Source organism: Cryptomeria japonica, chromosome 10 (assembly GCF_030272615.1).
Source record: "Cryptomeria japonica chromosome 10, Sugi_1.0, whole genome shotgun sequence".
Classification (NCBI taxonomy): domain Eukaryota; kingdom Viridiplantae; phylum Streptophyta; class Pinopsida; order Cupressales; family Cupressaceae; genus Cryptomeria; species Cryptomeria japonica.
The window spans coordinates 616,392,036-616,536,214 of NC_081414.1; the positions used below are offsets into that span (position 1 = coordinate 616,392,036).

At 36.5% G+C, this 144,179-nt stretch overlaps 1 protein-coding gene across 1 annotated transcript; it reads left to right on the plus strand.

Annotated features, from left to right (window-relative positions):
* Positions 1–28,619: 28,619 nt before the first annotated feature.
* LOC131029957 (granule-bound starch synthase 2, chloroplastic/amyloplastic) lies at positions 28,620–95,189 on the plus strand. Its single transcript, XM_057960643.2, has 8 exons — positions 28,620–29,853; positions 45,667–46,276; positions 46,584–46,648; positions 67,913–67,990; positions 68,114–68,224; positions 68,414–68,458; positions 92,517–92,690; positions 94,058–95,189. Exons 1-8 carry the CDS (start codon positions 29,530–29,532, stop codon positions 95,012–95,014), a joined length of 2,364 nt encoding a protein of 787 aa, XP_057816626.2. The 5' UTR covers positions 28,620–29,529; the 3' UTR covers positions 95,015–95,189.
* Positions 95,190–144,179: the final 48,990 nt, after the last annotated feature.

Below are 144,179 nucleotides of genomic sequence, written 5' to 3' on the forward strand. Positions count from 1 at the left end.
AAAACCGATGTTGGATTTTGAATTTTTCACATAGTTCCTACACATCTTGGTTTTTGAAAGGTCGCCCATTATCTGTGACGATTGAACTTGGAATACCATATCTGCAGATCAGATAATTTAGGATAAAAGAGGCAATTTGTTTCCCAGTCACTGTGGTCATGGGAACTGCTTCGATCCATTTGGTAAAGTATTCTGTTGTAGTTATAATGAACTTGTGTCCATTTAAAGATGAAGGATGTATTTTGCCTACCAGGTCCAATCCCCACTGACAAAAGGGCCAGGATGTTGTAAATGGTTACAGTTCTTGTGCTGGTGCATGTATCAGATTGCCATGGATCTGGCATTTAGGACATTTCTTGGCGAAATGATATGAGTCTTTCTCCATTGTAGGCCAGTAGTATCCCATTCGTAGAAGCTTTTTAGCAAGAGTAGTGCCACTTAAATGTGTGCCACAAATACCTTCATGAAGCTCGTGTAAAGCTGAATCAGAATCAGTACGATCAAGACAACGAAGAAGAGTACCATCTAGACCTCGACGATATAAGGTATCAGCGGTAAGGATGTAACGGGCAACTTGTCGGATAAAGTTACGTTTTTGGTTACGGGATTGGTCAATGGGTAAGATATTATGCTTGAGGTAGTCGTATATCGGTCCATATAGCGGAGAATCGGAACCAGTCAAGGCATAGATAACATGGGATTCAGAGTGGTCATAGGCGGGGGAGAACAATTGCTCTACCAGGAACTCATAACGACTCTGTTGCTCAGGAATTTGTAGTAGCGAAGTGATTGTAGCCATTGCATCGGCTGCTTTGTTGTTCAACCTTGGCATTTCCTCAAAGGTGATGTGCACAAAATACTGTTTGAAGTCATCCACCATTCGTTTGTAAGGTAGTAGCTTGTCGTCCTTTGTCTGATAGTTGTTATTAATTTGATTAATGACCAGTTGTGAGTCTCCATAGACTTTTAACTCTGTGATTGTCCATTCTACGGCCATTTTGATGCCGATGACATATTCAGCCACATTATTTGTACATGGAAACATAAGTCTGTATGATTTTGGCATAGTGTGTCCTTCAGGAGTGATGAACAGAATGCCGGCACCTGAACCATGTTGAGTATAGGATCCGTCAAAGTATAGGGTCCATTGTTTAGTAGAAAGAGCGAGTACATCCCTGTCTGGAAATTCAACATCCATGGTTTGTTTGCCTGGTAGCGGTGCTTCGGCCAATTGATCTGCAATTGCTTGTCCTTTGATGGCTCGTCTTTCTATGTATTGGATGTCGAATTCACTGAGAATCATGACCCATTTAGCCAATCGGCCTGTAAGAGCGGCTTTGCTGAGTAGATATTTGAGAGGATCAATTTTTGCAACTAGCTTTATGGTGTGTGCTAGCATGTAATGTCAGAATTTCTGAGATGCAAAGACTATTGTTAGGCAAGCCTTTTCAATAAATGTATAGTTGAGCTCATAGCCATTCAATGTTCTACTGATGTAGTATATGGCACGTTCCTTTCCTTGTTGATCTTCTTGTGCCAATAGTGCCCCCAGTGAAATATCTGTTGTTGAGATATATAGAATAAGTGGCTTTCCGGCAACTGGTGGTACTAGAACTGGTGGATTCATCAGGTACTGTTTAATTTGGTAAAAAGATTCTTCACACTTAGCCTCCCATTTGAAGGGTACATTTTTCTGTAGCAAATGGTTAAATGGTAGACTTTTATCTGCTAGCTGAGCGATGAATCGTCGGATTGATTGAAGTCGTCCCTGTAGAGATCTGATTTGACTGATATTTCGTGGTGGTGGCATTTCCATGATGGCTTGTACCTTTGCTAGATCAACTTCAATACCTTTAGCTGATACTATGTAGCCTAGTAACTTGCCTGATGTAACCCCGAAGACACACTTCTTAGGGTTGAGTCGGACTTGGAATTTTTGCAATCGATCAAAGATCTTTGTTAGGATGCTGAGATGTTCAGCTCTGGTGAAGGATTTTGCTAGTAAATCATCCACATAGTCTTCCAAAAATGTGTGCATCATATCATGGAAGATGGTTGTCAATGCTCTTTGATAAGTGGCCCTTGCATTCTTTAAGCCAAAAGGCATGACATTCTAACAGTACGTCCCCCAAGGACAGGTGAATGCTATTTTATCTTGATCTTCAGGAGCTATCTTAATTTGGTTATAACCTGAGAAACCATCCATTAGTGAGAGCATTGCATGGCCTGCTATGAGATCTACAATTATGTCGATACTTGGCAGAGGAAAGTCATCTTTTGGACAAGCTTTGTTAACGTCTCTGAAGTCAGTGCATATTTTGATACTACCATCTGGTTTTGATACTGGAACGATATTGGATATCCACTCTGCATAGTCAATGGATCGGATGAATCCGACGTCTAATAATTTTTTTAGTTCGGTTTCGACCATGAGTGCCACCTGTGGATTCATCTTTCGTAGCTTTTGTTTGACTGGCTTAACTCTGGTAGAGATGGACAAGTGATGCATGATTAAGTGTGGATCTACTCCGGGCATATCAACATATGACCAAGCAAAGTTGATTTGTTGTTCTTTAAAGAAGATGATGAATGTCAATCTTTCTTCCTCTGTTAGAGATTCTGCAAGATGTATATTTCTGGCTGCTTCTGTGGTACCAATGTTGATTGATTGAGTGGGCTCAATCAATATGGGCGATCGCTCATGAAAGTGCTCAGGAAGAGTGTCAATTCTCCCATCGGTAGGTGCCTTAAAAAGGTTTTCACCCTCCGATGCATCCTTTATTTTTACTTTTTTATGATCTAGAGCTGCCATTGACTGGTTTTCAGCATTAGATTCATCATTTGATGCATTTTTGCGACTGAGAGACTTGGCACTCCCTGATTGACAGATATCATTATTTTATTCACAGGTAGAGCCTGTTTCCGGATTTATGGTACATAGGTAATGGACAATAGATGCATCATCTGGGAAAATAGGTATATCACTTGTTTCAGGTTCGTCCCAGTCGATTAGGTCAGGAAAGACAAGTGGTAAAGAATCATTGGGTGGATCAAGTTCGGCTACCGTAAGTGTTAGGATAGAGTTTTCATCGTGTTGGGTTTTTGGTTTAAAGAAATTTAGGATTGCATCGAGGTCCTCGATGGTATCATCTTCCACATAGATTTGTTCATAATGTTTCTGTTCACTTTTTGGAGTGTCATAGATATGTTGTGGTCCAAATTCAAGAGGTCTATCCTCTGCGTTATGTTCTTCCTGAGAAAGGGATATAGAATCAGTATCATCCAGGATATCAGTAGTAGCATTGGAGCAGGTACCCCATTCATATTCATTGGAATCTGTTTCATAGGCATCATTCCAGATTCTATCTGTGCTGTAAACAGGGGTGTTGTACGGTGAAAACAAATCTTTGATGATGGATACTATTTTGATATTTGTGTTGATTCTGTATCAGATCCATCTTCTACTTGCTGGATTTGTTCATAGACTGTGCTTCTTCGGGGAGTAATAATGGTATTTGAAGATGTCCTGATTTGTTCTTGAGATATTGGTGTTTGAATATGAGCTACTGTTGCAGATAGGGCCTTCTTATGACTTAGAAGTTTTTCCTGATGTAACTTCTGATCTTGACGTTCCCGTGCCTTGCGGATTGTTTTTGCTGATTCAAAAAGTGCTTCCTGCTAGGAGTCTTCTTTGTACTTCTTTTGTTCCTTCCATTGAGGTTTGATAGGTAGGTGAGGCGGCCGCTTTAATAGGAACGTGAGTTTAGAGCCCAATCCTGCTTTGTTTCTGCTAGGTTGTGAAGGAAGATTGATAGGTTCAATAACTCCCTCTTTGCGTTTGCCAATAGGTCCTTTACCGTCATATCCCATTTGCTTCATGATTAAGTAGCCTTTTCCATACATGTGTGTTGGTAGCACAATGTCCAGAGCAGCTGCTCTATGATTTTCTTCTTCATCTTTGTATAACCAGCTAAGAATATCTTTGTCTTCTGATTCATGTGCTAGAGTACCCAATTGGATGAAAGTACCATCAAATTTAGTGATGGGCTGAGTAGCCAGTTGTGTTGATGTAGTAGGCAAACCATGCGATCTAGGTGAGGTGGGCAATTTTGCCAAACATAAAGGTTCCAAAGAGTATTCTCCCATGCCTTGGTCTTTGATTTGCGTTTTCTGCTTGAAGTCTCCCCATAAGGAGTTGGATTTTGCTGTATATGGATCTGATGTTGAAGATTGCTGCTTTTCTCTATTATGAGGAACCAAATTGTCCTGGGCTGTCCCATTGCATTGCAATGTTGAAATGGATTATGATCAGCAGATATGGAGATTTCTTGTCCATCATAAGGAAACTTGACACACTGGTGATATGTAGAAGGGACTGCTTGCATTTCATGTATCCAGGGTCATCCTAACAAAATATTGTAGGTTAGATCGATATCTAAGACTTGACAAATAGTATCCTTTTGTACTGGGCCCACTTGAATAGGTAATATGACTGTGCCTTTAGAGGACCGTTCCTCATCATCATATGCTTTTATGTTAATCTTTTTGCAAGGATCAATAGATTCTTCTGAGAAACCTAATGCACGGATAAGCTTTAAAGTACAGATATTAAGGCTGACTCCTCCATCTATTAGGACTCTCTTGACTCGGTGTTTGCAAACAATGACTTCAATATGGAGAGGGGTATTATGCGGATGACTCAATGAGGTATTGTTGTGCTCTGAGAAGGTGAGGTTGTGAGATCCTGTCATATGGGCGACCATGGCTTGAAATCTGTCTGTATCTAGATTTTGAGGTACATTTGTTTCCAATAATGCTTGCTCCAATATGTCTTTGTGCTTGGGTGATAGTTTTAATAATTCCAGGATAGATATCTGAGCTGGAGTCTTGCGTAGTTGGTTAACCAAGTCATATTGGATTTTAGGTGTGGTAGTTGTAGGTGCAGTATGTCCCTTCAAGACATATTTCTGAGTGCGGGTTGTTACATTGACAGATTCATGATCACGCTGATCTCGGATGGTGATGACATTTACTTGATGATCTTCAGCTGATATATGATTGATAGTGTTATCATAAATGTGATTAATACGAGCTCCGCGTGTATCATTTGAAGTTGATGCTCCATCTTTGTTGTAATTTGGGAGAGGATTTTTGAAGGCGTCGTGATCATTATTTGTTTTGAGACCATCTACCGTTAAGTCACCTCGATCGATCATGTCCTGGATTATGTGTTTCAATCTCATGCACTCATTTGTTCTATGACCCTTGTTGCGATGGAAATCACAATAGTGTGAATCATTCCACCAAGGTGGTTTAACTGGGGGTTCATAATTGTTGAGTGGTGGTAAAGAAAGAACCTTGTTTGCCAAAAGTTCTCTGAATGCGGATTCGAGTGATTGTCCCAGTGGTGTGAAGATACGCTTTTGGAAATTGTTTGTATTGTTGCGTGGATTGTTGTTAGGTCTTGGATTCATGTTTTTGCCTCGATTATTGTTGGTGTTGTTGGTGTTGATTTGTCCTTGATCAGTGTTTTGCGCATACGTATTAGCACTGGGAGTAGCATTTTTAGCATTTTTCGTGTTCTGAGGATTTCCAGATAATGCAAGGACTGGTTGTTTCGATTTAGGATCATATGGTTCATTGTTGCTTTCGTTTTTGTTTCGCGTCCAAAATCTAGATTTGTCAAAGTTGGTGTTGTTTTGGTTATTGTAGTTTGATGAATTTGTTCCTTCCTTGTAGAATTTGAGTGTTCCCTTTTTGACACAAGCTTCCTCTACTTGAATGCCATTTTCAATCAATTTGGCAAAGGATGGTATGCATTGAAGTTTGAGTCTGTAACTCATTTCGCCATTTAAGTTATCAATGAAGATTTCCATTTTCTCCTTTTCAGGAATATCGCGAGGATATCTGGATACCATACGTCGCCAACGCTGAAGGAACAACATGAATGTTTCATTGTTCTTTTGTTTGGTGTTGCACACATCTAGCATGGTTATGGCATGTTGGATGTTGTAAGAATAGTGGGTGATGAATTTGTTAACCAATTCGTCAAATGATCTGACAGGTGGTGTAATCTTGGATAACCATTCCATTGTTTGTCCTCCCAGGCTTCTTGGGAACAACCTCATTAGATAGGTGTCATCATGAGCAAATTCAAGACTCATGGTGCAAAATTCTCGAACATGATCCCGAGGATCACCTTTCCCATCATATTTATCAAATTTGGGAACGTCTGAGTTTGGAGGAAAAGGTACCATGTTTAAGCTTCTGTCAAATGGATAAGGACAAATTTCGTTTAAAGAGTACCGCACTGTTGTCCCTTGTTGCATGTCCTGTATTTGCCTTTGTAACATTTGCATTTGTTGAGTAAGAGCAACCAAGGGTGCATTGTCTTGCCGAGGAAAAAGTTCTTGCCTTGTATTGGCTCTCAGCTGAAAGGGAGTGGTAAATGGTATATGTTGCTCTGGTGTTTCTAGTTCAAGTATATGCATTTCTGGTATGCGTTGTTCTGGAATGTGTTGTTCAAAGTTATGTTGTTCAGGTATGTGAGTTTCTTCTTCTCGGTTTTGTTCTTGAGATGCATATTGTCGGGATTTGGTTTGAAAAAGATTTGGGTCGAAATCTTCCAGAAGTTTAACGCCCTTGCTTGTGAGCATCAACAAATATTTTTCCTTGTCATTTTCTATGAGCTTTTCGACAAGTTTTTGGAAGGCGGGATTTACTTGACATTCTCTAAGAAGGGTGTCGGTAATTTCAAGTTCTTCTACGGGTGGAACTTCAAAAGGATTTGATAATCTTCGATTCATACTTGATTTTGCGTGTGTCTTGCTTTGTTTGTCTCATTGAGAGCGAGTAACAGGCATTTTTAGTAGAAGCTTTCAGTGATGAAAGGAACAAAAGCCTCTTCGATGTGTTGTTCGGGCGTTGGTGGTTCTGGTCGAGATGTGTTATATGTGATGCACTCGTCGGGTAAGAATGCTGGATTGATTTTCTCACCTCGGTTTATCTTTTGATTAAAAGCAGACTTTTGATAGTATGCTCTTGTTTTCAGGGGTTCTCTATCAAATTCGCTAGATTTGTTTTGGATATAACGTTTGACGTGATGAAGAAATACCCGATGAGATTTGAAGAGTTGACGATTGATGTATAAAAACTTGTTTCGCTTGATGAATTTGGAAAAGCTAGGTTGTTGTTTCTTCAACGTGATGTTACGATAGAGGTTCTTTCTTCTCAGAATAAGGGGATTAGTCATGCATGAGTGATCAATGATTTCCTTTGATTTGTTTGGATTTAGTTGATTCTTGTTTTGAAAATTTCAAAGTTTACTTTATCAGAATGGAGGTTTAGATATCCCTTCACGATAAAGTGTGTCAAATGATATGGATAAGAAGTTTCCTGATCTGGAAACTGGATTTTGACAATTTGAAAATTTTTAGACAAGTGTTTGTGAGATAAAATTCGTAAGATGTTAAAGGATTTGATTGATACTAATGATGAAAATGTTCCGGATTATGATAGGAAAGACGTCCTCTATTGCTCGATTCGTTTTCGGATTCTGACAACTTTGTTTGACACAAATTTGACTTGAGAAATAGTTTTAATGAGTTGTTTTTGTCACTCTGGTTTGATAAAAGATGTGTTTTGATGAAAAACTGTTTTTAAAATATTTTGAAATTTTCAAAATTTTTGGTTTTTTCAACTTTCTGTTTTTCTACCGGGGCTCACGCGTTAAAACAGAGGTTTAATGCGCTACTGAATTTCTCAGATGCGCTAAAAGGTTTACCACACGCGCTAATCTGCCCCCGGTTACGCGCTACAATATTATTTCTGCAAAAATTTTGCTCTGACAGGTGAAAGATGCACGCGCTAGACTGGGCTTTAGAAGCGCTGACTATTTAGGCTAATGCGCTAAACTAGGCTTTCCACGCGCTAAGCTGTTTGTTTCACGCGCTAAGACAGGCTGTTTGAATTTTGCTGTGAATTTTGTTTGGAAAACAACGCGCTACACTGTGTTTCCTACGCGCTATCGATTTTTGTTAATGCGCTAACTTTGGATTCCTACGCGCTAATATTTTCCTGATACGCGCTAGAATGTGTTTTGCACGCGCTAGAATGTGTTTTGCACGCGCTAAAGGATTGTTCACTGTTTTGCTTTAGAATGGAAACGCTACTGTTTTTGTTGTACGCGCTATTTTGTGTTTTGGATGCGCTAAAAGAACTGTTACACGCGCTAAGATGTTGCTCTTACGCGCTAAACTGCCCTGATTTTTCCTTTTGGTTGTTTCTGTGAGGATTTTGATTTTTGTTGGGAGAATTTTTAAGTATGATGGATGATTTTCTGAAATACAAAATGCAAGCACGGCACACAAAGTACAATCATTTCGCTTAATCTAACAGAAAGTGTATGTTCTGTCGAGGATGTGTTCAAATCCCCAATGTTTTAACAGGTTGGATACAAAATAAAACACTTCAGAAAGACTCTTTATTCAAGGGTCATAAGTAACATCATAGCCCACTAGTCTCGATACTCCGTCAGCTCAAACAACCGTGTCACCCCCTAGAGGGCGCCCGTTTTTTTGCCTTTTGCCAGAAGTTAACCCAAAGTGAATTGCTTCACAGTTGAGTAGTTATCTTGGGAGATATATGGTGAGTAATCTTGGGGTCGGATTCTTCCCCACCCTTGCACTATGATGTTACAAATGTTTGGATACTGACTCGGCTCAAAGTTTCTAATGCTAAGGTTCTTAATCAGGCTTCCCGTTCGACCGTCAGTGATTTTCTAAAACCTATGCAGAGATGTTGCTCCACAAAAACATGATGTTCTTTTTATTTGTTCAAAGCAATGATTGTCTAATCTATGGAAAAGAAATAGTCAACAAAGCAAATTCGATTTTTTTTTTTTTTTTGGAGGTCAACAAAAGAAAAACGTTTTGCTGTAAAAGCAAACTTTCTCGCTTTACCTGTAAGAAACTGTTAAAACCCTGCAAATAAACCAAACAATAAGATTGTTAGTTTGTTTCGGGGGACTTCCACAAGTCTAAAATTTTAATTTGGTTACAAATTTTTTTTTGTTTGTTTTGTCTGTGATGCACTACAGAACAAACTGTACGCGCTACAATATTCAGCGGATGCGCTACAGTTTCTTCTCCCTGCGCTATTCTGTTACTCGGATGCGCTACTCTGTCTGTCGTACGCGCTAATCTGTGTTTCGCTGTTTTCCGCGATCCGTTATGCAGGAAAAATTTGAATCTGATGCGCTAACTGTTAGTTTCAACGTGCTGGAATATCTATTACAAGCGCTAAAAGGTTAAGTGGATGCGCTAATCTGTTAGGTATATGCGCTAATGTGTGTTTCGCCGGCGTCGACACCTACAGGAAAATTTGTTAAATAGTATTATGCGCTAAGGAACAGTGTTCACGCGCTAAGACAGAAAGCACACGCACTAAACAGTAGGCTAGAAGCGCTAAACTGTTAGGCGGATGCGCTAAAATATCTTTTCGACGCGCTAATTCTAGTTTCCCGCGTACCTGCAAAAGTCATCAATTTCAAAAAATGATGTGTTATTGGGGGTCGTGCCCCACGGTGGGTGCCAGAAATGTATGCGGAAAAAGTGGGCTGATAAAACTAAATATATGAAAATATTGTTAATATACTAGTCCACACACACACACAGGACTTCTTGATGCAAGCTATGGAGTAACGCAGTGTTACTCAGCTTCCCAAGGAGGGTCCCATGGTTCTCTATCTCACAATGTCCCTCAAACCAACGTTTTTGCTCTCAGATTACTGAGCAAAATGGTTTGGGGATGGCAAATATGAGAACGAGAGATGCTTTTGGTTGATTTTAGTATGAGATGTGTTGTAAGCTATGTATGATGCTAAAATGCAATAAACTAAATGATAAGATGACAAGATTAGTATGAATACTATCCTAGCATACTATATTTAGTCTATGATTGAGCTAAAATGATAAATAAAGTACTCTAGCATGCATATTTAGTCTAATTTCTATTCTAAAAGAGGCTAAATGGGGAGCATATATGAAATGAGAGCTTTGAAAGAATCTGAGCATAAGTGTGATGCTTCAAATTTGAAAGATGATTGTTTAGAATGGAGGAATGAGAGCTTTATTTATAGCAAAAACAGGGCAATGGATGGTCAGGATTGAAAGGTTTAATCAAGGGCCAGGTTTGAAAGTTGAGGATCCATGTGCACAATTGGCACCAATGACATGGTAACAAATGTCCACACAGGATTGGGTTGAAAGAAGAGGTTGGAGGCATTAAAGGCCTGAGAAGACCTCATGGTTATCTAAAGGCTAAGGGTCAAGTCTAAGTTAGGATTACCCACTGGATTAAGAGTTAATCCAAGGATAAACCTTTGTGCAAATGATTAAGAGATAATCATGGTCAAAGCATTAAAGACCTGATGAGACCCTTGGGTTGGATAGAGGTTGAGTCAAAACAAATGTTTTAACCATGTGGGAAGGTTTGAATTAACCATTAATGGTTATTGGAGACTTTGGGGATTAAGTGGTTGAAGATTGGAAGCCTTTAATGGTTTTCAAAGACTTTAAGGGTTTTAGTGGTTGGTTGAAGATTGGAAGCCTTTAATGGTTATCAAAGACTTTAAGGGTCTTGAGAAGTGACTTCCCTTTGCTTAGGGATGTGACAAAGTTTAGGGGAGGGTTAGGTTAATTAGAAGTGTTTAGAAGATTCTAGAAGGGATTAGAAAGGGGTTTGAGATTTTGCAAGTGGATGGAGGGATAATAGGATTTAATTGAATTAAATAATTTAATTCAATTTGGTTGCAATTTGGGAAATTAAATAAAATAGATTTATTCAATTTGGGATAACTATTTAACTAAATTTGAATTTAATTAAAAGTGGATAAGGGGAATTTAATTGAATAAAATGATTTATTCATTAAATGGGTATAGTGAATTTATTTAATTAAATAGAGGAATGTGGATAATTTAATTAAATTGGATTTAATCAAATAGAGAAATGAACATAAAATATTCATTTAGGAATATGGTCATTTTTATACGTCTACAATAAGTACCATGACACATGATAAAATGCACACAAAATATGCAAGTGTCATGGATGGTTGCACACCATTACTCTAGGTAGGTGAAATGTCATATAGCAGGAGAGGGTATGTGAAACAAAATAGTATAGTGCTAGGGTTGCGATGACCCTTTTGAGAATATTTTAACATTTTGAATAACTCATGAACCTTGTCACACTTTTTCCTTGACTCATCAAACTTTTGTGGAGTTTATGAATTTTGGAACTCCTTAACATGTTGAACTTCTTCCTTCTTTATTCAATGTTTTAGGGAGTTCAAGAACTTTGGAACTCCCTAAAAACTCAAATATGGTTGCCTTTCATGCCTATAATTTAACTTTCAACCCCTATTAGACTTTTAGTGAGCTCACAAACATGTGAGCATAACAACATTTTGACCTTGGTCAATGAATTTGCTTCTTGTTGTACTTTCAAAGAGTTCACAAACTCACAAACTTCTTGATAAAGTTATTTTGTATTGGGGGTTTAAAGGATCAAAGGAAATAAGAAATGCACCCCTTTTCCAAGGAGTTAGGAATCAAGAAGTAGGGATACCTCTTATGAGGTACCTAAATAGGGACATGTCCAAACTTGTGATCTGATAAGATTGTAAGAAATTTGAGTTATTGTGTTGTGTTGTGTTGTCATTGGTGTCAATCTATCTTGTGTTTTCATTGATGTCACTTCATGTTTTAGATGGTATGAAAGTGAGTGTCCTAGTATTGTTGTGTGGTCTGGTGAAGATGTTGAAGTGTTTTCAAAAAGTTGGTGTAGTGGAAGTTTTAATATGCAAGAAACAATATTATGCAAAAGAGTTTTTATTGCCCAAGTGGAAGAATGTTTTGCATTCTTTTGGTGTGTGAATATTATGGAGTGTGATTCTAGATATAGTTATTATGATCTATGTATGTTGTACTATCAAGTTTATAGGTCCTCTATTGCTCAGATGGTAGAGGTGGTTGTTGTTATTTTTGACAGTGGTCTATCAAAACCGGTTTGAAAAATGTTTGGTGGCTTCCAAATATGTGGATTAAAGTGTTGTATTTTGGAGGGAATTTTCATTTGGTTTGTGCAATGTTCTAGTTTAGTTTTTGGGTGTTAAGTTTGTTGGCAAGTGAAGCTATGTTGTTCTATGTCCAATTTTGTTGTGTTCAGGTTGGTCCACTTGGCTTATCTTACTTGGATCATATTCCTTGGCTTGAGTTTGGTTTGGAAAATGAGTTTGGATAGTGTTTTGGGTCTCACTGTGGTGTGTGGAGATCCACATTGTGTAAATTGCATTGGAGGATAGTTTCAGGCCGACTGGTTAACATGCTTTAATGTTTATATGCATGTTCCCTTTGATATTGACTTTAGAGGATGTGTTAGCATGTGTGGTTCATTGGAATTGTTTGGAAAAGATGTGTTCTGATGTATTTTGGTGCCCTGTATCTCCTAAAGTGGACCAAAATGGATAATTTAGGTTCTGGTTGTCGAGTTTATGTAATATTCTTTATTTTGTGTTTGGTTGACCTAGTTGAGAGTTTTAATGAATAATCTTGAATATAAAGGAATGCAGATGTGTGAGTGAAAGTATGGGATGTGTGTGAATTGATAAGAAGCATATGCAAGTGATTTGCAAGCATATATGGTGTTGGAGATGTTAAAAAGTCGATTGTGAAGAGCTTTGATGATGATATCTTCAGTGTGATAGCGTTTGAGATAGTGTTTAAAGTTAGATGTGTTGGTCATGATATTGGTCATTTGACACAGTGGTTCAAGGATAATTTCATGATCGGGAGATCTTATTCATTTCAATTCAACCATTCCTTTCTCTACCGAAAAACAATGGATCTCTTGGCAACCTCTCGTATCTGGCCCTAAGACAATGTGTCTCGATCTTGCAAGTCATTTGTATCTTTCCCTAAGGTTGTGTACCTTAATTTTTCAAGTCCTCTCAAGGGTAGTGAGTTCCAAAGGAAACATTGTAATAGATTATATTCATATTGTGAGTATGATTCTCACCATGGTTTTTCCCTGCTTAGGGTTTTCAACGTAAATTAGGTGTTGATGTGTTTGTTGTGCTTTGTGCTTTCATGATTTATTATTGCAACAATTATATAGTTGTGATTTGAAGTTTAAAAGATTGGAAATTAAGTAGTTTGAGGTCCGGACTTATTCACCCCTACTCTTAGTCATGTGGTGTGTTCAATAAAGATAATGTAGTGAAAAGTGTCAAGGATCAAAGTTGAAGAGGATTAAGGAAATGGTACTCTAGTAACAACATGAGTGAAACTCTAGCATCAAAGGGAATTCAATGCAAGGATAGAGGGGTTGGGGATTAGATGAGAAGCATGATGGTAAGAAAAGTCTTGACAACCCTACAAAAGAAAGGGAAAGTTGAGGTTGATGTAAAGGGATGCCAAGACGGGGGGACTATGATGTCTTAACAAGAAAAGGGAGCCAAGAAAGGGAATGAATGAAAAGTACGGTAGGATGGTAAAGTCTAAAACCCATATAGAAACAAAGGAAAAGACACATTTAGGAGGGGAAAAAATACCAATATGGTGAGCTCTAAAATTTTGACACAAGAAAAACCCTTGAGAATTCAAATGAAAAAACAACCACACTTAGACCTTTTGGGATTCTTATAACTTTTAACACATTTGTAGGTGCATGGGGCTGATGAACAACAATACATGCAAACTTTACACATAAAGACCCAACAAGACATGTCTTCGATTGGTTATTAGTATTGAGTAAACAAGGTCAAATGCATAACATGGGAGAAGAACAAAGGGATATGAGACACCTCAAAATGGGTTGCTAACACACAAGACCTCTCATGACTATTAACCTATAAATTTAAAACTTGAGAGCCCCAAGTAAGTCAGAGTATCAAAGTTAATACAATGCCTATGTCTAAAGGGGATCCAAATATAATGACATTAAAATTCTAGAACTAAGGCACTAAGTGAGCTAGGATACATGAAATCTTCTTGTTCATGGGAAATATAAGAACACCCAACAATTTTGAGAAAGTTGAGAAAAAGATGATGGCCCAATTGTAGTTGGTCATTTGTTCTCTTTGCAATGCTCAAATAACTTAAACGGCTAACAGGTTGGAGACCATCCTTTTGAACTAACTAGAATATGGTCCATCTCTAAATAAATCAAAGAATGGTATTTGTCATCAATAGATGCCCATGTCTCATTCAAGAACGTGTCTGCTAGTCACGTGGATTTTGGATAATTAAGTTAGTATGCCCAGGAGAAGCCTCTTTAGCTATGAAACTAAAGCATTACTTGGACTATGCATGTACACACCTTCTAGGTTCATGAGGGTTTTCAAAAATATTCACTATACCATCCATAAACGAATGGCCAAGCAAGATGACTTAAAGAGAAACTCTGGGTCCAATAATTGATGTATTATGATTAATGTCATCATGTTTAAATTGAGATTAACCTATCAATTGTATTAGTAACAGTAAAAAAGAAATAAATATAATTTTTGGTTGTCGTGTTAGGGTGTTAAAACTTCATCCGCCTTCGTGCGGTTACCTATATCTTTCCAACATTCTCTTAGAATAGTATTCACAACATAATATTAAAGCCTTTACTCTCCAAACATCATCTCAAACTTATTTTTATTCAATATCTTAAAGTGAATTTTGGCATTGCCATTATATCTACAACATGTAAGAACTCTAATATACGTACTTAATTTACCATTTTTAATTTTATTTAAAAGAAATGAATTGTTGGGGGAAGCATACCAATAGCCATTAAAGCTAACTTCACACACCCACAAATCCTAAATGATACATTGGATTTTGATAGTTATTTTTTGTTGTATATGCACGTGACTTAACTGCTTATAACTATTGCTCTTGCTTCTAGGTAGTCACAACGCACGTTGTGAGATTCGCTACATGCGCAAGGATAAAAAAGTGGTCATTTTAAGTGTCACTTGATACCTACTAACATACGCCCCAATAATTGTGCACTAAAACCACCTCAAAATGACCAATACATATGCACAAATGTTCGAGTAGTCGTGCTCTATGAGGTATCAATAAAGTTGCACAACTCTTCCAATTGAAATCCAAAAATCCTAACTACTTGGAGTAAAGTGGGTGGCTATTAGTACATTTGAAATTTATTAATGAACTTTTAGTTATCATTTTTTAATTTTCTTTAAAACTAGTAAATAAAGAAATGAATGAGCAAGAAATGAATTGTAATTGAAACATGGGTCATAATAGATACTCTTCCCTAATTAAAAACTAGCAGTTGCAACCTTGGTGTGCAATGGGTACGTCGAATACATTTGGAAGGCCAATTAGGCCATTTAGAAAATGTTGTTGTTTGTGCACCATAGGGCTCAATGGAGAAGTGATAGATTAGAATAGACTATGAATCCATTTACAAGTATCTAAACATGATTGAAATAAAACCTTTGAATCAAGAAGATAATTAGGTTTCAATACCAACAGGCTCATGTTATGTTTGCAATAGGAAGAGAGGGAAAGAGGGGGAGAGATAGGGATAGCAAGATAGAGAGATAAAGGGGGAAGAGTGAGAAAGAGGGGTAAGGAGGTAGAGATATAGATAGAGATGCATATGGATACAAAGATGGATAAGGAAAGGGATATGGAGATGAGAGAGATAATGAGAGAGAGAGAGGAGAGGGGTAGATAGATATGGAAGAGTTAAATATACTATGAGAGAGATGTAAAGAATGGTAGAGGTTTATTTATAGAAAGATAAAGATAGAGATGCAAAATGATATATAGAGGTAGAGAGAGGGAGAGATACATAGGGGTAGAGAAATGGAGAGATAATGAAATAGAGATAAATGGATAAATGGAAGAAGAAATATGGATAGATAGAGATAGAGATAGGGAGGCAAAGAGATAAAGATACAAAGGTATAGGGAGAGGGAGAGAGAGATTGATTGATCGATATAGAGAGGGAGACATGTTTAGAGATAGAGGGGAAAAGATGAAGATAGGGTTGAAATGAAGATAGAGGGAGATAGGAAGTGGGAGAGAAATAGATGTAGATATAAAGAGATGTAGCATGATAGATAAATATAGGGTGATAGTAAGGGGGAGATAAAGAGGAAGAGAGAGATATAGGGAGAGAGAGATGGGAGATAGAGATAGATAAGATATAAGGAAAATAAGAAGATATTGAGAGTGGTAGTGAGGGAGGGAGAGAGACAAAGATAGAGACAAAGAGTAGATGTAGACAAATATATAAAGAGAGAGGGAGAGATAGGGAAAGGGAGAGATCAATTGAGGGAGATAAAGAGAGGAAGAGATATACAAGGAAAGATAGAGATATATGGGAAGAGAAAGAGAAGAAGAGATAGAGAAAAAAATAGGGAGATAGGAAGGGAGCAAGGGAAGGAGAGATGAGGAGAGATAAAGGGGGAGATAGAGAGAGGAGGGAAAGAAAGGGAGAGAGATAGGTACAAAAGGGAAAGAGAAGAAGAGGGAGATGGAGAGAGAGATGGGTAGAGAGGAAGAGAGAGCAAGATGATGAATACAGAGCCCAATATGTAGAGAGAGAGGGGGAGAGGGAGAGGTAGGCCAATATATAGAGAGAGTGAGGGAGAGGGAGATAGGGTGAGATATAGATAGAGGGATATATTTATTAATATATATTATATTATATAATAATTATAGAATATAATATCTATTAATAAATATAACTATAATGTTATTAATACAAGAGCTATTATGTCTAAAGGTGACTAGTGATTAAACTTGAGTCGAAAATCATTGTGTGGAACCCAATAGTTTCAAGAGGAGTTATTTGAATCAATGGAGATATCAAAATTATAATATTACTTTAGAAATAATTTTAATAATTTACATTATATAATATAATATATAATAACACAATTTAATTTGTACTATATTAAAAAATATATTGTGTATTAATTATATATTAAGTTGATAAATGATTAAATTATTATTATTTTTTTTTAATTTATTAAATTCAAATATTAATAATATTATATGAATCAAAAGTAAAAATTAATTTTAATAAATTTTAATTATTATTTGTAATTTTGTAAAAAGATATAATTCAAAATTACTTAAAAAATAAAATAAAAACTAAATGCAAAATTTAAATATATAGAATATAAATATTAAATAAAAATTAATTTAAAATAAATTAATAATGAATAATAGATTTATAAAATAATTTTTAAAAAATTAAAAATAATAATAATATTATTAATATTTTCATATAATAGACATTAATCAATTATTAATATATTATAATATAATAAAAAATAAAAAATAAACATATAATTTATTGCTTATATATTATAATTGTTAAAATTTTAAAAATTGAAAATAAATTTTTTTTTTAAACATATAATTAATAACTGTTTATAATTAATAAAATAAATAAATAACTAAGTTTTAAAAGATGAAAATATAAACAATATTAGATTTTTAGTTAAAGAAATACCTAACGTGTATGCAATGAAAATAAATATACGTGAATCTTTCTACGTTGTGCAAATTTTGTGGAGTAGACCTGGATAATTCTCTTTGGATGAAAGCCAATTAAAACAAAGAAATAAAACCAGTTAAAATATGAAGTAAGCTCGAATCGTGAGAATGGTAGGAAAAACCGTGAAGAATAAATGCAAGAAAAACGGTGATGACGGAAATGATTCGACGATTGTAGACAATGCAGTCATCTTGCACGTCTCTCCGTCAACTTTGACCGTTGATTTGTAAACTTTAACTCGTCCATCTCATAAAAAGAGACGCCTTCAACATAATAATTTAAAAAATGAGTGGAAAACATCCACCCACACCTACACCTTATCATCATCGAAACATGGGTCATAATAGATACTTTTTCTTTTGCAAATCATCATTTTATTGGAAGGATGAATTCACATCCAAATGCTTTTCTTTAAAAAGTAGTTTATTTTGGCCCCATCCTTCCACGGCATTGGGTGCCTATCTAATATTAACCTTGGACGGCCATTCATTGGAGGTTCGAATCCCATCCGGGCCACGCGTACGGCGCTTTCAATACAAATGTCCTCCTTTTTCCATATTGATATAAGTGAGGCATTTTGTCCTCCATGATTGGCTTGAACCAGGAAAATCTGTGACAGAGTGGGCCAATCAAATTTTAACGCTATTCTTGCATAACCGTGCCTCCTCTTCCTTTTGTAAATATCATAAGAATTGAAATGGCACCTTCTACCTAGTCTCAAAATCCCACCCCCTTTTTTATAATTCTTGTTTGGTAATCTTGCTGTTGACAATGGTGGTCTTCCTAATAAAAGCTTCTTTTGACAATGGTGGTCTTCCTAATAAAAGCTTCTTTTGACAATGGTGGTCTTCTAAATTTGGTGGTTTTATTATATATAGAGATTTTGTAGATTTAAAAAAGGTTTCTTTATGAGGTAGTTCTATATTATCATAAAGTCATATGTAGATTCAAAAATAGATCACGGGTATCATGGATTATAAAAGGATCTATTTCCATTTCAATTATAGATAATAGTAGATATTTGTTTACAAATACATTTTGGCTAGTTAACTAATATTTATGAGACTATCGGTATCATGTCATTTACATCTTCAATAGGGTAAAAAAAATTGGTTGTTTGTGTAGTGTTGTTTAGTACCTCTTTGATCCTGATTGATTCGAAGGTTCTTCAGTTATATAGTAGTGGAATTGCTCTTTAGCAAATGTTTCTACAACTTCTTGGGGTAGCATAACATATTTCATAAGGTATCTCAGTATCTTGCTCTTTTGTTTCTTTTAAAGAGGAGTTTTTTCTTACATGTTTAATCATTTTCTTTGCTTATAAGGGAACAATAACGTATGTAGAGACCTAACATGGCTTAGTTTTTGGAATCCATCATCATCACTAACTACCTAAACTATGTTTATGGGGGATGTTGAAATGCATTATATTTTTCTTCATTTGCTTTATATACTAGGTTTGTTATGTAAATAGGATTAACTTGATAGCATCTTGAATCTTTAACAAGTTATAGGTTACTTGGTTTTATTGCTTGATGACTTGAAAGTAGTAGTCATGTGTTAGGACTCCTCTTAGGCATCTTCCATTTCTACCTCACAATCTTATAATATGGAATGTTGGAGATGTAGTCTTTAGGAAAATAAAGGATCACTCCTTGATTCTCGAAGTTATTGTGCAACTCTTCACTTGCACATTCCTCCATTGTACACTTCTCATTATTTCTATGCTTTCCTCATTGGTGAAATTTCTTTGTTGAGCACATGATTGAAGATAGTTCTTTAGGTTTAAATGTTTTTTAGGTCTACTCCATATGAATACATGTTTACTTCATCTTCATGTGGTTGTATGCATCTTTAGAACATGGTATCAAAGCAATGTTTCCAACTTCTTAACTTTAAACAAAAATTTAGGAAGAAAATGTAGCTCATGATGGCACGCCAAAAATAACAAAAATGGTAAATTTATGGAGCAAACAAGAGTTAATTGAAGATGGTATAAGTATTGAAAGAATACAAAGGTTTGATTTCTCAAAAAATTATTGAGTTTAAATGAATTAGGGAGAAAGCACTATTGGGGAAGATTCAAACCCGTGTTGGTACAAAACCATTGAAAAAGAGACCATATCATCTAGACCCGAGTGTCAAGATCAAGGTTACCCCTATAAAAGTGCTAAGTGAATTAGTCTTATGGTCACACATAGAAGAAAAGAAGATACGAGAAATAAGAAAATATTTTGGGACCTTAGAGAGCCTAATAAGGCTTGTGTATATGACCCCTTTCCCACAACATTCACTTAAGATGTTTTAGATAATGTAGTAGGAAGAGAAGATTCTCTAGCTAAGTATTTTTGCGATCTTGAACAAGATTGGTGAAATGATGAACATTATGTTGAGTGATCTACTTTTTGTAGCAAATGTATATTGCAAGACTTAACTATTATTTACTATGTACTCGACGCACTATCATTGTACCAATTCTCCCTTACACCATTAAATTAAATAGAATATTACTCGATCTAATATTTGTGTCTTCTCATTTTATTTTTGAGAAAAAAAATACTTGACATGATTAAAAGGCATCCTCCATTAAATTAGTTATGTTGTCTTACAAATATGGTGTTTTGAAATTCTCATAGGCTCAATTCTCTATCATTCGAAGAAGTAAATAAAATATAACTTCAACAATGTTAACCACATTGTACTTTGCATCCAATATAATTTTGTAGGAACAGTTAGACTCCCTAAACCATGGCTACATTGTTAACTACAAATGCAATCAAGCTTATGCACAAAGGAAATTTGGGCTTAGATCACCGCATCCAAATTTTAGCTATCTCAAACTTTGGGCATGGGCCTAAGTAGAACAATTGGTATAGAGTAGATATGTTCGATGAAGTGCATAAACAAAAAGCATCATTACCCAAGAAGCACAATCATTGTATAGCTTTTAAGGAGATTATAGTTGGATTGATAATACACTTGATAGAATACAACAATCCTCAATCAAGTAGATCACAATGAGTAAAATAATTCAACATTGTTTAACAAAAAAAATTGCTAGCTTTTCAACTCTTATAATTTGTTACTAATAGTTTCTCTGACTACAATTGTATAGATGGATATTAATGTGCAAAATTTACTTCTTTCAAAATTACATATTTCACTCATTTTGTATATAATCAAAGAAATGTGGAATGACAATAATGACTAGCCCTAGGCTCATTGCAATGCATTCAAGTGTATAATATACTCCATGTTTTTGTCTACAAAACAATATGTACACATTTTTTTAAATATACATATATGTAAATGGCCAAGTTTGAACTTTCCAAAGACAAGTTATATGTATCTATGCAATAATGTGAAAAATTTACTTATTTCAATATCGCTTATTTTATATACATTTTAAGTACACTTGATTATTATAAAGAATCATAATTGTATAGAAAGAACTTATGTTTAGTAGTTGTGCTTGTATTTTCCTTATAACTATATTCACAATAGTATTAAAAATATTTCAATAGAGAGTGGACTCATTAGCAACCTTTGAAACATGCATTATATGTGAGGAATGATACCCTATCATGCCTCTAAACTCATCAAATGGTACTATTATTTGCATAAGATATTTCAACAAGAAAGGCATACATCGATTCTCGTCGCTCAATAATTTGGACTCAAGAGAACAACATACAATGTTGAAAAACCTCAATCAAGTGGAAAAGATGCTCATTGCAAGAGTAAACTCAACATTACAAGTAACCCACACTCTTGAAATTCAATACAAATACAATCGTCACACGATTAACTTCCCACAAGACATCAAGAACATTGTAAAAGTACTTCCACATAGAATAAAAGAGTTAGATGTCCTGATAGTTCGAATATTGCATACACAAGGACACTATTGCGACTGTTAGATTAGAAAAAGTCACTTTAGAGATGCATTGCACTACAAGGTTAAATATGACCCATGCTATAGTGATGTTACCATAAGTGTCCACTGCTTAGCACGAATCCCTAAAACAAGCACAAAATTTTTACAGGCTTTAAACTATTGAAACTAACAAATAAATAGTGGTCACACAAAATGAAACAAATGTTGATGAAGATGAACCTGGAAATGGAACAACACATGCACCATCATTTTAGCTAGGCTACCAAACAAATGACATGGGCTACAAATTATTAAACAAACACTAGAACTTGAAAATCATGCTAATAACATTATTGACTGGCCTAAAATAAATTCATATCCGATAAATTAAAACAATACCAAGGGCTTACTCGATATGACATTTCCCACACTCTTTCCAAATGAGAATGCGCTATAAATGCAACCACAAATTAAAGACGTGCAAATGCATGAATATGCATTGCACTTGACGAGATTTCACAACCAAAGATTTGGAAGGAATTTGAGGCTTTGATATTTCATCTTTAACCTAATGACGCACCATCATAGCCAAGGACTTGCAATGTTTTCAATAAAAAGAATGTAGAAGAAAACATACCAATCACTATTGAAAACCTTTGTGCACACCTTAAAAATCTTTCTAACACATAATTAGCTAATCAACTTATGCACTTTGGCTCCTCCACGAGAGGCACAAGACCATATTGAAACAAGTGTCGTGTTGAACAAAAAAAAACATGATCAACCAAATAGGACCACACACTCTATTCTTCACATTAAACACAATAGACACAAAGTAGCCTAATCCACAACAACTACTCTCAAAAGACATGGCATTTACACTACAAACAAATAAAAACGAGTCAAATAACATAATAAGTAAGCCCCATAGCACATCCTTATACCTACATCAATGATTCACAATCTTATGTGAGGAAGTCATTCAAAAACTTCTCTATGTGAAATATTATTGGTACATATATGAATTGCAACATCGAGGATATGCACATGTACATGGATTCCTTTGGCTTCAAATGCACTCAACATGGACACTTGATTGAAAAACAATGTAGAAGTTGTAAAAGAAAGAAAATTCTTTGACACATGTCACTGCTTAGAATCCCCATGATGCATCTCACAAAAATAGCACAATACATTAATATCCACTTGATGATCCATACTTACTAAACACAATTGAGATCTTTGTTGCGAATACGTATGATTATTATGAAGAGATAATTAATCATGTCCAAGGGCATACAAAATGCAAAGAGGGAACATACTTATGCAAGAAGGGGAAAAGCCTAGATTTATGATACAAACCTCCATGGAAAGAACATGATATCTCTACCTTATCATGCAACAATGATTTCAATATGGAGAGCTAACATAGATTGCCAACCTACTATCTCACGTACACTTGTTCTCAATACATTGCCAAGTATGCATCAAAAGCAAAGAGAACATTTGAGAGTTGCATTGATATACTTACTAGAATATCTACACACCAGAAAGAAAAGGACCAAGCTCTGACGACATATAATAAATTCATGATCAAAATTATTGCAAAATGCGATATAGGAGCATGAGAAACATGTCATGTGCTCCAAAAATTGCCACTTGTCATTTTTAATCGACCTTTTATGTATTTGAATGTTTGTCAAAAATTATTCCATTGACTAACAAGAACAACAGATGAGAGAAAACTCTAATGTAGCTATTTACATTCCTACATTAGTCGACCTCCAAAACTAGAAACAATTACATTGTTTAAATTTGCAAGATTTGTCTCTTATGCTGCATCTTGTAAACGATGCAAATGGAAAGAGAGGAAAGCAAAATCTATTGTCAATGTCATCCCAAAGCTCTACAACATTCCAAATGAGGACTTGAAACATTTTGAAACATTTTGTTGGAGTGAGCTACTCTTATACAAGCATTTTCTTGACATACAAATTGATGTATGGATAACTAAAGATATAATAATCATAAATTGGAAGCAAATGAATGTAAACATATCAACTGCACCATTAAAACAAAAATTGACTCTGAAATGCCACCAAGACAACATATACAATAGAAATGAACAAATGAGAATTATCTTCATAAATGAGACTTACAAATAATGTCAATTTGGATGAACTCAAAATACTTGGTAGGTGTGTGAGTCTGACAACAACAATGCATGACATCAACATACTCTATGGAAAAATTTACATAGCACTACCACACAATTCATAAACATGAATAAAATGTGCAACCAAAATGAACACATGCCAATAAGCTTCGATCTCCCAAAGTAAACACTATCATCAAAACAAAAACTAGCACTTAAAATAATTACAAATCACAACAAAAACCATTCCTCAAATAAACTATTGCACATGATCATTCAAGGAAGGATAGGAATTGGAAAATCCTATCTTATTGCTTGCATAAGAAATGCATTGCAGAGTGAGACCCACAATATAAGAGCCAAATACTTGCACTAGCTCCTACACGAATTGTTGCATTTAACATACACGCATCAACTATATTCAACACCCATGATTCCAATTAAAGAAATGCAACCATTACAAGGACAAACACTAACAACATTTCAAGAAGACGTGAAACATATAAGGTACATCCTCATTGACGAGATGAGCTTCGTAGGGCCAAAGATACTACTAAAAATAGATGATAGACTTTGCGAAGCATTTCCTCACCAACAACATGTGTACTTTGGTGGAGTATCTATTATTCTAATAAGCAATCTCACACAACTACCACTAGTCACAGACAAATCGATCTACGCATCACAATCAAATGCTAAAACATTATGTGACCAATTTATGATAGTTGTTACACTACAAATAATGTTTCATCAACAAAGTGAAACTCCAACTCAATCACAAATTTTTCAAGCATTACAAAATATATGGAATGTAGAACCAACACAAGAATATTGGGAAATGTTAATGACTTGCACAAATGAATAAGTTAGAACAATAGAAAAATAATAATTTGACAACTCAATGCACTTATTTGCTACAAGCGATTTAGTAAGACTACACAATAGAAGAATGTTAATGCTACTAAATCATCCAATTGCAATAAGTACTGCAACAAAAACTAGAAGCAAACCTAATTTTGAAGTTAATGATGAACAACTTGAAAAACAAATGCAACTAGATGCAAGGGCCAACGAATCATGCTAACAACCAACATATGGATGCAAGTAGGACTTGTAAATGGATCTCTTGGCGAGGTCATCAAAATTGTTTATAGTCCTGACTCCAAAGCACTAGATGTTCCATTGTATGTTATAGCAAGGATCGATAATAACAACAGGCCATCATGGAACCAAAATGACCCAAAAGTTGTACCTATAATACCAGTGTCACTAGGTAATTGTATGCAAACATCACTTTCAATGGCATAAGCAATCACTATACACAAATCCAAAGGTCTAACACTACAAAAAACCAACAATCAATATCGATAAAATAGAAAAACAAGAACCAAGATTTATAACTATATCTAGGGTAACAACATTAAACAACCTTCATATTCAACAAACATTCTCCTTTGAGTGGTACTCTAAAATGCAAAACAATCCATAGACAATTATATGAAAAAGAGAGGAAGCTTAACTACAAACAACTACTACCACTATATAAATGAAAGGTATGTGATTCCCAATCCAATCCTTTTACATTATCTTAAACTCTTCACAATACATGAATCTCACTTTCCCAAATTTTTATTTTATAGGAATCCACTCATATACATGACAAACTCATCTACAAGAAGTCAACGTCAATAACGAATAATAACTTTATTTACTTCAGTCGATTTGCATTACATAATGTCGATTATATATATATTTACTTTAATCGACTTACTCTCTCAAAATTTTGTTTTGCAAAAATCAATGTCAAATCATGACAAGGTCATCCTCAAAATGTGAACATCAACAACAAACAAGAAATATCAATTATCAAGATCAAATCTATTCACTTTAATCTATTTCATAAGTTAATTGTTTCCTTAGATCGTAAAACAACTTTATTATTAGTGAAGAATGCTAAGGGATTTATGAGGAGAATCTCCACTGTTGATTTATGTTTATTGTAGCATACTATAAATTATTATCATTATTAGTTCCTGCCCTAGGCAGGATACTTATGCATTCATCTTGGTCATTTTTTTTTTTTAGCTGACCAATCAGATTTAAGAATTTTAAACAAGTCTATAGTTCATATTTATTTTTTATTTTATGTAATTACAAAAACATCATTTTTCTTTACTCTCATTGGACCATATTGAAAACAGTAGGTAGAAAATTCAATTTTCGAAACAAAAAAATACTCATTTTTGTACATTTAATAAATGAGAGCTTGCTGTTTGTACAACCAAAGCAGTCAAATAATTTAAAAAATTCTAACGGGCATGCATGATAATTAATGCTCTTTCTGCGGTTAGTACACAACTCTCAAGCACTGTACTTTGATCTCGAATTCACGCCCGGTGACATATTCGAGGGTAGTGAATATAAGAAAAAGGTAATTTTTAGGGCTTGTTGTTTTATAGTTTGTCTTACCATATAACTGACGGTTTCTTTTTCAAACTTTTCATGCCCCTTTCACGGAGTTTTTAGAGTTCTTTTTACTTGCTCGGGATTTTTTTTTATTTATATCAATTTTATTAAATTAATAATCTTTATTAGAATTTAAATTATTATAAAATAATTATATTTTGACTTTATATTTAAAAATAAAAATTTAAAATTTTGATATAAATAATTAGAAATACTTTTAAATTAAAATTAAAAATTAAAATAGAAAACGAAATCAAAATATAAATATAAATGTTATTAAAAATAATTATTAAAATTATTAATATATAATAGTAACTTTCGTATATAATACATTTATTAAGTTAATAAAAAATAAAAATAATATTATTTTTAAGTTTAATATAATTTAAATATAAATAAAAACATTTATAAAAAATATAATTAATATCAAACAATTTTAACATTGATAAAAATATATATTTATTATGACTATTAAGAGAAAAAAATATTTAAAATAAATAATAACCCTAACCTTGTTCATTATTTTCAATTTGGATTTACATTGTAACTATAGTCAAGATAAATAAAAGAATTTATTTCCTTTTTAATTTAATTATTTATCAACTAAACAAGTGTATTATTTATTATTGAACTTTTTAAATATTTAGATTTTAATATATTTTGAATTTACATTTAGTTTATTTTATTTCAATTTTCAATTTTTATTTAATTTTTAAAATTTATTTTAGTTATTTCTTCTCTTTACTTTCATCTACTCCAAATTACATGAAATGGAATTGATGAGCTGTCAGAACTCATCCCAGTTTCCATCGTCACATTTTTCCGATGTACGTAAACAAATGTCAGACGGCCTAACCTTTCCCCACCGCTTCACTTTTTTGAAACCAATGGCTTTGCTTTTTCACGGATGTGCATGTACGTTGCCCAATACAGGAATTATTTTTGGGTCTTGATTTGTTAACCGCACAAATCCATATGCAAACATTTTAACCCCACCACACACCGTGTATTTGAAAGTTTAAAAGAAACTTTTTAAAGGAAATTTATAATGATTTTAAACATTCATTATTTTAAAGTCATATGAATATGTTTTAAGTGTTTTTATTTGATTTAAAAAAAAAAATTATCTTATGATAAATAAATATTTTAAAAATATTATTTAATATTGAATTGTGTATGGATAAATTTTTATATTTGTCTATATTAACTTGTTCTTTTGTTTGGCATGGGCAAGGATATTTATTTTTTACTTAGAATATGTTTTGAATTTTGTATTTTAATATTTTTCTATAATTAATCATTTTAATAGACAGTTATTAATATATTTTTTTTAAAATTTGAGCTTCAAAAAGTTTTGACTTCATTTACATTAGTGAAAGTAAACTAGTTTAATGTTTAGATTTTCAATATTTCTTTTATACAAACTTAAGTTTGTATCATAGTTTTTGGTAATTGTTCCTTTCACTTTGTTATCAAATTAAGTTTATTTTGTCTTTTTTACATGTGCATTGATAGGATAGAAGAGAGTTCTTAATTTCTTTAAGTAAAGATTTTCTTGTTTTTTTTCTTTAGTAACATCATACTATTATGATATTACACTCCCTATTCTATCATTATTTAACTACCTCTAATAATTTACAAACATGCTCATTCTATTTAACATAATGTTTGATCTTAAGTTAATAACATTAATCTTTGTTTTATTCACGTTTGATAGTTTTAGTTACTAATGGATATTAGTCCTTTGTGACCTTTTAATTTAATATATCTTGATTATAAAATTATCCACTCTTTAATATAGTTTTAAAAAATAGATAATACTAGTTTTACCTATCTCTCTCTAACTCTCCCCCTCTCTCTATGTCCTTCTATATCACTTTCTCTCTATCCTTTTATCATATTGTCACATATACCTCTATTTCCCCCCCTCTCTCTCCCTCCATATCTATCAATCTCTTCCACTCCCTATATACTCATCTATCTATTTCTCTACCTTTATCTCTCCCTCTACCTCTTCCTCTCTATCTATCTATCTATCTCCTTATCTCTCTCTCTTTCTATTTTTATCTTTTCCTCTACCTTTCTCTATCTCTCTATGTATTTCTCTCCATCTTCCTCTCCCTCTATCTTTATCTCTATTTTTATTTATTCTAAACTAATCATACTCATGGCAGGAACTTGACGCTTTGCGTCCTTGTTAAATATAATTCTCACATTATCTGATTTGTACCTCCAATATATTTTAACAACTTAACCATTACACCTCCTTTTAATACAATACAAATACTAGTTATATCTAAGAAAGTACAGTGCAGAGACATCAAATTTAGGCCTGACAGCATTTTGTTTTATATATTTATTTATTCATTTGTGTGGCGATCGATTAATTAATGGAGAATAGATACCGAGTAATCTCGACAATATCAAGGTATCCTTCTCACTAATACCTATATAACCTTGCGCTTATAAACGGGGAACGCGTTTACATGAAAAATAAAGTTTATCACTATCGATGCAAAATTAAAATGCATCCTCTGGATTCACGTACCTTTCTGAGGTGGGGCAATATGGTGAATCAGTTCCAATAAAAAAATACGGTGAATCGGTAAGATTCATTGTTCCTCTTATACAGACATGCAAAACACCACCCTGCACGTTTACAAGAACAGAATGGACAAATAAAATTTGCCCCCACTGATGTTTACATATTTAAGCACTGAGCCACTCATTATTCTGTGGTGTATTTTCGACGGTTCATCCCTCGGCCATCACATTTTTTCTCACGTGGGAATCTTCTAGTTCTTGCGGATTTGATTAAATTTGGGTTGGGGAGTTTCTGTTATATGCCCCATTTCAGTGACATCATCCATTCTGGCAAAATTCCCTCTATTCTTGGTTTGATTCAGCTTTATATTCATGCTCTCTTGCATTCAAATTTGCGTAGATCATACAAGGTAATAGCGCCATTTCTGGATGGTTTCTCTCTTCTTTCTTTGGTTTTCTCAGGGGAATATATTTTCAGCCATATGAGGTATTTTCCCTATTTTGCCCTAGGCCTATAATGTCACTGGAGGCTCTACATTGCTGGAGCTTGATACTTCTCTTTTATGCCTTTGATCCTTACAGCAGTCAACCAAACGGGTGCCCTAAAGATTTGATGTGGGTTTAATTTCGATTTTTTTTTGCTGAAATCAGTCCCGAGTTTCTTATATTTGCCCCAAGTCATTGTATTCTGGTTTTGTGATTTGGCCTTTCACGAGGGTATAAAATATATCGTTCCTATTCGGTTCAGTTCATTGTAATTTTCTGATTTCACTGGAGGATATTTTATTTGATTGCTCACAAGAAAGCTAAACGTTAATCGTCCCTATATTTGCTCTGGCACTCCCTTTTCTCAATTTTCTGTTATTCATTGTCTTTTCCTTCCCCATTTTCTAAAATGATTGTGCATTTTGAGAACACCTACTCTCCTATTTCTGGTCTGGCTTCACCTTTTCCAGTCGCAGAGAAGTTTTCTACTCGGGGAAAGATTCCGAACTTTGCATCAGCTAAAGGTTTTTCTTACAGGCATTTGGCATCTTCGAAGAGGAATCTGTTACTCTCATATGCTAAAACAAAATCTTTCAAAAACAGAGGGAGGATCGTTGTAAATGCACAGAATGAAGATCCCAATAGTGAAGATCAAATGTCAGATGGAGCTATGCAAGCTACTGTACAACAGAGTAAGAAGGTGCTGGCTATGCAGAAGGAGCTCCTCAAGCAGGTACTTCCGACATGATTTCAATGATTTATATGTTGCTATTGCTAGATTTTAAAATTTGAAGTGAAAGGGGTTACCACGTCTCTTCCTCCATTGTCTATGGAATCTTAAGTATATACGACGGTTGCAAATATTAAAGGTCATTCCGATTTAGAACTTTCAACTTAAGAGGCCATGGTTATTATAAGCGAGCCTCTGTTGCCAAATGTCACGAGCATACTCCATCTTGCTGTGGCATATCAGCAAGCTGGGACACCGTCTGTGGCAAAGACGGGGTATCATATGCCTCCTCTTACTATTTTAAAAGTAATGTTTGTTCTATACTGCCTTTTGTTGTTCTGTATCGCTAACTTTGTGTCTTAATATTGTATCACCAGCATTAGTTGCGGAAGGCTTATTTTGTAAAAAATAGCATGGTTAGACAGACATCAGTAGTGTTGTATGCGTACGCATCCATGCTCGACTCTACTTAATGCCAATATCTTCATTTGCACTTGATAAGAAGAAAATTGCTAAAACGTTTTGGAGTTTAAGGCCAAGAACAAACGCCAAAAGCCTTGTATATAGAAACCTCCTAAAGAGGATTTCCTATGAATTTAAGAAGTTTTGTAATGAATGGCCAACCAGACTCATTGGCAACAACTTGGAATGACAGAGTCAAAGTGGGCTTGGCACTTTGCAAAAATCAGCATCAAATCTTTGCAGGAAACTTGGTGAATAAAAAATGTATAACATATTGAAATGTTTACTAATATAAAATCTCGAGAGCCTTGCCAAAGTCATGAAAACTGAACCAGCTGGGCTCATCTGGGGCCAAGATAAACCGGGCTTACAAGTGTTTCCGAGTCTAAGCTAAGTCCTGTGACATAAGGAAATTTTCAGGTTTTAGATTGCACACCGGGTACACAATAAAATGTTCAGGATATAAATTGGCTGCATTTTTTGTTGAGTTGCTTGATCACCAATGAAGTTCTGTTTTATACAGTCAGAGGAACTAGCCGATGTTCTATATATTTTTAAATCAAATAAATCAAGAAGACACATGCAATGCTGAAGATCTAGAAATTTGCATTGCCTTCTTGCAAAGAAAGTTTCCTCTTAAATACTAAATGATTTTCCTAGGTATTAATGACTAGCATAAAAGGCCCACAGATGCTTTAGCTCCTCAGTAGCTGATCGTAATGCCTTAATTGATGATTAACAAAGGTGCTGCGTTGATTGACTACACATTCTTTCTCATCTCTCTGGATCTTTTCCTGATAGGGTATGTTCTTGATGACTGATTGATAATGGCTTTGTTCAGTGGTGATATTCCAAGTTTCGATACGCTAGGCTCATGTCTATCAATGAATAATCTTATGAAGTACCCGTATGGTATCTGTAGTTATTTGCAGGTATATTTTGTTGGAGCATTGGCTTCACATTAGCATAGATTTATGCCTTCACATTTAATAAATAAATTATGTTTTGTCATTAATAGTTATACTTATAAATTTATAATCATATAAAGAGGTGGTGTAACAATACCCCAAATAAGGATCACTCTTAATTCGTATATAGAGGTGGTATAACAATAACCTGGATAACATTCTCTCCTAATTTATATTCATGTTATCAAACTATGGAGATGAATAAAGAATATCATTTTTTGGATTTGAGTGAAATGAATATACCTACATCTGAGGTTCGTCAACGTGCTGTATGTAGAAGATTGAGAAACCGTGAAGTGAAGATTTTGGTATGCAGGCACAGTGACCCCTATGCTTGTATCCTTATTGTAGCAGAAGAGCCCAAATGGGTGCATAGTGGCACATAGACACCCCTACCCATCTATTATTCTCTTTAACAGAAGAGAATGAATGCCCTGAACTAAGAGTTTGCTGGCAAAATACAGATTGAAAGGAGTTAAAACAAGTTCTAAGTGTTTTGGTATGGAAAGTTCATAAAAACTTTCACCAGAGTTTGCTGCAATCTCTGAAGTTCAGATTGGACATCTAGCCTGAAGATTTCCAGATTGTTCTTGTTCAAATAGACAATTTCCTCAAGAAAACTTCTACATTGAATCCGTGGCAACCCACCCACCCATATTACTAGCACTAGACATGCACAGCCAATGGTGTTGACTATAGTTTTTTAGTTACCATCCCAGCTAACTACTAATATTAGAGAGCTGCACTGCTCCGTTGAATTCATCTAAACCATTCGATGGTTTGGCGCAGGAAGTCCTTGTTTTTGGGCACAGATCAGGCGGATTTGGAAATGAATCGGGGTGAAGAGTCCAGCTTGGAAGTTTTTAATTTAATTTTTGCACACAATTCATGCTTGTTTGCCCCAGATGTCTATGGTAAAACCAACACTTAAGATTTAGAAAGGTTTTATAGGACTACAGCTATTACCAGAAGTAGATCAACGCTACTGGAACTGAGGGGGTGGATGTGGGCAATAGTTGCCAGAGGGGATAACAGACCTTGAAATAATATTAGACCTTTGAAGAGAACGATGTGGCCATTTGGGAATACAAGGTTTTTAAAGGACATTTGGATTTTTTAGCAAAATAGAAGGTCCAATAATAACTGAAATCACTTCTTATAATAGGCAAGCAAAAGAGGCTGGAGTTATCAAGTTCATCTTTTGTGGCTGCAATAACTTTTTTCATTGCATCACCTAACATTATAGAGAAATTTACAACTAGTAACTTCTATGCATTGCGATTGAAAACATAGTTGCATTTTATGAAAATAGAACTCTAGGGGATAGACAGTAGCGATATTAAAAATGCTGCAGATCAGAATACTGCATTATGGGAAGCTAAAGATAAAAGGGATGCAACAATGATTGGATCTGGTTAGTGAGACGCTTTTTTACATCACTTCAACTTAATGAAGAATTTTAAAGAAATGGAAATTGCTCAAAAGCGGCAGATGAAAAGATAAATTTAAAAAGGATTTTTTTGTTTAAAAAAATGATAAGGAATTGGTGTTGCAGCACATACTTGCACATTCAAAATGGGCGTGAGACAACTTGCAGGTATGAATGCCACTCTTGATGATGTGTATTGGGAAACAATTTATTAAAAGTGTGCATCCCAACTTAAATATTGTTTCTATCTTGAGCAAAACACCAAATCAGACACTTGATATGTTTATAGTATTTATTCTTGAGGAAAAGTGGAGGATTTAAATCACAAGTTTTTTCTGATGAACATCTAACAATTTGGACATGAGTCTGGGTCTAATGAAAAGATAAAAGAGATAAGTAAACAATTTTTTTATTGTTGCAAACAACAAGGTAATAATGCAGTGTGTTGTAAAAAAAAAGAGCTAAAAAATATTTAAAATGGAAGTTAAGGAAAGCTGAGGCTAAGAAGAAAGTTATGCACTTTAGAAACAAGCAGAAATCTCTACCAATCAGTATTATCTTTAGCTATCATGATTAACAGGGCGTGTCATGACGAGGGCATGTCTTGTTTGCTCATGAGAGTGTGTCTCCTAGTTTATAAGGAGTTTTTTCTAATGATCATTGTCGATTGTTTCCTTGATGCTAATAGAGTAACATCTATTTCTACTGTGTGGGAGTTTAAAATTGGTTAGCATTCCATCTTATTATTAAAAGCAAAGGCAATTTGTGTCATGCACCGAGCAAGTTTCTTTGTAATGTTTACAGGAGTAAAGATGGAGTCAGCTTAGAATCAGACTGAAATTCATGACTTAACATAAAAGTGTTAATAGCTATAGACTTAAAGACAACTAGGTGCAGCTGTAACCACACTTCAAATCAGACTCAGATAAATAAAGACATTTCATATCAACAACTTTGTAAAATGCCGTCTTCAATTTTGATTAGCAATTATAATTTCTATTATTGTTCATATCCTTTTGTGCCCTATGCATTTGGGCTTTTTTCGCAAAGGTTACAATGTCCTTCACAAATATTTGCAAAATGGGCTACATGAAGTGATCCTAAACAACTAACATATTTTGACTAGATAGCTGCAAAAGCTATTGCTAGTTGGGAGTCTTTTGACAGACATCCTATCCCACAAAGAACTTGATTCTTCATGTTTCCATTCCGTGGTTCAAGCAATGAAAATTTAGTAGATAAACATTTATTGGAACTCCCAACATCTTATTGAGAAATATCAAGCCTTTGTTTTTAGTTACTTCTTAAATTATGATGTGCTAGAACTCCTTTTTATCTGTCTTCATTTGAATTGAATGATGTATTGAGAATCTTTTAGAAATCGTAGAAGTTTATATGTTTTTTCCTTCCTAAAGATGCAAGAACTTGCCATAACCTTTGATGAATTGTTATGTCTTTTAAATTTTATTTCAACTCTTAAATTTCACATTAGAGATATTTGTAATAGCTTATATATTATTAATTAATATTTTTCCAGAAAATATTAGATAGACAATATTATACAGAGATAGATGAAAATAAATAAACATTGAGTTGGAATTTGGAAGATGGATGGTGCAGTTTTTATTGTATTTATAGGTTTTGGCATCTATAAATAAAGATTTGTGAGATGTAAATGATCGTCCTATGTGTGAGTCAAAATTCTTTGTTCTCTTTGTTTTTTGGATTTTTGGGCAATCGTCTGGTACTCTTTGGTTCCCTTTGAAGATATTTGTCAAACAAAGTCTGAATTCTCATCATTGGTATTGGAGCAAATTATCACACACCTGTTTTTGATATATTTCCATCTCCTCGAGTGGAATTTGCTCAAGTAATGAAGCAGTTTTTTTCTTATTGTTTGTGAATTGTATGGTATGTTAGATCCTTTGTGGGATGGCAACATAATTCGATCCATTGTATATAATCTTTGCTTTATCAGTTCAACTCTGCTAGCCATGGTTTCTGATCAAGCAAGAAGTCCTTTCAGCTCTTCCACCGATTGCTATAGCTCTATTTGCTGGCCTTTCTTTGGCCATACTGCTGTTTGCTGCATCATCAACCAACCTCTTATTGATCATTTGAACTGGTGGATCTTGCATAGGATGCCATTTTCAACTAACAAAGGATGTAAGAAATACTTTCCACATCAAGTGAAGCTAGGACAGTCTAAAGAAGAATGTTGGCTGTATGATAAATCACAACTCTTAACTTAATTTGGTTCTATGGTCTGCAACCATTAAATTTTTTAGCAAGGCTTATTCCCACCAATAATTTCATGCTAAATTCCAGATTGTTGTACATCTTTTTTTTTGATCGATAATAGATAGTATTTTATTAATATTAAAGAAGTTCATACATTAACTTGTCAGATAATAGCAAAAATCAGGGATCAACCCCTAATGCTGTCTGAAGAAAATAGACCCTGCCACATATACCATCCGGTACACCAAGCTACCCGCATACAGAGACTATCCTGCCTACAATCCGCTACCCCACCAACCAAAATTTGGCTTTCTGCCATTTGCAAACTACAAATCTAAATGTTCCATTTCTACCTAAATTCTTTAAACAAAATATAACAAAAACTACAGACAATCTAGATTTTCATCTTCTTTTTGCTAGGGCCATTGACCCAGTAGTCTTTCGGAGCAAATTTGGTCTTCTTTGCCTCATCCTTCTGCTTCGCCGCCCATGCCATACACACCTCCACCTCCTCACGAATGAAATCTTTCAGGGCCTACCAACCCACCCGTGCCTGCTCTGTTCTGGCCTCTCAGTCTGCGCCATCATTCCAGAGAACAAAGTGTCTGTACTTTGCATGATTCCTTCTCCAAACAGACACCTCAAGTCTCTTCCCAACACAACTCGTGCCATCAAAGAGGTCAAGCCACACAGAGTGTGGTCTGGGATGCACCTTTTTGCCACCCAACTCACCTCCTCCTTTGTACCAAACATCAACCCCCATGCAATCGTCATGGAAATTATGTCGGCATTCATTTTGTACCGAAATTCTGACTTCAAATACTCTTCTCCCAATAGCACCTCCATGATCTGCAAAAATTGGGGTCATCAAATTTGAAGATGCCCCCCAGCCTTTTTTCGGAAACCTTTCCAAAAAATGCAAGCTGCTGTTTAATAGAATGAAGCGAAAAATTCGCTTCCATGACTGCTAGCTGTGCACTATTCAAACGCCCTTTTGTCATTATCTGGAGCTTCCTTCGCACATCTCAACCTTGGAAAAGTCAAAACGCTGCCTTCCGTTGTATTTAAATGGCTCCACCTGACCCCATATCATATCAGCAGTAATTATCTTTAATTTGTCCTCTTGTCAATGGTGTACGATACGGCCAAATCATCATTTTGTGTTCAAACCACTCATGCCACCTCTAACTCAAATATTGTCACTCTGCCACACAGTTAAATAGAGTGAAAAATGGCGGTGAACAAGTTTCAAGTGCATTTATAGTGCTGCATGGATCGATACACATAATACACCCAAAAGATAAAGAAGATCATGGGCAATATGCCACCTGCCAACTCCTCAATAATGCTCTGTTAGACCGTTAGAAACTCGTGCCCACTATGGCCATCCCACCACCTCACACTTTGGTCATTTAAATTGCACCCTTCATTTGATAAATGATCAGCTTCGGCATTTCCTTCCCTTCGAACATACAAGATTTTAAAATCTTGAAACTTTTTTAGTTTTTGCCCAATAATAAAAATGATTTTATTTATTCTCCAACAGTGAGAGACTCCTTTAGCAATAACCTCCGTTACTATTTTTGAATCTCCTTCCAAATGTAACTTAGTGACTGAAAGTCTATTTGCTAGAGAGATGGCAAGCAAAGCAGCTTGTGCCTCCGCTTCATTATTGGTACCATTCTTCAGTCGCTGTGCTCCCCTTGCCAAAACAACTCCTCCATCAATTCTGGCAATGCAACCTGCACCCGAGACTCCTGGATTTCCCTTTGAAGCCCCATCAAAATTAATCTTTGTCCAACCTAACTTCAGTTTTTCCCATACTACTCTATCCTTTGAAGTTTGAACCACGAGCAGGATTAATCCTACCAGGCCCATTAATGGGCCTTGTTATACATCTTACCATGTCACATGGTACGCATATAAAGCTGTTCAGAGCATATCTAACTCATGTTTTCTTGGTTGACATCTTTGATAATGGATTAGAAAAGAATTCAATCATTAATTTTGTTGTGGAGGAGTTAGGACTCAAAACTCTGCTTCATCATATCCAATTAACTTTCAATCAAAAGATGGACAAGAACAATGCCATGTCATAGAGGATCCATAGAGATATGGACAATTCACTTGGCATCTCTTCTCAAATTCATTAACATTATTGCTTGTGGTGTTACTTAAATGAATTGTTTTTTAAAAACAAGCAAGAAAATCAAAATATTTTAAAAAATGCAAGCAAAAGCAGAGTTACATTTTTCCCACTGTAGTTGATTTTTAGAAGCAATAACCTTGAATGACATGGAAAATCCGGATAGCCCATAAGGGAAATCTATTTGGCCTTGTAAAAACACCTATTCCAAAAACTTATATAAATGTTATGCTATCACTTAAAAACCTATAAATGTTATGCTATCACTTAAAAACCAGTAGAGAATTCAAAGGTAAAGATTAAAATAAAGGTCACCAAGGGCATACCCTATCACATTCGTAACCTACTTAAATTAAGATAAATACATCATGAAATTATGGCTAGTCCCGACTGCCATGCCCCTTCATAGGACTTTTGTCATGCTTTGCATATCCAGAGTCGTCAGAGGCCTTTCTCCTGCTCCTGTTAGGAGCCATGGGCCAGCTTCTTGAATTTTGCTTTCTATGCATGGATTGATGTCTGGTCTGAGATGCATAATATGAATGCTTTTTTTAGTGTCTGTCCTCTTGCTCCAGATGTCATAGAGGTATTGAAACACCTGCTCCATTGCAGTCACCACGTTGTCCTTAAAGTCAGTAAAGTCCTCTCTTTGTTTTGAGAGGGACTAGGGTGGTAGGATGGGTGGGCAGACTGGTCTTTGTGGCAGGCTTGGCAGCTTGAAGTTGATATTTTAGTTCTATAATTATTAGTTTCGACAACCCAATTTCCTATTTTCTCTCTTTAATCTCCTGCGAATGGGACCAGGCCTTGGCATTTTCTGGGGTAAGCAGTAGACACAGATAGTTTTGAAGAGATGGTGATGTGGTCATTAATTGTGGCTAAATCATCAGCCACGGGACAGGTTTCTGCCTTAATGGAGGTCGTGACATTTATCTAATTAGCTTTGAGGGCACTTGTAATTCATGTTTGATTAAATCTAGTGATGGCCACAACATTATTATAAATGGATTGTCTAGTTCATGTATTAGCTAGGTACCGGGGAAGGAGGATCGGAATTGGAAATTTAGGTGCTTCACAAATGGAGAAGTGGAACTTTCCAACTAGTGGTATAAGTGAATGTAGCATTTGAGTGGCCCTAGAATATTGACAATTGTCTTGCCCTCAACCTCATATTGGAAGACAACAATGCCCGAGCAATCAAAACCTTGGATGATCTTTGAATTCTTTTTTTCATAATATATGTTTTAAACTTCTACTGCAATTACTTCTGCTCTATGATGAGCACACACACATATACTAAGAGTATGTAGGGGGGTGGTTTGAATCAGAATAAGACAGTCTTTAACTTATTAAAAATTCAACAACCATGAAAGTAGCAATCAAACAAGATCTACCAACTAAGAGACACAAGATTAACGTGGAAACCCTTTTGGGAGAAAATCATGAAGAAAGACTGTTTGGATCCATTGTCCAAATCTAGTCAACAATTAATATCTCTTTACAAATCTTTGTAGGCACCAACCCATTGGAGACACCAATCCGTACCACTGAGCACCAACTTAGCAAGAGACACCAATCTCTTCTATTAGGAGGCACCAACCTTCAATTTAATAAAACTTTCATCTTCTTGATTATTGCTTCTTCAAAGTGTGGTAATCATGTGAATCTCCTTTATAGAATCTGCTTATGAGTTTGCTATTAATCTTCTTGAAAGTCTGCTACAAATCTGCCATAGATCTCCTTGAAAGTCTGCTATAAATCCGAAAGATATTTCTTTAATTGCTTGCTTTGTTTTCTCTCCACACAACTTCATTTATACCCTCTTTGTGCTTCTTCACACAAGAGGGGTGACTCCTCCAAGAGTGACGATCCTTCCAAGAAGGGTCAGCCAAGATAAAATGATTATTTTAATTATTAATTTTATCATATGGGGGCAACAAACTTTGAGAATATTTTGTTTAAATTTTGTCAAGGGGGTTGGCCAGCTTTTACACTTGGATTGAATAAATAAATGCCTCATGGGTCAGCCCAATAAAGGTAATAATTCCAGCACTTGGTGATTGCATTGGGCACTAAGAGCAGGGTTGGCCAAAACTAGATGGTGATCATGAATGATGTGATCTTATTTTCTTCTTTAATAACAACAATATGTTTGAATCTCCTTTGACATCATTGAAAACAATATTTCCAACACTCTATACTATGTAGCTATGCTATTGTCTCCTTGAAGATTACACTCTTCCTCTCTACACTAATAGCTTGCTTGGTAAGGGGTTTTTGTAAACTTGTAACATGTTAACTATAGATACACATGATCTTTGAAAAAAGTCTGTGGGTGTTGATAATATATGGTTCTTCAAGGCATAGATCAAGCTGAGTTTTTTTCTCGGCCTTTGTCCTGAGAGCATATTCAAGTGCATTTTCCAGCAATAGTAGACTCAAGTAATGGATGATCTTGCCTTATGGCAGAAGAAATCTATTTGTATAGATTTATATTTTTCAAGACGGGGCAGCTTTCATGACTCCTCATAGATGACAACAATGTTGGTATTCAGAGACTAGTCTTGATTTGAAAACGGATTAGTAATGTTCATGTAGTTAGCTAACTTAATTGCAAAATGATCTCAAAACTAATCCTTGTACTTCTAACTTGTAAGATGTCTTGTTTAAGAAAAGAAACTAAATAAAAGATTTGCAAAGATAAAATTTTCAGGGTAGAACAAAGACAAATATGCATTGAGTGATCCAAACACTTAGGCTATTAAGGTTAGACAAGAATAAATGATTGGTGATAGGTTTGACCTTAGTTGAAATAGATGATTGGTGATAGGTTTGACCTTAGTTGAACTTGTCTAACATGTTCAACCAAAGCCAAAGTATGTCTTGTGTAGAGATCCTTGATTGAGATGTATTTTACTATTGTTGTACTTGTCCCAAATAGGACAAGAATAGCAAAGTACAATGTGTTTTTTGAAAGTTGAAGCATTCTAGATTCCTTGGTTCCAATTTCAAGCATCCTTTGGGTTGCTTTCTAATGTCCTATTGCTTCTCTTTTCTTTATGACCCCTAAAAAATAGTTGGAAAACTCACCGAGTTGCGAAGTATGCAGAGGTTTTTTTTCTAAAACAAGTACTAAAGAGTAAAGTTGTATGTTAGAATAGCTGAGTTTTTGGCGAGTTGTGGCAGCAAAACTCAATGATTACTCAGCGAAACTCGCAAGTGCATGCATTACAACTCATTGGATGCAGAATATGTAAGCCGATGCAGCAAAAAATGTGGGATAAACATTGTAAAATATAGTTTTCTAGCATTTGAGATTTCTTGTGTGAATTGGAGTAAAAATACATATTTTTTTGTAACATGCACTTTGCCGTGCAAATAAAATTTACATCTTTTACAACTTTTGAAGCAGAAAGGAAATAGAAAACTTGCTATTTTTTTTTTTGAAGCTACAATATTAATTGATACAGAAAATTGAAATAGAATGGTTATCTATTCAATGATTAAATAAATGTATTTTGGTACAAATGAAAACTCTATCATTTCAATTTAAAAGAGTAGAGAGCATCAGAGATTACATATTTCCAGATGCACAATCTGATCTTTTACATAATTTTATCAATAACAACGAGGAGGGAAAGTATCATCAGGGCGCTTTTCCGCCCAACCATGGACTTACTAGTCCCCGATGCCGTATCCAACTGGATTGGTCGGACCCTTTGCAGGGATGTAACGAGAAGTTGAACTCAAGCCATCTGAGACTGGTGTATAATCCTACACAGTTTCCTAGTCAATCATACACTATAGGCTACCCCTAACTAGTATGACCTCTAACTGGCTTGTATAACTGGATTAATGAACTGACGCTCATGTAATGAGCGTCACCTTGGCCAAAGGTTTTTAATATTTGCAATCACGCTAATTGCTTGAAGTCAATGTTCAACACCCTACTCGGCTGCAACTTGGGTTTCCAAATCATAGGTTCTCTTCTGAGAATCTTAAGTTTTCGGATTGACCATAATGATAAAACACTTAGTAGCCCCATTTTTTTATACATGACAATGGTTCTCTAATGAAGTTTTCTAATTTGTTCCTCTTGTAATTCTTGTAACATGGATTTGAATTTAAACTAATACCTTAGTTTGGAAAGATAAAACGGGCTATAGAGCGGCAACTCTCATGTGCACTTATGTTTTTGTGTTCAGCATGCTTAACATGACTTTGCTGTCACTGTAATGTCGAAGTGTACCTATTGTATTTGTTTTGCCAAACTGCATTAATGAGCACTGAAAAACTACTCTTGCCTGTCTTATCTATCCCAAGCTAAGGATACGTTAACCATTTCAACCGACAAGGTTAATCTCGAGTTCATTGTGCAGCTATCACAGCTGAAAGATAATTTCCATTCCATGTATTTCTTAAAGGCTGAGCTAATTTATCAGTCTTAACAGCTCATCTATTTTCTCTTCTAATATACTTAAACTATGAATGCATCTCCCAAAATTATGAGGGTTTTTGTTGCAGTTCCATGCTCAGTTCTTAATACAATTCTACGTTGATTAAATTAAGCCTTATTTGCATATGCCTTATCATTCTCAATGAAAAATAAATCTCAACCCTACTGAAAAATAACAGGGTTTATATATTTCCCTACTATCCTTATGAAACATTCACTGCCGTACTGTAAAATACGAAGTATAACATATATTCTTCTACTATCAACAAGAATTATCACAGCCCACAATATAATGCAGTGTGTATTATTTTCCTTATCGAATTATAATTAGCCACAGCCATATTGTGTATTGCATTGTGTCCTTATATTTTCTTATTATCATTAGGAAAGAAATCACAGCCATTCTATTTATATAGCATTGTGTGTATTTAAACTCTTTTCCTTTATGAATGGAACTTAGAAGAATTACAAAAACGTACAGAGCCTTACTAGGCTAGGATATGATTACATGACCTGGTCTCTGCAGCAAAAGATTGGAGTTGAAATGTCTGTCTCTTTTTCAGAAATTTCCACACCATGCAACCCTTCATTGCAGCACTGTTTTCCCAAGTAATTTCAGTTCACCTTCCAACAGCTGCAAACTAAATGCAATTATAAACTTTCCAGAATGAAAGCTCCACCGTAATTCTTTTCTTTGGTTCCCAATGATAATATTTCTAGAATGCGTATGTTGTGTAATGTCACTCTGCTGTAACAAAAACTTCTTATATCTTCCGCCAAGAAGTGGTTAAGCTCAATTCCCATAATTTCCCTAATTTCGACTTCATTCCAAGCCCATTTCGGCTATTGTCGTTTCCACCTAAATGATACTCATTCAAATTGAAATACATGCCATAATTTCCGCCCTCTCAATGGCATTGCCTAATCTTTCATGGGTTTGAAGACTAAGGTTAATCGTGCTTGATTAACTTATACCTTTCAGCCACCAAAAGAATTTCAAACGATGCTTTATTTAAATAATAAAAATCTCATACATGAATCAAAAACCCCCCCTCTCGAGAGTGGCTTTCATATTATAGCCATAGTATGAATTGGGTTTAAGCCCTTTATTTTTAAAGAAGTGTACATGTCTATACAAGTACGTATACGCATGTATTTATCTATATCCCGAATACATGCATATACATACTTTTATATATGTGCAATATTGCAATTTTAATTTTAAAATAATAAGAACAATGATATTAATAATAATACTAATAATTAGGCTTGGAGTACCAAATCCAAGACTAGAGTTGTGAAACCCTAAACACCTACTCAAACCAAAATAGGGTTACCTGACACAACATGTTGATGAAAACAAGGTCAACGTGAGACAACCTAACTCAACTTATGGTTAGGGTTTTTAGATGGCATTGAGTTCCTCTTTCACTATCTTCCGACCTGATGATACTTCCCCTCCCTTCTCGGAGGACAACGGTCTCCTGCACACTTGGTCAGTTCAAGTAGTTAGCCTGAAATCTTGTCATTGCATTATTTAGCAACAAAAGTAAACAACTTAATACCATCATCTATAATATCAAATCATCAACATAAAAGTTGCGAATCATCATTTAATCGTATTGGGCACAAATAACATTACTCAAATATAACATTAAACATCTAGGGCACAAGTAACATTGCATAAATATAGCATAGAAACATCTAGGGCACAAATAACATTGCGCAAATATAGCATAGAAACGTCTAGGGCACAAGTAGCATTGCGTAAATATAGCATAAAAACATCTAGGGCACAAGTGGGATGTAACATTTTTGGTCTTCTTGTGCCATGAAGGTTTGTGTGGTTTCAAAGGTTTGCATTTAGGATTGTGGTGGGGGTTTGCCCTTCATCCTTGCCCTATATAGCGATAGGGGCTCTGCCCCCAAACCTTGGGATGGTTGCAGCTCCTCAACCTCACTGCTGGGCTGTCCCTAGACCGCTACGAGGGTTGCTGCCCCTCAACTTAGTTGGGGGCGTTGCTTCCAAACCCCTGCTAAACTCATTAGATACATTTTGTAGCCGTAATTTTCCATACATTTATATATTTTTTTAGAAATTTAGGTACTTTCAAATCGGGGGGCATTGCCCCCAAACCCCTGCTAAACTCATTAGATACATTTTGTAGCTGCAATTTTCCATAAATTATATATATTTTTTAGAAATTTAGGTACTTCTAAATTGCCAATTTTTGCCAAGTCAGTTGAGTTCGATTTTGTAAACTATGCCTCTAAAAGGGTCATTTTGAAATAGTTGAAGTAGTTTCCTTAAATTTCTTGAAAAATCGGTTGAGTTAAGATGCTGTTGGTTCTGCCTATAAGTCTTAGTGAAGTGTTTGTGTGATTGGGTGAGTGTGCGAGCAGATTGAAGAGTTTTAGGGTGGTTGGACATTGCTGTTCTTGGGGGTGTTCATGAAGGCCCTGAAAAGGTTGCAAACCAATTTGTAAGAGCTCCTGATATTTCATCCAAAGTGGGTTTCTCCAGTTCATATTTTTGTTGCTACTTATTTCTTTGTTCTCTTACTTGTTCTTACACGCTTCCTTAGATTCCTAGGCACACTTGCATTGTTAGACATGGTATCATAGGGACTTTGTTTTCTATATTTCTGCGATTAAACAAAATTTTATGTAATCAAATTTACATTAAGGTTGAAAATAATTTATAGTGGTGAAAGTTGAAACCACCAATGGTATATTCATGGTGCTTACATATGAAGTCTTTTTTTTTTTGGCCTACCGACATTTTCATAGATTGGCTCACTCCCTTTAGAGACTTTATGCTTCTTGTCTCCTTTAGTAAAGAGGGTAGTAAAGCATTTACAAATGACATATATCAATAGTATGTTTAGGCTGCTTGGATCTGTCTCACTCGGGCTCTTATCCCTACAATGGTTCTTATGGAAAACATTTTTTGTATATTGTTGATGGCACTACCTTTTGCACTATTTATATTCGTCATTGGGGCCTTAAGATTCATCTTGGCTAGATGAGAGTCTTTTCCCACTAGTTTAGGTTGAGACTGACCATACTTTTACCTAAGGTGATAGGATTTATCATCTTTGTTTTCTCTAGTAGTTGATGAAGGGGCATATTATTTTCATGTGTCCTATCTACCAAGAGATTTAGAGGGAAGTGTTCATGCTTTTGAAGAGATTATGAAGGGTGACGCTACCTGTTTTTGCTATTGAACGTGCTTGGTGCTTCAGCTCCAAGAAGTGGTCACTTTTGGATACCAAGTTTGTAGTGGACTTTGAGGATTACCATGTTACTTGTCTCTTCTGAATCTTTTCTATTTGTTGGAGGTGTTAAGAATCCTTGTATTGCTACAAGTACTCATGCAAATGATGATAGATTGGTGAGATTGTGTACCCTTCCTTGAGTAATTTTTTGGGCCACCTCCATTCTCCTTTTATTGCACTACAATTTGTGAGATTGCCATTCTTAGTGTAGAGGTAAACTGCTCATCCTTGCCCATATTTTTGGAGATCTTGACAGATGTGCATCACCAACTTCTTTACTTCTGGAGTATCCTTGACCATAGATGTGGGGAGAGTTTTCAAGGGATGTTCTTTGCAACCCTAGATTTGTTTATGAAGATCTACATAGTCTAGGTCCTTCTTTACATATTATGAAATTATAGATTGGTTCTTTCATGGTAATCGCTGAGGGCATCAGTCCTCTGTCTTCTATGCATTCCATTGACTTTATCTTCTTTGGAAGTATCTCCTCTCACTTGATTACTTGTTGGGTTTACTCTTCCTAATTAACTAGAATAATTTATTATTGTGCTTTTAGCATTTAGCTTGTAGCTTATTGTTTTTTAGATGTTACAACTCAAGTTTGATTCTTGTTTCTATTCTAATTATTTTACATTCAGTTCCCATTGACCTATTTTGGTCATTCGCGGACATTATTATTGTTTGTTTTTTCTCTCTGTTTATTATCCATATTCCTTCCAAGTATTTTGTGGTGCTATCATTACATGAAACATAACAACATGGTGCTTGTATTTCTATTATTTATATTCCTTAAGTGTATTTTTTTATTAGTTATATGTTGTTGTGATTGTTGCCAGATTGAAGATCGGAGGAAACTTGTTTCATCATTAAAGGAAGCCAAACAAGGGTGGTCCCTTAAGAAGGATGTAGGTTATGAGGGAGACCAAGCATCAGAAAAGATTGAAGAGGAGTTTAAGGAACAAGTTGGTGATTCAAAGCGTGCAAAGGATTCTTCAGAAAGTTTGTCAACAAAAGCTTCTGCAGAAATTCTTTTTGAAAACCAACCTAACATCAAGACATCAGAGGCAATGGAATTTTCTAGACATGCTTCTGCAACAAAAGCTTCAGCGGAAACTGTTTCTGAAAACCAAGCCTTGTCAGAAGTCATACATAACATCAAGGCATCAGAGGCAGTGGAATTTGCAGGACAGGCTTCTACACCCTCTCCCTTGAGTGCATCTAAAATGGATTTGTCAACATCCTCAGCTCTACCTCACACATTTGTACTAGAAAGTAATGATCTGCAGTATTCTGAGGTTCAACAAGAACCAAAAGCAAAGACTGATGAGAAAGCAGAAATCGCAGCAGCACCTAATGTGGGAGATGCAAAGCCCCCTCCATTGGCTGGAACAAATGTGATGAATATTATACTTGTAGCTGCAGAGTGTGCTCCTTGGTCTAAAACAGGTATTTACTGTTTATTTCCTTTGAATCTTGATAATACCATTCATATCTTGCTGTTTTAATCTTTAACTGTCTCTTATTAATTTCCTTCTTTGAGGAGGTAGTTCAATGTTAATAATTTGTCTAGTCATACTCTATATGTCCTGAGCAGATGAAATATAAATCTTTCATTCATTTCTGATTTGTTAAATCTTGGTTTTTTTTTAATATTGAAAACAATTTTGTTTTAGATGGTAATTGCAATTTTTTCTCAGTAATCAGTTTTCATTTGTCAGACATTAGGTTGTCTAATTGCTGGCTTTTTGTAAAGGTGGATTGGGAGATGTGGCGGGTGCTCTACCAAAGGCTTTAGCTCGACGTGGACATAGAGTGATGGTATAATCTCATGCATCTGGAAGTAAAACAATGAGAAATTGTGTAAAAGAATAAGAAAAGAACAGTGTTATATGGACAACATATGTTGTGCTGATAAAATTTGTTTCCTTAGTTGAATTGCCGGCTATTCCAAGTTTTGGACAGCTTGAGAAAAATTATTTCGTGTCCTTTTAAGTTTTCAGTTGCTTTAAAAAATCTCATATAAATGAAGTGGAGTTTGTGAAAAGTTAAATATTTCTGCAAGGTTGGCTGGACTTCCCTTCTGGCAAAACCTCTTTTATTATTGGAAAATATGAAATGTTGAACCAACTTGGATGCAATATATGTTGCAAATTCTGGAGATTCAATATCTTCAGATAGTTGCAGTTCACACCTTTGACAATAACATTTATGGTCTCTCTGCCTTCTCCACAATCCCAAACTCGTCAGATTGTCTCTCTTAATCTCAGTCGCTTCATATACCAAACATAAAGGTGATTAAATCTGTGGTGTTTAAAGTCTCATAATTCAATATCATTAATTAGTGATTCTAATGTTATTTAAGAGCCTAATTGTGTTTTTATCAATGGAACTAGTGATTACTTTCATTGAACCAAACATGCTTGAAACACATCCTGATAAACGTGAAACAGTCATGAAACAGGGAATGGTAATTACGTTATGAATGAAATTGTCTTGAAAGATTTGAAATTCTTCACGTAATTGTTAATTACAGGCAGGCTACTTGCAACTAAAAGAGAATTTTTAGCATCTTATCATCAAGAACATATTGACATTTAACATTTGATATAATAATGTGAATGTTCTCTATAGGAAGCCACAGAGGAAGTCCTTGACTATCAGAATAAATGAAATAGATAGATAAACTTTAGAGTGGCCAAAGTCAATGGATGCAGGTTGCAAATGCAATACAAATTGTCAGCAGCAGGTGATTTGGCAAATAAACAAAGTTCCACGGGGGGATGGGGGGACACATTTCGGGGACAGGGGTACTTGGGGCCTAAGTTTGGGAATGCCGGGGGGCGGTGGAGGAGCAGTGCTGACATAATACATATAGTACTTGAAAATTTAGTTTTAAAAAGATAAAGATATATAACATAATAATTAGAGTCTAGTATTCAATTGACAAATGTCAAAATATCAAATATAGACATTGGAACGAGAATTTTCAAAAATTTTCATTTCATAATCATCTTAATCATAATCCAATGTTCATCAAAATTACAATTAACTGATCAAGCTATCAAGATTCAACAATGTTCAAATTTCAAACTTACTAGAAGTAGAGTCTAATGACTCTAATCATCACCAAGCTCCTTGCCAAACTCCTCAATGCCCTCATCAGTCGAACTGCTGGACCCCACATTCTCAAGCTCATCTATACCAATACCAACCAGCCTTATCTTTGTAGCATCATCATCAATTTGTATTGGCTCTTTTGGCTCTACATCCCATCTGGTTGCTAGACTCTCCTTGTATGTAGATGTGTTACGGTCAATGAGACGCAATGCACTATGTACTACCACAAGCTTCTTTGCCCTCCTAGAAGTGTCTATTCCTCTTAATGGAGTGGATGAAGCTGCAATTAGACCAGTTTCTCTCAGCAGCAGAAGAACTAGAAACCTAGGACAGCCAACGAATGGCTAGAGTAGTTGTCAAAGATTTAGGCCCATGCATAGTCCACCACAACTTGGGGTCCTCTCGTGACATAATCTCTAGATCTATCTTCCCTGCCTTTGAATATCCCCATAGAGTGGCAAATTTTGCCCACTCAGTACGAATTTGGCTAGCCTTTGTAGGAACATACATTTTGTCAATTGCATCAATGAACCCATCTTTCACCTCATGATCCTCTATAGGTGTAACTCTACCTAGCCTTTGCATGCGCCACTTTGGGTTCAATGCATAGGCAGCCATGTGTAAGGGAGTGTTGAGCTTCTCCCATCTACGATGAATGATCGGCTGAATATGATCGGTGTAGAATTGCAATGTGGAGTCCTTCTCTTGCACAACAACCTTCGTTTGACCAAGCATAGAATCAATGCACTCATACACCTCTCCAAGGGAATGTGTATTAGAATCCCCAATTATAATAATTGTGAAGATTGGAGCAATGATGGAGACAATATATTTGGCATCAGCCCAAAAGAGATCATTCTTCACCACCTCCTTCACCCTCAACCCCTGTTGTGTCTTCGATTCAGGCCACCTCTTCCATTCTGCTGTAATAACCATTAGTTGCAATGCCTCTTGCAACTCAAGCATCCTCTCCAAGAGAATAAAGTATGATGCATACCGAGTCTACAGGTTTTAGGAATTCTTTCCTGGAGAAGGTCCTAAAGAGTCCACGTGAAGTGTGGTGGTTGCAGATAAACATCTACACATCTCTAGCATCACTAACAATTGTTTCGATTTAGTTGATTTTATCCATATCCTTGAGTGCATTATTCATGGCATGCACACAACAAGGAGTCCAAATATGTCTATAGGCTGCCTCAATCATCTTCCCTATTGCTCTACACACATGGGTCGCATCTGTCACTACTTGCACCACATTTTGTGGCCCAACCTCCTCTATAGCATCCTTGAGGATCTGGAACTAAAAATGAGCATCCTTGCTATGCCCTGAACAATCAATAGCTCTAAGGAAATAAGGGTTCATTGTAGATGTAACCATGATATTTATGAATGGATGATGCCTAATGTCTGTCCACACATCCATGACTATGCTGAAACCTTTTGTGACCCGTTCTCTTCATCTTCTCCATCAAAATATTAATCTTGGAATTAGTTTTGATCCAAGATTGTTGTCCTCAATTTATTCTCACCAGGCGGCACATATGATGGTCCCGCCCTTATTATCTTTGCCATAACTTCCTTATAATGAGAGTGGGACACGTGGAATGGAATGCCATTGGCAAAAAAGAATTTGCCAATGGCATCTTCTACCTCATCCTTTGCTTGCACATTAAAGAAGTCTGCCAATGGTTGTGAAGATAGACTAGTCATCTTACATTTCCCCTTAACCTCTGCTGCTCATGAATTGGATGGAATTGGTGGCCTTTGAGTTTGCAAAGTAGAAGAAGCAATTGCAAAAATCTGATCAGCCCTATTCCTATGTGGCAAAGTACATGATACAAGTACATCTTCATTGCAACCCCATAATTTTAATATTTTAGCCTTGTACTTCAAGTTCTTATGCACCTTTTTGCGTACTACATCTTTGCCTCGAACAAGAAGGAAGTGAGCATTAGTTCTAGTAATGTTGCCAAACCATTCAACATTACACATGTGGCACTTCCACTTTCTAGTGCCCCCATCTGTCCCAGGCCTTGCTGGTACCTTAGATGCAATTTGTTTTAAGGGTGATTTTGGATCAAAGGGGCTCTTGGCCCATTTTTTGAGGATTTCAGAAAGGCAGCCGAAATTTTCACTCCCTATAGAACTTGCTTCAGTTTGACCATTAGCCTGACCCCCACTCCTTCTGTGCTAGGTTCATCAGATGATTCATTTTCACTATGAACTTCTACTTCAACCTCTTGATCCTCATCTTCACTCATCCTGTGAGAGCTCATTGTGATAATGATGCTGCACAAATTCAAAGAAAATGAAGTTGAACATTAATAAAATTAAAATTAAATTAAATTTCAATGAACGTTGAAAATAAAAAAATCAATAAATGAACATGCTCATTGCTGCTGCAAAAATCAATAAATTTTAAAATCAGAAGTTCGAAACAATGCAAACAATAGGGAATTTGGAAATGAAAATAAAAAAATCCAAGATTCCAAATCAATTTGGAATTTGGAAAGAACAACAGTGTTACAGCCTACAGGAATGAAAATCAGAAAATCAAATGAAAAAGAATGAAGAACAGAGATAGAGAATGAATTTGATATTTGGCCTACCTTTAATCTTGCTCTGCTGCAGATTTAGACTCCTCTTGGCTTGCTCAGGCTTGGCTGTTTGCTTCTAACTTCCACCTTCAGGCTTGGTTTTAGACTCCACTAACCAGCGCTCAGCTTTTTTTTTTGTGTTTGAAAAAAGTTGTCAAATGTGTCTTTTATAACTTGTCATTGAGTGTTTGGTGGCTGGGTCGAATTAGGGTTAGGGTTGGGCATGTCAAATTATACTTAAAGTTCTTATTTAAAAAAAAAAAAACGCTTTTTCTGTTTGCCCTTGTGGGAGATGTTGTCGCATCCCCTGGCTCGTCAAGGGATGGTTGGGAGTCCCGGGGACTTCCTAGCGTCCCTTGTAGGCATTTCCCTAGTAGAAACATTTCAAATGTCCCAGGTTTTGTAAGAAATGTCTCCGAGATGTGGTAGTGAACGTGGTGGTGGTGGAGGGGTGGCAGAGGGATGCTCCCCAGGCATCCCCCCATCTTGGGGACATCCCCATCTCCGAAATGGCACAATTTTTGGCAAGAAATGCATCCCCGTGGAACGTTGCAAATAAATCATCTGTGATGAGAACAATTGGATTGCCAATATGTTTCTTAATCCCAAAACTAAATATATTAACATAAAATAAGGCTCGTAGAAGAAGGATATTATCATATAATTTGTCTTAGAACATGGAAAATAATTTACAAAGTTATTTCTGAGCAAATGTCCTTTTAACGAGAACCAAGGATCATTACAATGAACCCACAACACAAGTCATATGCATGACCACACAACACATGTGCATGTACCTTTGGTTGAGAGCATCAAATTTGTTTTACTATTATTAAGTTGATGATTCATTGTCTTGATTATTATTTTTTGTACTTTTTAATAAGAAAAGACAGTTTAACATTTGTGTACATAACTTGCTTCTTTTCTCATACTTTTTAGATGCCTATAGGAGTAACTGTGGTACATATCTTGAGCTATCTTAACCAATCAAAGAATAATTATGAAAACAAATTAACACATATGAACTCTTGTTTTTGCAACGCATATGAAGCAATATCGGTTTATGGTTGCATGCATTTTGCATGATATGAAAATTTGAATTTTGAATTTGGAAACGTGTTTCTCCTTAATTGCTATGTTCCATGGAGTTTGTGGGACAGGGACAAGGATGGTAGGGGATGGCGGGACATGTTTCTCGTACGGGGGTACTTTTGGGCCATTTCTTAGGGGACGACAGGGGATGGCTGTAAAAAAAATACGGAATTTTTTTAAAAATATAGAGAGATTTCAAATATGCGTATCATAACATCGATAAAGAATTCATCATAGACAATGTAGAAGCTTAATTCATAGCAATAGACTTCTCTTGAGATTTCACATGAGAATTGACAAACGCATTAACAAAATTCAAATGCTTTCATTGTCAATGTGCATACATATTATATTAGAATTATAACAAAAATGCCCAAAGGTTCCAAGTTTTAACTATGAAATTGTTGGCAATAGTGATTATGTGTTGTCATTGATGTCAACACTGTGCTTCGGTTAGATATGGTTCTGTCCCGGTTGGTTGTTGCTATCCCGGTTGGTTCCTGTTTCTGTTGGACTTGGTTTTGGCCTGTTTTTGATCCGGTATGATCAGATCGTTGGTTTCGGTTTGGGATGGTTATTCAGGATGGTTATATGCTTGTCACATTCAGTTGGTTCATGATTTGGTGCTTCGGAAGCTATCGCTTATGTTTTGGATTACCGGTTGATATTTCTTGGTACCGGTTGGCTTTACCGGTTGGTGATATTCGATGATTTGGTTAAGTGATTTTGGTCCGGCTTATAGAAATGGTTCCTAACGTGCTGAAGGCGTTCTTGATCATGTCCTAATTGTTTGGTGGCTTCGCATTGGCTGGTGTGATGATTTGGTGATCCTATTTGGATCTGGTTGGTTATTCTGTGTTATTTGCACTGAAGGTTTCTACCGGTTGGTGAAACGTGTTGGAATTGGTCTTAGCGGAATTTCCGGCTGATATAATTGTTTGGGAATTTGAATTAGGTCCATGATATGGAATGTAAATCATAATATTGGTCCGGTGGCATCGTGTGATGAAATTTTTGTAATTATGGTTTATGGGTTTAAGGTTTAGCCGACCTTGTTATCAAGGTTGATGATCTGTATTTATAGGCGACATATTCATGTAATTTGCGCATGGTATCAGATGGTATGGTATGGTTATGTTTGCATTATCTGAGAGTGGTTTATGTGTGAACAAGGTTATATCATTCGGTGAAGGGTTGTGAAGGTTTTGGTATTGCAGGGCAGACATCTGTGCTTAACTGGAACTGTATCAAGCATTATGAGATGCTATTCTCACAGTTCATTTTCTCCGGATTGTAGTCCGATGTTTATGTAAGTCAATGAGACTTCCCTTTTGTGATGAGCAGTGAGCTCAAGGTGGTTGGCTTGATTGCAAGTGCAATCCCCATTGTAATTATTTCACATACTGCTACAGAAGTATTATTTGACTGTGGGTAGGGTTTCCCACTGTGGTTTTTCCCTTTACCAGGTTTTCCACGTCAAAATATTGGTGTTGTGTGTTGTGTGCTTCCATGCTTTATCTTTCACTGTGTTGTTTATATTGTGCTCTGGTAAATGGTTTATAAGCTGCATTAATTGTTTAATTCGTGGAAAACTGATTCACGACCACCCCCCCCCCCCCCCCACTCAATTTTCCTCCGGTTCATTATTGGTATCAGAGATTCTAACAGAAATGACATTAACTGTAAACAATAAACATGGAACTAAGAAAATATATGGCTATCAATAATCAACAGATGGTTGGTCTAAGAGTCGAAATCAAAATCAAAGCTTAAATTCAGAGTCACTGGCAGTATAAAGGCCTGCCTCAACCAATGGAACCCCAACCAATCCCATTAGGTGTCTTCTCCTCATCGACCTGCATAGCATCTTCGAGATTGACATCCCAACATAAGGTTGGAGTTTGACAATACGCATGAGTTTGGCAATCTTGAAGCCATAAAGCATTGTTTACAACCACCCACTTCTTCGATCATCTAGAGGTAAGGTGGTTCCTCTTGACTAATTGGATGAAGCTATATGTGGGCCAATGTTTCTATGCAATAGAGGCATAGAGGAATTGGCAACTTGTGAAAGAAGACAAACGAAAAGTATTGTTAGCTCTGGTGCATCCCTGCCATGCCACGTCCTCCATCCATTAGAGTCGAATTGACCTAATTTAGCTCTAATGTAGACTAGTAAATGTAAGCCATTGTATGCGAAGTAGAGTACCTCTTCAGTATACATTTTTGCAAGGGCCCTAAAGAAGCCTTCTTTCACCTCTTCATCACTAGATGGAGGCACTCTCCCAGGTCTCAATGCATATCATTTGGGATTGAGAGTGTAGGCTGCCATATGAAGCGGGGTGTTCATAATGTTCCACCGTCACATCACAATGGGCCTAAGATGCTCCTCATAAAATCCCAAAGTAGGGTCCCTGCTATGAATTGCTTGCTTGATTTGCCCAAGCATGCTATTAAAGATCTCATATCTCTCTCCAAGGTTAGGAGAGTTACTATCAACATAGCTAATCACTTGCACAATGGGCTCAATGAAGGAGAAAACATATCTGCAAGTGCAAACAAGTTAAGAAAATTAAAATCATAATAAATAGTGGACATGTTTCACAAGTTAGAAACATATATGAAATTACTAAATAAAATTAGCACTTTAAATATTGAATAATAAAATCATCAATGCCAATTTTCTTACTTCATCGTGGACCATGAGTTATCATCAAGGATTTTTTGTTTCACACTTCTTCCCTCAAGTGTGCTTGCTTCATGCCATCCGTGATTATGGAGCATCCATCCCTTATCCATGTTTGTCTCATATCTTCCATCAAAACGCTGACCTTGGAGTACTCTCTATCAAGAAGGGTGGTGTGTAGCTTAGTTTCTCTAGGTGGAACAAATGAGGGACTAGTAGCTTAAACATCTTTGAACATTTGTTTAAAATATGGTGAACGTGAGACATGAAAGGGTATGGAATAAGGATAAAAAATCTTAGCAATAAAGGTTTCAGCCACATCTTTTGCTTGTACGTTAAGCAAATCTGTAACATTAGCACTCCTCTTCTTTCCCCTAGTAGAAGTAGTAGAACTCTCCCCCCCGTGAGAAGCAACATCCACAGATCCTGTAGGCATTGACACACTTGGCTGCACACTCTCCAATGGAACCCCTTTACCTAATGCCCCCAACTGCCCTTTCCCCCCTATATGCAATCTAGTTGCCTCAATTTTCTCAGCTTGAGTTATTTGTTTGCAACCTTTTATCCCTTGACCACCTACCTAGAAAAGATGGCAATAAACCCTAGTATAGCTGCCCCTATATTGTTTGTGGCACAAATAGCACTCCCATACTCTACTACCCCTTGATTTTTTTTCTATCTTTATTAACTCTTGATGCAAATTTTAATAGAGTTTTTTGGGGTTGAATGGGCCTTTTGTATAGGTTTTGAGTTGGGAAGTACAATCAAATGGGTTTGAACTTATTGGGTTTGAACTTGAAGACCACCCAATGGCTGCCATACTTCTAGGTCTACTTCTTTCTTGCATTTGGACTTAAACGTCCTCACTATCACTACTCCCACTGCTGCTCATAATTTTTTTTGATGATAATTTCAAAGACAGCTGCAAGTTCAAATAAAATAAATAAATTCACAATGCCCTCCCTATGTGTTGATAAAATTGAAAAAATGTAAAACAAACGAAAGATGAATAACTTACCTCTAGTATAGAAGATTTAATGCCCTAGACTCCTCTTTCAACTGCTGTTTAATACTTCCCCACCTGCTGCTCCTCTCTTGCTGCACTTTTCTTTGTTTGCCAATGTTAGAATCACTGAGTTTTTTTTCTTTCTGGTTGTTTTGAATGAAATGTTAGGTTTAGGTTTACTTTAGAGGGGTGGGCCTGCCCATCCCTTTTTTGTTTTTTTTTCTTAAATTGGTGTCCAAATTTTGCCTAGGCCATAGGGGATGGTCCCTATGTCCCCTACCTATTTCCCAGATGTATTGGGGGCATGTCCGAAATTTGCAGGCAAAAGGGGACTGGGAGGGGACGTTTCCTAGCTAGCCATCCCCAAGTTCCCAAAACGTTTAGGGTACGGGGATAGGGGTAAAAGGCTAGGGGACACGTCCCCATGGAACACAGCTTAATTGTAGAGTAGAAGCATTGATACATACAATAAGTATACTCTGAATCTACTTTACCATATTGTATTATATAAGTTTAGATCTTAAATTTAAGTCATAAGTAGGTTTGCTTTAGAAATCCAAAAATGAATGCCATTATTTGTAAGAATATTCCATGAGAGAATATCTTGATGGTGAGTTGGCAAATATTGACATTTATAGTGCAAGTTAATTTTTTGTATGGAATTCTATTGTGAAACCAATTAGTTTGAAATAAATTGTTGAACTGCTATCTAATGATAGTAAAACATACTATTTTAAGGCGGTCTTTACTGAAGAATCTTGATCTTGTTTAGATTCTTAGAACAATGGAAGTTATTGTGAACCTAGACACAACATATTGACATTTGGACCTTGGTTTATCATTTGTGTCCTCCCTAAGTCCACGGTCTTCATGTTAGTTTAGTTAATTACTTAGAGCATTGTGGGGACATCCAATCCTCTTTTCCTATTGGTTTTTGGGTATGGTGTATTTGTTCACATGTTAGTATCTCATGAAGTAAGCTACCTTTTTTTTTGAATAAGGGCATCCCCTATTTTCGTAATATCCATCTATTCTTGACTTGAGGAAATCACAATTTTTGAAAGGTGTTTTTCCTCCATTCTTTTTTCCGGTTTGCATGTGTAATCCATCTTTTGGGCGTGTAGGTGCTCCCAATAGTTACATTTGGACCATAATTTTCCTATTAAAGATATTGGAAGTGAATTTTATTGGAATAATGGTTCGATTTTAGATAAGTCTTATCAGAGTCATTGAAGGGAAGTTTCATCCATTTTCGTCATCATGTACATTGAAATACTTGGAATAACATTGTTCACTCGATTATTATCTATATGGTTTGTCATCAATGAAGCAATGAATTTTTTTATGTTTTAATAAAAAAAGAAATCAATTATATCATCCATAAATTTCAAAGTCATTGGGACCAGAAAGTAAGGGAATTGAAGGGATCCGACATCTAAATGAAACAAGAGGATACAAGCTAAATGCTAAAAGTTGAAAAGCAAAAGATTCTAATTAGGTGGATGAATCATTAGTCAACTACTCGATAATGTTGGGGCCTGGGGCCCCTACTATCTATAGGGCCACCTTTTCATTTTTGGTTAAACCATTTCGTTCCCCACTTTCAGGCAGTATAGCTTTTAGGATAGACCCAAATGGTGGTAACATAGGCTTTGCACCTATGAATGGACTAATTGTAGAGTAGAGGGGAACTCACCTACAAACTATGAATCTCTTTACAAGGATCAACATCTTCTAGGATCTCATTTTTGACAAAACATTTGTATATAAAGTATGCCCTTGCCTTCACCTCCTAGAAAGAAAAGACAACAAATCATGTCACATTAGGGAACTATGTGAACAGCTAATTAAGAATAATAGGAACAATGTAAGCAATGAGATCTCCCTTTACCAACTCCAAGAGTGCATTATAAATACCATATCAGTTTGAGGGAGGTGTTTGTCAGACAAATTGATCAACCAGCCAAAGGCTCTGATTATGACTAAAAAACTGTAAAGAATTCACATGAACATTAAAATAACCTAAACATATTCCTTTCACATTTAACATCACATTGAGGAGTAAAATGATCAATTTAATTCATTGGAGAAGTGGAACATAGCTTACAACTTACAAGACACGTGAAGTAGTTTTTAGGTATCATATGTTGGAAATTTGGAGAGAAATGGAGTATGTCAAACTTATGTGTGAAATTGCTGGTTTTAGGTAGATGGCAGTTTCATGGCTGCTGTAAGTGGTGGTTTCATAATTGCAAGGGTAGTTTCATGCAAAATTGGTAGTTTCATTGCTGTTGAAAAGTAACAGTTTTCTCACGCAATAGAAATTGTAGAAAACACCCAAGAATGCTTTGAATTCCACTTCTAGTCAGTTTTTGGAGGCTTTTAGCTTCTAGACACAATTGACCTGGTCTACATTACTTGTGTAAATGCCCAAAAACTTTAAAAGAGGCAATAGAGAAGGATTTACTGCATGTTTATATTTGAGTTAGATTTGAGAATTTGTGTGCATAAAAGGCCCAAGGAAGATATTTTTCCTCTTTGAAGATATTTGAAAGTGAGTGTTTTCCTGAATAATTCTTGGACTTTTTCCTGGAATATGGGGTTTTGAGGTTAAATCTGCATGGCTTCTAATTTGTTGTGGTTGTTGCTCTCAATTTCCTTGAGTTCGTTGTTATTAGTTTTGCTTGTAATTTGTAATTTATTCTTCATTAAGTTGTATGTGATGACTAGTTGTAGGGCATAGCTTTCACTAGTTTACAAATTACTATATATACTCCTTGTTGTTATGCTCCTGACTTTGTTGCTCAATCACCAAATATATATCAATAATGAATGTTTCAAAACTAGTCTTACTGTTATGAGGTCTCTTTGTTCAATGGTGTGATTTTGGTATGGTGCCTTATTTCTTGGACAAAAACTCATTAAAATTAATTTCAAATTCAAAATTGCCCAGAAAGTTTAATTCAAACTCTAAAATCACTATAAGCTTGACAAAATTGAGAGTTGTCTATACTGCAGTCCAGAAAGTTTATATGGCAGTCTTGTTAAATTTCCTTTTTCAATCAAATTTCTCTTGGTACCAACTTCTCTGTTGTATGGACCCCTTCATAATTTTTTTTTGTTGACTGATTCTTCCAGCATTTCATCTTTAGCATTTTGATCTTTGGTATTGGGATCAGGGATAATATCCCAAAGTAGTAATACATTGGCTTATGCTTTTGACACATGTTTTTCACAGTACTTTTTGGCTATAGCTTGCTTTCAATAGATGTTGCTAAGGATTCTTTTCTGATGCTTTGCTGTTGGTGGATCTTCTCCATTGGTAAATGTTCCCCAACAAGACAACAAGGACTCTTTGGAGATGCTTTGATTCTGGCAATGCTTTACTTCTACCAAATGTTCATGATGAAGGGCTCGTTTGGCTGATGTTTGCTACTAACTGGATGCTCACCTTCTTGAGTATATTCCCCACTAAGGACTCTTTGGCAATGCTCTACTTTTGATGAATGTTCTCCCACTAAGTACTATCTGGTATTGGTTTACATTTGGCAGATGTTTCTTAACAAGGATGCTTTGCTTCTAGTATATGTTCCCCACCAGGGACTCTTTGCCAATGTTTTGCTTTTGGTGGATGTTTCCTACCATGGAGTCTTTTGGTCACGTTCTTTTGGGGGTTGTTCCCATCAAAGGTCGTTTGGGGATGCTTTTATTTTGGTGAATGTTCCCAGCCAAAAATTCTCTGTAGATACTTTTCTTTTGGAAGATGTTCCTCAACACTTGCTCTTTTTATATTTTTGAGGCTAGAATGTCATGCATAATTTTGGGAAACATTGGACTAGATATCAACCATGACAATGATTTTTGCTTTTCCTAAGCTTGTGTTTGCCCAATCATTTCTCTTTGCTTGCTAGAGGCTATGCAGAAGTCAACTATCTAGAATATTACATTTGCCCAACTCGCAAATCAGTGTACTTCAATTCCTCTTTCTTCCTGGGCTGCTTCATCTCAAGTTGATCATTAGGCTGGCATCAATAATTTGGTTGTCTTCTAATACGACTTGTTCCTCACTAACTCGTGCCTATGTTTTTTTTTTGTCTCCATGGATAAAACAACATAGCCATGTCTTTTTCTCTCTCTGTATTGGTGTCTACTTCTCGTTCCGCACTTTTAACTCATTCTTTTAAAATTCTATTTGTTCTTTGTCAAAACTCATTTGGATGTGATGTTGACATTTGGTCTTGGTGGTGACATCTCACTCACAAGCACACCTTCAACTTTTTTTCTAGGATCATGGATATGATTCATTTTTCTTATATACTTCTCCAAGGATAAACAAAGTCCAGCATAACATGCCTATTGTTCTGTTTGACAATATTTGTTGTTTGCCAATGTATTAATTAATCTAGAGTGTTTTCAGATTAGATTGTGTACGAGTTTTTTGCATCAATGTTTCGGATCACACTCTGTGATCCATCATCAGGATGACAAATAGAGAGCATGCAAAAATGAGAAGATGACCAAGAAGCAGACCAAGGAAGCTAAAAAGGAGGGAGGAGGCACAAGGATCGAGGAAGGCAAACAAGACCACGAAAAGGAAAAAATAAAAACAATCCAAAAATACAAATAAAATAAAATAAAAGGCCCCCAACAACTAACAAAAAGCAAGGAAATCAAACAAATGAGAGAACAACAATCAATATATATATATATACAAAAAGGAAAAAATAAAAAACAATCCAAAAATACAAATAAAATAAAATAATATAATAAAAAGGCCCCCAACAACTAACAAAAAGCAAGGTAATAAAATAAATGAGAGAACAACAATCAAACTATATATATGTCTGTATTTGTATGTATACACTTAAATATATATGTAAGTATTTACCTATCTATATATATATATATATTGATTCCTTTCTCATTTCTGCATGCTCTCTATTTGTCATCTTGAGGATGGATCACGGAGTGCGATTCGAAACGTTGATGCAAAAAACTCATACACAATCTAATTTGGAAACACTCTAGATTAATATCTCATGGATTGTGGAAACTTGATGTCTGTTAATGTATTAATTTTTTGTATTAAGTGGGTTGTCACTCTCAGGTAGTTAATGTGTCAGTTTGTTAACGGTTGTGTTCCTCTTGGCAATCGTTGGGTCTTTTAAATATGTTGTGTACCCTCAAGGAAGGTATTATGGTATAGTTGGATCCAGTGTAATCCTTGGTCGAGCATCTCTCGTCTTCTTCTTTGTAATAAGTTCATGTGCAAATAAAGATATGTTTTACTGCTGTGTGGTATGCATTATCATTTGTATGATTATTTCCAGTACTTAATTTATTAGATATAGCTAATAAACATTTTGGCGCCGTTGCCTTAAAAGAAATCAGGGCAGCCCTGAGTGATTCATGCCCTTAGACCCCAATAAAGGTGAGAAGAGGCCACAGGGTGGTCAAGACCAAGCGATTAGGTGATCCGCTGACCCTCGGCTGGAGGGAGCACAAGGACAAGTTAGAGCGTGGAAGCACCTAGAGTGTTGGGACGCTGCAGGTGGACGTGTAGAGGACACGTGCGTGGCCAAGAGTGCAAGGAAAGCATCGAAACGTAGCGGTCATAACAGTCCACCTAGGTCTAGCACACCTGGAAGTACTCGAAGTGTTGGGGATGTTGGAGGTGGATGTGTAGAGGACGCGTACATGGCTGAGTGTAGGGAAAGCACCGAAACGTAGCAATCGGAACAGTCCACCTAGGTCCAATACACAAGGGATTAAGTAGGCGAGAAACCAATCTGCACTGTATCAGGAACTTGTCCCCCATTGAGGAACAAAGAATAAGGGGGCCTGAGCCGAAGACTCCGGGGAGGAGAGAGTATAGAAACGAAGAAGGTGACCAAGGTGTAGAAGACGGAGAAGGTGGACGCATAGGGAGCTCGTGCGTGGCCGACAGTGCAAGAGAGGAACATGAACACGAGCAAGAGTGGGACGGTCCAATCTGGTCGAATAAAAACAGTACCTTTCGAGTGAAAACAATGATGAACACCTAGGAGAAGCAAAAGCTCCCTAAATTTATAGGGGATGGGTCGGAGGATCCCGTATGCATTGCAAAACTTGTATAACAATATGGGAGCGTATGGCCAAGATGACCAGGATTACTGGCTAAAGGCATTTCGTGCCACCCTACGGGGAATTGCCATCGACTGGTATATAGACCCAAAGGCTAAGCACAAGGTGGGATGGACTGAACTAAAGAAGGTATTTCAAGAAGAATTTAAATTGCTGAGAGATGACAATGGGATTGTTGCAGAAATTCACAACATTAGATAAGGGAAGAATGAGAACATATGGGCATACAATCGTAGGCTCAAGGAATTACTGAACAAGATGGAGAACCAACCGACTGACGGGTTGAAGAGGTGGTTCGCTAAGGGATTGATCCCCTTGCTGCGCAAGAAGAGGAAAGTAGTTCCTCCGTCCTCGTATGCCGATGCTTACAATCGAGCGATGGACATTGAGAGTGAAAACAAAACATTCTCCCGAGGGAAGGGGAAGACAGACGATGATGAGAGCACCAAAGGTAGCAGTGATGAAGAATCCAAAACTGTACAAGCCCTTTGATGGGATATGTTGAAAATGATGAAAAAATTGAAGGTTGAGAAAGGAACCAATAAGGAATGTAATGAACTCTGGTGTATTGAGTGCAAAATTGAGGGGCACACTAAAAGTAATTGTCCTAAAAAGATGTTTTGTGAGATTTTCTAGGAGATGGGTCATTCAATAAAGAAGTGTCCATATAATTTGAAGACTATAGGTATGCAAGTACTCTTCACACAAGGAGAGTCTAGCCCATTAAAATCACAGAATGTATCGCAAGGCGGTTATGGAAATCAATGAGGGCAAAATCAAATATAGTACGACTCCAGAGGACGTCCTATCGTACATGATCGACAATGTAGCGAATGGGGACACTTTGCGAGAGACTACTAGAACAAGAAAGACAATACACAATTATTGTGTGAATGGTGTGGACTAGGTGACCATGAAGACATCAACTGACCGAAGCAAAAAAGGTATTAATATGTTGGATGTGGAGGAACAAGATGAGGCAGTTTTGGCAATCATGAGAGCACAAATGAAGAAGGCGATGGACTTGGACCCATGTACGGAGAAGGAACGACTCCAAGAAGCCAGGGTAGATGTAGAACAAGTGATGGCGAAGGAATGAATAACCTCCAACATAATTGGAAGTATGTCATTGTGATCAACATAGATGGAATACTCATAGAGTACTTGGAGTTTTTTTGCTTGGTGAGTATTTATGCCCATTGACTTGTAGAAGAAAATCGTCGAGTTTTTGGGAAAAACTCGCCAAGTTTTTGACGAGTTTTTCAGAAAAGCTCGGCAAGTTTTTGGTAAAAACTCGGCTGCATTAAAAAAAGAGGCCCAAACATGTCAAAAAATTATCTAATTTTTTTTTTCATGTTAGTCTCATTCTCTTCATTAGAATATATACATGAAATATAACATTTAAGTATAAAGGAAAAAGACATATTGAAATGTGTTTTCCTTTCTTATACTTTAAGTTATATTTCATGTATATATTGGCAGGATATTTGAAAGTGGTTTAAGATCTCTAGGAGTTATAATGCAAATTCTAGGTTTTAGAAGATCTTCTATATTTTCAGACAATAATCAGTAGGCTCCTATTAGCATTATCTAGCTCTCTCTATCTCACTCACTTTATGTGCCCCGAATATCTAGACCTATCTATCTCCCTATCACTCTTTCTCTATACCTTCTCTCTACCACTCTCTCCTCTCTCCCCCAAGATCTAGACCTATCTCTCTACCCCTCTCTCTTTCTCACCCTTAGACCCCTGCGAGGGGTGCTACTCTCAAGCTCATTTTGGCGAGGTGGTGGAGCCACATTAGACTCCTAGGACTAGACCCTCTAGTTCTATCTCTCACCTAGTTTTCACTAGAGTTGGGAAGAGGAAGATGCAAAATGTTTTGATGTAGTATTTACTTTTAGTTTTACAAAAACAATATGCTATTTCATTTTGTTTCAGTCTATCAACCATTAGCATTCCACAAGAGGATGCTATTTTGTACCCAATTTGCATTTAAATCAATCAAATACATCTAGACTCAGCTTGTTTCTTTTGTGTACTCATTGGATGCATCTCCTCATTGAATTTTGCAAAATCTAATTAAATATAAGCAAATTTTTAAGTTGCTAAGTTTTGTTGAGTTTTTTTTTCCGGGTCTTGGGAAGTTTTTGTTTTTGGCGAGTAGTTCAACTATGGTGATCGGAGTCAAAGAAGAACATAGTTTGGCAGGTGTTACATACAACCATACCCATCAAGGTGATAGACCTTCAAACTATGTAGCAATTGAGAGTGACAATTTCCAACACGGTCGTAGACGACAACTCCAGCCATTAGAAATAGGACAAGCCACAAGAGAAACCAATGAAGAAACCGCCATGTGAAGGGCACAGGGCGAGTGACCAAATGTTGCTGACAGTGAGCATTGGCAGGACGCTAACTCTTGTGGAGATGGAAGTTATGGGAATGAAATTAGCAAATACCATCGTCAACAGAGGCTTGGGAGTCAATGTACTATTGGAGGAAACTTGGAAGAGCCTTGGAAAACCTACACTCTGGCCAACAACCTTCCATCTATTGGTAGGTGCTGACTAGCACAACATCAAACCACTTGGGGCGCTCATGGCACAAAAGGTCACCATTGGCACTCAACATTTCTTTATGGACTTTGTTGTCATCCCGGTGGTAAAAATGGTGTACAACGCCCTCCTCGGAAGGGGATGGCTAATCACTGCGAAGGCAGATCACAAATGGAAGCGAAACACACTCTCCATTGAGAGTAAGGGAAGGAAGTACGCCATTGACCCGAGGAACCAGGCGGTGAGTGAAGAACTGACATCCTCTGACTTAGAGTATGAGGGTGGAGAGTTAGGTATGGACAGAGGGAGGAAAGGCATGGAACCCAACAATGAAGGGGTGCTCAAGTTGGAAGACTACTCTGACGATGAGATGAGTTCCCTGAATGGACTATTCCACTGGCAGATGGAGGATCACAAGATATTTTCACCAACATGTAATTTTCTTGAAGCTACAAATCTGGGTGAAGAGAAACTTAAAGCAAGTAAAGTTATGGACGATACATCTCTGATAGTACGAAGATGGAAAATGGAAGGAAAAAGAAAAGGGAATTAAAGAAAATTAAAAAATTAAGAAGGCAAAATATGGAGTTGGTTAATAAGTAAAAAATTTGAAAGTGAAGCTATTGAATTGGTATGACACTCAACATTTGTACGACGACAAAAACTTGGGAGTGTATGACGTCAACCTTCTTGGCACACCATACGATGGGGCTCCATCAAGACTGTACGACATAATTTTGTACGACGCCCTTGGCATCACATACAACAACTTGCTATCGCTCTCGTATGACAACTTGCCACCACATTTGTACGACACCCTTGTTTTCTACCCGTTCGACATCCTTGTTTTTATCTCGTACGACAATTTTCACTTAATCCCGTACAATGGAATTTCATTACCTCTATATGACGATTTCTTGGTACTTACATACTGTGAGATCTTGGCACACCCGTACCACTTCTTCAGCAACACACGACATCAACCTCTAGTCGTGGCATGACATTTCACATTCATACCGCTTGGCACATTTTTCTTGTACGACATCATTTTATACAACCTGTACTGCAACTTTGGCATCTCTCCCTTGTATGACAAAGGACCCACGACGTGCGGCAATTTCCCGTACGACATCCATTTCCTCACCTTGTACGACAATGCATTTCTATTTAGCACGTATGGCGTCGTTGTCCTTTGCAGGATGTATGGTGGTGTTGGCAATTTGAGTTCACCGTATGACACTGCTTGGCCGTACATCAACCTTATTCTATCGTATGGGTACGAGTCATAGAAGAGCTCTTCCACACCATACAAGAACATCTTCTTAGCTCGTGGTTTGGCAACGTATGGGTACGTCTTCCTTGTTTGTGGCATATCGTATAGCATCTTCAAGAGCAATCCGTACATTGTCTCATTTGCACCGTACGACGACTTAGTTATTCAGTACGACAACAACAGGTTGTGAGATTGATATGGCAATCTTATGCAAATTTTGTATGGCAACTTTTAGTATGGCCATCAATTCTAAAGTGGAGAGTACGACTTGATTAGAAAATTGACATCATATGTTTGTTAAACACTACAAAATCTTCATATTTTGGCTTCATCAGCGTTGCTTCTGATGTCTTAAAAAATCAGAAAATTGATGCACGCCGTGGAGTTCCATGTGGGTACTAATGTCTAAATTTGGTGTTAGCAGCAGGGGCGCTGCCCCTTGACCCCACTGGGGGCGCTGCACCTTGACCCCATTGGGGGCGTTGCCCCTAGACCCCCACAAGGGGTGTTGCCACTTGACTCTGTTGGGGGCGTTGCCCTCAAACCCCCATTTGATTTGGCAGGTACACTACAAGTTGGGGTTGTCTAGTACAAGTCATTGCCTTCACTCTTGTCATTAGTCTTTCCAAATATCACTTGATCTATACTTGTCGTCTGGAAGGCGACTTTTTCTTTTGGGGGGGATGATGTAGTCGGCATAAAATGCCTTTTGCTATGTTTGATAATATTTGTTGTTTGCCAGTGTATTAATTGTTTGTATTAAGTGGGTTGTCACTCTCGAGTAGTTGATGTGTCTGTAGGTTGATGGTTGTGTTCCTCTCGGCAACCGTTGGGTCTTTTAAATATGTTGTGTACCACCAAGGTAGTATGATATAGTCAGCTCTAGTGTAATCCTTGGCCAACCAATGTGTCGGTTGGTTGACGGTTGTGTTCCTCTCAGCAATCGTCAAGACTTTTAAATATGTTGTGTACCACCAAGGAAGGTAGTATGGTATAGTCGGATCTAGTGTAATCCTTGGCCAACCATCTCTGGTCTTCTTCTCTATAATAAGTTCATGTGTGAATAAAGATATATTTTATTGCTGTGTAGTATGCATTATCATTTGTATGGTTATTTCCTGTACTTAATCTATTAGATATTCATATAGCAGTAAACATTCATCTTTGTGTTCTTTTTTTAGGGTAAGCCTTTTCTTATCTAATGTTCTATTTGCTCCTAGATCTACCTTCTTTTCTTATGCAACTAAACTAAAATGGTAAATTTACTAAAAAATAAGATAATATATTATATCCCCTCATTATTATATAAATGCTACAATTCTCTATGCAGAATTGCTTGCTTCCTAGGATTGTCTCTTTCGATCCCCTTAGCCCTATAATTTTTCTGAATAGCATTCTCAAACTTTGCATTTGTACTTCTGTGATTAATAATATTGTTGGCTCCTCCAATAGATCCCAAAATACATACACTTGATGATTTGTGTTAGTTGCCTAGGTGGTCTTCATCTGCTTCCATTGCCATGCAGGGCTCTCCCCTTGCACATCTATTTATACTTGCACCTGTTTGGGGTTACCTTTTTTAGGTTAACATTTGGGGTCTATTTCTTTTTTGTTGTATTTGCTCCATGTGTTGGGCCTCCTTTCTTTGCCCCAGTCCTTTGCTATCATAACCGATGTATGTTCCAGCCTTTTTGATCCATTCTTGGTCATTCATCGACGTTAATATAATTTATTTCTGTCTTTCTTTGCTCTTTTCTAGTAGAGTGGTTTGGCACATGTCTCGCTGGCAACTTTTTGACAGCACTGTCAGCTCCATCACCCTTCTCTCTACCAAACTCGAACTTAGCAATCTCAATAAATTTTCTTCCCACCTGGTATAATGTGGATTCCGGCACTCCTGCCTTCCGGATACTGGTCTTCACCCACCTGAGCAAATGGAACCATAAAGATGTGGTGTCAACCATCTCATATATTGTCCCCAACAGTCAACCTGCCATAGAATGGACTTGTATGCAGGTGAATGAACCTAGTCACTGGATAAAGCAGCAGCTCTGAGGAGCCTAGGCCAATTCTATAATTTGCATATAACGACAAAGCCTATGACATCAATCTATCACTCATTTCGTCAAGATTGAAGGATGTGTGAAAAATCAAGCAGCTGACATGCATTGCCATATTCTCAGTAAAGTATTACTTTAAAGTTTAATTCTTCTCTTTGTACACTTTTTGATGAAGCATTCTTTTTTGTAGCTGAACTGAAAATTCTAATAAACACTATCTCAGGATTCTTAGATTCTTCTCCCTCAACAAGTTCAATGCCTGGGGGTTGATCTGAATTTGTAAATTTTGGTTTATAACTATATATTCCCCTCTATACTGAAACAAGTGTTCCTCCTTCTTGGCTGAAGTCCCTCCTGTACACTGACAGATTTGTCATTATCTATTCCCACCCAAACCTTGAGGAGTTGTTGCAGCTTAGCTCTCTGCCTCCTCAATAGGCCTTGGATGGGATGTGTTTCCAGAATTTGCAAGAATATTTTTGTTGTACAAAATATCATATTCTTGGACCCTAAACTTATCTTGTAGGAGGAAGTTCATTTGAAAATATGACTCAATGTTTTTCATTCAGGTTGTGGCTCCTCGTTATGGTGATTATCAAGAAGCTACTGATGCAGGAGTTTGCAAAAGATATAAGATACATGGGCAGGTATATAATTCTTAGTTACACAGCTTTTTTTTGTAAGTTGAATTGATTTAATAGGCTGTATAGATTTACAAAGATCACTTTTGATTTTTAAGGCGTGCCAGCTGTTTTATTTTTTGGTTGCAGGATATGGAAGTTCGATATAGCCAGGCTTATATCGATGGTGTGGATTTTGTATTTATCAATAGTCCCACATTTCAGGGGTTTCAAAACAACATCTATGGGGGAAATCGAGAGGTGAAGTGAAATCATGATATTACCTGTCCTTTTTCCCTCCCTTGTAACCTTATTTCAATTTCTAGATATTGAAGGGGTGGGGATACTGGCATTACCTTTTTTTTCTACTTTACATGCAATGTTCTTTGTTAGATTCTTGGTTTGTTCTTTTGATTTAGCTAATGTTGATTTTTGCCAATTTGAATGCAGGATATTTTGAAGCGTATGGTCCTTTTTTGCAAAGCTGCAGTTGAGGTGTAGCTCTTATCTTGGGTTTGAGAATATCATTTGTTTTTCTTAGATTTTATTTTTTAGTTCCTGAAGCAACAATCATTTTGTTGTGCTTCAAAGATGATGGAATATATTGAGCAGATAAACTCTCTTTCTGAGAAGTCAAATGGGGTATAGAGTTAGACTAAATGTGGATTACTTTTGAAAGTGGCATCATCTAACAATGTAACCAAAGTAATGAATTATGATCACTTATTGCATATTAGAAGCCTGCAAATTAGACAGATAGATAAAACTAAAGGGTATTGAAGAAGATAAAAATCTGTCAAAAACTGGGTTAGTCTTCACGTACCGAGATTCATCAGCTGAGGCAGAATTGCTTGCATGTTATTTCTCATTGTTAGCGTTTTAATTTGCATCTTTCAATGCAACACAAAATGGAATAGTGCATGATAAAAAATCTTTCTTCAATTTAGAAGCAGAAGCTCCTTGTAACGAAATAAAACAAAAACCCTTGAACCTAATAATATGATCTCTAGCTTTTGACAATATACGGATTAGAAGGAGAAGCTCCTTGTAACAAAAGAAAACAAAAATCGCAGAACCTAATAATATAACCTTTAGCTTTTTGTCAATATACACAATTAAACTCTTGGGGTTTTGAATATACATTACAAGCAAATTAAAAAAATTACTTATTGTTTTTGAGTTGGGCACATGGTGATTCAGCACTTTTGCTAATAATGAGAGATTTTTATGTCCTTGTAGTCAGCGTACAATGTCTATTGTTATGTTTGATAATATTGGTTATTCAACAATGTATTAATTGTCCAAATTAAGTAGTTGTCACTCTTGGGTAGTTATATGTGTTGGTTGGTTGATGGTTGTGTTCCTCTTGACGACTATTAGGTCCTTTAAATATGTTGTGTACCATCAAGGAAGGTAGTATGGTATAGTCGGATGAACTAGAATCCTTGACTGACCATCTCTGGTCTTCTTCTCTATTATAATTTCATGTGCGAAGAAAGATATATTTTACTCTTGTATCTGGTATGCATTGACATCTTTATTTTTACTTCTTGTATTTAATTTATCAAATATAGTAGTAAACATTTGGTGTCGTAGCCTTAAAAGAAATCGGATCAGCTTTGAGTGATTTATGCCCTTAGATCTGTTGATGTGTTTTTCATGCACATGCGAACACAAAATAAAATACCTAAAGGTACCTTAGCCTCTCTTGAACGAAGTTTCCCGATTGTTGAAGATCTCGCCGAAGGATCAGTCAGAGTAACTCCAAGGTTCTGTTATGTAGGTTCTCTACTTGTGGATAAGCTCTTTGTGGTACGATGTGATTTTGCTAGAATCACAAGGGGACTTCCTTTTGACGACCTGAACGTCTGATTTACTGGAACTCAAGTCCTATCTACTGGTTGGAAGATAAAGAAATGGCAAAAGGTACAGAGTTTAGAGAGTCTACTCTAAGACCTAGAATGCAAGAAGATGGATGAATGACTAGGTGGAGTCCTACTGGGCTGGGTCTCACCATCAAGCTTGAACAATTTGACACCAACTCAGTGCGATCTTCTGAGGGATGCTTCAAATATATTTAAATTAGATACCATCAGATACTGATCATCATTCAAGTTAATGCATGAACAATAGACGTGTAACGACTTGAGATTAAGCTCATTCTATGCCAGTTGACCACGCAAGGCGCACTTACAATTAGCAAGAGGCTAGTGGTTTGGACTAGGTGGATTCCATGCGAGTGCATTCAATAACTTCTTTCATTCAATTTAATTATCTATCATTTAAAATGAAGATTCAACAAGAGACCATGCATATTGCAAAGAAACAACACACTTCACCATAACTTCAATGAAAATGGAGTTTATTTACAATCAATGGCAACAATTTCTTGCCTTGTCCTCCTAATCTACTCTAATTGCTATTCTATCAGTTGACTATTCACTATTTCTAACTATTCACTGACTACTGTCTATTAGCTAGCTATTGACCTTTTCAAATGGGGAGCCAGGGCTTTATATAGAGAACCCTTTACAAATAGATGGCTCTGATTGAGTTAGAACCAATGGCTAGGATTACAAGATAGAAACCCTAATTAGGGTTTGTTACAACAAACTTCCTCTAGCCAATGAGAAAATTACATTCTCGAAGTGAGGACCAATAGGAAGCAAGGGTAGGTACACCGAAGTTTGTGCCGTCCCTGATGAGTCAGGTACATTGAATCTGGACATGCTGAGGTGGACCAATCCGACTGGAGTAGTAGTGATTGGGATGCCACCTTGTCTGATGTCTGTGTCTTGGTTGATCTCCTTTCTGTCTCAATTTGATGAATGATGTACCTCTTTTACTCCCAAGTGCTTGATGAGGCCTCCTTATCGTCAAGTCTTCCTTCTCCGGTAGCATACCTTGCCTTGAAGTGCTGGCGAAGCCTTTCTTTGTCATCTTGTGGTAGAATGAGGTCTTGAGGTTAACTTGAATTCCTTGAACACCCCTAGTCTTCCAACGCTTCAAAGCACCTCGAATCCTCCCCTTTTGTATGTGGAACGTCCTTGATGATGATGGACTGGAAGAGGTCGTCCTTGTCCTGGCTTGGTCTTCTTTCATCTGCAAAACAAACCATAAGATGATTAAGGACACATAATAAATTCATTCTAACATAGCATTTTCTACCTTAAATCGTCAACAAGAAGACATCAAAATGAAGTTTGCTCAAGATTCTCCCCAAGGACAGGCCCTATAAGAATTTCGCTCTAGACCCTTTGGAAGGGTCAGGAGCGAAATTTGCATTCCTGGCTGATTTAGACCCTATTTCATTATTTCATAATCTTAGGCCTAGCCTTCAAACCTCTTCTAATCATAATCTCACAACTAGCCCTTTGCCTAGCTTAAACAAGGTGAAAAATAGGGGTTTCAAAGGATTTCACCTTGGACCCTCTGGAAGGGTCAGGAGCAAAATTTGCATTTTAGGACAAAATCTTCACAACTTGCTCAAATGCATGTCTAAGGATCCCTTGAACCTCAACCAACATCAAGCTTGATGCAAAATTGGAGAAAAATGGAGTTTTTGAGGATTTCGCTCTGGACCCTTTGGAAGGGTCAGGAGCGAAATTCTAGTTTAGGCTCAAGTTTTATCACTCCTCCACTCCGAAATATCTTCCAAGGCAAGCATACACTAGTCTTCTCTCCACCAAGGCTTAGGAATTCATACCTTGACCTTCATCATGGGCAAACTAGGTGATTTTTGGGAATTTCGCTCTGGACCCTTTGGAAGCGTCAGGAGCGAAATTCAAGTTTTAGATTTGATCCTTCATTTTCTTCATTCCAATTCACCTTACAAGGCAAGAATACCTCACTCCACCTTCAACCATGCCATAGGAATCAAAGTTTTGGCTTCACACAAGGAGAAAATAGGTGTTTTGAGGAATTTTGCTCTGGACCCTTTGGAAGGGTCAAGAGCGAAATTCTTGTTTTGCTTGTTTTCCCTCACTCAACTCCATTCCTCTCACTTTGGCTCTCACCTTTGGATCTATCTCTCAACTTGCTTGACAACATTTACTTGACCTCAAAATGACTTGCTAGGAGAAATTCGCTAAAAATCATGGCCAGGGACAGGACCTATTTAGGATTTCACCCTGGACCCTCTGGAAGGGTTAGGAGCGAATTTCCTGTCTAAGCTTAGAATCTTCATCTTTGGTGGCAACAATCCATTCAAGGGCAATCCTAGGGGCATCCCCCAACTTCTCCCACCTTGGTCTAGGCTTAGCTTGGCATAAAAATGAAAGGAAAAGGTGGATTTTAGGAATTTCGCTCTAGACGAAAGGGTCAAGAGTGGAATTCACCTTCTTGAGTCTTATTTCATCATTTTTCCACGTCAATTCACCTCAAAGGTCAAGGAAACATTACTTCACACCCATCCAAGCCATAAAAACCAAAGACTTGACTTGCTTTGAAGGGAAAATAGGTGATTTTGAAAATTTCGCTCTGGACCCTTTGGAAGGGTCAGGAGCGAAATTCTCCTTCTAGGCCAAAATCCTTCACATTTGGTGATCACTAGCAACTCAAAGCCATGCTTAAGGACATCTCCAATCCTAATTCACCCTTACCCACACCTGGCTTGGCACAAAACTAAGAAAAAAGGGAGGTTTTGGGGAATTTCGCTCTGGACCCTTTGGAAGGGTTGGGAGCGAAATTTCAACTCTAGGCTTGACTCTTCATCTTTTCAACTCCAATCTTCTTTGCAAGGTAAAAATACACCACTCTTCGCCCAAGGAACAAGGTTTGGGGCCTAAACATGGAAGCAAAAAGAGGTTTATCAAGAATTTCGCTTTTGGACCCTTTGGAAAGGTCAGGAGTGAAATTCTTGTTCTAGGCAAGAACACATCAAAGTCTTTCCAACCATGCCACAAAACTCAAGAATTTGACCATCTCCAAGAAGAAAATATGAGTTTCCAAGAATTTCACTCTGGACCCTTTGGAAGGGTCAGGAGCGAAATTCTAGTTTTAGGACAAAATCTTTCACATTTTTACATCCCATCACTTCAAAAGGCAAAGACATGCTAATCCACTTCCAGATACGCCCAAGGAACAAGGTTTGTGTGCAAACAAAGAGGAAAAAAGGTCTCTTCTAAGAATTTCGCTCTGGACCCTTTGGAAGGGTCAGGAATGAAATTCTAGTTGTCTTGTTGATGTGCATGAAAAACACATCAACAGAATTGGCGCTAGAAGGAGGGCATGATCGCGATAAACGCTTGAACAACTCAACAAAATCAGCAGTGCTTGACAATGAATGCGAACTCTTGAATACAAGGAAGATCAGTGGAAAGCCATCTTCAACGCTCAACGAAAGTGGTGCAGAGGAAGGAAGGTGATCGTTGGATCGTTAGTTGGACTTATGAAAGAAGGAAGCAAGCTGGAACCAATTGAGCTTTCAAGTTGAATCTGAGATATTCAAGACCTCTCTTATTCCAGAAAATAAAATAAAAAGTAAACCAAAAAATTCCAAAAAAAAGTGAAAAATAGAAAATCCAAAAAAAATTGAAAATAGAAAATCCAAAAAAATCAAAAAATCAAAAATCAAAAAAGTAAGATTTCTCGATGGAGCGACAACGGTTTCACGATGAGCAACAAGTTGATTTTTCTCAACTTTGGTGGAGATTGGATACACAACTTTATCCACGCAGATTGTCTGAATTTGCAAGGCTAGGGCAGTGTCGAATCCATGAGACAGATGAACATGATGAAATGCATTGCTTGAAATACTTATCAAGGATAGAATCGGCCGCGCAGGGAAAGATCTTCTTTTGGGATGTCCCCAGACCAGAGGCAGAAGAAAGCAATTTTAGTGTCCCAGAAATCAAAGATCCTCTTCTGAGCTTCTTGTGGATGATCGAGAGTCAGCTGATTTTGAATGGTGAAATGTGTTTAGAGAACATATTAATTCCATTGTGGTGTAGGATTCATAATGCACCTCACTTTGAATTTACTTGCTCAGTATGTGAAATGGCTATCAATCAATCAGAAACCAGTTTGGAATGCCAACTTTGTCCGAGGAAGAATGTATTGTGAACAGATCTTGGGGTGCACGTCTCGTAGCTGAATTCAGGAGAACTTATGAACAAGACATTGCTCCAGCATCCGATTGTGAGAAGGATCAGTTGTACGTTGACGATATAAATGCACCTGATGAACAATGTATTACAGTGGATAGATCGCCATGCCTTGCACCTGAAAAAGAATACCATGAGACAAAAGTTGATGAAGTAGTTGAGAATACTCAAGCAGTGATAAAGGAAGATCCAAGAGTTGAACAAGCAATCAAAGAAGAAGATGACTCATTCCTTGAGGAATTCTCACTTATGCTACAAAGGGAGATCCTTGAGAGTGAATTGCAAGAGGTCTCAAATGGCATTCTTAAAGAAGACAATCAAGTTGACATATTGAACAAAGAGCTACAAATTATCATAAGTGAGCTCAGATATGAAGAACAATTTGAGGGGGTGCTCAAAGGCGTCCTCACTCATGATATTTGAAGTTGTGTTGAAAGATCTTGTAAACACAAGTGGAATCACTGCCCAATTTTTTCAAGATAGGCAAGTTATGGTGAGTGATGTGATTCATCATCAGCTCTGACTTCCTGAGACTATGCTTGAAGAAGAAATGCCACCAGAATTATATTTGATCAACTAGAGATCTTTGAAAATCAATCCCTCAAGGAGACTCTCATTTTCGAGGATGTGCTAACAAAATTTCATGAAGATGCTTGGTTTATGCAAGATGTCTCAGTGAAAGCAAAGAATGTTGAGCTATTCGAAGGGGCGCTGGATTTGTTTCAAGAAGAACTTCCAAATCAGGACCAACATACTGCAAATGCTCGTGGAATGGTTCATCATCAATGGCGACCTCCTGAAGCAGCTGGTGACCTCGCTTCCGACAATACAATTCCGTCCGAGTTTGAAATGTGCCAGGTTGTCTCTTTCCTTAATCCCAGCCTTGAGAGTTATTATGATTTTTGATTGTGGGGATTTTGGGAAAACAACTTGCATTTGGATGGATCATGGTCCTAACAAATTACCCCAGTTGATCATTTTGAGTGAAAATTTGCCTTAGTATGAGAGATGCATGATGAAAGAAGACTAGGCCAGGACAAGGACGACCTCTTCTAGTCCATCATCATCAAGGACGTTCCACATGCAAAAAGGGAGGATTCAAGGTGCTTTGAAGCGTTGGAAGACTAGGGGTGTTCAAGTTAGCCTCAAGACCTCATTCTACCACAAGATGACAAAGAAAGGCTTCGCCAACACTTCAAGGCAAGTTATGCTACCAGAGAAGGAAGATTTGACAATAAGGAAGCCTGGTCAAACAAAGGAAGTACATCATTCATCATGTCAAAAGACTGAAGAGGATCAACCAAGTCACAAGCGTTAGACAAGGTGGCATCTCAGTCATCATTCTTCCAGTCAGATTGGTCCACCTCAGCATGACTAGATTCAATGTACCTAATTTATCGGAGGCAGCGCAAACGTCGATGTACCTACCCCTGCTTCTTATTGGTCCTCACTCCTGAAATGTAATTTTCTAACTGGCTAAGGAAGTTTGTTGTAACAAACCCTAATTAGGGTTTCTATCTTGTAATCCTAGCCATTGGTTCTAAGTCAATCAGAGCCGTCTGTTTGTAAAGGGGTTCTCTATATAAAGCCCTGGCTCCTCATTTGTAATGGTTAATAGTTGGTTAATAGTTAGCTAAGAGTGAATAGTCAGAGAGTAGGAAATAGTTAGAGTAGAGTAGAAAGAGATGGCAAAGATTGTTGCCAAGATATTGTTACAAAAGACTTGTAAACTTCATTGAAGAAATGGTGAATTCTATGGGTCGATTCAACAATTTGCATGATCTCTATACTTCTCAAATTTGATTTCATGGTATTAGGTGAATGGAAGAAATTTGTATGATCAACGGTGAAATTCATATATCCATACTACTACGGTTTGTTGATTGCAGACTTGCCTTGCGTAGTCAACTGGAATCATTCAGCTTAAGCTTAACTTCAATTATCGCTTCTTCATTGATATGCATCAACCTGATGGTGTCCATGCTTGTAGCGGTGATCTAATCATCATAAAGCTTTCCTCGGAAGATCACACTAATCTTGTGGAGATGATCCTTGGATGTCAAAGCAAGACTTAGTTAGAATTTCATCAAAGTCATTCATTGCTCTTACGTTCTTAGTGATAGAAATAGATCCCGTTCCAACCCTTGTCCTTTTTCCTTTTTCTTCAAAATCAAGGGCCAATGAAATTCCACGTTCCAGTAATATCCAAAGCAAATCAGACGTTCAGGTCATCGAAAGTAAGTCCCCTTGTGATTCCAGCAAAATCACATCATACCGCAAGAGCTTATCCACGAGTAGAGAACCTACATAACAGAACCTTGAAGTTTCTTCGAATGATCCTTCTGCGATATCTTCAGCATTCGGGAACTTTATTCAAAAGAGGATAAGGTACCTTTAGGTATTTTATTTTGTGTTTGGTCGTGTACAAAAGACACATCAACAAGATCCCAATAAAGGTGAGAAGAGGCCATAGGGTGGTGTTGACGTGTTTTTTATGACAGCGTCTAACACAAAATAAAGTTGCCTAACGGTCACTTCACTCTCTCTTGATCAAAGTACGATTGCATGCTAAGATTGCAAGAAGTTCAAACAATCGACTCCAAGGTTCCTTTATGCTACGAACGTGACTCAGTTGGCTGATGTGATTGCTGGTAATCCAAGGGGCCTTACGTTTGCATCGTTCTTTCACTTCTTTGCTGTGGCTGGAACTCCATCATCGGATATGGCAATTCTGCGATGCTGCTGCTTCGAACGGACTAAAATGAATTGAAAGTAAAAGCGAAAGGGTTTAGAAGGATCTAAATCTACTCCTAAGGGAAGTGATAACAATGAATAGTGCTTTGGTGGACAAATTCCAAATAAACCAAGCTCTGCTTCGCCAAGATCAACTACAACTCCGCAAGAACCGGTGCAATCTTTTGGGGATGCTAGAGGATTTTCAAATCGAGAAAGTACATTTGAATACCCAAAAATGACGCAATCCAAACTACCATCTACAATCGAACTTAGCACAAATTTAGGGGGTTCAGGCTAATTTTACACTGCAACTTACAATCAGCAAGATGCAAAATTATGAACCATGGAAATTAATCAAACACCATTACATTCTCCATTGAAATCAAAGCACTATACTACTTCTACTCTAAGTGAGGAAGGTGAAACCATGCAAGCTTTGAAAAAATAACTTAAGTGGACACCATCAGAGAACAATGTTTCATTGTTATTATCTCAAAACTTATCACAACAATTTCATACAAGTCTCTCTCCTTTTACAAATGAGGGGGTCACCCCTTTATATAGGCTTCAAGCCCTGGCTACATGCAAAACCCTAATTAGGGTTTGCCCAAAAGATTCTCCACTCAAGATGCAACAAGGTGGGAATCAACAATAAATACCCCATAAAGCCCATATACAATTAATTACAATCCTACCGAAAATGGCACCCATAAAGCATTAATTAACCATTACATTTAAAAAGTGCCCACTATGCAATGAATGTACCTGTTGTCATTTTATGACACCCTCGGTCCATCAGTGAGAACCGATCAGAGATATGTTCCATGGACCAGCGTTGCCCAGTTGATCAAGGTGAAAAGCAGTGAAATCATGGTTTGAAGTGTTGTCTTGTTGGAAGTTCCTTGGCCCTCTCTTTCTCTAGCCTGGAACTTCGGACCCCCAAGGTTTCGAGTTTCTTTGCCTTGCTTCTTTCTTTCTTGCTCCGGAACTCCGGAACTCCAATTTTCCGAAGTTCGCTTCCTTCCCTTAGCTTTTCTTCTGTTCTCTACCTCGGAACTCCGGAACCCCCAGGTTCCAAAGTTCTTTGTCCAACTATGGAGACCCCAGTCCCCAAAGTTCCCCAACTACGGAGACCCCGAAGTTCGCTTCCTTCCCTTAGCTTTTCTTCTGTTCTCTACCTCGGAACTCCGGAACCCCCAGGTTCCGAAGTTCCTTGTCCAACTATGGAGACCCCAGTCCCCGAAGTTCCCCAACTACGGAGACCCCGGTCTCTGAAGTTTCCCAAGTTCCTAAGTCTTCTACCCCAGAACTCCTGAACCCCCAGGTTCCGAAGTTCCTTAGTCTTCAACCCTGGAACTCCGGAACCCCTAGGTTCTGAAGTTCCTTGTCCAACTATGGAGACCCCGCTCCCCGAAGTTCCCCAACTACGGAGACCCCGGTCCCCGAAGTTCCCCAACTACGGAAACCTCGGTCTCCGAAGTTCCCCAACCACAGTGACCCCGGTCTTCGAAGTCTTCTAATCTTGCTTCCGACTTGCAACACTTCCGGATGGCGTGATCGACACTCAAGGCTTTAAATGCTTTGACAGTTTTGGTGGCTTATGCACTTTTTTTGTGGAGCCACAGGGGTGCATTTAATGTTTTTGGCAGGATTTCCATCAAGGGAGGTACGGGGCCATGCTGGGTGACTTGTGTCATGTTTGACTTTGGAAGGTCAATCAATCTATCTTCCTCAGGATTGCCCTTTGTGGGTATGTCTAGGTTGCTTGCATGTACAAGTTAGGTGCATGCACTTCCCTGCACTTCCAGATTGACATGCAGGGGTCATGATCACCATTGTAACCCATTTTTCTATATAAGGTTGTTAAGCCTCATTGTAAAGGGTTCTCTCCTTGCTGCCTTGAGCTCCCTTATGCTCTTCCCTTCTCTTGAAGACTTGTATCTTTGCATTTCTACAACTGTAAGATTGGCGTTTGGCCTTATGATTAATTGAAGAACACTATTCTTGCCTCCTTTCAACCTATATATGTTGTGTATGCTTTCTTACCTTCATCATAGGTGTATGTTGTGGCTCTTTCTCTTCATATATGCTGTGTTAACTGGTTTTCTGAGTGTGACTTGTGGGAATTCTTCTCCCCTCTTGGCATTCAGTGGATTCTAACCTTCATCTATGCATTGGGGTTACTCATACAATTGAAAGTTGTGCATCTTCAGGGTGTTTCAGTTAATTACTTGTGTCATTTCGGTAGGGAGAGGAACTATCTCTTCTTGGTGCATCACCTCCCTTTGTTTTCAAGCAACTTCTCTCTTCTCTTTTCCTCTGCAAGTTGTTAGGGTAGGCTTAGGAATTAGCTTTGAAGTGTTGAGTTGGTTCAACACCTGCACTTAGACAGAGAAGGAAGCCGGCCTTCTCCGGAGATTCAACCCCCTTGCGCAAGGTCCCACACTTCGGGGTTGTTTCCATGTTTCACAAGGTTGCTGAGTTGATAGCTCAACAAGGGTGCAAGCTTTTGTGATAACAGTACCCTCATGCAAAAATCGCCCATGATGCCATAAATGCACCATCATCTCCTGAACGTGACGGCTGCATGCAAAAGGAATCTGCCATAAATTCAACATGCACTGATCGGGTCGCCATTTGGTCAAATATTCCGGTAATGAATGCGCCACTCTACGACCTCTCCATGCAAGTGGACCTCGTCGTTGTATATCCGCTCCTGCACATCTAGAATTGTTGGAGAGAGAAAATTTGATTCAGGAAGAATTTTCTTGAAGTCTCTTCAACTTTCCTTGCTTGGAGAAGGATTTCCATCAATTTTCACCACCTCCTATTTTTTAGGAATTTTGCACAAATTAGGGTTTCAAGTCCAGGAGGAAGAGAATTCTCCACGAGTCCAAATCTGCAAAAAATTTTGGATTCTGATAAGATTTGGTGTCTAAAAATGGAAATTTCAAAAAAATTCTCGAGGGGATTCTTGCTTATCATTCTTCCTTGACCCTTGGATTTTCATGCCTTAGAAGATTTTTTGAATTTTCAATCCTAGGCGTGAATTTTCACTGGAGAGGGAATTCCATCAATTTTGTGAATTCTCTATGACTTCTTGATTTAGGCACCGAGCTGGAGAGTAGGGCGGAATTTTGACTTGGTGGAGGATTCAGTGAATTTTGTGAATCCTCCATGCCTCCTTCATTCTGGCGTTTGTCCTTCATCTTGGGCGGAATTTTGACTTGGTGTAGGATTCAGTGAATCCTCTATTCCTCTTTCATTCTGGCCCCTGTCCTTCATCTTGGGCGGAATTTTGACTTGGTGGAGGATTCAGTGAATTTTATGAATCCCTCCATGCCTCCTTGGTTTTGGCGCCCAGTTGGAGAGTAGGGCGGAATTTTCACCTGAGGAAGGAATTCATCATCTAGTGCACTGTCCATGAGAAGACCATTTTAGCGCCCTCCTGAGGAGTAGGGCGGAATTTTGACCAAGTGATGGAATTCACAATTTTTCTATCCGTCCATGCATATTACATTTTGGCGCTTCTCATCACCTTTGGGTGCTATTTCTTCATGAGGGAGGAATTTTATCATGTTTCAATCTTCCTTCATTACCTCCATCTGGTGCCCTACCTCATCACTGGGCGCCATTTCCACCAAGGCAAGGAATTCATATCTTTTTTCGTTATCCTTGGCAACCCAACGTTGGCGCCCTTCCTCACCTTTGGGTGCTATTCTCTACTAGGCATGGAATTCACACCTTTTCCGTCTCTCCATGCATACCCTCTTTTAGCGCCCTATGTAAGGCTAGGGTGGAATTTTGCATGGGTGAAGGAATTCATCACTATTCATCATTCTCCATGGAATGTTTAATTTAGTGCCCTCCATTTTCCTAGGGCGGATTTTTGCCTTGGCTAAGGATTCACAGGCTTCGGGCTGAATTCCATGATGCATCAACTTTGGCACTGTCACGGGTAGCAGGGCGGCATTCTTCACTGGTGGAGGATTCAATGGATTTGAGAATCCTCCACGGGCTGTCCATTTTGGCACCTATCTTTGGCTTGGGGCGGAATTTTGACCTAATGGAGGAATTTCACGAGTTTTTGATCTTTCCATGACATACCAACTTTAGCGCCCAATCCAATTCCATGGCGCTATTTCTTCCTGTGGAAGGAATTTCACTCCTTGTCCATCCTTCCTTGGTCCCTTCAATTTAGTGCCCAATTACTTCCTTGGGCGTGATTTTGCCTTGGTCATGGATTCTTGTAATTTCCATGCTATCCATGACCTCTCTTGTTTAGCGCCCAACTGCATACCTAGGCGAAATTTCCACTCTAGCATGGATTCTTGGAATTACCATGCTATCCCTGGACACTTGGATTTAGCGCCCAACTACATACCTGAGCAGAATTTTCACTCTGGCATGGATTCATGGGATTCATCATTCAATCTTCCAGACTTAGAACATTTTGATCTCCTTGTGATTTTGAGGTGTCTTCTTGGACTTGGGTGAATTTTTGAGCTTTCTACTTCAAGACTTGATGCCAACACTTAGCCATTTTGATTGATCCTGTCTGCTTTCTGACTTTCTGAAATTAGAAGTAGTCGTGGATGCTTGATCTTCATCACCTAAAAATAAATTTCCAAAAATAGAAACTTTTCAGAATCTCAGTGTTAGACCCCTAGACAGGGTACATGAATGACCTACTATAAATAGAAACTTGCTAAAAATAGAAATTACTAAAAATAGTAAGTTTGATTTTTGGCAAAATGGCGACATTCCGGGACTCAGTAAAATCCCTAAAAAATAGGAGCTTTCGAAAAATAGAAAGTGACTCCGTTTTGGCTTGATTATTGGGAGGTTCCTTGAAGGGTACTGATCCTAGTCATATGTTTAGTTTCTCCAAAACCCTAACATAAACCCCTAAAATCTAGGACAAAAGGCAAAAACCCTAATATTGACAAAACAGGCCCTAGACTTCATCAAATTCACTCAAATGAAAAGCAGACTTAATCAATATGACCCCCAAACACTTGCAAAGTAGAGAGACTGACGAGACTGCTGCGAAAAAGACCCAAAAAACAAAGCCAAAAGAACGAAAGGGCCTAAAAAGTAGGGGGTCCCCATTTGCAATGGGGCGATGTGTGAAAATGTCACAACATCTAGCTCCTTCCCAAATAAATGTTCCTGAACATTTTGGAGACAAAATCCAATCCATGGGTGAAGTGTTGAAAAACACTTTAGGGCAAATCGCATATTAAAGCACGTTCATCTAATTATGTGTGTGCATATGCATTAATTCCATCTCACAAGACCCTCCGAAACTCCTAGAATTAGTCATGGCAAGCTAGAGGTATCTATACTTCAAAAGCATCTAGGACATTGCCTCGTTGCTAGTCAAGCGTCCGTAGCTCCGACGAGGATGTCTCTGAAATTCCCGCGAATATTGCTCCATTGCCAATCGGGTGTCCATAGCCCCAGTGGAGTTATCCGTATGCTCCCAAAGCCAATAGTTTGATAATTCTTTTCATTTTTCATCTTTCTTTTTTTTTTTTTTTTGATATTTCGTTTTTGTTCCGTCAACTCCTTTGGCTTGTAAGCAATGAAGCTTACTAAGGGTTTGGAAATTTCAGTGGTGCTGAAGCAAGATCTAGGATTTTCACCAGCCATAACTTCTCCCAAGAGATCTAAATGACTTAGAGCAATTGATAACATAAGTGGAATACAACATCATCGCCCAACCCACAAACAGGAACTCCAAACAATTTAGGCCACTCCAAAACCCCTAAACCTAAGCAAAACCCACTTGAGTGGACAAGCTCAAGGGAAACCAGCACCAAAGGGTGAAAACCAAAACCCAAACCAAAAGGAAAGCAAACGAGAAAACAAAACACAACAAAAAAAACCAAAACCCCACAAGGAGGAAAGGGAAAACCCAAAAGCCAGCAGAAAACAAACAAAAACAAGCCAGAAAGGACAATACTCACAAGACCTAAATATATAGAACACCTAACATGATTTCTCAAGATGCATCAGAGCAACATGGCATTAGTCATGGTTCGAAGCCTTGCGAATTCATCTTTAAACTCAGAAAAGTAATCTTTCATAATACAAATCTCAAACCCAAGCAAAACTTCAGGAAAGATTAACAATTGTGGCAACTCATCGGGACCATGATCAATCCATAAACAAGTTCTTCTTCCCAAATTTCCATAATCAAATTCATAACTTTCAAATTTAGGAGCAACGAAAGAGACAACTTGGTGGTTTTCGTGCGTGGGCGAGAATTCTAGCATGTCATCCACTGCTTCATTAAGAGGTCGAAGCTGGTGGTGTATCATCCCACTCGCATTCGCCACATGCAACTCAGAATTCCAATCTTCAATAGGCATGCGGTGGCGAAATTTGGACTCAAATGGAAACTTGGAAACATGGAATATTTCAACCGCTAGCTCCTTTTGAATCTTTGATAACGAGTTGAGCCCCAACCAGAATTGCTCTTCATTCTTCACTTCTATCACGACAACTTGTTCATCGATCGGCATCTCACGTATCTCAATTTCTTTTAACAATTCTTCTTGGATCTTGAGTAGAGGTTCAAGGACCGACCTCAATTGCATTCCATACTCTACTTTCATCTCGACGGCCCACTGACTATCACATGTCCCTTCCTGCCTCAAGCTGCTTATCATTTCTTCCATCTTGAGCATGCACGAAAGGACCTCTTCATCAAGGAGCATCTCTTCTTGCTTGATTGTGAAATCATTGCTTGCATTTGTTTGAACATCTTCCATTTCTTTGTCAACCTCCACTTCAGCAGGTGTTCCTTTCCTTGGCATGAGGTATGCAAATTTTCTCGACTGAATTGTGTTGATTGTCCCGCTCAATTGTGCTTCTTCACTACAAGATGCTGCAGTAATACCTTCTTCATTTGATGCTAAGTCAATTGGTTGAAGGTGAGCATTCCGCCACTTTTCTATAGTGTACATCTTTGCCGATTCTTCCAACTCTGCCTGCATCTTAGCTTGGTGAATAGCTTCCCTGCATGATGGACATGTGACTTCGAAATGAGTGGTATTGTGGATCCTACACCAACACGGGAGCAAGATGCCTTCTATGCACAAGTCTTTCTCAATACTTAATCCTTTCTTAACCACCTCCTTGAACCTCATGAAAAATTCATTTTCAGCAATTGAAGCTTCAGGTTCCACTTTCACCAGTACAACGGGCTCATGCACTTCTGAAACGGAAACTTTCCCTTGCAAGGCTAATTCCATCCTTGACAAAAATGTTAAACAATGCATCTCATTGTGTCCGCTAGTGTTATGAATTCTACAACGATTCCTTGATGCGAATTCAGACAAACTCCATGGATGTAACTGTGCATTCAGTCTCCACCATAGTTGAAGAATGTCAACTTCTTGCTCCATTGAGAAATCTTTTGTTAATTTTCAATTTTCTGATTTTTTGGATTTTTTCAATTTTTCAATTTTTTTGGATTTTCTGACATATAAGAGATCTAACCTATCTCTGATTCTACACTTGAAAGCTCATGCTAGTTCCAGCCAAATTGAATTTCGCGGTCAGGCCCTCCTAGCGCCAAATCTGTTGGCTGCGGGAGGAGGGTAAAAAAAAAAAAAGTCCTTAAGATTACTCCTCACAAATATGAATTGATATGATTTGGAGTTCAGCTGCTCAGGAATTAATCGCGATCAAGCCCTCCCTCTAGCGCCAAAGTTGGGTTGCCAAAGATAACGAAAAAAGATATGAATTCCTTGCCTTGGTGGAAATGGCGCCCAGTGATGAGGTAGGGTGCCAGATGGAGGTAATGAAGGAAGATTGAAACATGATAAAATTCCTCCCTCATGAAGAAATAGCGCCCAAAGGTGATGAGAAGCGCCAAAATGTAATATGCATGGACGGATAGAAAAATTGTGAATTCCATCACTTGGTCAAAATTCCGCCCTACTCCTCAGGGGGGCGCTAAAATGGTCTTCTCATGGGTAGTGCACTAGATGATGAATTCCTTCCTTAGGTGAAAATTCCATCCTACTCTCCAGCTGGGTGCCAAAACCAAGGAGGCATGGAGGATTCACAAAATTCACTGAATCCTCCACCAAGTCAAAATTCCACCCAAGATGAAGGACAGGCGCTAGAATGAAAGAGGCATGGAGGATTCACTGAATCCTACACCAAGTCAAAATTCCGCCCAAGATGAAGGACAAACGCCAGGATGAAGGAGGCATGGAGGATTCACAAAATTCATTGAATCCTCCACCAAGTCAAAATTCCGCCCTACTCTCCAGCTCGGCGCCAAAATCAAGAAGTCATAGAGAATTCCCAAAATTGATGAAATTCCCTCTCCAGTGAAAATTCACGCTTAGGATTGAAAATTCAAAAAATCTTCTAAGGCATGAAAATCCAAGGGTCAAGGAAGAATGATAAGCAGGAATCCCCTCGAGAATTTTTTTGAAATTTCCATTTTTAGACACCAAATCTTATCAGAATCCGAAATTTTTGCAGATTTGGACTCGTGGAGAATTCTCTTCCTCTTGGACTTGAAACCCTAATTTGTGCAAAATTCCTAAAAAATAGGAGGTGGTGAAAATTGATGGAAATCCTTCTCCAAGCAAGGAAAGTTGAAGAGACTTCAAGAAAATTCTTCCCGAATCAAATTTTCTCTCTCCAACAATTTTAGATGTGCAGGAGCTGATATACGACGGTGAGGTCCACTTGCATGGCGAGGTCGTAGGGTGGCACATTCATTACCGGAATATTTGACCAAATGGCGACCCGGTCAGTGCATGTTGAATTTATGGCAGATTCCTTTTGCATGCAGCCGTCACGTTCAGGAGATGATGGTGCATTTTGTTAATTTTAGTCCTTTAGATTAATGCAATTCTCAGAAAATAGAATTTATCTTTAATTTCCAGATTACTATTAATTGTTGTTAGTGTTTAGGAATTTCCAGAATTAAACAAAAGTAGAGAAATGAGCAAAATGAACACGCAACACACAAGTACCCTGGGAAAACCTCCTAGGAGGAAAGAAAACCCAGCCAGAAAAGATCCTCAGATCTGATTATGGATTATGAGTAGTAATCTGAATACAATACTTATCTCAGTTTACCCTTAGGGCTAATGGCATCTTCAAGTGGTTTCAGATCTGCCCCTTAACCTATTTCGGATCTGCCTTTTGTTGTATCAATCAGCAACCAAGGATTTGATCTTGAAATGACTTGTATGTCTCCAGCTGATGACTGTAATCAAGTTCAGAACAGCAGGCCCTTCAATTGGCAGATCGCTTGATGAAGGCAACTCCCTTAGCAGCAGAGATGGATGGCTTTATGCCCAGCAGATAAAAGACTAAATTCACTGTCCTTCAGATCAGATTCGTATAAGAGAGTAGATTGTGAATGTATCTAAATGAAGTCAAGTTGACCTTTATTTATATGAAGCGAGGGATCTAGTTAGGTCGGCTTTTACATTAATAATTAATATAGCTTTTAATTATTAATATCTTTTCCTTTGTGCGAATTGCCTTTTGAATATAGGGTCGGCCCTATTTATGGGGAACACATTTCCTTAGTGTGGCGTGAGGATTAGGGAGTGGCGTGTGAGAGAGGGCCCAGCCCTACACGTTAAAGAGGGGCCAGCCCTTTGGGCGGATTCCAATGTTGCCTAAGGCAATTGGAATCTGCCCCTCCTACCTAATTACAATCAACACATTTATGATTTCATTGCTTTTCTCCTTGATCAACTGGGCAACGCTGGTCCATGGAACATATCTCTGATCGGTTCTCATTGATGGACCGAGGGTGTCATAAAATGACAACAGGTACATTCATTGCATAGTGGGCACTTTTTAAATGTAATGGTTAATTAATGCTTTATGGGTACCATTTTTGGCAGGATTGTAATTAATTGTATATGGGCTTTATGGGGTATTTATTGTTGATTCCCACCTTGTTGCATCTTGAGTGGAGAATCTTTTGGGCATTGCATGTAGCTAGGGTTTGAAGCCTATATAATGGGGTGACCCCCTCATTTGTAAAAGGAGGGAGACTTGTATCAAATTGTTGCGATAAGTTTTGAGACAATAACAGTGAAACATTGCTCTCTGATGGTGTCCACTTAAGTTATTTTTTCAAAGCTTGCATGGTTTCACCTTCCTCACTTAGAGTAGAAGTAGTATAGTGCTTTGATTTCAATGGAGAATGTAATGGGGTTTGATGAATTTCCATGTTTCATACTTTTTGCATCTTGCTGATTGTAAGTTGCAGTGTAAAGTTAGCCTAAACCCCCTAAATTTGTGCTAAGTTCGATTGTAGATGGTCGTTTGGATTGCGTCATTTTTGGGTATTCAAATGTACTTTCTCGATTTGAAAATCCTCTAGCATCCCCAAAAGATTGCACCAGTTCTTGCGGAGTTGTAGTTGATCTTGGCGAAGCAGAGCTTGGTTTATTTGGAATTTGTCCACCAAAGTACTATTCATTGTTATCATTGCCCTTAGGAGTAGATTTAGATCCTTGTAAACCCTTTCCCTTTTACTTTCAGTTCATTTTAGTCCGTTCGAAGCAGTAGCATCGCAGAATTGCCATATCCGATGATGGAGTTCCAGCCACAACAAAGAAGTGAAAGAACAATGCAAACGTAAGGCCCCTTGGATTACTAGCAATCACATCAGCCAACCGAGTCACGTCCGTGGCATAAAGGAACCTTGGAGTCGATTGTTTGAACTTCTTGCAATCTTAGCATGCAATCGTACTTTGATCAAGAGAGAGTGAAGTGACCGTTAGGCAACTTTATTCTGTGTTAAACGCTGTCATAAAAAACATGTCAACAGGTGGTCAAGACCAAGTGATCATGTGATCTCTAAGGATTGTAGAACAAAGAGAATGAAGAAGAAGATTACGAGAAACATTTGAGGAAAATCTAGCTGGAGGAGGAGTACGAAGAAGGAAATCTTGATCTCATAGACATATTTCGTCGTCTATCCATCTCATGGGAAACAAGAATTGGAGGATTCGAACAATAGACTCTCGGATGAAGGGAGAACAGGAACGAGTCAGAGCTTGGAAGTACCCGGAGTGTTGAGAACATTGGAGGCGGACGTGTAGAGGATGTGTGTGTGGTCGAGAGTGCAAGGAAAGCACCAAAACGTAGCCGTCGAAATAGTTCACCCATGTTTGGCACACAAGGGAGTAAGCAGGCGAGAAAGATGGTTACTCCTCCGAATGTGGATCGGCATAAATTACCAAAGTTCACGGGAAATGGGTCAGAGGATCCTATGAGGCACTATACGATGTGTGAGACCATCTGGATAGCAAGCGGTCAAGAGGCCAAGGACTATTGGCTAAGAGTGTTTTTAGCAACGCTACTAGGTATAGCCATCGATTGGTTCACACAACTTAATGCTTCATCCACAGTCTCTTGGGATGTATTGAAGAAGGTGTTCGAAACTAAGTTTAAACTACTACGGGACGACAATGAGATTGTTGCTCAAATTTATAACACGAAACAAGGGAAACATGAGAACGGACGGGTTTACAATTGTAGGCTCAAGGAGTTGTTGAGTAAGATGGGGAACTAACCAACCGATGGGTCGAAGAAGAGGTGGTTCAAGAAGGGACTGATCCCCTTGTTGTGCAAGAAGATGAAAGTAGTGCCTCCTCATACGTTGATGCTTGCAATTGGGTGGTAGACATCGAGAGTGAAAACAAAACATCCTCTTGAGGGAAGAGGAAGACTGACGATGACGAGAGCACCAAAGGTAGTAGCGACGAAGAATCCAAAACAGTTCAGGTCCTATGATGGGATATGGTGAGAATGATGAAAAAATTGAAGGCAGAGAAAGGAACCAGTAAAGAAACTAATGAACTATGGTGTACTAAGTGCAAAATTGAGGGGCACAAGAAAGGTAATTGTCCTAGAAAGATGTTTTGTGAGATTTGCTAGGTGATGGGTCATTCAATAAAGGAGTTTCCATATAATTTTAAGACTTGAAGTATGCAAGTACTCTTCATGTAGGGAGAGTCTACTTCATCGAAACCATAGAATGTATCGTCAGGTGGTTATGGAAATCAATGAGGGCGAAATCAAATATAGTATGACTCTAGAGAACGTCCTATCATACAGTGCCGACAATGCGGCGAATGGGGACACTTTGTGAGACTGCCAGAATAAGAAAGACAATGTACAATTATTGTGCAAATGGTGTGGACCAGGTGACCATAAAGACATCTTGAAGCAAAAGGGTATTAATATGCTGGATGTGGAGGAACAAGAGGAAGCAATTCTTGCAATCATGAGAGCACATACGAAGAGGGTGGTGTACTCGGACCCTTGTACGGAGAAGAAATGACCCCAAGAAGCCAAAGCAAAAGTAAAACAAATGTTGGCGAAAGAATGAATAACCTCCAACAGAATTGCAAGTACCTTATTGCGATCGAAGTCAAAGAAGAATATAGTTCGGTAGGTGCTATAGATAACCATACCCTTCAAGGTGATTGACCTTCTTCAAACTATTCAACAACTGAGAGTGGCAATTACCAACACAGTCAGCCAGAAACAATGTAAGCCACGAGGAACTGACAAGGAAACCATCACGTGAAGGGAATGAGGCTAGTGTTCCAATGTTGTTGATGGTGAGCACTAGGAGGAAGCCAGCCATCATCTAAATGGAAATTATGGGGAGGAAATTGACACCATTGTCGATGGAGGCTTGGGAGTAAACGTATTGCCAAAAGATACTTGGAAATGCCTTAGAATGCCAACACTCTGGCCGTCAACCTCAAACTTGGTAGTTGTTGACTAGAATGACATCAAGCCATTGGGAACATTGATGGCACAAAAAGTAATGATCGGGACAAAACAATTTATTTTGGACTTCATAGTCACCTCATTGCAGAAGAAGGCGTATGATGCACTCCTCAGGAGGGGTTGGTTGATCATTGCCAAGGCAAACCACAATTGGAAGCGAAACACACTCTCGATCCAGAGTAAAGGGAGGTATGCCATCAACCTAACGAATTAGGCGGTGAGTGAAGAACTTGGCATCCTCCTAGCACCAAGGCAATCAGGTTTGGTAAGCTTGCTGGAGCTACTTGGTTGGTTGTCAGCTTGAGTTTTGTGTGTGACAGCTTCAGCTAGTTGGTTGCTTGCCCTTTTATCAGTTGCTTAATCATATCTTATGCCATGTCATATATTCCATGTCATTGGTTGAATATCACTAGTATTGAATGTCAAAATAATTTTCTTTTGAAATTGAATTTCATATCCTCTTGTAGCTGTGTCGTGGTTTTTGACTGAAGCATGGATTGCAGCGCATATGTCAGATTGTGGGTGTTTTTAATTGAAGTGCAGAACAGTATGTGACACACAGACTATTCCTTGCCACCGTAAAAAGAGAATAGACTTTTTTTTTCTCTTTACTTCTGTCTGGAGTAAGAATACAGTGTTTTTTTTTTTAGGCAAGAATATTGATAATTAATGCATGAGTAATGGTGCTTGGCGGTGGTCTTATCCTGAGAATTTCAGAATGTCTTTATTGTTCGATTTTTATTGAATCGATTAAAAGCTTGGTGTTTTTGGGAGCTTGTTCAAATTGAAGCTGGGCGTTATTTTTCCTTTGGCTGCCGAAATGACTCAAATTTTTTTGGGTGCTCTGACCATTTCTGGAGACGTCTTTCTTACCCGTTTTTTTCTAACAAAGTATCGTAGTATGATCTGCGGGTGTTCTTTTCTTTGCATGGGATTGAGCTTTCATTGAGAGTGTAAATATTTGGCATATCAATCTGATGTATATTCATTTTTTTTTATGTTGTGCTCTGATGGATGGAAGGGAGCTATCTGTGTAATGTCTTTTTTAGATGTGGTCAGAAGTTTATGATAGAGCATGCTGAGGGCGTGGAGTGTAAAAGAAGCTAATTCGATAGCCCAAAAATATGCAAGGTCAATGTTTGTAACAGCATTGATATTTATTTCTAAAAAGTGCGCTATTTTCAAAATTATTATAGTGCGAATAGTGGATGGGTCTATTTTTTCACAGCGTCGGGTTCTGGCATATACGAAGTCTCCTGTAGATGATAGGTGTGAAGACATCTGTGGGCGTATATTCTTTGAAGTTCAGGGTTTAAAAATATTTAAAGCTTTTCATTACAGGATAGATATCAGCTGGAAGAAATTCATTGTTTTTCGTTTTTTTGAAGAGAGGAGACAGCTGCATAAAAAAGTACTAAGTTTGTTTTTACTTGAAAGAATTTTTGGAGAGTGCTAAATGGATATGATGGGGTCTACAATATGGTGTGTGAAGTGTCCTTTTTAAAAAGGTTTCTCTGATAAGATGTTACTCTGCGACTTATATGTTAGAGTGTGAATATTGTTGTGGCTGTGTATGGTGAAGCTTTTCTTTAACAGCTGTTCTGAAAATAATCGAAGAAATGGAAAAGGATGTTTGAAGACTGAACTTATATTGTGGAGTTGCAGGATACAAAAAATATGTTTATGTTGCTGAGAGGAGTGTTCTGCTAAAAGGAAGACTGGTTTAGATTGTTCCAGATTTGTTGTTGAAGAGATTTGTTTCAGATTGCAGCAGAGCAATTGATCTTTTATTTCTGAGCAGTATTCAATCAGCGTGAATTAAGAGTGTTTTTGATAGTTTGAAATTGGTGCTTTAAAAGATCAAAGTTGGTGTTTCTGACATATGAAGATTGTGCATGTGGTATATGAAGTTGGTGCTTCAGATTTGTTGAGTTGGTGACTTTTAAGGGTTGGTGCCCTTTGTGAGTTGAAGCTCACTTTTGTATCATTGGGTTGGTGCCGATTTGTTTGAGATTAATAAGAGTCTTTTATGCCAGGTCTTTTACCCAAAAGGGTTTTCCAGGAGAAATCTTTGTGTTCTTGTCTTGCTGGTTATTCTCTGCGTCTTTACTTCTGCAATTTGTTTTGAAAAGGGTTGAAATACCGATTCACCCCCTCTCCCAGTATTTCTTTTGTGCTTGTCAATACCTTCATCATCAGGTCTGCCCAGAACACAATTAAGCTCTCAATGAAGACCATGAGTATGTTATGAGCAGAATTTTATCATACCCACTCACACATTGACAACTGAACCTTGATCATACAATGAGAATGTGCTTTATCTGTAAACTCCCGAGGTAGCTGGAGTTGAGATGCAAAAATGTAACAATAATGAATGTCAGCATTTGAGACATTATACACTAAGTGGGTAATCTGTCAATTACTTTCTAACAGAGGAAATAGAAAAGATAGTTGGTTTCGTTGTCAGGAATACAGCACATCTTTGACTGGGCATAGATACTGTTAGATATTGGCAAATATGTGAAATATTCTGGAGAAACTTCATCTAGAGGATATGGATTTGCAGATCTAATCCGTATCTAGGATGTACTTACAAATTCATGACATCTGATAACCATCACCCTTTGCCTTAAATTCATTTCTTCCTTAAACAATATTACAAAGTGCTTGTAATATATATAGATACGCCTAAGCTTGGTAAATATCAGACCTGTATTTCAGGACAGCTGCAGTCTTTCTGTTGAGTTTTTGATTTCTTCCTGTTAATATTTTTCTTTATTTGATTTTGATGTTTTATCCTTCTCATGCTGTTTTAACCTGTTAGATTATTTTCTCAGTTTAAAGTTATACACTATTTTTGTTCTGTGCCAATTGGCAGTGTACTAAATTGAATGTCTTTTGAACAGGTTCCTTGGCATGTACCTTGTGGTGGTGTATGTTATGGGGATGGTAACTTGGTCTTCATTGCCAACGATTGGCACACTGCACTTTTACCAGTTTATCTTCAGGCATACTATCGGGATCATGGCTTGATGCAGTATACCCGATCTGTCCTAGTGATCCATAACCTAGCACATCAGGTTTTTGCTGCTACCACTTTTATTTTTGCTGCTACCTTATGAAAATTGTCATTTTGGTGAAGCGTTTATAGTTCAAGAGGTCACAGATTAGTAGTTACTGGCTTTCAAAATTAAATTTGTAGGTTATATTTTCAATCATTGCTTCAATTTGGGCCCAAATATTACATTAGCTCTGTGTATTTTGTTCTTTGAATTGTTTATCGATTACAAATATCTTGCTTGTACAAGCATCAACATGAGATCAATATGAGTTCCCTACAAGCAAACACACCTGAAATCACCTATGGAAGACCAAAAGTCACCATTTAGAATTCCACTTTTATTTAGAAACCACCTCCATATTAGAAGTCAATAACGGATGACCAAGAGTCACAACTTAGAATTCCACTTTAGATGTCCTTATGAGGAATTGAACATGGGTTTCCACAATGTATTCCCAACATTTTAATCAATTAAGCTCAACCCCTTGGACATCTCTGTGCATTTCCAAATTAACTCTATATGCATAGATATTCACCCTTCAATGAGAATGAGTGAATGAGATGAGCCAATTACTTCCAATATTAATTATAGCAAACAAATTACCTATGCTTATTAGCAACAGGTTATTTCCATACAGCATAGTAGTAGTGACTACCAACAACTTGTGTCTTTTCAAGTTCAAAATATTTACAGTAGATATTGACAACCTATAGTTTGTCAAAAGTAAAAGTGTTCCCTGTTTAAAACTCTGCAATATCACACATATGGTGTTAACAACGGCCTACTCTCTGTTTGGTTACTGATTGTAATGATGTGCATGCTTGCATTTGTTCTTGGGCTCTGCATATTTGTATACTCAACAATGTCGAGTCAACTTGCATATTAATTTAAATGAGTTGACTCGCCCAAAGCAGAAAATTGAACACACATCGTCTTTGTTCAATGACATATGCATAATTGTATTTTTTCTTGGGCTTTGCATATTTGTATAGTCAATGATGTCATAAGTCAACTTGTTTATTCCATCAAATGTTTTGTTCTTCCGAAGCATAAAATTTAACACTGCACTGTATTTTTTCATTATGGATATGTTTGTGTGCTCTGCTTATTTGTATAGTCAATAACGTCATAAATCAACTAGTATATTCCATAAATGTTTTTTCTTCCAAGCCATAAAATTTAACACTGCATTATTGTTTTACATTCTTGATTTTAGTTTGTTTTCCTTGGGCACCCACTTGCATTTTCTATATATATTTGTTCATATTATATTGATTTATCATGTTAAGAAAAAATATATTTTGAACAGTATGCCACTTGTTTGTGAATTTCATTTAATTTCTAATTTGAAATTGTGATAATGTTGTAATGCTTCTCAATTCCAGGGACGTGGGCCATTGGATGATTACAAGTTTCTAGATTTGCCAGAACACTATCTTGACAATTTCAGGCTTTATGATCCTGTTGGAGGAGAACACTTGAATATTTTCTTGGCTGGACTAAAGACTGCCCATCGAATCGTTGCAGTAAGCCATGGCTATGCTGGGGAATGTCAAACAACTGAAGGAGGATGGGGTTTACATGAAGTAATCAAGGAGAATTCATGGAAACTAAGAGGAATTGTGAATGGAATTGATGATAAGGAATGGAGTCCAGAATTAGATGTCCATCTCAAGAATGATGGTTATGTTAATTATTCTATAGAAACACTTGAAACTGGCAAGCCTGCATGTAAAGCTGCATTGCAAAAAGAGCTTGGTTTGCCTGTGCGCTCTGATGTGCCATTGATAAGCTTCATTGGCCGTTTAGACCATCAGAAGGGTGTAGATATTATTGCAGAGGCTATGCCTTGGATGGTTGAACAAGATCTACAGTTAGTGATGCTAGGTACAGGAAGAGCTGACTTAGAGAACATGTTACGCTCATTTGAGGGTCAGTACAGGGATAAAGTCCGTGGCTGGGTGGGATTCTCAGTAACAACAGCTCATCGCATAACAGCAGGGTCTGACATTTTGCTAATGCCATCAAGATTTGAGCCATGTGGTCTGAACCAGCTTTATGCCATGCGATATGGAACCATCCCAATTGTCCATGCTGTAGGGGGTCTGAGAGACACTGTGAAAGCTTTTGATCCATTCTCAGAGACTGGTCTTGGCTGGACTATTGATCGTGCAGAATCATCGTGTTTGATCCATTCTCTTGGTAATGCATTATGGACATATCGCGACTTTAAGGAAAGCTGGCTTGGAATTCAAAAACGTGGAATGAGTCAAGACCTTAGCTGGGACAATGCTGCACAGCAATATGAGGAGGTTCTTTTAGCTGCAAAATATCAATGGTGATTTAATCTTGTTACAGTGTATTTTTTAAGATATCATGGCACCGATATGATTATTACCATGAAAAGCATGCCTACATCTTTGAGCTTTAACAACACTTTCCATATCTTCACCACAAAGTAAGCTCCATTGTAAATATTTGAAACGCAATAGCAAGGAGATCAGACACTTGCACTGAGGGAGAGCAAACAAGTTCCCAGGACAAATTTTTTCAACTTTTTTGTACTTTTAAAGTTCTATCCAACTTGACTCATTTCTCCATAGAAAGCTTTGCACGTCTAGAGGAGGGTTTGATACTTGTACTTAAAAAGAGCAAAACTATTGATCATGAAAGCTTTCAGAATGTGGAAGGAAGTCTGCAGTTGCTTATCTCTTAATATAAGTTTGCTGGTACTTGATCAGCAGCAAAACATTTCCTAAAGATAATATCTTTGATATATTTGCATTATATCTAGAAAGTTACCTCTCAGCTGTGTCATGTCCTGATATTAAACCTGCTCTTGAGTTTGGATAGCAAAGCTGCCATTATTTCCTGTGTTTAGGTTCATTTGGGAGAGATAATCCTATAAAAATATGTGCAGACTTTGAAGGACATTTGTATTAGGGCATTCTTTGAGACAGGTTGTTAGAAAATCCTTTTGAAATTAATATACAAAATCATTAATCTAAAATTCTAGTCATTCGAGTTTACCATCAAAGGAATCTAAAATTATTTGTGAAGCCCAGATCTTCAAGTTTTCCAGTGTCATGGGGATGTGTCCCTGGGGGTCCAGGTGATCTCCCATGTCATGATGACCCAGGGACTTAGAGGGTGTCCTCCTTTTTAACTACTGGATAACCTACTCCATTTGGTGCATAAAACATAAAACGATTTTTTTGAAAGGAAAAAAATGCTAAAAGCCCGTGAAAACCTAAAAGTAGGAGTATTGTGTATTGTGACTTCAAATGCAGCAAATTGCATTTACTTTTAAAAATCTTAGCTGCTTTTAATTTGTTTACATTACTTTAATAGCTGCTCCCTAACGACGGTTCCCCTGCCATCTCCAATTTTTTTGAAAATTATGCTGTCCCAAAACCTTGTCCATACACACCCGCATCCTGGAAACTTGGAGAAACACTAAAGTTTTCTTTGCATATATGTATCTAGAAGCGGGGCACAATATAAAGGAGTAATATATATCTTCATAGGGAGTGTCGTATGTCATTCCTGGCTATTGAGACAGTCATATTTTTCTTCCTGAGTGAAGGAACTTGTTTTGAGCAGGAAAGCAGTTTAGTAGAGTGAGGTTGCTGAAGTGTGCAATATTTATTTTGTTTAGGTGGTTTTCTAAAATTAACATACCAGACATCCTTAATGTAGGTGAATAGAACTGATAATACAGTAACATGGCAAAAAGTTATATCCTTAATGTAGCTGATCATTAACCATCTCGAGTTCACATTTGTGTGGTCCTTAAGTAATTAGAAAGTTACGAGAGTTGAAAATTTAAATTATTCAAGGATAAGGTCCCATGGAGGGGGCTTCCCAAAAAAAATCAGCGATTGTTGCTGAGATTTTTTAGTAATATTTTAAAGCTGGTGGTCCATGAATTTAGTAGTGCAGTGCTTAAAAGTTTAAGCTCCAAAATTTAAAGAAGCTGGTGGTCTCATGAAGAATGCTGTGAATAAAAAATTAAAAATAAATATCATTTTTCTTCTATTTCTTTTATGGCAGGAATCTAAAATATTAGTAACGGAAAAGTGGTAGAAAAAAATGTTAGGCTGGTTGGACAATTTCTAGCCCCACCGGCTGAAATATGCAGTCCTAAAAAGTAGGGGCTGCAATTTTTCAGGAAAAGATTCCAAATAAACCTGTAACATAAATTTTTTTCCATGGACCTCCCACTCCATGAAAATAGATTCTGAAGCTCCCATAGAACCTTACCCTAATTGATCAAAGCATTTTAACTATAGACAATTGTTATGTGTAGCCACACCTCCCATCAACATTTATTGACAGCCAATACATATATTCTAAGATGGCTAAATCAATAGCAATGAAAGTACTCTGTAATCATGATTCGATACATTTCTCAAAGATGTTGGGATGTCTCTCCGAACACCCAAAGGTAAAACTCTCAATTATAAGCACAATAACAACTCAGTTGCTAAAGCTAGAGATAGAATAGCTTGATGAGGAGGAGAACAACTATTTTGGCAGCCTTGTTGGTTAGGCGGCCCAGTGATGAATTGTGTTGTATTGAAGCACAATAATGTGTAGCTCCTGTTGAATTTGGTCCATGTGAAAATGTGTCAGAAGCTTATTTCAAGGCTTGCAATATTTCTAAATATCTAGTTATAAAAAGTTTTGTATAAGGGAGACTCACCTGTTGAAACACAGCTAAAGATCTATCATGGAACTGTAATGTTATATCAAAATTGTAATACTTAATGTCGACTCTCGTAGAGTATACCTGGTAAATTGAACAGGCATTAAAGTGTGACGTTGAGAACTGATGAAAAATTTATTGTCAAATGTCAAGTAACTGTTTAACAACACCTAAGAGAAATGGCGACGTGATGAATATTGCAATATGGGCATATGGTCCATTACCATATCTAATATATGGCACTTTATTGGAGGAAAAAATCCGCTGGAAAGAGATAAAAAATAGAATTTGGAGATTTAAATTTTGTATGAGGAATGTACAGGTAATGATGGGCACATGGTCCAATAAAATATCTAATATATGTATATATGACACTTTATTGGAGGAAAAACTCCATTGAAAAGAGAAAAACAAGGGGGGATGCAATGTGTCATGTTCTTGTCAATAGTGTGGTTAGTTTATAGTAGATATTAGAGTAGATAAAATTAGAGATGAAGATGGAGGGGGATGAAGAGGGAGAGAAATAGATGCATCACAAATAATAAATTTTAGCTATTCAAACCTCGTAACATTCTTTATGAATAAAGTGAAATGTGTCGGTCAAAGATCTCCAAGTCAATAAAAATAGAGCATATGCTGTGTTCCCCACTCCACCAACACTTAAAAAGTAGCAGTTGCACCTTGGTGTGCAATGTGTACGCCAAAGATGTGTGGGAAGTCAATTAGGAAAAATGTTTTTTTTTTCTATTTTTGCTTACATTTATATAGTACATGAAGTCAATTGGTAGACCATTTCGCAAATGATTTTGTTTGTGCAAGAAAGGTCTAAATGGAGAAGTAATGATTTTAAATAAATTATGCATACACTTATAGGGATCTAAACATGAGCGAAACAAAACCTTTGAATTGGGAAAATAATCAAGCTTCATTACCAATATGATGGAAGAAGAAATACAAGGAGATGGAGCTAGAGAGGCAAATAGATATAGATATAGAGATCTAAGAGGAGATGGATTCAAAAGCTTTGTACAAGGATATCAAGAAGCTTTGTCTTTATTGTGTACACAACTCACATGTATTTTTTATATTATAATTAGAAAAATAAAATTTGGAAAAGTGACACAAAGTATATAATATTAAGGTAAAGTAACTCTTAAATAAATAAAACTAAATTGAAATAAAAAATATTAAGTAAATAAAATAATTCAAGATTGATAGTGTTGGTGTTGGAAATAAGCCACACCCGGACGGACGATGGACTGGTCCAAGAGGGGCCAGCAGCTCAGTGGTAGAGCACTCCAATAGTGTATGGAAGGTCCTAGGTTTGAGTCCTAGCTCGTCCATGTCTCAACAGATAGATGGATGTATGTAACATGTGTATACTAAGTAATAAAAAAACCATAAATTAAAATTAAATTAAAACATAATATAATGACACAATATTACATCCCAAATAATTTATTATAAAATCAATAATTTGAAATCAAACAAAAAAATATATTATTAAAGTTAATTTGTACACAATTATTAGAACAAAACCAATTATCTTATTAAATTAAAAAATAATTAATCATCTTATCATATCTTTTAATTTTTTTCTATTCAAATTTTTTATATGTTCATTATCTAATATGAAATTTCTTCATTATACCTATTAAAATTAACTAATCTTACTAATTACACTATAATAATATTAAAACTCATTTTATCTATATAATGTCCAAATGTTTAGACAATGAATGTAATAAGCATTCAATAATAGAAACCAATCATTCTAAATTTTTCATCCAAATCTTTAAAAAAAAACCTTAAAAATCATAAAAATTATTATTAATAGAACTTTAAAATTTAAATATTTAAGAAAACACTATTATTTAAAAATTTAATTAAAACTAGATGATAATTACTATTTCTAAATTTGGAAGTTTAAAGTAAATAATGTGTTTCGTTGTTTATCTTATAGGGGTAGAACTATTTTGTTTTATAATTTATTACACATTATATTTAAGACATTTAAATTATTTATTTTTATATTTGATTGGTTTTCTTATGATTTTCACATTTAAAACTTTAAGTATTTATATTTAGATTTAATAAAAAGTATCACGTTCATTATTTTTAGATTATATATCAATTAATAACATTCAAGATAAATATCTTATAATATAAATAAATTTCACTACCTTTTTATGTGAGTATTTACAATACAACTATTTATTTTATTTGTATAAATGAAAAGAAATTAATAATTTTTTATTTATGTTTAAATTTTGATATTAATTTTGAATTAAAGATACTCATTTATCTAAATTTTATAATATTAACAAACATTTATAAATATTTTTATTATTATAATGTTTTTAATATTAAAGAAAGAATATTTAACTTTGAATCACAAAATAAAGTATTGATTTGGATCACAAATCAATCTATCTTATTTACAAAATAAACTATTGATTTAAACCACAAATTAGTCTATCCTTCTAATAAATATAAAAAAAAAAATTTACTATTTATTTATTTACTAGTGTAAAAATTAAAAGTGACCGCTTACTATTTATATGCATTATGAATGTGCCAAATAAAACTAAATAAAAATAATAAAGTTACTTCTGTAATCAATAATAACTTAATATTACTAGTGCATTGAGAAGGTGACCTTTTTTAAGTGACTCCCATGAAATGGGAGTTACGTTAGATATTGCATAAAAAAATGTTTTTTTTAAAAAAAAAATTGAATTTTAAACTTACTATAACCGATGGAAAAATAAATAAATAGTTTTTTTCTTAATTATTAAATATGAAATGAATTATAGAATATAGAAATTGGTGTTCAAGTTTTTAATTCTATATTTTGATTGGTTAAACTAATTAAAAATAAAAATTGAATGGAGGCAATAGTATCTTGCCTTGGTAAGAACTAAAAATAGAATGAGAGTTTTTTTTTTAAGCAGATTAATTTTTTGAAGCATAATTAGATGATTTCTATAGGCGCCATCTATGGGGTTGATAGAATGCACCAACCACATAGTGTATTTACAAGTTTAGACTTATAAATACACTATGGGGCTAGTGCATTCTATCGGCCCCATAGCCAAAACCATTTCTATATGATATTTGTAAAAGAATTCTACTTTCGTTCTATTTCCAATTTCCAACAAGAATATCATATGCTATTAAACATTTATACAAAGCCTTCTATTTTTCATTCTATTGTGAAAATAGTTATAATTAAAAGATAAATAAAAATTGTAGATCTATTTTTTATCATTAAAACCATTACAAATGACAAATGATGAAAGGTACATCTTCAAACTATCCACTATAATTTACTGTCCTGTTTAGGCTTTATATTCCTATCTTTTATTATATTAAAAAGCATCATTGTCTCTCCCTTTTCCATATTTGCTTACTTTTCTCTTTCAATTTTATCTTTCAACTATTGACATTTGTAGATACATGATTATGATACAATAAAAAGAAAAAGAAAATATCACAGGCTATACTAATGCACATTGTACTACTCGGTATCAAGTGTTTTGAAGTTATTGTGTATCATATTGTTAGCAAATATACACATAAAGAAATTAAAAATCACTAGTCGCTAAAGTTTTATTCTTATTTTTTTAATTTTTAGATTAAAAGATTAAATAAAAGAAATTGTAAGTTCTTTCTTTTCTTTCTTTTTTTTTTTTTAATTTTTGTGTTTTAGGTATATTAGAAGTATCAAAAAAAAGAAGCGAAGCGGTAGGAAGAATGGCGAATTCTAGGCGCAAACGATTTTCCTTGGGCTCCAAGACAGGAGTGAACATTCTGATAGGGGCTAACAAGATTCCACTTGGTTAGCGAAATATCTCTGGGATAATAGGTCGAAGGTTTTAATGGTGGTCGGAGTAGGTTGATGAGGGCCTCCCAATGCCGAAACCTAGATTCTATCAATGAAATGAGAGGTTCGGAATGGAACAGTCGCAAAGGAAACTAGATAACCATTATGGAAATAGGGCCTATTGTGCCCCAAGGGAGTAGATAGAGATGGTTTGGGCAGACAGTTATAAATCAACGACCTCCACCTAGATCCAAGATCGGGGGAGGAGGGCCTCAATAGTATGCTTATCCTCCTCAACCAGATAGTATGGTGAAATCCAGGTATGGACGGTTTTGGCAAAATAAGGGTGACAATGCTAACTCCTCAAAAAATTGGTGGGCAAAAGACCCTCCTGATAGGCAGCAGTCAATGTGGAACTGAACAAGCAAACCTTGGAAAGGAAAGGATAAACTTCATCCAGAGATGGGAACCCAATTCATCTTTGCTAGGAAACAATGTAAGCCTTAAGGCCTTTGCAAACCCCTTGAAATTAAGGCCTTTGCAAACCCCTTGAAAAATGTATCTTTGTTTTTCTAAATAATAAAGTAGAGAGCTTAGTTGCAAGATTGAAAGAGGTTGGGTTGTTTATCAAATGAGGTGGCAGATGGCCTGCCTTTGGGAAAATAAGGAAATGGTGCAACGAAATTTGGGGACCAATGTGGTGCCACAAGCCCTACTAAATGGGTATTTTCTTGCAGAATTCCCCTCTAATATGGACAAATGGAGAGTCTTAAACCATGGGCCATATCTAATGGATGACACTGAAATTTTCATGAAAGAATGGGTTCCAAACTCCAATCCATAGAAGTAGGAGATATTATGCCCTAAGTGTATATCAAAGGGGCATGGGCAATTAGAATGTTGGGTCTTGTTGACTACTAATAAGGCAGACTTATTTGATCAACGACCTAGCCAAAATTAGGAGAGAAAAAGGTGCAGGCTTTCAATCAATGAGCCTTCAAGCAAGAAAGAGCAGGAGCAAGTAAAGCTAAAAGATGTGGAGATCTCTATAGGTAAGATAGCAACCAAAATAGATATTGCCTAGGAGAGGCAAAGTGACCATGGGGAGGAGGCAACAAACAATCTAAAGGGAGCTAGCATCTAAATACTACCTAGGAATGAGAGCCTCTTTATGCCTTGCAAGGGATTGAAGATAAGGACAGGGAGATGGAGAATAGGAAAATGCCAAAAGACAAGGACAAGAGACTAGAGCAAACACCTTAGCAAATAGAGTGGATAAGCGAGTTGAAGAAAATGGCTTGGAGGAAAACATGACATTAGCAAATCTAATGATAGAGGAGGAAGAAAGAGTGACCATCCCAATTGAGTTGCAGGAATAGGATCTTAGTCCTGAGATTGAAGAGGAAGTTGACATAGAAACAAATTTAAAAGGGGAAGAGAATTATGGGGAAGGAGGGGAGATAATGGAAGAAAGAAGCATTGAGTAGACTCAGTCAAAATTGCAGAAACCAAACATAAAACAAAAAGGAAAGAGGGTGCCTAAATTCAAGAAGGCAAAATTGGAGATGGCAACCAATACCAAGGGGCAAAGGAAGTTGAGATTAGGGAAGGAGATCCTCCTTTTCGAGAGGCAATGAGAGCCCTAACATGGAATGTTAATGCCCCTAACATATGGCATATGGTCAAATACCAAATTGACCAAACGACAGTTGATTTAGTGTCATTACAAGAAACCAAATGGGGTAAAAAGATGAGAGCATGAGAAGACATAAGATTTGGAGACAATGGAATGGAAACTTTGTGGGATCCCCTCACATTGGAATGTGTTACGGAAGGAGAGAATCGAAATTGGTTGATGGTGTGATGTAGATCTCTACAGAAGAATGAAAGATTCTATGTCTATATATGGGCCAATATTCACAAGTGGCAAAAGAGAGTTATTGCAACAATTGGCAAACAAGCTAAGGACTATGGATGGGGAGAAAGTGATAATAGGAGGAGATTTAAATGTGACCTTAAATAACACAAAAGAATGGGGAGGGATTCATAACCTTACTCAGGTCCAACTTGAATTCTAGAACTTTGTGGGCCAGAACATGTTCAAAGATTTGCAACTCAAAAATGACACCTGTATACGCAAACAAAAGAAAGGGATTCAACAATATAGTGGAGAGGTTGGACCTCTTCTTCCTAATTGGGGATTGGGATAGTCAACCATACATACAAGAGACCACCATTCTACCCCTCACAAGTTCTAACCACTTCCCAGTTCAGTTGATTATAAGACCAAAAGATCCGCCAATGGGAAGCCCATTCAAATTTGAAAACATGTGGCTTAGATACACAAGACTGCACGACTTGGTTGCTACTTGGTGGGCTAAGATCAAGATTGGAAATTATCCTCAATTCTATCCGTTAAATAAGAAGCTGAGCTATGTCAAGAGCAAACTAAAGATCTGGAATAGGGAGCACTTCAAGAATTTTTTTGAGGAAAAAAGACAAAATTGAGAAAGAATTGGTGGTCCTTAACAAAGCTATCATTGATAAAGGCATGAGAGCTGGTGACTTTGAAATAGAGAAAGCTCTAGAGCAGGAACTAGCTGAGATATTGGTTAGGGAAGAATGCTTATGGAGACAAAAATCAAGAGAAATCTCGTTGAAAGACAATCACCAACAAAAATTGGAGGATCGTGGAGATCAAAAAGGAAGATGGTACTCTAACTCAATCCATGGAGGAAGTTAGCCAAGAGGCCATTAAATTCTATGAAGTGGTTCTAAACAGGGAAGTTCATGAGCATAGAGTAGAAAGAGAAAACATACTAGGAAACATACCCTCAATTATCATTGCAAAGAAAAATGTACAATTATTCAGAGAGATCTCAAAGGAGGAGGTCAAAGAAGCTACTTTTTAGCTCAATTCGGACAAGGCCCTTGGGCTAGATGGCTTCCCGATTAGTTTTTTTTACACTTTTGGGACATTGTGGGCAAACATGTATATAGGGCTGCTGAAGAGTCTAGGAAGAAAACCACAATGTTGGGGACACTAAACCACACCTTCCTAGCCTTAATACCCAAGAAGAAGGATGTCCAAGCCATGGGTGGTTTCAGACCCATTGCACTATACAACACTGTCTACAAAATCATCACAAATATCATTTTTAATAGATTTAAAGTGGTACTAAAGGAGATTATATCATAAGAGCAAAGTGGATTCTCACCTAGAAGATCGATTGTGGAGGGCATCATAGTTGCACATGACATAATCCATTATGCTAGAAAGGCCAGAACTGCGAGCATGATACTAAAGGTAGACATTCTAAATGCCTATTCGTATCTAGTAGACTAATAGTTTCTCTTGAGTGTCTTAGAAAAGTTTGAATTTGATAGCATGTGGGTTGATTGGGTCAAGAGCTACATATCTACCCCAAAATTCTCAGTTTCAATGAATGGAGCATCCCAAGGTTTATTCGCCTCAACTAGAGGGATAAGACAAGGTGATCCCCTCTTGCCTTTCTTATTCATCATTATGGCGGGGGTTCTTGGCAGAAGCATTGGGAAACTTAGAGCCGATGGGTTGTGGAAAGGCATGGAGGTCACATTAGGCATAGATCTAGTGACACACCAATAGTTTGCAAATGACACTATGCTCTTTGGCATGACCTGCTGAATGGAGGCCAGGGTCATTCATTCCTTTTTGGATAGCTATTGTAGGGCCTCAAGCCAAAGCATTAACTAGAGAAATCAAAGGTATTCTGACTCAATACCAAACCTAGTTTACAAAGAGATATTGCAAGAATTTTAGATTTGAAGGTGGCTAATTTCCCAGGAAGATTCCCGGGGATACCTTTGTTTGCTGGAATAAAAAAGAAATGCTGCTGTAAAAGATTTATCAATAGTTGCAAAAATAACATGGAAACCTAGAAAGGTAAATGGCTAACTTCAACTAGAAGGATTTTGATGCTAAAATTAGTGCTCTTTGCAATTCTAGTATACTCCATGTATTGCCTGAGAATCCTTAAGGTTGTGGAAGAGATCCTTATACAGATCATGAGAAGATTTTTTTGGAGTGGAACAAAAGAGCATCATAAATTATTGCTCATATCTTGGGACAAGGTATGTGCTCCACAAGAAGATGGGGGATTGGTACTAGGTAGATGAACGTCATGAACTTGGAAATGGGAGAAAAGCTAGTCTGGAAGCTATATACCAATGGGGAACATAAGTGGGTTAAGATCTTGTAGAAAAAATATCTAGATTTAGATGAGCCCATCTAGATTCTCAGAACTAGGAACCTGCCATGAGGCTCAAGTATTTGGAATTACATATTAGAATGTTAGGACATAATCATGAAGCACATCACGTGGGAACTCAAAGATGGAATAAGTGCTTCATTTTGGGAAGATTCATGGGAAGGGCATGAACCTCTAAAGAACAATTTGAGCTCAAATGATCTCAAAATTGAAACTACCTAGATTTGGGGAAACAAAGTCAATGATTATGGGGAGCATGTTGTTGTTGATGGAGTCTCACAATGGAGTTGACATTCTCTCCAGGCTGTGAATGTACCTAGGGAATAGAAGGAAGCTTTACAAAAAATACTCAACAGTAGGACATTCTACCCTTCCAATGAAAGGGATGTGATAAAGGTGGTGTTGTTCGACATTAGGAGAATACAAGGTGAGGATTAGATACAAGATGAAAGATGTAGCTCTGGCAAAACAAAATTGGCCACTTAAATTACTCTAGAACAAGTACTAGTTTCCAAAGGTAGGGGACTTTGCCTGGATGGCTATTAGAAATAAGATATTGACAGAAGACAGGTTGAGGAAACTGGGAATTGAGAGTTCGAGTAGGTATGTTTTATGCAAAGCAAAGGAAGAATAAAAAAATAACTTATTTCTAAGTTGCCCCTTTATAGAATTCTGCTGGAAGCACACTTTGTCAAAAATGAACTTCCAATGCCCACTCCAACAAGACTTAGAAGAGTGGTTTGCGATGGGGCCAAAGAAGGCATTATTTGGAAGCTTGTGGAGTATACTCCACTCCACCATCATATGGGAGCTCTAGAAAGAACGTAATCGCATGATCTTTCATGATAAATCAATAACCAGAGAGCTTAGTGGGGAAAATGGAACACCAGATCATTGAACTGACAAACAATGCAGCAAGGAATATGAAACTGAGAGGTAACATCTACACCTATTGGGATAATGAAATGTTAAAAGAATACCTCAACCTTATTGTGCCCCTCGTTAATGGGGCCAGGAAGGATGATCTTCCTCACAATCCCCAGACGAGGGTGACTTGGAATTCTTCAGAGGATGGGTGGATCAAGGTCAATTTTGATGGAGCGGTGAAGGGGAACTCGAAACCTATAGGTGCCAGATGTATTGCACAAGACCACAACGATCTGGTTTTATTAGAGATGCAGCTAGAAATGAGCTTCTTGGAACAACAACTAATGCCTTCATATCCCCGGGATTAAAGTTGAAACACCAGGATACCTTCAGATACACACACATCTATATGTTGGCATGACGTATCATAGCTAGGAGTGTATAAGCACTACATTATGCTCTAGGGCCTCATTCTTGTGAAAATATTGGAGCACCTGGGGAAACCACCAATAATCTTGTAGAGTTCAGAGTGGCCCTATTTGGCCTGAAACTAGGAAAGGAATTAGATGTGAGGCAATTGCATCTTGAAGGAGACTCCTTGATCATGGTCAACACCATTAGGTAGAATTCGACTCCAAACTGGATGTTGGATAAGTGGTTGAAGCCAATACGTGACCACATTTACAGATTTGCAACATTTAAATTAACACGTCTAAGGAAAAGGAAATGATATAGCTGACAGTAGAGAGAGACTCAAATGATATGACATGGGGAATGTGAATGAAATGGGGTTGAAAAGACTATGGGCCCTGGGCGGACGTCACCATATCATTACTCTTCACACTAGTGGAAATAGAGGACAGAGAATGCCTTTTTCACACACTGGCCAAGGTATAGAGGATGGAGTGCTATTACTATTTTCGAGGAGAATGAGCTTAGTGGAAGGTAACTCGAGAGATTGGGTATGAGGTGGAATTGGCATACGCTACTTGCAGGCTGCAAACATCATCACTAGGTACAAATAGGAAGTTTATACATGTGAAGCAATAACTAAACATTAATAATCTATCTCATCTGCAGATATGATCTGATTCACATTATCATGGCCAGATGAAGGAGATATTATGGTGAGAATGGGTGAAATATGGCTATTGAAAATTGATGTCAGATAGCTTAGTGCTATTTATACCCCTCGACGGCTACTACCACTCATGCTTATCAAATTGAGAAATATAGAGTTTTCCATCGAATATGGATGCACCCATTAGGCTTGTCTGCAATAAATGCCAAATGTCATTTCTAGGGGATGTCTCTAAGAAGAGACTCAAAACCATCCTTAATTCTTCCCACTGCTTGGTTATCCATGTAGTGGAGACAATTCTTGGGGATTAGATTTTGAGGGTGTGTCATAGGTACAAAGTCAAAACGAATATATCCGTCATTTTTCTAGTGATAATTCTAGAAATCGGGGAAACGAAAGGGGGGGCAAGAATCCTATGCCAACAGATATTCAAGGATCGGTCATTCTTTGGAGATGGACCCAAAGAGGTAGCCATTTGGTGAACTCCATTATCAATTTGTGTTTCCTTCTCTTCTCTTCTTGCTCTTTATTGATAATTCGTTATTTAATTGTTGTGATGTTTAGTTAAGTATTTCAATTTCAATTTCAAGACCTTCAATTTAATCATTGTAAGAGTTAACATCTCATGTGCAACAATCATAGATCCTAACATCAGATCATGCATCCTCTAAAAAAAGGAAAGAAAAATTTGCCACTTCTTTCCCTCGCTAGTAGACAACATAGAAATCTTTCAACAGGAGAATCAAATTCTTGCCATCCATATTCTCCATACCATCATCCGGATCACCCAAATAACATTTCTTCACCAATTTCATGCAAACGGCGCTCATCATCTCCTTTGACTCCCCAAAATCCAAAAGCATAGCCACAAACATTATAAAAATGTCCTGTATTCCCTCTATATCTATGCTCAGCCTCCGAGAACTCCTTATGCACCACGTGTGTCACCATTCCATGGGTTGAATTGAAAATTCATTTCAATCTCTTCTTAGAGATGTCACCAAGGAAAGACAAATGTTTTTCTCGACAGGGCAACCTCACTGGTGTATCCATTTTGAGCAACCTTATTTCTTAAAATGCAAATGAGCGAATGAATAAAGCAATCGATCTGTTGCCTAAATAACCACTTCAAATTGTCACATGATAATACTCTTTATTTCCCAAGAGACTCAGTCTCATAATCACACCCTGTACTATCCATCCCCGTGATCGCTCGGAATCACTAGTGTATTGCTTCACAAGACAAGTAATCTTTCTTTCCAAACGAGAGTCCCCCGACATATTCGATATAAACTATGTGTTGGCCAGTGTAATGGCCAACTTGTCATCGTCTCCTACACCAAGGCATACCTCACTCGATCTCTGCAAGATTCATCCACTAGCCAATTTAAATGTTGCCTATACTTTATATCACCCAAATTTGTCCTCTAGATACTTGCACTCTCTATTTCCTGCAAGGAAATGTGAAATAATTATTACTACCTTTTCTTCATCATTACCTCCTCGTCCAACACAATTGATTGACACCACATTGCCCACTCTAATGTGGCGTCTACCCCTTATCCAAAAATCCTCTTTACCAGCTCATTTGCCACCCGATTGCCCTCACGCTAAATGTAAGTCATTTTGAATTCATAAAATTTCTTGATTAACTCTTATATTGCCCTTAACCATTTCCCTAATCTCTAATTAGGAATCGAGTTTTGTCTAATTGCATTGACAGTTATTAGGGAGTCCCCTTCCAGCTGGATTCAGGTTGCTTTTAACTTCTAGTCTACATCTTAGATCTAGAAGTGCTGCTTGGATTTCTGCTATATTATTTGTAGTTTCTCCTAAGAACTCAACCCTCTCAGAGAGAGTTCTACCCAAGTGATCTCTCACCATGTAGCCTACCGCACATGGCCCAAGGTTTCCTCTTGAAGCCCCATCAAAATTGGCTTTTACCCACCCTTCCTCTAGCTCCTTCCATACCACATTCTCCCTAGGGTTGTGGGGATGATAAACCTTCCTAAGCCCATTAATGGGGGGAGCTCTTAAACTCTTCAAGGTCATTCCATCAAGTCTTAGTTTGTAAATACATTCTTTCCCATATTTTGATTTCTAACAGCATTGGTAACTAATTCAATAACTAGTCTTTCTATCTTGGATACCACATCTTCCCTTTTCAACTCCTCGTCCTGAAAGATTCTCCTATTCTGTTCTTTCCAAATTTCCCACATAATGCTTGAAGGTAGTATTTTTCACATGCAACTAAATAATGTTTTTTTCTTTTTGATTAGTCACATGACTAACCAATCTTATATATCCATCGGAATTGGGCTCCGCAAGTTTAACTTTTTCATTAACTAATTCCAACAAAACTTCCCATATGAGCAATTTAACGATAGGTGACTTGCATCCCCTTCATATTCTTTGTATAACACACACCAAATGGGACCCAAAATTCCAATTTTCCTTAGTCTATCCATTGTCAAGATCTTTTTTTGGGCCACCATCCAAGTAAAGACTTTGGCCTTCAGTAGACAATATTTCCCCCAAAAATGTTGGACTTGCCAACATGAATTATTATATTAAAAGACTAACTTTGGTGGCAAAATAATTTGCTTTTACTCTTTCTAGAATACCTTATAGTGTAATTTAAAATTGTAATATTATTTAGATATGTTATTTTTTAGATCAAACCATTATTTGTTAAATGTTTAAAATTGTTAAATGAGGATGTAATGAAAATTTATTATTTTTGGTAATCCAAATAAGAAAACTTAATCCTTGTAACAAAGATTCAATGTTAACCTTCTTGCTATAAATTGATACATGTTAAACTAGAATATCACCATTTAATTATTTTCAAGAATGAATTCAAGTAAGCATTTACCTAAATAATAGAGTGAAACCTAAATAAGTATAAAGTCACCAATATTTATTAAGCTGACTAAAAGAAAGAAGATTTCAAACACATTTATTTTAGCATCACGAAAGTCTAATTTTCTTTAGTGAATGAGATGTGATCCCCATATTCGTACTCATACTTTGACATACCAAGTGTAGCTAAACATTAGAAGATGGATTCAAAGGAATAGTAAAACTAATTCTAAGTAAATATTGACCATTCAATCCATTCATAGAACTAAAGTTGTAGCAAGGTCCTCAATCTTGAGACCCAAACTAGAGGGTTCCAATTCCAATCATTATTTGACATGATAGAAAAGTATTATCTCCCTAATAATATTTATGTTAGTAGTAATTTTTTTAAAGGATTGATCATTCTAATCATTCAGCCATGATTGTTACCTTACATTATGTGGAAAATTTCATTCCTTGCATGATATAATATATTTCTTCGAGTTACTAGAAAGAAAAAAAATTAATTGAATTGTTCATTAATGAATAAGACATGAAAAATGGCATCCACATTCTAAAGAAAGGATGTGATTCACATGTTCTATGAAACTTGTAAAACCTTATGTTTTGATGTCCTCAATCCAATTATGTGGAAACACATCAAGGAAGATTTTTATATGCTATATTTGAAGCCTTTAATAAGGGTTCTTTAGGACCTGACATTAATAGAGGGTTAATCAAGTTGATTCCTAAAGGTAAGAATGAAAAAACCATTGCTAGTTAGAGACCAATTAGTTTGATGAACACTTCTCATAAAATTATAGCAAAAGCTTTGGCTATCAGGATTAAACCTATGGTCCAAGGAATTGTTAGATCGACCAAAGGATTGAAATCTCTTGCACTTTAGGCTTTGCTAGACCTAGGCAAGTGAACCTTACAATATCCTGAGACTTGACACAAATTATTGTAGATATTGTGCACAAACAAGATATCTCCTAATGAAAATATACCAAGGAAAGATGAATTAACCTCATGTTTGGCTACACTCTTGGTTTATAAACATTACTTCAACAACTGGAATAAAATCCCAAGCCTAAACCTACCAGTACAACTAGAAATTTAAAAGGATTTTAATATTTAAAAAAATGCATTGAAACCTACAATAGGATGGTGCCTAATCTAGGGCCATGGAGCAAAAAATGAAGCTATAAAGGAATTCTACAAGCAAAATCGATCTAATAGTGGATTGAAATATCATTAACAAATCCACTATTTTTATATCATAAAGCTCTTCTTACAAATCCACCTCATACATCCTAAATCATTGTTATTTGATTAAAACAATTTAACCTTTACTTGAAAGAGAGCAATGAGAAATTAACACAATCACAAGGAAATTGTAATGACAAATTCAAACATCCTTGATATATTGAATTTATTTGATCTAAAGTGTACAAATTTAGAGACAACTTTATGACACTAATATTATTGTTGATGTTTGAGTATTCTTGAGGTTCAGATGTTGATTGATGAAGATTTGATAAGTGGTGTTGGTGCAGCTATTGCTAATGTTTCTAACATGCTTTCTGGTGTTTCTTAAGTATGTCCTATTTTTTTTATGATCCGCATTGATCATTGTGTGAGTTTTTGGTGATTTTTCTAAACCTGTGATATTCTTCGTGCTATGCGGTTTTCCTGGTGGTGTAGCATGTTGCGGTTGATCTTGGCGTGATTGCCAGTGGTTTTGAGCATTTGGGAATTTGAATTAGGTCCATGTTATGTCATGTAAATCATTATATTGGTCTGGTGGTTGCTCTTTGTATTGTGTGTTGTAATTTTGTAATTGTGAGTTGAGGGTTTAGTCGACCTTGTTGTCAAGGTTGATGAATTGTATAAATAGGTGATATTGTCATGTAATTTTGTAATAGAGGTTGTGTCTGCATTATCAAAGAGTGTTATATGTGCGAGTAAGGATTCATCTTTGAGTGTGTTGTATTGAGCAGAGATTGGTGTTGCAGAGCAGATAGTTATGCTTAACCAGAACTGTAATCAGGCATTTGGAAATGATATTCTTTCAGTTCATTTCTTTTGGATTGTAGTCTGAATCTTGTTGTAAGTTAGTGAGACTTCCCTAAGGGTTGTAGCCTTCCAAGTCATTATCTTTTGAGCAGTGAGCTCTAGGCAGTGTGCCTGAATTCATGTGCATTCCCCGTTGTAATATTTTCACATACAACTGCACAATATCATCTTATTGTGGGTAGGTTCCCATCGTGGTTTTTCCCTTAACCAAGTTTTCCACATTAAAATATTGGTCTTTTGTGTTGTGTTGTTTATCTTCTTATCTTTGTTATTATTGCAGTTTATCAAATCTATTTTTGTGGCTAAGTTTATAGATCTGGTGAAAACTGGTTCACCCCCCCCCCCCCCTCTTAGTTTTCCTTCATTGTTGTTGCCAACAATTGGTATTAGAGCTAGATTCTCCGGAAGAAACTTAACCACTTGAGGAGATCTGGGATGGCAATTGGAATTGGAAGTGTTATCTTTAAGAAGGAGAGTTCGAGATTTGATGGTAGTAACTATGCTATATGGAAGAACCGAATGGAAGTGCACTTGAGATGTCTTGGAGAAGATTACTAGAAGATTACAAACAATGTCTATGATGTTCCTCATAATGGACTAGTTACTACTAATGAGATCAAGGAAGCTGAAAATAACATTAGAGCGAAGGAAGCATTGTTGAGTGCCCTGACTGATTCAGAGATGATAAATGTAATGGGACTTCAGACCACACATGAGATCTGGGAGGAGCTTGAAACCTTATATGAAGGAGATAAACAAGTGAAAGTTGCTAAGTTGCAGAGTTTGAAAGGAAAGTATCAGATGTTGAGAATGGGAGAAGATGAGAACATAAACACTTTCATGGATAAGGTGAATGATATTGTCCTAGGTATTAGAGGTGTCGGTGGAACCCTTGAAGAAGATGAAATTACTGCTAAGGTGTTGAGATCTTTGCCTCTTGCTTATAAACATAAGGTAGCTTCTATTGATGAGATCTAGAGTGTGACAACAATAACATGATATATGCTAGTTGGAAAGATTGTTGCATTTGAGCTGAGCGAATCTAGTGAATCACATGGAAAGTCTAAGACAACATTTAGAGAATCTATATCTGGAAAGCAGAAGTATGAAACTGAAGAATGTAGAATATCTAGATATGAAAGAGAAAGAAAAGCGATGGAAGAGAAATAAATAGAACTAGGTGAGCTTGAAGCATTGATTGCCCAGAGATTGCCTAAAGGAGTCGGTAAGTATGATGGAAACTTGCCTTTGAAATGTTTCTCTTGCAATAAGGTAGGACATTTTGCTTCTAGGTGCTTGGAGAGAATGGCTAAATATGATAGGCATGATAAATTTGATAAGCATGATAGAAATGATAGATATGAGAAGCATGAGAAGTATGATAAGCCTTACAAGTCTAACTGGAAGTATAAGCATAAGAAGAATTGCTATTATGCTATTGATGAAGGTATTGGAGATGAAGAATCAAAAGGAGATGAAGTTGTATTTATTGCTATCAAAGAAGATGGACCGGTACCTGTTGATTCCACAAGTTGTACTGTTGAGGAGAAAGCTTTAGCTGCTAAAGTTGAAGAGAAAGATGAATGGGTATTTGACAATAGTTGTTCACATCATATGACTGGTGATAAAAGTAAATTTATGAGTATGGAAAGGTATGATGGTGGAATAGTGAGATTTGGAGATGACAAAGCCTGTGTGATTTGTGGTAAAGGTTCTATTTCCTTTGATGGTAAGCATAACACTGATGATGTCTTGTATGTTGAAGGTTTGAAGCAGAATATTTTGAGTGTTGGATAGATGGTTGACAAAGATTATGATTTGAAATTCAATAATGGTAAATGCAAGATCCTAAATGCCTCTAGTATAGAGATTGCATCTGGAACTAAGACTGAAGGTAATATCTTTCATTTGAATGCTGGTAAGAAAAGTTGTTTGATTGCTGAGATTGATGAAAGTTGGTTGTGGCATAGAGGAATGTGTCATGTTAATTTTGATTCAGTGATTAAGATCGGTTATACTCAAGTTGTTAGAGATCTGCCTAAGATTGTTAAACTTGCTAATCTGGTATGTAAAGAATGTCAATTGGGTAAGAAAACAAGGATTTCTTTCAAGAGAAAATAGTATACATCCGATGGATTGCTAGATCTTGTGCATACTGACCTATGTGGACCTACAAATGTTAGAAGTGTGCAAGGAGATAGATATTTTATATTGCTAATTGATGATTATTCCAGGATGATGTGGGTTGTCTTTTTGAAGGAGAAATCTAAAGCATTAGACAAGTTCAAGATATTCAAAGCAAAGGTTGAGACTGAGTCAGGATTGAAGGTGAAATGTCTTAGATTTGACATAGGTAGATAATTTTGTTTTGGTGAGTTTGACTCATTCTATGAGAAGCATGGGATTAGAAGACAAGTATTTGCTCCTAGAACCCCATAGCAGAATGGAGTTGTTGAAAGAAAGAACATGACTATTTTGGATGTTGCAAGGACTATGTTGATTAAAGGGAATGTCCCAAAGATCTACTGGAGAGAACCTATTAGCACTTTTCTTTACACATTCAACCGAGTTCATATTAAAGGTGATACCGGTAAGACTCCTTATGAGCTATGGTTTGGTCATGTTCCTAATGTAAGATATTTCAAAATATTTGGTAGTAAATGTTATATCAAGAGAGATGATGACATAGGAAAGTTTGATGCAAGAAGTGATGAAGGAATTTTCTTGGGATATTCAACAAAGAACAAAGCCTACTGGTGCTACAATAAGAGATTGAGAAAGATAGTGGAGAGTGCAAATGTGAAGTTTGATGAGGATTATAGAAAAAAGATCAGAGCCTGCGGATATGATAATGGTCAGCATGTTGTTCTAAATCCTATTCAGACTGAAGAATTGAAGCAGACTGATCTAGTAGAGACTGTTAATCCGGATGTTGATACTGCTAGTGGAGAGGTGCAGGAACCTGAAAATCAGAACAATTAGAAGACTCCAAAGTATGTAAGATTGAATCATTCAGAAAATCAGATTATTGGAGATAAAAATAAAGGTGTGATGACTAGAAGAAGGCTAGCTGCTGAAGAGGTATGTTTGATTTATAAAATTGAATCTAAAGATGTTGTTGAAGCTTTTAAAGATGAAAATTGGATGAGAGCTATGAAAGAAGAATTAGATGAGATTGAAAAGAATAACACATGGGAGCTTGTTCCTCGGCCTAAAGATAAGAATGTTATTGGTACTAAATGAGTATTTAGGAATAAATTGAATGAAATCCATGAAGTTGTAAGAAATAAAGTAAGACTGGTATGTAAACTAAAGTCTACATTGAGAAACCTGATGGATTTTCATTATCAGATGATGGAAACATGGTATGTAAACTAAAGAAATCTCTTTATGGATTGAAACAAGCCCCTAGAGCCTGGTATGCTAGATTGGATAAGTATTTGCTGAAATTGGGATTTAATATAGGTATTGTTGATAGTAATCTGTACTTTAAGATTGATAATGATAACATCTTGATTTTTGAAGTCGTTGTTGATGATATTATCTTTGGAGGTGATGATGACTTGAGCATGAAGTTTTCTGGTGATATGCAGAAAGAATTTAAGATGTCTATGATAGGAGAAATGAATTTTTTCTTAGGTTTGCAGATTTCATAGACTGGAAAAGTTATTTTTATATCTCAAACTAAATATGTGAAGAAATTGTTGAAGAAGTTTGGGTTAGATGACTCCAAATCGGTTGGAACTCCTATGGTGACTGGCTACAAATTGTCTAAAAATGATGAATCTCTGAAAGCTAATCAAAGTTTATATAGATCTATGGTTGGTGGACTGCTATATCTTACTCAGACTAGGCAGGACATTATGCATGTGGTGTGCATGGTTTCTAGATATCAAGCTGATCCGAAAGAGAGTCATGTCACTGTTGTGAAGAGGATATTCATATACTTGAAGGGAACTATGGACTATGGTTTATGGTATCTGAGGAATGATGATTTCATGATATGAGCTTACACTGATGCTGATTGGGATGGTGATATTGATGATCAGAAGAGCACTACTGGTGGAGCATTCTTTTTGGGTAAGAAGTTGGTTTCATGGGATAACAAGAAACAAGATTCAGTGTCCTTTTCTACTGCTGAAACTGAGTACATTGTTGCTGCTAGTAAATGCACTCAGGTAGTCGGGATGAAGTAAATTTTGAAGGATATTGGATTTATCCATGATGAGCCTACTGTCATATATTGTGATAATTCCAATGCTATTAACATGTCAAATAATCTAGTGCAACATTCAAAGACTAAGCATGTGTCAATCAAATATCATTACTTGAGAGAGCAAGTTAGTGAAGAGAAGGTGAAGCTAGAGTATGTATCTATAAAGGAACAAATAGCTGGTATTTTCACTAATCCTTGCTTGCATATACATTTGTCTATTTGAGAGACAATTCAGTGGTATCCACCCTTTCTGATGAGAACTAGATGCATTGAGTTGTATCAATTTGGTGGATCTCCAAGCCTTATCTTTCTATCCAGACTGATGTGTTGGTGTTACTCCTTTGTTGGAGTAGTCTATTGGATTGGTTATATGTTTTAGGGGGAGAGAATCATGATTTTCCTATCAAGGGGGAGGGTTTGATTATCTATTTTTAGATCTTTGGCATTGTTGCCAAAGGGGGAGAGATGCATGTGAAAATTTGTTTTATCTGCCTTAGGTGGAATTTGTTAGAGATATTTCTTTGCATTGAGTGTTTTTCACATTCATATGTTGCCCAAGAATGCCAAAGGGGGAGATTGTTGGACATTGTTGTTGCTAGGATATGTTGTTGTCATTGATGTCAACATATTCTTGCTCGGTGATTGCAGATTGGTTCATCAGGATTATGATTTGGTGTATGGAGTATTTCTAGTAGCATTATATTCTTTTGTATTGGTTTTGGTGTTTTGGGAAGCTTAATTGATCATATCATGTGATCCAGTTTTGCAATTTGTTTTTCTAATCAATGCTTTGTAGAGTTCAGTATTTCCTCCAATATATTCTGGTGTGATCAGATCTTGATCTGAGATTTTGGGAGATTGTTTGGGATGGTCTTGTGTATCTTCATTTCAGATGGTTCATGATTTGGTGCTTCGCAAGTTATCTTTTCTTCGTGACAGTTGTTGTTGTTGGAGTATTCTTGAGGTTCAGATGTTGATCGATGAAGATTTGATAAGTGGTGTTGGTGCAATTGTTGCTGATGTTTCTAACATGCTTTCTGGGGTTTCCTAAGTATGTCCTATTTTTTTTATGATCCACATTGATCGTTGTGCAATTTTTTGGTGATTTTTTCTGAACTGGAGATATTCTTCGTGTTATGTGGTTTTCTTGGTGGTATAGCATGTTGCAGTTGATCTTGGCGTGATTAACGGTGGTGTTGAGCATTTGGGAATTTGAATTAGGTCCATGTTATGTCATGCAAATCATTATATTGGTCTGATGGTCGATCTTTGTATCGTGTGTTGTAATTTTTTAATTGTGAGTTGAGGGTTTAGTCGACCTTGTTGTCAAGGTTGATGAATTGTATAAATAGGTGATATTGTCATGTAATTTAGGAATAGAGGTTGTTTCTGCTTTATCAGAGAGTGGTATATGTGCAAATAAGGATTCATTTTTCAGTGTGTTGTCTTGAGCAAAGATTGGTGTTGCAGAGCAGACAATTGTGCTTAACCGAAATTGTAATCAGGCATTTGGAGATGCTATTCTTTCACATCATTTCTTCCAGATTGTAGTTCGAATCTTGTTGTAAGTTAGTGAGACTTCCCTGAGGGTTGTAGCCTTTTGGGTCATTATCTTTTGAGTAGTGAGCTTTAGCCAATTTGCCTAAATGCATATGCATTCCCCATTGTAATATTTCCACATACTACTGCAGAGTATCATCTTATTGTGGGTAGGTTCCCACCGTGGTTTTTCCCTTAACTGGGTTTTCCATGTCAAAATCTTGGTGTTGTGTGTTGTGTTGTTTATCTGCTTATCTTTGTTGTTGTTGCAGTTTATCATATATGTTTTTGTGGCTAAGTTTATAGATCCCATGAAAACTAATTCACCACCCCTCTCAGTTTTCCTTCATTGTTGTTGCCAACACAAACAATGCTTCAATAACATAATCAACAATCCCCACACCACAACATTATACCTACATGAATGATTCACAATCTTTGGTGAAGAGGTCATTGAAAAACTACTTTCTGCAAAAGACTATTGGTATAGATATGAGTGGCAACATAGAGGCACTGCTCATGTGCATGGTTTCTTGTGGCTCAAAAATGCACCAGATATGGATAAGCTTGATTGGAAGAACAACGCTGAAGTTGAGAAAGCATGGAAGTTTTTTGACAAGTTTGTTAGCGCTCAGAACCCTTGTGATGCGTCATGCAAAAATAATGCAATTTTTTTTTTAATCTCTGATAGATGATCCATGCTTGATGAACACAAAAGAGATCTTTGTTGCAGATACTTCCCATGACTATGTAGAGATAGTTAATCGTGTCCAAAGACACACAAAATGTAAAGAGGGAACATGCTTGTGAAAGAAGGGGGAAAAAATAGAGTGTCAATATAAAGATCCATGGAAATATCAAAATGTGTCTACATTGTCATGTGATGATGCTAGGAATAAAAAATATGAACCTATATGAAATGATGATAGGTTAAACATACATAACCCAGAAATGCTTTTGATATGGAGAGCCAACATAGATTGTCAGCCTGTTATTTCACGGGGCCTTGTTCTAAAATACATTGCCAAGTTTTCATAAAAAGCAAAGAGAACATCTGAGACTTGTACTAATATGTTAAGAAGAATATCTACAACCCAACAAGCGGATCATCCAACTCTTGCAACATATCATACATTAATGACAAATATTGTGGCAGAGCGCGATATAGGAGCACAAGAAACATGTCATATGCTTCAGAAATTGCCCCTTGTTGTTTGCAATTGACCTTCCACATCTCTGAATGTTGGATGCAAAGTATTCCACAGAATAACAAGAACAACAAAAGGGAGCCAAATCCAATCTAGCTACTTACACACCTACATTTAATGACCTATAGAGCTTGAGGCAATAACACTACTAGAATCTACAAGATCTTTCACCTATTCTGCAAATAAAAAATAATGCAAATGGAAAGAGAGAAAGGTAAAAGCCATTGTGAATGTATACCCAAAGTTCTACAACACCCCAAAGGAGGACTTTGATCAATTTGAGATATTTTGTTGGAGTGAGCTACTCTTATACAAACATTTTCATCATATAGAAACTGACATAGGACTTACTAGATATTTTATAATTGCAAATTGGAAGCAAATGAATGCTACCGAATATGATGTATGACACATCAACCGCACCAACAAAGAGGAAGCAACCTCAGAGGAAGAAGAAGAGACTGATGATGACATGAATATGCAAGACACAATAGAGATGAATGAATGACAATTGTTTTCACAAATGGGGTCATCTAGCAATGTTAGCCTTGATGAACTTCAGATGCTTGGAAGGCGTGATTTTGATAAGAACAACATATGGGATCAAATTGCAATACCTAACATTTACATGAAATTGCAAAACAGATCATCAATATGAAAAAATATGCAGTCATGATGAAAACATGTTATCTAACTTGGAAATTACAAGCTATACATTATCAGTAAAGCAAAAAGTAGTACTCACGATAATTACAAACCATAGTAAGTGTCCCTCTGCTCAGCCACTGCACATGATTATTCAAGGAACAACAAGTACAGGTAAATCCTACTTAATCGTCTGCATAAGAAATGCACTCAAAAGTAAGATACCGCAACAAAAAAGCCGTTTGCTCACACTAGCTCCTACAGGAGTCGCCGCATTCAACATACATGCAATGACTATACATTCAACTCTTAGAATTCCTATCAAAGAAATGCAACCATTGCAAGGACAAGCATTGACAACATTCCAGGAAGAGTTGAATGACATAAGATACATCCTCATTGATTAAATGAGCTTCATTGGGCCAAAACTACTACTAAAAATAGATAGTAGACTACATGAGGCATTTCCCTAGAGGCAACATCTATGCTTTGGTGGGGTCTCCATAATATTGGTTGGTGACCTCGCACAACTACCACCAGTAATGGACAAGCCTATCTACACATCACATTCAAGTGATAAAACATTGTGGGACCAATTTACGATAATCGTGACACTACAAACAATGTTTCGACAACAAGGTGAATCTCCAATACAAGCACAATTTCGGCAATTGCTACAAAACATACGTAATGTAGAACCAAAGCAAGAAGATTGGCAACTCTTGATGAAACAGACAAACAAATAATTTGCCCCAAGTAAAAAGGAACAGTTTGACAACTCAATGCACCTGTATGCTACTAATGATTTGGTCAAGGTACACAACCGGAGAATGCTAAAATTGTTGAACCATCCAGTTGCATTAAGTATTGCGATAAGCACCAGGAGCACAATAGAAAATGGAACCAGTGATGAACAACTTGAGAAACATGTACTACTTTGTAGAGGTCAATGTGTCATGCTCACAACCAATATATGGACACAAGGAGGCCTTGTAAATGGAGCTCTTGGAGAAGTAATTGAAATTGTTTACAATAGTGTTTCCAAGCCACTTGATATCCCAATGTATTTTGTAATAAGGATTGATAATTATACTGGGCCACCATGGGACCAAGATAACCCCAAAAGTATACCAATAGTCTTTGTATCTCTAGGCTATCGTAGACAGATACCCCTCACAATGGCATGGGCTATAACCATACACAAATCCAAAGGTCTAACACTACAAAGAGAAACAATTGATATAGGCAAAGTGGAGAGATAGGGGATAACATTCACAACCATATCTAGATTCAAGTCATTAAATGACCTACACATTCAATCAACATTCTCTTTTGAGAGGTACTCCAAAATGAAAAATAATGCATATACAAATATAAGGAAGAAAGAGGAAGCTCAACTACACCAACTCTCTGCTTGAGAAATCAAGGTATGCAACTCTTAGCTATTTCTCCCTCAGATTTCTCATAGTTATTTATGGCATATCAACTCCACTATTAGAAATTCCCCTTTTGCAGGAATGTAGTCTACGTAATTGCCAAAATCAACTATAAGGAGACGGCCTCAACCCACAACAATCAAACTCTTAAGGTAATTATGCTCATACATTGTCAAGCACATTTTTTGTCTTATACTAATACTCCTTTCTCCCCCACATCTCTCCCAACTATTCTTTGAACATTAATACCATTGTTACAAACTCCTCTTTTGCGGGTATCTATTCCGGTCCATTGCAAAATGAGCTACAAGGAGGCAATATCAAAATCCTAGCATACATATCAATCAACGACACCAAATGCAGTCCACTCAACCATATGAAGGGAACATATTGCTTTTGTTCTTTGGGTCTAAAAGATAAATTGCATATATGACAAAAAAAACTTGACATGAAGCACCAATAAATGGATTATACATAAATTGTCATTCCATATAAAATAACCAATACCATTTTAAAGAAGCACACTATCGCTACTTTGGGTTTTTTATAAAGGTAGTTTGATTCTTTAACCCTAAATATGCTTCCCAACTTATCACACAATTAATTTATATAATAATCATTTGTAGTTCAAGAAGATAGAATGTATTTAGCTAGATCAATAAAAAAAATATCACACTTAAATGTTGAATATAGAAATTAATGTCCTTAATAACCATCTGCCTTTAAACTCAATTGCCCTCCATTGTTTGCTAAAATAATGTTGTTGAACCATTTATCATAACATACTTATAAAATTTATTGTAGTTTTTACCCCCTTCAAAATATTACCATACTATACCTTTCTATCAGCGTAACCATTGCATCTCATTGAAGTGCATGTGCTAGTTTTACATATTATATAACTACTAATATCAACTTAATTTGTGAAAAGGAGAACATAATTCATAATCACTAAGTACCTACCTACATTTATATGGAAGGTCATTAAATGAAGCATAGATGGATGAGATGATCAGAAGTATGGGATTTCATTAAAAAAATTGTAGAATGTTAGTCAAGAGTTAATGCATATTTATGGGAAGCCTTTACACGTGTACAAAAACCACTATACATAAGAGAATATAGACTTGACCAGCTCTTTCTGTATTCTTCATAAACAATATAAAACTAGCAGTTGCAGGGGAAGTGCCTGCAACAGGAGGCCGATAGGTCTGATTGTAAAAGCATTATAACATGAGACTAAATTTTCTTCTGGTTTGAGCACAATCGACTTCAGGAAAGAAACACAATTTCAAAGGTTTATTAGAATAAAAATTATAATAATTACCAGTCACAAAACAATTTTTAGGGTTTTAAATTAAGAATGGCCAGACATGTATGGTGCGGATGCATTCCAGAAACAAAACACAATTTTCATCGTCGATTTCAATGAACGTTGTGGGAATGCTTTTTAGCCACAGAAATACTAAAAATAATGATCTCACATGTAAATGGATTGAATGGAAACGTTAAAAAAATTAAATATTATGATTTAAAAAAAATTAGTATAGGCATAATAAATCTTTTTAGAAATTATCGCTGGGATGGAATGGAAACGTAAAAAAATGAAGCGAGAATGGAAACTAAATGGTGGAGGTGAAAGGCAAATTCAAAAATAAAACGAGGAATCAAATTATTAACTACATTCATTTAATTTGTGGAGATAATTAAATATTATCTTCTTTTGAAAAAGGAATCAAATGTAATTCCTCTCACTTAAACAAATGATATGTTTTGAAAATTCTACTAAATAAACACAATATTTATATAATGATAGTGAAATTGAATATTAAAAAAAATAAAAATTTAATTATAAAAAACAAAGTTTAATATGTTTAAAAATATTATTTTATTTATTTTCAAAAGTTCAAATAAATTTAATAATTAAATTTTTAAAGCATAAAACATCTCCACTTTAAATCTACTTTAAGTTTATCAAATGACGTTGAAGATCATAAAATTCATAATATTATTTTAAAATAACTGTGTTGGAGCGAAAAGCGAAGAGGATACGTGTCTCATTCCGCATGAAGCTTCATTGATGGAAAGAATGAAAAATGAAATAGGGTGAACACTGGCGATTAAAAGTTCAAACCCTTATTTAATCTGTAGTTTTTATTTATACGGATGACTTCAAATGGTGGTTGTGGGCCCGAGTCCTCGTTAATGCAAATGCAGACTTGCCGCTCGCAGCTGATCGGGAAAAGTTACCATCACCAGAAAGGAAGAGTTACCGGATTGCCTTACACTTCCATGGACAAAAGCCCCCACTAAAAGCCTATCGGCTTAATAATATTAATTAAATGCTTGCAAGAAAAAGCGTAGATCAGAACGATTAGGTGTGGAATTATGTGCACTAAGAGGACAAGAATTTGTTGCGGTAAGAGGACAAAGATATAAATTTTTGGATGGTAGACGACATGGGGGCGTTTTAATGGTGTGTGGAGAACAAGGATGGACGGGTATTTGGGATAGCACAGGCTAGATATCTAGTTTTCTTTTCTCTAACTTATGCTTCGCGATGTCGAGAATAAAAACTTTCACAATTTCAAACTGAGAAACTCGTTGGGAAAAATACATACCAGCCTTTTTGCAAGTCGGTTGAATGACTTTCAAAATCCCTTTCAAGAGAACATATCTTGAGAATAATGTGCAGCCCACAACGACATTTTCTTGAAGTATCAAAATCCTTGTCTCCTCAACTAGTTATTTTATGCACATCTTGCAAGCATGGCATGGTTTCCATTGCATTTTCTTGAAAAAATCCAAAGCCTTTTCATCAAAACCATTTTTCTACTTAATCTTGCAATCATCGTAGTCCATGAGATGACATCTATTGAAGCATCATATCAAACATTTCAGCCCCATTTTGGCACGCGTTGGGAGGACACTTGCAAAGAATTTGTCTTTTCACTAGCCCATAAAATTTACTTGAAAGTTTTGAAAGCCATTTCAACAAATCTATTTAAATAGTACGCAACCTGCAATCATGACATTCATTGATGCCACATTTCTATTTAGGCACTCTATAAAATAGATCACAGGATTTCACACCTCATTTCAAAGCTTCCATTTTTGGTACAAGCAAAGCAATGTAAGTGGAAGTTGTGGAAGTGACTTCACACCGACCATGCGCACTTGCGTGGACTTTATATGCTCCTTAAAAAAATTTATTTTATGCATAACTTGAAATCTTGGCTCCGTGAATTTTTTTTTTTGCCTTTTCAACAATCTCATTATGTGCGTATATTGCAAATCATTATAAAACACAACATTGCATTCAAGTGACGGGTTTTGGTGCAGGAGCACCTACCTATGAAGACATGAACCAAGAACAAGATGATTTTCTATTAGCCTAGAAGGAATGTAATAAGACCCTAAGGGTCCTTTTTGTAATTCGTCCATGTTTGGGTAAAATTGTCATCTAGGGTTTGGTAGAGCAATTTGAGTCAATAAGGGTTACAATGGTCTAAATTGAGGGATCAAGTAACCAACAAGTATATTTGAGTCATTTTTTATGGTTTAGAATCAAATGTAATCATTTTGGGGGACTATGATAGTCTGGAGTCTAAGTTGGTTGATTTATGCAAAAGTTGTCATATTGTCAATTTGTTGTCATGACAATTTTGCACTTTTTGTAAGTTGTGATTCTCCAACGGTCAGTTCAGTTTGAAAAACAATTGGAGGAGGTTGTGGTCATTTGGGAGATATATTTAAAGACCCCAAACATTGAAGGATGTATGTTGGTTGATTTGGAAAGCAAATCAAAGCATCAAGAACTGTTGGAAACTCGGAAAATCGTCTAATTTTTGTTGATTGCATACCGAAGATGGATTGGAAAGAATGCTCATGGCATAGTTCTTGTAACTAGATCATTTTACCTTTGTTTTTCTTTCAGTGTGAAGTCTTGAAGTGAACTCTACTGGGTAGCCTAAAACCCTTAAATCCTTAGGGTTTGACTGCAATAATGGGTTTTGTCCTATCAATCCTTAACTGAACACTCTTCTGTTATAGGAGATGATAGGCCACTGTATCATATGTCAATTCCAAAATCCATTAAGAGGATACAACAGGGCGAAGAGGATGGATAACTAACCCTAGGTCTGGCATCTCTATGTGATAGACCAGTTTGATGAGTGCAGTGAGTGAGAATTAAGTGGTAGAGCACTAGAAAGGGGTTTGAATGTGGTAGAAGAGTGCTTTGGAGGTTTACATAACATTTCATGGTCAATAATGGTCACCCATTAGGAGAACCAAACCAGTTTGTGGAAGGCGTTTAGTCAAATAGGTCTAATAACCCTATTAGGTCTACCAATGCAGTATTGGTTGGGATATCTGCAAGTTGGTCCGATATCAAAATTTGAGATATTGTTGAGAACTCTCAAAAGGGTATCTGAATATATAATTTTTTTGCATAGATCCTCAAGGTGTCAAAAGTTATCACCCGATTCCTTCAAATGGATGCCTAATAGCAACTGGTTCAATTAGTGGGCGAGCGAGTCAAAATTTATGTTCCGGTGGATCTAAACCATGAAATCATGTTTCATTTGTGTTAAGGTATTGTGAGAACACCCCTCCAAGGATCGTTGTATTGAATTGGTCAAGTGGGCCATTCAAACCCTAAAGCCTAGTAGTAGCCCACTCATGTATGCAAGGGTGTGGGTACTCACACAAGAACTTGAGAAGTGTTAGTTGTTTGTAAGTGGACATAGTGGAGCCTTTGGGTCTTCCAAGGTGTTGTTTGGTTCCATTGAACCATTGCTTGACTTGGTGTTGTGTAAGGATATTTGGAATTAGGGATTACCGGTTGAGTTTGTGAGCCTTAGAGGTTGGTTGGTTCAAGGTTATCCTTCTAGTCTGTTACCTCCTCATCAGGTTCCTTGGGGGGCATAGGAGGATATGAACAATGTTGGAGGAAACAATACTCATGTCATGAGAAAGTACTAGTAAGTTCCAATCTTTCTTTTACAATCATATGGGTAGTATCTCATTCATTTTAGAAGATGTCCTAATATGAGAACCATTACAAATTAAATCTTTGCATCTAACTTTTTAATCTACTGATAAATGACATTAGGGCAAGATAGACTTTGAAGCCTTAGAATGCATGATGTAATGGGACAACACTTGTTGTCTATGGCTTGCAAGGACAATGCAATTGATAATACCTTGTCATAGGTACATTAGACTTCATCACATCTTATCATGAGTGATCATCAAAGCAGGTAAGAAAACTAGTTTTTATGACTTTTTGATTGTTTGTCATTAATTGAATCGTGTTTATCTTCCATCCAAACAAATGAGATTTTAACTGGGAATGACATCTGTTTGTTTCATATTGGATGCTATGTTCATGTCATCCATGTAAATTGGTATTGTCCCTTGACCCTACGCAAGTCCTTAATCAACACCTATTCCATCAAAATCTTAGAGTTGTCAATTTGAACCATAGCATAAATCTATAGATTGAAATCATCATATTTTAATTCAAACCCAAGTTGTATTCAAAGAATCAAAACAAATAGAATAAAATAGATGAAACAAAACTTCATAAAGAGTAATGAATGTAAGCAGGCTTGATACAACTAACCATGTTCCAAACATCTACAAAATTTGTATCTCTTAGAGTGTACAGGGGCATGATCTTAAAAACTTGTTTAAATATAGTGGGAGCATTTCAAAAAAATTCACAGCTTCCCTTTCCTTTCAAACTTTAATTTTGTAGTCATCTTAATATTGATTTTCTCATCTCTCGCCTTGCAAAGATTTTTGCATGAAAAAAAAGCATTTCTATTTAATTATGAAAAGAGCATTAATATTATTATGATAGTATTGAAATATTATGAATCTATAAACTTTGAAAACTGTTAAAAAATTAGAAACTTGTGTTTTAAATGGAAGTTCAAAGGAGTTTTGTCAAAATAGAAATTTGATAAAGCAAAGCTTTATAAAAGATCTTGTGGTTAGAATATCTTGTGGAGGACTTTGAGAATAATGCTAAATCTTAATATTAATAAATACTTTTATTATTTAAGTTTCTACATATGGTTGGTTTTTAAATGGTCAATGTATTCCTAATTAAGAAGAATTAAATTAAATTTAACCAAGAATATTTACATATTTATCTATTAAAAGTTTATATGGATTATAGTCTTTTTGATTCCTCTTCAACAATATTATTTTTATATTGTACTTTTATTTACTAATTAGTTCTAATATTTTATGATATAAAGCATGAGGATGATTCAAAAGGAGTACTACACATACTTAAATAGGATTTTAAATAATAAACAATTTATTCAAGAGGAGCAGTTCAATCATCATACTTATTTTTGTTTAAAATAAGCATATTTGGTAGTTTTCTTTTCCCATGTAATTTACAACAAAATAGTTTAGTTATAAAGCTCATCATCTCCTTTAGTTATAGAAAGTGTTTTGAATTAATGTATGTGCATGTATACATATGGGGGACTTATATAGAATAAATCAAGAAGCTTGGGCTCTTAGTATTTTGTGATACACATAGAGAATAAGTAAGTGGCATTAAAATCTAAAATATCATTGAGGTTCATTTCCTTGCTTTGTCTAAAATCAAGTATCTCTATGATCTTGAGTAACTCACGGTGATGATGTTCTACAATGGTGATCTTGGATATTCAATTGCTCTTCTCTTTCCTTTCTAAGGCTTTGGATAATAAAGGAAATTGAATAAGAAAAAGTTCATTTGATTCTTAATCTTATGATTATCTATTCGTGATCATTTTAGTTAGATAATATTTGATTTAATCTAAAATTTATTTAATCGTTGAGTAAATTATTAATAAATAGTTGGTAGGTAACATCTTAGGAAACAACATTATGGATAATATTGAATGTATGAGGATAGTAATCAAGTTCATTAAAGATTACTAAGGATTCCTATTGAATAGTCCTTAATTTTTTGAGTTTATGTTGTTGATATGCACAATTGGTACCAAGTTGATTTTATTTTATTTAATAATGGTTATCATTGTTATTAGTTTGCCTTACTTTATTATTTCTATTAGTGGAGTTGACCTTTGTCTTATAAAATTATTGTTTTAAAATGCATACTTTAGAAATCACTAGACCACAACACATGACACTATGGTTTGATCTTCTTAAGATAGGATGTAATAGTCAACCACGTGATGTTTATAAGTGGTCCACACTTGTCAAGTATGTATCTTCGATTGTTTCTATTTTGTTAACATACGCGTCTTAATAATGGTAACCTTTATTGAGATAGTAGTGTCTTATAATTGCATGGACTAGTACTCTATCCTGAGTTAAGATTGGTGTCAAGTCATCAATTAAATCTAGGACTTCGTCCTTGTTTCACCTAAGTGGGTGGTAGCCGACAAGGAAACCGTCTAGGGTACTAGACCCTAGAAAGGGTTGTGCATCCACTATTATACTTTCATAATAGATGGGTTTTAAACTATTTTACGCACTACAAAATCTCTACGCTTTCATGTAGGAAAGGCCATTTGTGATGAGCCCGCGAGACATTAGGTCTAGCCCCTAGGTCTTGTCCTTGTGAGATTTGCTTGAACTAACCCTACCTTCCTATTAACTTGTTCACATCTACAAATTCCATAGTTGACTACTGTATAATTCACCCAGTTAAAGTAATGATATGATTTGTCATGATGATCATGCATCTAATAATATGTTGACCTTGTGTTGAATTTCAAAACAAGTAGATATCTTGTAGGTGTAGGTATGGAAAGAAAGGAAAATACATAACGGTTGATGCAAGAGCAACTTGAGTACGAAGAAGGTACATATACTTGTAACTCAAAGAAGCATTATGTTATTATTTAACATTTAATCTTGGTTTGTATGGTTACTAGTTATATTTTACTATTGCTTGTAGTTTTACAAATGTATTATGTTGCGACAAAAAAATAAAAATAAAAAATTGTAAATTCGTTAAGTTTGGTGTAGTTTATTTATGTTTTGTTGTATCTCTTATTGATTGTGCTTGAAGTAAAAAAATAAAAGTAAAAAATTGTTAGTGTTGTGTTATGTTCATTTGGGTAAAAAGTGGGCATGACAGTTAAGGAAAATAAACTTTAACATACATTTAACTCAATAATGGTTGATGCATTGTCACCGAACCCCAATCATACTTATAACACAATAATAGTCTAAGTAAAATACATAAAATGTTGTTTCTAACCTAATACATAAATACAATTACTCCAACATGTGTGAAATACACTTGCATTTAAATATTAACAAAATGTAAAGAAAAATAAATGAAAGGAAAATAACATGAAGTACCAATAAAGAGATAATCAATGAGCAATTGTTTGAAGGTAGAATATTATTGTATACAGTGAAAATGGAATGTTAAAGTATTATAAAACCAAAAAAGATCCAACCACATAAAACCCTAGTTCTACAACTAAAAATCCACCATACACCAATGAAGAACCTAAAACATGCAAATCACAACAAAATAGGAAGATTATACCATTCACATGCCTAGTAGGGTTTGATCTCCATTGATCTTGTTTGATATGGTTGCTCTTAGATTTTGTATTGTGCACAAGAGCTAAACTGAGAATGGATTGTGGTTGTGTAGACGCTTAATTGCTTGATAGATTATTAGAGTATTAGGTTGTGAAAGGATGAAGGAATTCTCTAATATAGAAGATTGTTGGTGTAATTATTTATTCATCTTGGATATAATTACACTTTACTTAAGTTTACTTAGGTACATGCATAACATTGTAGTTTGTGTATACACCTAAAATTGGCTATGAGCAATTAAATAAATACTTAATATTTATTTAATATTTAGTCTTTTATTAAATAGTTAATTTGAAAAGATTAATATATTTAATTTATTTTTGTGTTCTTTCTATTAATTAATATTTTATTAATTAATTCATTTATCTTATTCTTCTAATTAATTAAATATCTAATATTTAATTATTCCTTCCAACCAAGTTAATTAAATATCTAATATTTAATTACCTCCAAGCAATTAAATGTCTAATATTTAATAGTTTTTCTCCTATCCTATAGTTTTCAAATATTAAATAATTCTTAAATTATTTAATCCCTTATCCAACTCACCCTCCATCTCCACTTCATCTTCCCTTTACCAACTCATCAAACATGTGGCTAAGGAAATTAATATTTCTTAAATATTAATTCATCATTTATCCTCAACTTCCAAAATTAATGAAAATTGTGTACGTACACATATTTCATAACCATCTTCTATATTATCTCCAACACCCCCTACATCTTAGGAAGGACTGGAGTCCCCTTGTCCTCTCATGCCTAAATTTCCTCCAACCATCCCTAGATTCCCTCAATCAGCAACCCAGTCAAGGTGAGATGAGTGACACTTGTCTTCTCCTTCCCCCTTTCTCTCAACCTTCACCTTTGCTCACAGCCATCCAAATCTACAGATCGGATCGTGACCGTTGATCTAAGACACATCATCTCATCCTCTCAAAGTTTATAAAATCAAGAGCTTTAGTTGAGAGAGAGTTAGAAAATCAAGAGTCTTCAAAAATAGTTTTCAATCAATCATATGCATCCGTGAGTTTTTGAAGCAAATAGAAAATAGCAAATATCATATAGCATAACATGTAGTATTTGCATATCATAGTATCAGTTAACTACAAGTTATCAGTTCATTCTTCATATGCCATCTTGGAAGCCAATAGTGCATTGTCTGAGAGCACACCATCTACAACCAGGAACAGTGGAGTTAGGACACAATGAGACATAAATCATGGAGGTAAAAATAATGTTTTATTTTAATATGTATTTCATGTAGTTTCATTGGTTGAATTTGGATTTCCTGTAGCATTTCCATTTGTATTTTGTGAAACTAACTTATTGCAGGAAGCATTCTGAGGATGAAATTCAAGTCGACACATTTTGGCGCCCATCGTGGGGCTAATGGACCTCGTATATACCTCTAAAAATCTCGCAAACAGTGAAATTAATGCATTTGTAATGCAGATTCACGCATGTGTGAATTCTGACATCGCTTTTGTTTTGCAGGTTAGCGCATATGCCTTCTAGGTTAGCGTATTTGTAGCATAGGTTAGCGCATAAGAATTCTAAGTTAGCGCTTTTGTTTTAAAGCCTGCGCATTTGCATTACCAGATTGCGCATTTGTGTCCTAGGTTAGCACATATGTTGAAGAAATCGAGCTTTTGTATCCACAGAGCAACGCTTTTGTAGCCTAGGTTAGCGCTTTTGATCTGTAGGTTAGCGCTATTGAACACAAAGATAGCGCATATGTTAGATTAGCGCTTATGTTCACAAAACTAACAAAAAAATTTTGCAGGTCCGAATGTCCAAGAAATCAGATTTTTCAGACTACTAACATGCATGTGCAGGATGGCATTTAAGGCAAATTTTATGCATTTCATCATCTAGTTAATTAAAAATCTTCATTTGGGAAGTAATATATCATATCGTGTTCATCTAGTTTAACTAAGAGGATAAATTGATAGCATGCAACTTGCATTTTTCAGTATTTTCTCTAAAATAGTTGCACATAGATTTTTAAAAGAGCTAAAAACGAACAGCATGTTTGTTGGAGCAACATCTCCAAATAGGATTTAGGCAACAAATTGTTTTGAAAAGGTTAAAAAGAATGCTTGTATTCAGTGTCTCGAAAGTGGTAGGTATATGCTCTCCCCTTAATTGGGTGACCAAAAAGCCAAACCCACTCTTTTACGCTTTCTTTACTTTCAAGCAATTAAATCCTTTAGAGGGCTTGCCTTCCCGAGTTGCCTTGAGGGGGCCAGTGAGAGGGGAACGACCTAAAGTGGAAACGGGCTAATACCAAGTCCTTCCAATCCACTATAAATAAATCATGTTTGTGACGAAAGTCCCAAACAACATGTGATGATAAGTTCATACCGACACTATGTTTCCCCATAAACCCTATAGAGCGTAACCTCTATAGGCTGGGAACCTTTTGTATTTACAGAGCTGAAAGTGTCGCATGTATGGCCACATGACCAGAAGCCTTTACTAAAAACCACTTGTACTAGTTGCCAAAATCCTTCTAGTTGTTGGCGCAGGAGGTCAGACCTCTGAAGCGGCTCACACACATACGGTTCCTAGTAGAGATATAAAGTTTGCCATGGGGATTTTTCATGGAAACTGGTGCTTGGTTGCCCCGAAGAAGTGAGTGTCGAGGGTGGAGCCAATGGGTTCAAGCATCTAAATATCCACTTTGAATAGTGTAGCCTCAGGGGAAACCCCATGTGAGATTCAACAACTATTGTCTTAGCCTGTCATAGGAATTGTACCTGCTTGTGCATTTTGTTTATTAAACATTGTGTCTTCTATGTCTGTAACATGTTCCAAATGGTCAAAATTTGAAGAAAGTTATCATCTACAAGAGAGAAAAAATCCTACAAATTGCTGAAAAAATTGATCAAAAGGGTAATACAAAAGCTTTCCAACACTTGAAACACTAGATCAAAATCAAAGTATCAAAACATCCACATCAAAATAATTCTTGAAGTAGGTTTGTCTCTAAATCATCACATACTTTTCAAAACTAGCTCAAACAACTAGGTTACTAATCTAACAAGTTATACTCAAAGGGTTCTATAAACATCAACATTCAACAAGCTATCGATTCAACCATCTTAAGTGCAAAAATTATCTTTGTCAAGTTTCTCATCAGGATAATCAAATCCTCTATCACGAAGCTTGATCAAATCTATACTAGGTTCCTAATCTTGGATACATCTTTCCTATTTTGAACCTAGGTTATATCAAAACCAATATTGCACCAACATTGGAATCAAACAAACTTGTGAATTGCCAAATGCTTATATGACTTTTAAGTATCACTTTAAGAAAAGAAAACCTAGTTATAAAGCTACTCAGAAAAGGATAAGATTCTTGTATATCAATCGCAATAACTTATTGCAACATAGGACATTCCTACACCATTTTCGTCACTACTTACGTGGCTGTGGTACAAAATTTGATGGTGAAACTTTACAAAGACGTGCCTTTCAACAAAGAAATGCTTTATCCCAATGAACAAACAATAGTGGTAAGATCAACAAGGCATAGCTTCCTAAACCAATAATCACCTATTGACTCTGTCCTTTAGAACTTTTAATAACTTTGAGATAATCACATGCCAGTTTGGACTAGAGCCCAACACGAACAACTTAGAAAACAACAACAAATGGAAGAAGAAGATAATCCTGTATTCCACACTTTTGGATTTACCACTGTTGATGAAGAAGCAGTCAATAGCACCATTAGAGACCTTGAGCAAGATTTCAAATTTGATAGGCTAATGAAAAAATTGTTGGCAAAAGAAAAAGAAAAATATCTCTTGATGTTGGCAAAATCTGGAGCTAAACTACGACAAGACTTTAACATAGAAAGCTTGAAACAAGACGCGGAGACAAGTAACACTCAAAACATTGATGAGTAAAATAAAAAAGATGGGAACAAAGAAAGTAATGAAGAAACAAGGAAAGAAAGGGATGATAAAAGAAAAGAGCGTAGTGATAAGAGAGCTCACGAAGAAACAAGGAAAAACCATATGGATAATCCATTATCAAACCTTACTCAAGAAATACAAACTCTACAACAACAGATACAAGACATGCAAAATGGGACAAGCTCCAAGAAATATTCATTAGAAGACATATGCCCATATCCTTTTGATAAAAATCTGAATATGATACCATTTCCGCAACTTTGCGAGATTCCTAAATATGACAAATATGATGGAAAATCTGATCCTCAAGATCACATTAGGGAGTTTTGTACTATGAGCATGGAATTTTCTCATGATGAAACTTACCTTATGCATCTTTTTCCTAGGAGTTTAAATGGACAATCAATGGAGTGGTTTTCAAGATCACCATCCGGAATCAAATCCTTTGAAGAACTTGTGAATAGGTTTATTTCACAATATTCCTACAATATAAGGAATGAAATAACAATGTTGGATCTCTGCAATGTTAAACAAAAGAATGATGAATCCTTTATGATCTTCTTACAACAATGGAAACACATGTTTAATAGATATCCCCAAGATGTACCTGATCAAGAAAAGATGGACATATTCATTGATAATCTTATCAGTGAAATGAGTTATCGACTAAGGCTGCAATGTCCTCCCTCTTTTGCCAAAATGATCGAGAATGGTGTGAAAATAGAGAACACAATGGTAAAGAAAGGAGAACTAAAACTTTACAATAATTCATACAACAACAACAACAACAATGACAAACCCAAGTTCTGGTCAAAGCATAGAAATGTCAGCAATGAAGGGAATGACGATAATAGTACTACAAAACAACAACAACCAATTTTCAATCTATCAAGTCAAAACCCAAGCAATAACAATCCAGAAAACAATAAAGCTAAGTTCATTTTCTCCAATCCTCGAAGGAAATTCACAAACATTGGAGAATCTTTGGAATTAGCTCTAAAAACTTTGCTTGCCAACAAATTAATTGTTCTACCAGAAGCAAGAAATTATGAACCACCAGTCAAACCTAATTGGTGGAATGACAATCATTTTTGCAACTATCATTGGAATAAAGGACACCTAACAAATGATTGTCAGAGATTGAAACACCTTATCCAAGATCTAATCGATAATGGAACCATCATAGTGGATAGCCATAAAACAAACGAATCACACTTGGCTTTCAAAACTCCACTCCCAAATTATGACAAAGGCGAATCGTCCCAATTAAAAGATGACAAAGGAAAAACCAAAGTGAATTACACTTATACATATGATGATGTGGTGAATGTAATCATTTTTAACGAAAACTCATCTTCGGAACCAATCAATGTTATCACGAGAAGCAAAGCAAAGGTTACCTTTCCAGGTGTAGCAAAAGATCCGCCACCCAATCCACAATAATACAATTTAGTAGAGCAATTACAAAGAATACTTGCTCAAATATCAATTCTGGAACTTCTCAAGATTTCACCTATGCACAAGGACATTTTGGAGAAAGCTTTAGTGGAAACAACAGTTTCAAAAGATTTGGATGTAGATCAGTTCCAAAATATGGTAGGACACCTTATAGCTCCTCATTGCTTATCATTTTATGAGAATGATGACACATCCCTACAACATCCTCATAATGCTCCCTTACATGTTGAAGTCTCCATAAATAAAACTCGTGTCAAACGTGTGCTCATAGATGGAGGAGCTGGCTTAAACATTTGTGCATTAAGTTCGATAAAAGTTCTAGGATATTCAGAGAATGCAGTAGACCCGAAAAAGAAAATAACCATCAAAGCTTATGATGAAGTGGAGCATTCTTGTAAAGGAACTGTTGTGCTACCAATAAGAATAGGACCTGTGGAAAAGGATGCATTGTGTCAAGTTTTAGATTTAAACGTCTCCTACAACATTCTTCTAGGGAGACCATGGATTCACAAGATGCAAGCAGTTCCTTCTACATACCATCAATGTGTGAAATTTCCTCATGAAGGAAAGGAAATCACTATAATTGCAGATTCCAATCAATATTGCAATAATTTGAAGCCTACACAAGATACAAGAGTTTCGTATAACAAAGAATCAGTATATCCTACTAAAGAAATTCAAGAAAAGCTATGGGAAACTTTTGAAGAAAAGCTCAAGTTAAATGATGAAGGAATGGGAAAGTATTCTTTGCAAAAAATTTCACTTTCCCCTAAGTCATATGGAAAGCCTACAAATATTCAATCAAAGACATCAGAAAAATCAAAACATGTTTAAAGGAACCTTTGTTAGTGCTAGAACTCTTGAAGAGGAAAATGAAGACAAAGATATTCTTGGTTGGCTATACAAGGATGAAGATAAAACTATAGCAACAATAGTAGAAGTCAATATTCCCATAAAACAATATGGCAAAGGATATGAAATCATGCAAAAAATGGGATATGAAGGAAAAGGACCAATTGGTAAGCAACATCAAGGTATTTCAGAACCTATTTGTCTGGACTCACAATCCACAGAAGATAAATCCGGGCTGGGATATCTAAAATCCAATCAAAAGCAACATAATCATCAACAACAAAAATGGAGAAAAAAAATAGTTTCTAAAGAAGAAAATTGGCAAGAAAAGTTACATCAAGCGGCCGAAATAGTAACCAATGAACAAAAGAAACAAGAAGAACATGAAAAGAAAGGAGAGGAGATTGCCATCAAAGATGAAGAAAAATCTAGTCAACAAGTCCGAAAAATACAAACAAAGGCAAAATCTGAACCAATTATTCCAAAAGCAGTAAAAATAGAGATGACAAAAATCAGAGAACTCTTTGCACCATACGACATTCCAGTATGGTATAGTGGAGTAATCTTACATCAGGATTCAGAAATAGATTCCAATGAATATGAATGGGGTCCAGATGCCTTATCCACTACATCAAGTAAAGAACACAATGAAGATCAAGAAGCTATCACAGAAGAAGACTTGTCTATTACAGAACAAAAGATGAAGTTAGAAAGAAGACAAGAGAAACTTAGTTTTCAGAGAAAAGAGGCATATGCAAGAAGAAAAGGGAATGACAAAGACAAAGAAGCAATGCCACAAGAAGCACAAACAAAGATCAGATATGCAAGAACCATAGAAGAACTAAGAGATAGTCAAATTGGATTGACTATTAGTCTAGAAGAAGTTGAGTTTGAAAGGAGACAAAATTTATTAAAAGAATTCACTTTATCATGTGCACAAATATGTCAACTTCTAAATGCAGATGAGGTCAACCAAGAAGGAATTTGTAGTATCAAAGATGTGCGTGTGGATATAATCCATTCATTTAAGGGACAAATGTCAGTTGAAGAACCACTTGAGTGTGAACTACAAAATCCTAATATCAATTTTGTTAAGACTAATTCGAAAATGCTTGAGAAAGACAATTCTCAAAAACATTTAATCTATGACAGTACCTATTCTACACCAAGTTATGATTATTATGTCATGAACATTGAAACACCTAATGATGACAGTGATTATGATTTACCCCTTTTGCATCTTGAACTAATTGATTGGGATAACTTAGATAACCCCGAACTTGATGTCTTTTCCAATGATCATGACTTAGTTGTGTACCTTAACATTGTTGAACCCATCCATTCTAAGATATCTTCCATTGTAGAATCAAGTGATGTTTCTTGTAATCAAGAGAATACCAAACTTTCCAGTCGCAAAAATGAAATAAAACAAGGAAAGAGACCTATTGTTGAAAACCATTTCATGGCAACACTAGATCAATCAAAAGGAAAAACAAAGGACGTATCTAATGGTGAAAACCTCCTTGAGGTGCCAGAAGATGGAAAGTTTGATATCCTTCCTACATATTTTCAAGAGAGATCTACTATCCTGATAGAACCAACAAAAGCAGTAAACATTGGTACATCAAAGGATCCTAAAATACTTCATTTTGCTGCCTCATTATTAGAAAAGGAGAGGAAAGAATACATGAAATTCTTTATGTAGAGACAAACAAATTTTGCTTGGTCTTATGTAGATATGCTAGGACTTAACCTAGATCTTATCATGCATCATCTTAATGTGGATTTAAAAGCAAAACCAATTAAGCAGAAGATAAGAAAGATACATCCACATATCACTCTCCTTGTAAAAACTGAGCTAAAGAAACTATTAGAAGTAGGTTTTATAAGACCAGTTGCTTATCCAGAATGGGTTTCAAGTATTATACCAGTATCAAAACCAAATAAAAGCATAAGAGTGTACAGATTTCAGAGATCTTAATAAAGCATGTCCAGAAGATGATTTTCGGGTACCAAACATTGATATCATAGTAGACTTATCAGCATGACATGAGATGTTTTCATTAATGGATGGCTTCTCAGGATATAATCAAATAAGAATTGCACTTGATGATCAAGAGAAGACAACTTTCACCTGTGCATGGGGAACATATTGCTGGAATGTTATGCCATTTGGGCTTAAGAATGCAAGAGCGACTTATCAAAGGTCTATGACTACAATTTTCCATGATATGATGCATACATTTATGGAAGATTATGTCGATGACATACTTGCAAAATCTCACACAAGAAAAGAACATTTGAACATTTTAAGCAAGATTTTTGACAAGCTGGAAAGATATCAATTGAGACTAAATCCAAAGAAATGTGCATTTGGGGTAACCTCTGGAAAGCTCCTTGGATACATTATATCAGCTTGTGGCATTGAAGTAGATCCTGAAAAAGTTAAAGCTATTATGGGGATGGAGTCACCTAAGAACATAAGTCAATTGCGATCCTTACAAGGAAGATTGCAATCAATTAGGAGATTTGTTTCTCAGTTGGCCAATAGATGTCTTCCATTTACCCATCTTCTACATAAAAATGTTCCATTCAAATGGGATCTAAAATGTGAGGAAGCTTTCTTGCAAATAAAAGAATATCTTATGAGTCCTCCAGTACTGATATCACTAACAACTGTATCATTAGGCGCTCTCCTAGCTCAACATGATGATGACGGAAAAGAAAGAGCAGTTTATTATATCAACAAAACACTTGTTGGCTACAAATTAAATTATTCCTCAATTGAAAAGATATGTCTAGCAGTTGTATTTGCAACTCAGAAGCTATGACATTATATGTTGATTCATTTCGTAAAACTAATAACAAAGATAGATCCTCTCAAATATCTATTGAGCAAATCAACATTGACAGGGAGACTAGCTAAATGGGTTATGATACTGAGTGAATTTGACATAGAATATGTTGACTGGAAAGATATCAAGGGACAAGTCATCATTGATCAATTGGCCAATGCACCTTTACAAAATGACATGCCTTTGCATATTGAATTTCCTGATGCAGATATCTTGATAGTAAGTACAAACTTTTGGGAATTGTACTTTGATGGTTCTTATACCCAATATGGTTTAGGCGCAAGAATCTTTTTCATCACACCTCAAGGACATACAATTCCAAAATCATATAGACTGCGGTTTCCATGCACCAATAATACTGCAGAGTATGAAGCATTGGCTATAGGGCTCAAAATGGCCATTGAATGGAATGTCAAAGAACTCCATGTCAGAGTATGAATCATTTAGTTGCATTTTATCATTTGCATTTAGTTGGCATTCAATTAAGTGCATTTCATTCATCATGTAGTGTATCATCATTATAGTTTGCATTATCATTTCATTTAAGATCATTTAGTTGCATCTTTGCACTTAGATTCATAATCATTATAAACATTACATATAAAAATAAAAAACATTTCATGTAGATCATTTGCATTTACATCATCATAAATAAAAAACAAATCAATCATTCATTTGTATTTCCATATAGATCATTTGCATTTGCATCATTTTGCATATCATTTAAGTTAGTAATCATTTTCATTTGCATCCAAGGTCATCAAAATTGAAAATCAACAACAACATTTATCATTGATCATATAAAGCATCATCATAATGAAAAGAAAAGATCATATTATCATCCATCTAATCCAAGCATCTAAGCATCATCATATAAAGCATAAAGCATCATCATCAAATAGAGTAACATGCATAATAAAGAAAGATCATCATATAGGGTCCATGTCTGCATATAGATCATCATAAAACAATAAAAGTCCAAGTATATAATGATATCAAATAAACAATACAAATGCCTCATCAAATACAACTCAAGTCATGGTTGTCCTGTACCACTACCACCTGACTCTGTCCATCTCTGTGGTTGTGGGCGAGAAGATCCTCCAGATGCCTCTCTCCTTTGATCACCACTCCTTTGAGGATGTCCCATAACCCCACCACTACTAGTGTCCATCAACACGGTGGTATGATAACTACCTGCTCTCTGGCTCTCTGCAACTACCTCCTCATATCATCGTCGTCAGTGGGAAGTCTCCTTCCCAGCCTGAACTAATTCTCTAATAGTATCAGCCGAGAGAGTACCTGATCCAACCTGCTGAATATGATCAAGAAGGCCCTGAGTATCATGATGCCTCCTAACAGCTCTATCCCGCTCAGTAATAAGAGTCTGCACCTGTGCTCGAAGCTAATCAATTTGTGCTCTCAGACTGTCAATGGTATCCTACTCTAGCACATCATGCTCTGGTGCAACCTGCTCTGGCACATCACGCTCTGGTGCAACCTGCTTTGACAAAGCCTATTGTGGTGCATGAACCCCAATCCCCTCACCACCAACCTGTCCAACTGCTGGAATCTCAGTATGAGTAACTCTCTGAATCCACCATCTAATAAGGGGAACATGATCCTCAGGATCCTCATCATCTCCACCATGAGCTGCAATAACCCTAGGATCTAGCTGAATCTGTCCAAAATCAATGCCTCTCCCGCAACCCCCATCTAGTCCACTCACCCTGCCTCCTGTCAATGGTAATCCTCTTGGTGATCTCATACCTGTCCTACCATGATCTCTCCCAATCCATCCAACATCCCTCCCACCCATAGGGCGTGCTCTCTCAATCCTGCCAGTTGGTCCAAACGGTCCTCCACAGACTCTCAATCGACCTCCTCTCTGTCTAGGTCTCCTCCCACCGCCACCACCATCCCCACCATCATCTCCACCTCCCCCAGCCTCCTGAGCAGCTCTAAGCTCTCATCTCCATCTTCGTCTCCTAGAAACTGGATCATCTGAATCATCATCCTCATCTCCTGAGCTAGGAGGAGGATTTGTTGGATCAGTAATGCGAGGAAATGGATGAACTAATATATAGTGAGCATAATCTGCAGTAACCCCGGGATCAAGAATGTGTAATCTCATATCATATGCCACTCTTGGATTAGCAACAAACTTTGCATGAGCAATCTCAAATGACAACGAAGGTTCCCAATCTCGCCTATCTCTGTACCGTCGAGCATATATAGTCACACTAGTAGGCATAGGCTGAATGATACCAAACTGTCTCAAAATATGACCAATCAATTGTCGCTCAATAATGAAAGGAGTCCAACCAATGAGATATCTACTCTGCATGATGAATGGTAATGTTTGTGCATCATCCATCCATGGCTCATAATCAAGATATGGTCTCCAAGTCACGCTATCCAATGAATCTAATACCCATTGCCAATTCTCCATCTTACCCAGCTTATGCTGAGTAAGGATACCTGCATAAAAGTACTCTGTGCTAGATAGGCCGAGTAACTGCAATGTGCTCCCAGCATCAGATCTGCAATAAAGTGCATCCTGTAGATAAACTCACACTCTCATCATAAACTACCTGATGAAGATAATGGTATAAGTGTGCCAGCATGCAAACACCCCACGCATATCGAGTATGATGCTGAATCATACTAAGGAGAATCTCACCCCATCCAATAGAAAAACCTCGTGATCTCCTATCAGGACATATAAATCCTCCAATCAGACCAGCAAGAATAACAAGAAGAGCCTCGTAATACATCACCATATCTACCCATCGGATCTCTCCTCTACCAATGCTCTCATCAACAAATACAACTCTGCAAGCCTCTGTACCAACTCGATCCTAACAAGCATACTGTACAAGCTCACTAGTCACTGGGATGTGCAGAATCCTGTAGACATCCTCAAGAGTCACACTAATCTCACTCGTCGGCAGGTGGAAAGTGTTATGCTCGCTATGCCATCTCTCGGCCAATGCTGTCAACAAACCTCTATTATGTGTAATCTCAGGCATACATAGCAAATGGCGTAAACCAAAAGCATCTATGTGTCTAATCTCGACCTGGGTAAGCTCTGGAACTAAATGACGCACTGTCGGTAATTTCTCCCGACACTGGAGAACATCAAGTTTCTCCTATTTATCAAGAGAAATCAATCAACTATCAAATCTATCAAATCTATCAAATCAATCAACTATCAAATCTATCAAATCAACCTGAAGAAATCTATGCTATCTATCTATCACAAACAAATTGAAGCAACTTATGCTATCAAATCATTTTAAAACCTATCAATCATGGTTTTCTATCAATCACTGAGTTTACTCAAAACTCTGCTAAGCTCTTACATCAGAAAATAAATTGGTTTCTTAGAGCCAATCAAATCAATCAAGCTAATCAAAGCAATCAAATTAATCAATCAACCTATCTATTCATCTATCAGGTATGCAATCACTCAATCTAGTTCCTATTTTATCATCAATGCGTATTAAACATGTTAAAATCTAATCATCAAAGTGATTTTTAGCCTTTGCACTTATCAAAAACATCAAATTTTAGCAAAAGCGCTATCCTATTGAACATTTGTGCTAAACCTAAATGCAAATGCGCTAACCTAGTGCATATGCGCTATCATTTTTAACAAAAACATTAAATCTACAAGCATGCGTGCTAACTCATGCAAAAGCGCTACCTTTCTGGGCATATGCACTAACAAACAATGTATTTGCGCTACCCTATACATATGCGCTAACATTTTGAACATATACGCTAAATGAGGCATTTGCGCTAAACATAATTACATATGCACTAAAACAAATTGCAAAAGCGCTACAATAATGCCGAAAAAATAAAAAAATTCAAAAAAACTAAAAAAGTGCCTAAAAACATGAAAATTTGAACGAAAAACTTGAAAACAAAGCTCGGGATAAGCTACCTACCGGATACCCATGCTCAACTGGCCACTGATATCGCCGAACTCGCTCAAATTGATGGTTCTCCACAAGAATCACCATTTCGCCACCTCAGCAAGAATATTTTCTCCGCAAAGCTGACAAGGATAACAATGAAGTTAAAATTAGCCTTGGTTAATTTTATATTTACTATTTGAAGAGTAATTAATTTCAAATGGGGCAATTTAATTTGTTTTTTACAAATGAATTTAATTGACTGAATTTTTATCAAATTATCACGAGATTAATCGTTCAAACTAGAATTTTCAACAATTTCACAATTAATCTCTTGAGGGGGCACACAATCAGAATTTTTTATCTTCATCAGGCGCGTTATCGAGACTTGATTTAATCTTTGAAACAATGTTGTCTCGACATCATTTCAAAGAGGGGAAGAATGTATACACTTAAAATTGGCTATGAGCAATTAAATAAATATTTTATATTTATTTAATATTTAGTCTTCTATTAAATAGTTAATTTGAAAAGATTAATATATTTAATTCATTTTCGTGTTCTTTCAATTAATTAATATTTTATTAATTAATTCATTTATCTTATTCTTCTAATTAATTAAATATCTAATATTTAATTATTCCTTCTAACCAAGTTAATTAAATATCTAATATTTAATTGCCTCCTCCAAGCAATTAAATATCTAATATTTAATAGTTTTTCTCCTATCCTATAGTTTTCAAATATTAAATAATTCTTAAATTATTTAATTTTTTATCCAACTCACCCTCCATCTCCACTTCATCTTCCCTTTGCCAACTCATCAAACATGTGGCTAAGGAAATTAATATTTCTTAAATATTAATTCATCATTTATCCTCAACTTCCAAAATTAATGAAAATTATGTACGTACACATATTTCATAACAATCTTCTATATTTTCTCCAACACCCCCTACATCTTAGGAAGGACTTGAGTCCACTTGTCCTCTCATGCCTAAATTTCCTCCAACCATCCCTAGATTCCCTCAGCCAGCAACTCAGTCAAGGTGAGATGAGTGACATTTGTCTTCTCCTTCCCCCTTTCTCTCAACCTTCACCTTTGCTCACAGCCATCCAAATTTGCAGATCTGATTGTGACTGTTGATCTAAGCCACATCATCTCATCCTCTCAAAGTCTATAAAATCAAGAGCTTTGGTTGA

Excerpts from the sequence above, each read along its gene's own strand:
- LOC131029957 (XM_057960643.2), top strand. The coding sequence starts at position 29,530 with ATGATTGTGCATTTTGAGAACACCTACTCTCCTATTTCTGGTCTGGCT. Across the intron at positions 46,277-46,583 it reads TGCTCCTTGGTCTAAAACAG|GTGGATTGGGAGATGTGGCG; the intron begins GTATTTACTGTT and ends CTTTTTGTAAAG. Across the intron at positions 92,691-94,057 it reads TCCATAACCTAGCACATCAG|GGACGTGGGCCATTGGATGA; the intron begins GTTTTTGCTGCT and ends TCTCAATTCCAG.